General features: G+C 36.9%; 10 protein-coding genes and 1 long non-coding RNA gene across 13 annotated transcripts; 5 read left to right on the top strand and 6 right to left on the bottom strand.

Annotated features, from left to right (window-relative positions):
• Positions 1-10449: 10449 nt before the first annotated feature.
• LOC120429179 (putative fatty acyl-CoA reductase CG5065) lies at positions 10450-16413 on the top strand. Its single transcript, XM_039594392.2, has 4 exons — positions 10450-11113; positions 11173-11488; positions 15330-15462; positions 15523-16413. The coding sequence occupies exons 1-4, from the start codon at positions 10475-10477 to the stop codon at positions 16103-16105; spliced, it is 1671 nt and encodes a 556-aa protein (XP_039450326.1). The 5' UTR covers positions 10450-10474; the 3' UTR covers positions 16106-16413.
• Positions 16414-27423: 11010 nt separating this feature from the next.
• LOC120429174 (BLOC-1-related complex subunit 5) lies at positions 27424-67097 on the bottom strand. Its single transcript, XM_039594386.2, has 4 exons — positions 66684-67097; positions 66369-66613; positions 27949-28137; positions 27424-27889 (listed from the first exon to the last, which is right to left on the bottom strand). The coding sequence occupies exons 1-4, from the start codon at positions 67036-67038 to the stop codon at positions 27674-27676; spliced, it is 1005 nt and encodes a 334-aa protein (XP_039450320.1). The 5' UTR covers positions 67039-67097; the 3' UTR covers positions 27424-27673.
• Positions 28770-29731, top strand: LOC128092453 (uncharacterized). The gene is made up of 2 exons (XR_008211787.1): positions 28770-29152; positions 29313-29731. It is a non-coding gene; the product is annotated as an uncharacterized LOC128092453 (long non-coding RNA).
• Positions 55228-60811, top strand: LOC120429175 (uncharacterized). 2 transcript variants are annotated; one of them, XM_039594387.2, is made up of 2 exons: positions 55228-56588; positions 60224-60811. In XM_039594387.2, exon 1 carries the CDS (start codon positions 55656-55658, stop codon positions 56559-56561), a length of 906 nt encoding a protein of 301 aa, XP_039450321.1. In that variant the 5' UTR covers positions 55228-55655; the 3' UTR covers positions 56562-56588; positions 60224-60811. The 2 variants fall into 2 exon arrangements, with proteins under 2 accessions (XP_039450321.1, XP_039450322.1); XM_039594388.2 differs by having other exon boundaries at positions 55230-56564.
• Positions 67098-73018: 5921 nt separating the features above from the next.
• On the top strand, positions 73019-77178 carry LOC120429171 (uncharacterized). The gene is made up of 6 exons (XM_039594383.2): positions 73019-73349; positions 73647-74282; positions 74339-74602; positions 74665-74762; positions 74818-74940; positions 76785-77178. The coding sequence occupies exons 1-6, from the start codon at positions 73142-73144 to the stop codon at positions 77154-77156; spliced, it is 1701 nt and encodes a 566-aa protein (XP_039450317.1). The 5' UTR covers positions 73019-73141; the 3' UTR covers positions 77157-77178.
• LOC120429172 (glycosaminoglycan xylosylkinase homolog) lies at positions 77173-78811 on the bottom strand. The gene is made up of 4 exons (XM_039594384.2): positions 78331-78811; positions 77917-78274; positions 77451-77856; positions 77173-77391 (listed from the first exon to the last, which is right to left on the bottom strand). Exons 1-4 carry the CDS (start codon positions 78682-78684, stop codon positions 77190-77192), a joined length of 1320 nt encoding a protein of 439 aa, XP_039450318.1. The 5' UTR covers positions 78685-78811; the 3' UTR covers positions 77173-77189.
• Positions 78812-79430: 619 nt separating this feature from the next.
• On the bottom strand, positions 79431-82815 carry LOC120429170 (transmembrane channel-like protein 5). Its single transcript, XM_039594382.2, has 6 exons — positions 82257-82815; positions 82062-82164; positions 81432-82000; positions 80732-81285; positions 79689-80677; positions 79431-79628 (listed from the first exon to the last, which is right to left on the bottom strand). Exons 1-6 carry the CDS (start codon positions 82686-82688, stop codon positions 79582-79584), a joined length of 2694 nt encoding a protein of 897 aa, XP_039450316.1. The 5' UTR covers positions 82689-82815; the 3' UTR covers positions 79431-79581.
• Positions 82816-87561: 4746 nt separating this feature from the next.
• Positions 87562-92833, top strand: LOC120429176 (NPC intracellular cholesterol transporter 1 homolog 1b). Its single transcript, XM_039594389.2, has 7 exons — positions 87562-87767; positions 87921-88856; positions 88916-89133; positions 89187-90718; positions 90774-90886; positions 90942-91507; positions 92391-92833. Exons 1-7 carry the CDS (start codon positions 87737-87739, stop codon positions 92775-92777), a joined length of 3783 nt encoding a protein of 1260 aa, XP_039450323.1. The 5' UTR covers positions 87562-87736; the 3' UTR covers positions 92778-92833.
• Positions 92775-93880, bottom strand: LOC120429177 (uncharacterized). The gene is made up of 2 exons (XM_039594390.1): positions 93453-93880; positions 92775-93004 (listed from the first exon to the last, which is right to left on the bottom strand). Exons 1-2 carry the CDS (start codon positions 93752-93754, stop codon positions 92836-92838), a joined length of 471 nt encoding a protein of 156 aa, XP_039450324.1. The 5' UTR covers positions 93755-93880; the 3' UTR covers positions 92775-92835.
• A 9763-nt stretch (positions 93881-103643) lies between these two features.
• On the bottom strand, positions 103644-104742 carry LOC120429178 (trypsin-1-like). Its single transcript, XM_039594391.2, has 3 exons — positions 104596-104742; positions 104081-104538; positions 103644-104025 (listed from the first exon to the last, which is right to left on the bottom strand). Exons 1-3 carry the CDS (start codon positions 104660-104662, stop codon positions 103738-103740), a joined length of 813 nt encoding a protein of 270 aa, XP_039450325.1. The 5' UTR covers positions 104663-104742; the 3' UTR covers positions 103644-103737.
• A 32106-nt stretch (positions 104743-136848) lies between these two features.
• On the bottom strand, positions 136849-138167 carry LOC120429181 (uncharacterized). Of its 2 annotated transcripts, none has more exons than XM_039594393.2 (2): positions 137673-138167; positions 136849-137489 (listed from the first exon to the last, which is right to left on the bottom strand). In XM_039594393.2, the coding sequence occupies exon 2, from the start codon at positions 137454-137456 to the stop codon at positions 137004-137006; it is 453 nt and encodes a 150-aa protein (XP_039450327.1). In that variant the 5' UTR covers positions 137457-137489; positions 137673-138167; the 3' UTR covers positions 136849-137003. The 2 variants fall into 2 exon arrangements, with proteins under 2 accessions (XP_039450327.1, XP_039450328.1); XM_039594394.2 differs by having other exon boundaries at positions 136849-137483.
• Positions 138168-141791: the final 3624 nt, after the last annotated feature.

Genomic DNA, 141791 nt, shown 5'->3' with positions numbered 1-141791 from the left:
GGGCAAAGATTCCTAAAGGTGCTCTGCCTCTGGGTTCACCTGAGTGTGTTGGCGAAGGCGGAGGCCATCCAGGCGCAGGTTCATTCCTCAGCATGAACTGATCGCAATGTATCGAAATGATTGGCGGCCTAGGAGCAGCTCGTGTCTGAGATCTGTCCGAAGAGACCCGCATGCGGATTCCGTGCATAACCTACATTGACGAGGTGGACGCCACTTAACGCGCAACGCGACGGTGGATGTAGCTTCGGCGGATGTGTTATTCGAAGAAATAAATACCTTTGAAATGCAAGCGTATGTTTTTTCATTTGGTTATTTCCAAATTCAAGTTGTCCACCACCGATAGCGATCTTTTTGCAGCTGAGAAAACACGCATGCGCTGCGTCCTCGCCTTGTGCGATTTGCTCTTGATGAAAGCCATGATAAAACATTTTGGATCTGATTATAGCCGTTATGAAACTTTTATAAATCTCGTAAGTCTTGGCAAGTTTTGAGTCACTCTTGTTCAAGAAAGAATGGATTTGAAATAGATTTGAACAAGAACATTTATATTTCATGAACTTCGCCATGTTGCTGAAAGGTGCGAGCAGCCCAAAAGGAACAGCCATATTGAATTTGGGAGCAACAATATGCTAAATCATTGATTTTTTGAAAAAAATCTTAACTTTTTTTAGTGAATTGAAAGTGCGCATATTAGTTTTTCGAGCTATCTTTAAAAATTGGTCGATGAAATTATGTTGGCATAACTATCACGGTTCATTATATATTGAAACTCAACACATTTATATTAGTAACAATTATAATTTGACATCAAATAATTATTATCTGCCATCAGCTTTCTGTGTTTGCATGTAGGAATAATTGCTTTTAATCAAGAAAATTAGCAAACTATTTTGTCTGCCACGCAGGCTTTTCGGTTTCCTACAAATACAAAAATATAAATGCTTTATGTTCTGTTCTAGCATCCAAGAATGCGCACAGACTACGAGAAAACCTTTTTCCAAGCCAAGCAGTTTTATTCATGCTTTCAAGAGATCTATAGAGTTTTTATAAAACACACAATAAAACATTTATGTCTCACGATGCTCCTCAATAATACTCTGGACAACCTCCTAAAATGGTCCATTTTGGTTTTAATGTTGATTTAACTCGTTTTTAACTCAGCATGTAGGACTAAATGGCATTTCGTTGAAATTTACTTGAGAACTCTTCAGAATCTCTTTGAAACTATATCAAAACTAAAATTGTTACTTGGGTGTAGAAGAGCAAAAGTTTAAAAAAATCAATCTGGCAAAACTGTGTCGATTTTTTTGGTGTGCCTTTTAAAATTCCAGTTTAACGATGTTGTCCCGTCACGCTACATTTTCATTTCAGGAGAAGCACAGGTATAATATTGTTCATTATGCATGTCATTTCTATGTTGGAAAATCAATTATCTTTTCAAATATGTAATAACATTGGGGGGTTTCTTCTTTAATTGTGCCACCACGGCCAAAACGCTGAAAAAAACTTGGGATTTTTTTGAAAAGGAGCCGAAGAATCGGTCTGATAAATCTTTGACTAGACAACATCGAATGAAAGAAGGAAAGAGAAGAACGAAAAACGATTTTTTCGTGAACCGAAGTTTGGTAGCAGAATGAGGGGTAGGGAGAGGGGTTGGGGGCGAGAGCAGCCTCAGAAAGCTGTGCAATCCGTCACCCCCGAAGTCAATCGTGTCAATTCAATTAGAGGGAAGGAAGATATAAGCGTTTGACGGATGACGCAGTATTCCAGGGCCTTCGGCCCGAGTTTTTAGGAGTTGGGGGCGAGAGCAGCCTCAGAAAGCTGTGCAGACCGTCGCCCCCGAAAACCAAAATTTGTTCCTGAAATTTAAACTGTAATTCTCGATTAAATTTTCAAAAGGCCCTATCTGCATAGGAAACCCATGAGGGATAGGTTGTTTTGAAAATTTAATCTAGAATTATTCATTGCGCTGCCTCGCCCCGGGTGGGACGAGGGACGGGAAGTGAGGGAACTCCGAAGAGTTGGAAAGTTTAACAACTAGAATTTGGAAGTTTCACAACCATGGCTTGACCCACGAGAGGCAACTTTTCGGCGAGAAGGAGTAAGCGCGCGCCCCATCTTGTTGCTGCCTCGTCCCGGGTGGGACGATCCAAACGGTCCGGCCATCGAGAGGCAACTGGCTGACGGTGACGACGAGAAGGCGATGCGCACTTCTTTTCCAGTTCTGGTCCCTCTCTCCTGCTGCTGCTGCTGCCGGTCCGACGTCTGAGACGTGAATGATGGAATGGGCTCTGGCGCGCGTTCTTATAAATGATTTCGGCCCGCTACTTCTCCTCCTTTTTCGCGACCGACACTCGGTCGCGTTGCTCGGATGATTTTCCCCTCAAAATAGGTACTTGACATTCCCGTCCGTGAGTGGGAAGCGCTCATTTTGCTTGCAAAATCTCTGCATTTTGAAAACATTTTAAAACATTGAATTGTTGCAATAGTTAAACTATTTTGCCAACAATGAAAGTTTTATAGCAAATTGCTGAATAATTTTCGAATCGAATGGAACATAAATCGTGTCGATTCGATTAGAGGGAAGGAAGATATAAGCGTTTGACGGATGACGCAGTTAACCAGGGCCTTCGGCCCGGGTTTTTTGGAATGGCAACCCAGTACCTTCGACAAAGACGTAGTCTACGTCAATAGTCTACGTCAAAAGAGACGAAGGAATTTTAGCGAGCCGAATGGGGGGAGGGGTTGGGGGCGAGAGCAGCCTCAGAAAGCTGTGCATTCCGTCGCCCCCCCAGACCAAAATTTGTTCCTGAAATTTAAATTCAAATTAGCTCGCTGCCTCGTCCCGGGTGGAACGAGGGATGAGGGCAACTCTTTCAGCAGTTTGGAATTGGACACGACGCAATTCTTTCAGAAACGCTCGCCGCGAATGCGACGAGCTAGTTGTTGTTTCACAACCACGGCTTGACCCACGAGAGGCTCTTCAGCGGAAGGCAGCAGGCGCGCGCCTCATCTCGTTGATGCCTCGTCCCGGGTGGGACGAGGGACGGGGAGTGAGGCAACTCCGAACCACGGCAACCACGAAAGATCCAAACGGTCCGGCCATCGAGAGGCAACTGGCTGACGGTGACGTCGAGAAGGCGATGCGCGCTTCTTTTCCAGTTCTGGTCCCTCTCTCCTGCTGCGGCTGCTCTGGTCTCTCCTGCTGCCGCTGCTCTGGGCTGAGCTTTCCTGCTGCTGCTGCTGCCGGTCCGACGTCTGAGACGTGAATGATAGAATGGGCTGAGCGCGCGTTCTTATATATGATTTCGGTCTGCTACTTCCCCTCCTTTTTCGCGACCGACACTCGGTCGCGTTGCTCGGATGATTTTCCCCTCAAAATAGGTACTTGACATTCCCGTCCGTGAGTGGGAAGCGCTCATTTTGCTTGCAAAATCTGTGCATTTTGAAAACATTTTAAAACATTCAATTGTTTCAATAGTTAAACTATTTTGCCAACAATGAAAGTTTTATAGAAAATTGCTGAATAATTTTCGAATCGAATGGCACATAAATCGTGTCGATTCGATTAGAGGGAAGGAAGATATAAGGGTTTGACGGATGACGCAGTAATCCAGGGCCTTCGGCCCGGTTTTTTTGGAATGACACCCCAGTACCTTCGACAAAGACGTAAGTCTACGTCAAAACCAAAACCGCGGTGTGCGTTGTTGGGAACACAGAAAAAAAAAAATGATGGTAATATTCATCAGGAAATGGTGACAGATTTTGTGGCTAAAAAAATGATGAATTTTACCCCAGAAAATGATGAATTTTCATCAGTTTTTGATGAATATTCATCAGGTTCACATTTTTACAAATTTTTTATGTAATATTACTCAAAAAAAGAGGTAATATTCAACCTACCAAATTTTCAACATTCCAAAATTCAACTTTTTTTTTCTGTGAAGCTTGCTATGATCGCGTTTGTCATAAACGCTTGTTTGATTACAAACGTACAAACATATTGTACGATTAAAAATATTATTTTGGTGAAAATTGCGTTTTTTATTTCTTTTGGAAATCATATCATTCATAATACTCATAATATCATCATAATACTTTGCTTTCATCATAAGACTTTCTTTTGTGCTGACGTTATAAATAAACAAAGTCGATGTTATTAATTGAAAGAAGTTCTACCATTGTTATATTCTTTAGTAAGAAAGGCTCTTTCTCACCCCAGGTGGGATTAAATCGGGTTTCAAAAAAAATCTTAGTGGGTAAATAAAAAAAAATATGTAAATCAGCTTTAACATTTTTGGGTTTCCAGTGAATTAAAAATTAATTATCTCGTCAAAATTTATAAAAAAAATATTCCATAGTTTCAGAGGTATTTGATGAAAACTTTCAATACCAAAATAGGGGAAATATGCCCATTTTAATCACTCTAAGCCGTTCGACCAATTCTCATCACTTTTGCCGTTTTCTGCTGGTAAATCAACATTTTCAGATGTATCAACAACGGATAGTTGCTTGCTCACTTTTGTTTGAGCTACTTATTACTCTGGAACAGTCAAAAGCACTTTTAAAAAGCTGTAATTCATGAACAAAGTGCTGATAGGCCGATAATAGAAACAGGCTGAGAAAGGGTATAGTTCCCCTAATACCAAAATGTGGCATCCTGACATAGAAAATTTTCCACGATTTCAAGTCATTTCTTTAGGGGGTATGTCAAAAATTTTTGAAATCAAGTTTGAAATTTCCGGTTTTCAATGAAGGCATTTGCTTTGAGACATAACTTTAGCGCAAAATTAATTATTTTGTGAAAATTGGTCAAAATTTTCCCATAGTTTCAGAGGAATTTGATAAAATACTGTAATACCAAAAGAATACCAAAATGTGGTGTTCGACCATTGACAAATTCTGCAATTTTGCAATATCAAAACAATACCTTAAATTGGTATGATACCACATTTTGCTCTTGCATAATCCTTAAGACAAATTTTAAAGGGCCCAGGAATACCAAAATTTGGTATTGATACCAGAGAAAGGTATTATTACGCATTTCCCTTGTTATTTACCCATGCTCGGGTAATGCTTAAACAACGAAATAAATGAAATGAAAAATTAACCAAGTTGTAGTTGAAAATTTTCCCGAAGTTAGTAAAAGAAATGCAGATTTTCATCTAAGTATCTCTGCATTTTTCAAAATTTATCCTAAAACCCCGAGGTAATAGAAAAAACTTGAGTAAATAATCAAGGTGAGATTTAACAAATCGACTTTGCTTTGTATTTGATTTTCAAAAATGTGTCCACGTTGTTTATAAATGGTCCCGAGAACAATTCTCTACCAAAATCAGAAATGGATTTTATTTGTATTTTTTCATTTGGCTCCAACTTTGTGGGGGCCTTCCCTATGACCAAAGAAGCTATTTTGTGTCATTGGTTCACCCATATAAGTCTCCATACAATTTTGGTTGCTGTCCATACAAAAATGGTACTTAGATTTTCAAAAATCTGTAACTTTTGAGTGAATTTTCTGATCAATTTGGTGGTGTCTTCGGCAAAGTTGTAGGTATTGTTGAGGACTATTGAGAAATAAATAGGTACACGGAAAACAAATTGGCGTATTTTTTATTAACTTTTTTTTCCACAAAAACTCAGTTTCTGAATTTATGTATTTTTTTGAAAAAAAAACATTGTATGATTTCAATTTTTTCCAGAAATCACTACTTTTAAAAAAAATTATAACTCTACGGCAGATTTTTTAACCATACTTCTCTATGGCTCAAAAGTTTCGGGGTTTGGTCCCCTAAAACAAATAAATAAATCTCGAAAATCAAAAAATACGTATTTTGGGAAACTGAGTTTTCGTGGATAAAAAGTTATTTAGCCCTCTACAACCCAACCCCGCCTATAGAAGGGATGAAGGGTTGGAAGTTTAACTTGTTTTATGTAACTTTGTCAATGTTTTTTAAAAATGAAATTTGTTTAGGGGTCATCTTTGGCTGTGTTTTTTACTAACATTTCCTATATTTTAAGTAAAAAGAAGTATGCTGTAATTTTTGTAGTGTCCCAGACTATGCCTCTACGCATTATACGCAAAACAATAGATAGGCAAAATGTAATGATAGGAGGTGGTAGAATAAGCCAAATACTACAAAAAACAAACATGAACTAAACAAGATATAACGTCATGATTCGAAATCCGGACACTTAGTAGCACATCATTTTCGTTATAGCTGACAAAAAATCATGTAATAAGTTGGAAATGAAGAAATATCATCAGGATGTAGTATAAACAGTCAGTTTTAATAGAATGCATGCAAAATATGTCTTTTCTAACAATTTTCCATCAGAATTTGCAAATTAAAATGCCTTGTTGTGCTTCGAATCCCGATAAAAGCTGATTCGAAATCCGGACACTTTTGCTTCGAATTCCGGACACTCGTTTTTGCTAATGAATCGCACAAATTTGGACTGAAATATTAGTGAATGGCATTCTTTAGGTCTCAAATAAGCTGTTAACATCAAAACAATCGATATTTTCTATAAAAATTTGCTAGAATTTAAGGAAATCAAAACCATAAATTTCTGCTTTGCCTTCCCGGTGCTTCGGACTCCTATGAAATATTTCACGTGAAATGTTTCGAATTTTTGGTAATCTTATAATTTTATTTTATTTAATTGTTTTGACATTAACAACAGCGTTCAAACAAACTTTAAATGAGAGTTGATGTTAGAATTCATCAAATAACACAGTTTTGACATTCATAATGCGAATTTATATCCAAATAATTGATAAAACAAGATGAGGTGTCCGGGTTTCGAAGCGTCCGGGAATTCGAATCATGACGTTATGCAAACTAAAATACTAACAATGGAACAAGAAAAACATAAAACAAGAGAAGTAAAGTTTTTCGTAGAACAAAAGTTGCTCAAAATGACCTCCTAAACATGGGAAAAATAGAAATCTTCGAAAAAAAAAATTGGCCAGAAGAGGGTTCAAAAACCGGCATTTTTTTTCGTGTACCTATTTTTTCGCAATAGTCCTCAACAATACCTACAACTTTGTCGAATTGGTGTCTTTCTTGATCAGAAAATTCACTCAAAAGTTACAGATTTTTGAATATCTACTTACCATTTTTGTATGGACAGCTGCCAAAAATTGTATGGAGACTTATATGGGTGAACCAATGACACAAAATAGCTTCTTTGGTCATAGGGGAGGCCCCCACAAAGTTTGAGACAAATAAAAAGAATACAAAAAATAAAAATGGTCGAAATTGGCCGATTTGGTAAAGAATTGCTCCCAAACGGATTTGTGATCGATTTGATGCCTTCGGCAAAATAGCTTGTTATGATTAGGACTTTTTCGAAAAAAAATGATGCACGGAAAAAATACGATTTTTTATATAGCATTATCTTAAAAAGTTGAATTCCCAAAGTACATTTTTTTTAATTTTCGGTATTTTTTTTTGCTTTAGGGGACTTAAAAAAATATTTCGAAAATTTTAAAATTTTATCTGAACGTTTACATTGAGGAAAATTAAAAAAAGCTTGCTTTGATTGAAATTAGTTTTATTGGAAAGATCACAAAATTTCACAAAAGTATCATTTTTCAACATTGAAAATCGAACCGATAGCAGTACCTCAGAATCATGAGATTTTTTGATGTTTAGTTTAAAAGTTAAATTTTGAAGTGATGTCTCGATTTTTTTTCATTCAATTTTTTTGAGGAAATAGCCTAAGATGTAACAAAAAGACTCACGAAAAATGTAGGATGGTATGTCCTCGGGTATGTCTCTCCTAAAAAAATAGAAAAATCATTTACTAAAACTGTTTTTTTGAAAAGTGGTCTAAACGTCAAAATTTTCAATAACTGTACCGCTTGTGGGTTGTTGCCGAGGTACCGTGGCCGAGAGGTTACGGGTTTCGCCTTGTAAGCGGAAGGGAATGGGTAGGGCTAGTGATTTTTCACGGCTCGAAAATGAAATTTCGCGGCATGTCAATTGCAAAACATTGGAATTTCACGGCAATTTCACGGTACTCGCCAATCTGCTTGAAATAAATGCAAAAATTTGTTAAAAATTGTTAAAATTTGTTTAAAGAAAAGTTACTTTGAAAATAAACAATAGTTCAAAAAGCAAATTACAGCTCCTTGACAAAAAATATTCATTGAAAGTTTTGTATGAGTTCAATGTTGTCTAGTTTTCATCTGTAAGACTTTAAAATTTAAATATCAAAATAATTTGCTAAAATCTCTCCAAACAAAATCCATTCTTAATTCACCAAAAGAAGAATAAGAATATTTGATTATTTTGAATAAGTTTAGGCAGAGCTATAACAGTTTTTGCATCATTTGGTATGAATAATAATGAAATAAATTAAAACATTTATAACTACTTTAAAACTTGTTTATCATTATTTTACTAAATTCAACAGAGATTGATAAATAAAATAGCTAAACAAGTTTTGCATTTTCTTTTATTGAATTTCACATTGGTAAGTTACAATCAATGGTCACATCGCTGTAAATTTACATGTGAAAATCAGCATTTTGATAAAGATTTTGTATGATTACTATCTTCAAAAAATTAGATCAAAATTAACCATACAATATTTTTTAATTTATTTTATCAACTGCTTCCAAAATGCTCGTCTTGTGATTAGTTTCAATTTAAAAATCTAATTTTCAAACACTGGGGAGCAATTTTTAAGTGTTTTTTTCAAATTTTGTGGCATTTTTCGGTATTGACCAGATTTCACGGTCAAGGGCGAATTTCACGGATTACGCGGCTTCCGTGAAATCACGAAAAATCACTAGCCCTAGTGATGGGTTCGATTCCTGTCTGGCTCGACAAGTCAGATCCCTTCAAAGAGTAAATCTGCTCACTGGGAATACTGACTGTCTAAGTGATAACAGTTCAATTGTTAGAAAATTAACGTGCTGTTTCATGCATTGTTCTTCTTGTCCCAACGGGTTGTTTGCTTTGCCCCAATAGTTGAGTAGAACGTTAATTTAAAATCAATTTTTTATGGTGCAAAACAGGACTTGATTAAATTGACGGGGCAAAGGTACGCACTTCATTTTTTCAGAGTAATTTCCTGTTGCTCAAGATACAAGCGGATTTAGGTCAATTCTAGTAACACGTTTTGAAGCCAAATCTGAAATATTCAATGGTCACCGGTGACAGAATGACTGTCATTAGGTGCGTAGCTTACTCTAATAACTCCTGAAAATCCTTTAAGGGTGCACAGCAACCAAGGAAGTTGTTGTCTTCTTATTCCAAAATTGTCAAACTTACGGACCCAATCCTGCAAGAATCTGATTGAAAAAATGGTCAAACTATGTTGTAAATAACTACGAAGACAGTAATTTAGGGGATGAATAAAAAATTATATCGATAGTTCCCGTAGTAACGTCATGATTCGAAATCCGGACACTTAGTAGCACATCATTTTCGTTATAGCTGACAAAAAATCATGTAATAAGTTGGAAATGAAGAAATATCATCAGGATGTAGTATAAACAGTCAGTTTTAATAGAATGCATGCAAAATATGTCTTTTCTAACAATTTTCCATCAGAATTTGCAAATTAAAATGCCTTGTTGTGCTTCGAATCCCGGACACTGATAAAAGCTGATTCGAAATCCGGACACTTTTGCTTCGAATTCCGTACACTCGTTTTTGCTAATGAATCGCACAAATTTGGACTGAAATATTAGTGAATGGCATTCTTTAGGTCTCAAATAAGCTGTTAACATCAAAACAATCGATATTTTCTATAAAAATTTGCTAGAATTTAAGGAAATCAAAACCATAAATTTCTGCTTTGCCTTCCCGGTGCTTCGGACTCCTATGAAATATTTCACGTGAAATGTTTCGAATTTTTGGTAATCTTATAATTTTATTTTATTTAATTGTTTTGACATTAACTACAGCGTTCAAACAAACTTTAAATGAGAGTTGATGTTAGAATTCATCAAATAACACAGTTTTGACATTCATAATGCGAATTTATATCCAAATAATTGATAAAACAAGATGAGGTGTCCGGGTTTCGAAGCGTCCGGGAATTCGAATCATGACGTTATTGTAGATACTAAAATGTCTGTAGCAGAAATCTGGGTGCAAAAGCTTTGGTTGATGTGTACCGTTAAATTAGAATTTATATTGAAAACCCTGGACTAGTTGCTGATATACTGAAGTATTTAAAAACTAAAGCAATCATTATTCGACTTTTTGCAATTGATATTTAATGCTTTGTTGGTTACATTGGACTTAAAATTAAAAAAATAATTGAATTGTATCTCATCAACAGCATCACTTCCGCACCCAAATGCCAACCCATCAATTCTGATCTGGACCATCATCAACGTTTCCATCACGTTTCATCACGCACGCAGTCGAACAGAACCGCCGGCAAACTCACCTAGATCAAACCTAACGAACCGCTTCATAACGCTCCGCTTCATAACGCTCCGCTCGCGATGGATCTTCCGATAATGTCCCAGGTGGAGAGCATCGCCCAGCGCTTTGCGTCGTTGAAATCTTCCGTTGGTCCGGAAGGTGACGGCGTGGAAGCTGTGGCGCCGGTCAAGAAACTCAGCGGTTTGGAAGATCCCAACAACAACAGCAATTGTGAGGTTCGCGGGAAGACTGCTCTGGACGTCGAGGACGAGGGACAACCACCGTACGAGATCCGTCCGTTTTACGATGGGAAGAGCATTTTTGTGACCGGTGGAACGGGCTTTTTGGGCAAGGTTCTGATCGAGAAGCTGCTGAGGAGTTGCGATGGCGTCAGGAACATCTACGTGCTGCTCCGCCCGAAGCGGGGTTTGACCAGTGAGCAGCGCTATCGGGAGTTTGTGAAGCATCCGGTGTTTGATCGGCTGAGGGTGAAGATGCCCTTTGTGCTGGACAAGATGGTTTGCATTGGTGGTGACATTACGTTACCGCTATTGGGACTGTCCGAGAAGGATCGCCAGCTGCTGGTGGAGAACGTGAACATCGTGTTCCACGTGGCCGCAACGGTTCGGTTCAACGAGGGACTGAAGGAGGCTGCCGTGCTGAACGCCATCGGGACGCAGCAGATTCTGGAGTTGTGCGTCAAGATGTTCCACTTGCAGGTAAGCTACACCTTCTACCCGGTATGATCACCAACTCACCTCACCCCCTTATATTCCAGAGCGTAGTCCACGTCTCGACCGCCTACAGCAATCCGAACAGGAAGGTCGTCGACGAGGTGGTCTACCAGCCGACGATGAACGCCGAGTCGTTCATCCAGTGCGTCAACATCCTGCCGGGGGATGTGATCAACGCGCTGTCCGGCAAGCTGCAGGGAACGCACCCGAACACGTACACGTTGACCAAGTCCATCGCGGAGCAGCTGGTGTCGGAGTACAGCAACCAGCTGCCCATCTGCATCGTGCGGCCGTCCATCGTGACGGGGGCGCTGCGGGAGCCGTTCCCAGGGTGGATCGATAACGTGTACGGGATTACAGGTAGGGTGTGGTTTGAAAATGATCATGGTACTGGCGCAGAGTAACCCAGAGTGACCAGTCCGAAGAAAATTCATTTCATTTTTTGGCTCCATAAGGTTTGCTGGTAGCAGGCGTGCGATGTACCACAAAGTTGAACCAAAAATCAAGAGGCAGTGGTAATTACTCTGTGGTACTGGTACGGGTTGAATTTCATAAGAATAATCCTCCTCCTAATTTCCATGTTGACGAATTTGAAAACGTTTGTTGTTTTCGTAATCAATGATATTTTTTTAGAAATTGGATACAATGTTGTCAATTTTGTAAACATGTGCTTCGTATCGTGATTTTATTTTAACGAATTTCGATATCATAAGTTTTACGGATTCGCTTACATGATTTTTACATTAATGAACTAGCGAGACTGAGAATAGTCGATGGATCACTCCCTCAACCTTAAAATATCTTTGTTATGCCAAACTAATGGTTAAACGAGTTTTTATGAATTTACAAACGATCATTAGTGATGAAAATTGTTATGAATTTTTTTGGTGAAATTAGCTTTAGAATAACGATTTATTTTATTTTCAATCATGAAGAATGAAGAATATGTTTTGGCAAGTTTAGGATTTGCTTGAATTATATGTTCAAAATAGGGATTTCGGCTTTTAATAAGGGCTGACATTTTAACCTGCTTAAGAGCGAGTCCACGAGCAAAGCATACCCATCTCGCATCGACCTCACCAATCTGCCTGAAATTTTCAGGGGTTGTTTGTACATATAAAACTAGCATCTGGCCAAAATATGAGCACTCTAGGTCAACGGGAAGTGGGGCAAATCGGGACACAAAGTTTGAAGGTTCAAAAACGTCAAAAATCTTAAAAATGCTATAACTTTGGCAAAATTCAATATAATTTCAAAATTCAAAATGCATCTGAAAGGGCTTAAAAAATGCAACAAAATGCAGGGTAGAGCATCCCGATTGGTTAAATCTAAAGGGAGTTATTGGCATTTTAGTGAAAAAATAGCATAATTTTCAAACTCAAATAAAAAAGTGTTCCATCCAGATATCAACTCGGTTCGACCTGCAGCTTGTAGGGGACATCTGGGACTACCATCTGAGACTAAGAACGCTTTGGGTAAGGCAGTTTAACATATTAAATAGACACTTTTACTTTTTGTGAATTTTTTGGTTGTACATTTTTGCTCGGGGGACCCCTTAGATCCCATTTTCTGGTGATAATTTTATCATATTCGTGTTCCTGAGACAATTTCACAATAGAAACATGCATCAAAATGTTTATTTTCATCTATTTTAACCCTTTAAAAAATGAAAGTTAAAAAAATTAAGAAGCTGCTTTTTTTCTGGTGTCATCTAGTATCCTTGGAAACGAACTTGATTTTCAATAAATGTGAATCGAAGATTTTTATTAACTTTCATTTTTTAAAGGTTTAAAACAAACGAAAATAAACATTTTGATGCATGTTTCTATTGTGAAATTGTCTCAGGAACACGAATATGATAAAATTATCACCAGAAAATGGGATCTAAGGGGTCCCCCGAGCAAAAATGTACAACCAAAAAATTCACAAAAAGTAAAAGTGTCTATTTAATATGTTAAACTGCCTTACCCAAAGCGTTCTTAGTCTCAGATGGTAGTCCCAGATGTCCCCTACAAGCTGCAGGTCGAACCGAGTTGATATCTGGATGGAACACTTTTTTATTTGAGTTTGAAAATTATGCTATTTTTTCACTAAAATGCCAATAACTCCCTTTAGATTTAACCAATCGGGATGCTCTACCCTGCATTTTGTTGCATTTTTTAAGCCCTTTCAGATGCATTTTGAATTTTGAAATTATATTGAATTTTGCCAAAGTTATAGCATTTTTAAGATTTTTGACGTTTTTGAACCTTCAAACTTTGTGTCCCGATTTGCCCCACTTCCCGTTGACCTAGAGTGCTCATATTTTGGCCAGATGCTAGTTTTATATGTACAAACAACCCCTGAAAATTTCAGGCAGATTGGTGAGATCCAAACGACGTCCCATACAAAGGGGTATGCCCTGTTCGTGGACTCGCTCTTAAGATGTTAGGGTCTTTTTTAGACCCAGATGGCTTTGCTGTGACTTCAAAACTCATAGACTAGAAAAATAATGATGATTTTTCCAGACTTTTTAAAATAAACATTTTGCAACTGGAAGTAACCTTCAGCGCCCTCTTGGATGGGCGCTAAAATAATTACGTTTAAGGTGTTTTAACAAAAAATGGGTTCTATTTGACCCCAGAATTAAAAATGATGCATTTGAATTTTGCGTGTGGCACATTATAAGGTGTTACGTCGATTCCGTTTTGCCGCACGATTGTTTTATACCTAGATGACAATTTGATCTCTTCCTTGGTACCCGGAACCTGTTCCGGAGTGGTCAAATACGGCTTTCTACTGGTTCCAAAGCGCATGGATTTTATATCTTTCATTTGCGTCCAAAAAAAACAAAAATCGGTTGCAAAATGATTTTTTTATCTTTAATTCTGGGGTCAAAAAACACCTTAAAACTTTAAGTTTTTTTTTATATATTCCAGGAAGGTTAAATTTTCGCTTCTTTTACAATAAAATAGCCGTAATTTAAACATAATTTAGTTTTGCCCCTGATATTTCAAAAAATTCTGGCTGGCAAAAAATATAAAATAGGCTGATAATGACCTAAAGTTTGAAAATTCGGAATCGATGCCGTTCAAAAAAGCATACCTTACCCGCAGCTCTGGAAACAAAAACTTAGGAGAGGGTACACAGATAAATGGTAATAGTCATCAGAGAAGGGTAATAGATTTAGTTTAAAAAAGTGTAATATTACACCACGAACTGGTGATTTTTTATCAGTTTCTGATGATTTTTTTGCAGGTTCACATTTGTGCACATTTTTTTAGGTTTAATTTCAAAGTAACAAATAGCTCAAATAAACGTGAGCAAGCAACTTTCCATTATTGACGTTTCCAAAAATGTTGATTTAATAGCGGAAAACTGCAAAAGTGATGAGAATTGGTCGAACGGCTTAGTGTGATTAAAATGGGTATATTTCCCCTATGTGATTGATGCCTTCCTCACAATACCTTTACCAACCAAAAATGGGTAATACGAGTGGTTTGGACACAAATTGCCAGATTAGCCAGACAGGGTAGCCAGATCTTCAATGTTTGGTCTTTCAATTCCCTTTCCAACGTTGGGTTGAATGATGGATCCGGACATCATTTACATACATTTAAGTGAGATCCGGCTTCAAAAAAGTACATAAATATCCCTTAAGTGGTCATAACTCGAGACAGGGATGCCAGATCTTCAATTTTTTGGGCTCGTTGGAAAAAAATGATGTTGACATTATAGTTTTCGGCCACCATTGCTAGTACCAACCACTCGTGTCTTCCTTTTAACTTCAAGGAATTCGCCGTCCTGGGCACCTAAGTGTTTGAGTACGGCATTTTTTTTACCTTTCATTAGCATACACTATCGAAATAAGTACTTTTTAATATATTTTTTAATTTTTATTTAGTACCATGCGTCTTTATTAGTATTAAAAAAAAATATTTTTTCTGAAAAACGCGATTTTCACCGATAGAATATATTGAATCGAACATATTCTTCAACAGGAAGGTGAAACACAACTTTCTACGTATAAATCTCCCAAAATGGAATCTTTAAAAAATCTGTTACTTATTTATTGCTGGATTTGAAGGTTTCTAGTAATGCTGTTGGGATCATGTTAGACTGCATTGGTTAACTTACCTGCATCCCACATGGCCAAGAACCACTTTATCATGACCTCATAAATTGCATGTAGTTAGGATAACGATTTGTGTCCTACTTCCAGGTATCATGATGGAGATCGGACGCGGCACAATCAGCAGTATCATGTGCGACCAAAAGTGCGTCATGGACGTCATTCCGGTGGACATCGTGTGCAACACCCTGATCGCAGCCGCCTGGGAAAACGCCATGACCATGTGAGTTGAGGCTTCTTACGATCCTTCATCAAATTTTTGAGGACCTTTTCTCCCTTCCAGCTCCAACCCGATTCGCGTCTACAACTGCACCTCCGGCTCGGTCAACCCCATCAAGTGGTACAAGTACGGCGAAATCACACAAAAGTACGCCGTCAAGAACCCCACCAAGTACGTGATGCTCTACCCGGGCTTCCAGTACCGCACGAACCGCGTCGTCCACAAGATCGTCGAGCTGTTTCTGCACTTCCTGCCGGCGTACTTCTTCGATCTGATTCTGCGCGCCCAGGGCTCGAAGCCGATCATGGCGAAGATCGCCAAGCGCTTCCAGAAGGCGGCGGACACGGGTGAGTTCTTCGCGATGCACGAGTGGACCTTTGAGGTGCCGAACTTGAAGCGGCTGACGCGGAAGGTTCACGGCGCACGGGATGGGGCTGAGTTTGATATGGACATGGCCGGCATGAGCTGGGACGCGTACCTGGAGCAGTACATGCTCGGCATCCGGAAGTACGTGCTGAAGGACGACCTGGACAGCATGGAGCAGGCGCGGAGCAAGCTGCGGAAGCTGTACTGGATCAAGCGGCTGCTGCAGGTCGGGGTGCTGTTTCTGCTGTACCAGTTGTGCGTGAAGAGGTGGTTGTTTTGAGGGGGTTGGTCATCATCGTGTTGGGTAAGAGATGGATGTGTGTGTTTCTTATTGTGTTTGAAACATTTTTATTGTTTGCGATTATATAGCTAAGTGTTAGAGTTATGTACCTTACTTAAGGTTAGACTTATTTGCGTACACTATGGCTGTATTGTATGGCAGAATCGAATTTAATCATAAAATACACGTTTTCATATTATTAGTTTGAGACAATAAACTAACCAAGAATGTTAAACTTGTTTTATTTGATCTAGTGGTAACGAAGACCTAAGAAAAAAAAAATCAAAACTATTTTGAATAACTCATAACTTTTTATTTTTGGTTTTTTGAAGGAAATAGTGAATTAATTGTAAAATATTTCTTTTTGTTTAGACCACACTGATCAAACTTGTAAGTATGTCGCAGTACATATGATCGAAACTGCGACGAATATCTCTATAAAAAAACTCATTATCATTTCCCAATGTCTACAAAAGCTTACATCAGTAAACAGATTAATGGGATGTTAAAAGCTGTTAAAAGAATGCATTATTAAGGCTAGTTAAAGACCCTAAACTGCTCTGTATAACTTAGAAGCCGGATTGAAATGGAAATAATAAAAAATAAATTTGGATAATCGAATCACGATAAAAACATTTTTTTCGTTATCTTTTATTTTCTTATTTTTAACATCAAATTCGAACTCTGCGACCCCATTTTAGTCAAATTTTAATGGTGGTGGAATGCCTTAAAAATACCTAAATACATTTTTAAGAGTGAGTCCACGAGCAAAGCATACCCATCTCGCATTGACCTCAGCAATCTGCCTGAAATTTTCAGGGGTTGTTTGCACATATGAAACTAGCATCTGGCCAAAATATGAGCACTCTAGGTCAACGGGAAGGGAGGCAAATAGGGACACAAAGTTTGAAGGCTCAAAAACGTAACAAATCTAAAAAAGGCTGTAATTTAGGCAAAATTCAATTTAATTTCAAAATTCAAAATGCATCTGAAAGGGCTTGAAAAATGCCACAAAATGCAGGGAGAAGCATCCCAATTGATTAAATCTAAAGGGAGTTATTGGCTTTTTAGTGAAAAAATAGCACAATTTTCAAACTCAAATAAAAAAGTGTTCAATGCAGATATCAACTCAGTTCGACCTGCAGGCAATATTCGTCGATTTTCGCAAAAATCACTATTTAAAAAAAAATCATAACTTCGCGTCATTTCATTCGATTTTAGCTGTCTTGGACGCAAATGAAAGGGTATTAGATAGGCTTTCCAATAAAAATCGTATCTCAGAATATTGAAAACATAACTTCACCATTTTTGGATATGTTTTGTGAAATTTCCCGAGGAATCTGACAAAAATGTTTTCAGACATAGGCTCTTTAGTCCCGAGACCTTCAAAAGAGCATTTTATGTTTTCATTTGACCTTTTCAAATGTTAGGCTAGATATTTGAAACTTTTAACTATTTATCCTTAAAAGCCTATCTATTACCCTTTCGTTTGCGCTCAAGACAGCTAAAATCTGTTGAAATGATGCGGAGTTATGATTTTTTGAAAAATGTGTTTTTTGCAAAAATCGACGAAAATTGCCATTTTTTGAACCACCCTAACACGGCGTAGGGCACCCTAATGGCCAAACAAAAAAATATGGGTCTAAATATTTCGGCCAAGGGACCCCCAGAAAAATATTGAGCCCGATCGGACAACTTTTTTTTCGAATCATGCTGTTTTCGTGGGGAATTGCTGTACACTCAAACCCCGATGGTTTGACACCAGCGATGGAATAATCATCATCAAAAGAAAATCTTTGGATGCTCATCAAGAGAAAAAATCCGAAGGGAGCATGGCTGTCCTCTCTCGAGCACGAAAGATCGGTAAAAAGAATCTAAAAAAATCATCATCTTGATTATTCGGCGGAACATCTTTTTCACTACTACACTTGCAAGTGTAACGTCACACGTCGAAAAATGACCTGTCACATTTTGTAGATGGGCAATGTGTGTAAACAAAGTGAAATAAATATTTTTGAGTGGTGTTGACAAGGAAAGTCACAAAAAATCATCAGCAGATTGATTTTCCTGGAGAATTTCGGGAGTGATTTTCTTTTGCGTGATTTGCCTCCTCTCTCTTTCGCGGGTGAAAAAAGTTCGCAAGCGAAATTGATTTTTTCGCGATTTTTCCATCCCTGTTTGACACCAAATGTTTTCAAACGACCGGGGTCACTTTTTAGTTTGACACCCCTTTTACACGGAGTTCACACACACACTACCAAACGTTTGTTTTGATAGTGTTCGTGAGCGCTGTGTAAAAAGTGACAGTTCGTCACTTTTTGGTTTGACTTTGACCAACCAACGGGGTACAAACTAAAAAAGTGTCAAACGAAAAAGTGACCAATCACCAACCAGTGTATATAGTTCACTTCTGAAGTTTTGGTTAAACTTGTAAAGTTGTTGGTCAATGACGGACCAAATCTTAGAACTACAGTACATGTTCGGTAACTGGGCTGAGAACGTAGCCCAGTTACCGAATGCTGCTCGCTAACTGGGCTGAACGAAAAATTACGAGGGGACCACCGATGCATAATATTTTCCTGATGAAACAAAAAACAAAAGTTACTCAAATTAGTTTACCATGTTTACTTCTTATTTTTTTTAATTGTGACTTGAGATTTGTTAAATGCTAGAAAAAAGATTTTTTTTGTTATTGAACTTGATTTTTACATCTACCAACCCCTCGGTCATTTCGGTTTGTTTTGGTTTTTTGACGTTTGTCTGCTTTTTAACTGGGCTACGGCCCAGTTATCGAGCGCCCAGTTAAACAACGCCCAGTTACCGAACAACCACAGTACATAGAATTTGTGACGGAGTGGAGGAAACGTAGATTGTCTCGACAGAGTAGGCCTCATTCATTGTCCTTTTTGAACGTTCTCCCCACTGAAAATATTCCAGATAGAGTAAATTCTGTGGGAGATATAACCGCTTTATTCAGTGGTGAGAGTTTTGACACAACACTTACCGTGAGAGAGATCCTTGTTAGTCCCATAACTAATTCGTCGCTTGAAATTCAGGATAGTGAAGACGATCTTAATTTAGATAAATTTTTTGAAGAGTGGACGGAGAAGAAAAAAGGGACTATCGCAGAATTTAGACTTGTCAGCACGGCGCTAGAGGACTTATTGGAGATAATGGCTTTTTCATTTGACAATACAGTTCAGTGCATCCCAGATTTTGACGGTTCGCACGATCAGTTCTACAACATTTCATTAATGTAGTTGATATCTTTTAGCCTCCATTTCCGGCGAATGCGGCATTTGCGCCAAACACCCGGCAAATCTTTTACCGCTTACAAGGAAAGAGCAGACAGGATTAATGTTGATAGACAGTTGCGTATTTTCTTTTTCGCTGGGCTTTAAGACAAGAACTTAGCGGATGTTGCTAAATCACAAAAAGTTTCAAATTATTTAGAGTTGGCAGTCGGTCGTCTGCGCTGTTTACAGACATCCCAGAGCTTTATAAAAAGGTCTAGTGACAGAGTTAGATTAAGGAGTCTGGGCTGAGCAGGCCTCGAGGTTGTTCTAGGGTTCGTTGCCCAGAACGGGTCAGTCGTGGAGTCGCGGAGAGTCGTGAAGTCGCGTTGAGACGTGAAGTTCGTGAATTCGTGAAGTCGCGTTTAGTCTTGGAGTCGCGAGTATTATTAGGCCGAGCAAAAGTCCCTGGAACGAACCGGTATTCCCGGTGTTCCCAAGAAATTAGATTTGAATGGGAATAAACGCTATCGCATTGTTGTCGATTTTGGAGCTTTAAATACTATAACTAAAGGTGCAGTTTTTCCAACATCTTTAATAAACGAAATTCTGGATAATATTGGGAACAGTTCCTATTTTACTTCAATTGATCTCAAATCCGGGTTTTATCAAGTACCAATAAACGAAAAAGATGCAGAGAAAATTGCGTTTTTGACTCCAAAAGGGCATTATGAGTTCACAAGAATGCCTAAAAAAGACATATAGTCTCATCTCAAATCAGAGAAAGAAGTCAGATCTCTTGAAAAAGAGTTTTAGTTTTATATTAACAGAACATTGCGAAGAGGCTTTTAAGGAATTGAAAAAGTGCCTCATATCAGATCCTTTGCTGGTTCGGCCCAATTATAATGATGTGTTTGTAATAGCAACAGACGCTGGTGATGTTGCGATAGGAGCAGTTTTATCAAATGAAAGCACAATGGATGGACCAATCGCATTTGCTAGCAGAAATTTAAAAAGATTTATTAGCTATAGATTTGGCGGTATCGTAGTTCAAACATTACATATTTAATCAAAAATTTATTGTTTATACAGATCACAGGCCAATAATTGCCTAAGATCGATTAAAGTAGGCCAACCCTGTCAAAATTACGTTTGAAGTTAAATGGGTGCGACAGCGATGTTCGATGTAAACAGGGTAAAGAAAATCTGGTAGCAGACTTCCTTTCCATCTAATAACAAAAATGATGAAGAATGAAATGGAGATGACAAATAAAATAAACAATCATATTCAGACACTGATCCAGCATTTTTTAATTTTCATTACAAAAATGACGATTAAGGAAGCTAAATAAGACGAATCATTCAACGCGAGCTCAACCAATTTGAGAAGGAGGACAACCAATTTTTGGAACAACAATTAAGAAACCATATGGGGCATTAGGGTGTAATATCAAAATAGATTTTCCAGCACAGCAATTTTTCAGTTCCTTTTGGGGTCCTAAACAACTCCCCAAGGTTTGGGAACGATTGGTTTAGTCCTCACTTTGCGCAAAGCGATTCAATTTTCCATATAAATTTGTATGGGAAAACACATTTTTTTGAGTTTTGATATTTATAAAATCCACGTTTCACGCTGTACTAAAACCGGATTCATATTCGGATGCTCTGGAATGTGCTCTACAACTTTCCCGAAGAGAGTATGGTGCTAGCTTGTCCCTGAAAGAAGATACAGTGTCCTCAAAACTCGTCTAAAACGAGATTTTCGAGCAAAAAACACGTTTTAGACGAGTTTTGAACACGCTGTATCTTTTTATAGGAGCAAGTTAGCACCATACTCTCTTCGGGAAAGTTGTAGAGCACCTTCCAGAGCATCCGAATATGAATCCGGTTTTAGTACAGCGTGAAACGTGGATTTTATAAATATCAAAATCCAAAAAAAATGTTTTTCCCATACAAATTTATATGGAAAATTGAATCGCGTTGCGCAAAGTGAGGACTAAATCAATCGTTCCCAAACTTTGGGGAGTTGTTTAGGACCCCAAAAGGAACTGAAAAATGGTTGTGCTCGCTAAATTTGGACAACTTTATTTTTTTCCATACAACCATATTACACCCTAATGGGGCATAGACGACGTTCAAAGATCAGAACTTTATACGACAAATTACATGTCATGACACACGATGCTAAATGGGCATATCTTGCCAAAACAACATTCAGGAAATTTTATACCTTGAGAACGAGCTAAGTGACTTGAGTTTCTGGATACAATTGTTATAATCTGTGAAACTACGAAAGCACCAGTCAATTTTTACGAATTCTATGCTAGATCAGAACAAAAATGTGGATCTGTAGCGACCCTAAGTCGCTCACCATAAACACTAAACATAGACTACAGTTAATGTTTTGGTCACAAGCAAAGTCAAGTTCACGACAACGGTAAATCGGTAGCGGTAACGCTTGACACCTGATGTTTTGTATAACATTCTCTGACCGCGACTTGTGTTTTCAGGTAGTTTAATGATCTTAAGACATAATGGCCGGTTTTTAGAGCGGTGGCGGTCAGTTGTCAGTTGCCAGCTGTTAGTCAGTCGGTGTACTCAATTGCTGACAGTCCTAAGTTATGTCGTTTTATTAGTTGTTTTAAATAAATGTAGGAAAATTCATAGTGCAAGTGTTTCCAGTGACAGCGAAATGTAGCGACCCTAAGTCGCTTACTTACTACACATAGACTACAGTTATTGTTTGTCACGAACATTGTCAAGTTCACGACAACGGTAAATGGTCTAGCACAAGCGTTGTGTTATACAAAACATTCAGGTAGCGGTAACGCTTGACACCTGATGTTTTGTATAACATCTTTTCGACCGCGACCTAGAGCACAGTTCAGTAATCTTAGTATTTAACGGCCCGAGCTTGTTCAGTCACGTGCTTCTTGTGTTTGTGCGTGAGCAGTCAGTCAGTCAGAACTAAATAAAAAGTAGTTAAAACCAAAGTGAACGTGTTATCATAAACCAGTGCTTAATATCACAGGTATCCAGCTCGGACACTCGGTCCAACACATCTGGTGACAGCGGTGGCACGTCTTGAGACTGCTTGGTTATCTTTGTGTTCGACATGCTGTTTCAACGAAGAGTACAAGAATACTATGAGTAGATCAAATTTTGCGCAGGATTTTAAAGGGAAAAACAAAATGCAGATGAGGCACAAGTCTTTCTCAAACGCTTGCTGGGTTGCGCCATGAGGAAAAGAGAAAAACACTACCTGTCAACAAAACATGGTGAGCGTCCTTGCCTTGGTCATTGTTATGTTTAATTTTGGCTACATTAGAATCAACAATCAACAAGCCAGGTTGAGTAATCAACATTAAGTCATTCGAGAAAATGTTATGTAATTGATGGACGCATTAATTGGATGACATGTATAGGGCTTAGGAGTTAACCATAACAACTGACTCATTCTGTAATTTGCTTTTGTTTTCTTCTAATAATTACAGGATTGGGTCTTGTACCGGTCGAACAATCAATCCGACATTGGGGCTATGGATACGGATGACCTTGCGCGTATCGACGTCGATCTTGACAAACTCCGTGGAAATGAGGAGCAAGTCAAACACACAATTGAGAGACAAACTGAAGTGGTTAATACAATTTACAATTTTGTTAATGACTCAATGGTACAGATCGATTCAAAAATGAGATCATTGTATGAAAAATTACAGCTTTTATCGAGGGAGTCGAACTCAGGTGTCAATTTCCAAAACAATATTCGAGAAATATTATTTTTGGAGAATGAATTAAGCGATTTGGGTTTTTGGATCCAACTTTTGTCGGAGAATATGAAAAAACATCAATCCATATTTACTAATTTAGTTCTGGATCAGAACAAGAATGTAGATTTAATCATGGATATCATAGAACCCAGCCTTTTACTCCGCACACTAGAACAACATGATGTTTCACTCCCGAAAGATGTAACTTTTCCTCGACGACGAGATGGAAATATTTTTCCAGAGATAATAAACTCGATTGAACTTAGCCATCACTTTAACGATCGCTATACATTGGAAGTAACACTGCGGGTTCCGTTAGTCAATAGACAAATTTATTTAGCTTTTATAGTAGAAGCTACGCCAGGTTTGAAGGACGATATCGTAACCTTATTTTAGTGTAAGTCCATTAGTCAGCAAGAAATTGAAGTGGCAGTCAGCAAAAACATCATCAACAACTCCTGAAGTAACAGACAGCATGTTCAGTTGGTACGCCTACCTGAACAGCTTAAAGGACCAGCAAAATCGAAGTCTGCATCGACGGAATAACACCAACCAGCATGCGTGTCTATGTCGCTTCCAATGGCCTGACTCCTGACTCCTGAACATCTCCATGGAATACAACTCAACAATTGGAATTTAACCAAAGCAAACACTCGCCGACCTAGAAACCGCCAACAAACTGTACCAGCCGACTTCATCGTCGAACACTGACGCCTTCTAACACGGAAGAAGAAATGACACCTTCGCAAGGGGCAGTAAGTACCTAGTACAAATAATTTAAGTACGTCTCCAAAAATGTCTTCAATTAAACAAAAGAATGTTGGAACAAAGAATATTGATAACAATCAAAGTGAAGTTTTTTTCATATAAAAAGAACGGGTGTTCGTACAGAACTTCAAGTTGAACGCGGAGTCATAAAAGTTTCGTTAACAAGCTCATCAGAAACAAACCAAAAATATTCTGCGAAAACAGACAGGATGTTCTCAGAAGCATTCGAGCAGATCAAATTACAAAGAAGAAAAATCGTTTGATGATGCAAAGTACCTAATGGATCCAAAACAAGATCTTAGTGTTACATCTCCATCTTTGCCTTTTTCCGAGAAAATTTCCTTTTTTGGAATCAACCTAACCTGGTTAGGAACACCAGATTAGCCTAATATAAACATATTTGGAATTGCTATTTGCAAAAGGTTTTAAATAAAATTGATCAAAATTGAAATTTTCATTGAAAAATCTTGCAAAACCGGGTTTTTGATAAAATAGGAGTGCCAGCTCCTCATGAAGTAAAGCTTCTAGATCGACACATATTTATACGAAGACAGCAAAGTTGTAGATTTTTAGAAGGGGTTTTTGATAGAAGAAAACTTGTCAAAAAAATTCACAGAGTTAAGTTAGAGTTAGGTTATCGACTTAAATGTTTAATTATATAGATTTAACACAAATAAAAAAGAAGGTTCTTGTCTCTGAATCATGACAAAAAACTACTCTCAAATGTCAAAATTTCCAAAACAAGCATATAATTTTCGTATGGGCATAAGAACCATTTCCTCATTATCAACTTAAAAAAATATATTTTTTGAAAATTCATTCGTGAATGTTGCCTGAAATGGTTAAGAGCGAGTCCACGAGCAAAGCATACCCATCTCGCATCGACCTCAGCAATCTGCCTGAAATTTTCAGGGGTTGTTTGTACATATAAAACTAGCATCTGGCCAAAATATGAGCACTCTAGGTCAACGGGAAGTGGGGCAAATCGGGACACAAAGTTTGAAGGTTAAAAAACGTCAAAAATCTTAAAATGGCTGTAACTTAGGCAAAATTCAATTAATTTCTAAAATTCAAAATGCATCCGAAAGGGCTTAAAAAATGCAACAAAAAGCAGGGAGAAACATCCCAATTGGTTGAATCTGGAGGGAGTTATTGGCATTTTAGTGAAAAAATAGCATAATTTTCAAACTCAAATAAAAAAAAAAAAGTGTTCCATCCAGATATCAACTCGGTTCGACCTGCAGCTTGTAGGGGACATCTGGGACTACCATCCGAGACTGAGAACGCTTTGAGTAAGGCAGTTTAACGTATTAAATAGACACTTTTACTTTTAGTGAATTTTTTGGTTGTACATTTTTGCTCGGGGGACCCCTTAGATCAAATTTTCCGGTGATAATTTTATCATATTCGTGTTCCTGAGACAATTTCACAATAGAAACATGCATAAAAATGTTTATTTTCATCCATTTTAACCCTCTAAAAAATAAAAGTTTGAAAAAATTAAGAAGCTGCTTTTTTTCTGGTGTCATCTAGTATCCTTGAAAACGAACTTGATTTTCAATAACTGTGAATAAAAGTTTTTTTTGAACTTTTATTTTTTAGAGGGTTTAAATGGATGAAAATAAACATTTCTGTGCATGTTTCTATTGTGAAATTGTCTCAGGAACACGATTATCATAAAATTATCACCGGAAAATTTGATCTAAGGGGTCTCCAGAGCAAAAATGTACAACCAAAAAATTCACTAAAAGTTAAAGTGTCTATTTAATACGTTAAACTGCCTTACCCAAAGCGTTCTCAGTCTCGGATGGTAGTCCCAGATATCCCCTACAAGCTGCAGGTCGAACCGAGTTGATATCTGGGTGGAACACTTTTTTATTTGAGTTTGAAAATTATGCTATTTTTTCACTAAAATGCCAATAACTCCCTCCAGATTCAACCAATTGGGATGTTTCTCCCTGCGTTTTGTTGCATTTTTTAAGCCCTTTCAGATGCATTTTGAATTTTAGAAATTAATTGAATTTTGCCTAAGTTACAGCCATTTTATGATTTTTGACGTTTTTTAACCTTCAAACTTTGTGTCCCGATTTGCCCCACTTCCCGTTGACCTAGAGTGCTCATGTTTTGGCCAGATGCTAGTTTTATATGTACAAACAACCCCTGAAAATTTCAGGCAGATTGGTGAGGTCCAAACGACGTCCCATACAAAGGGGTATGCCCTGTTCGTGGACTCGCTCTTAAATCACCATAAAAACAAGGTTCAGGCCAGATTTGAGGACTGGAGCAAGATAGCACCACACTTTCTTCGGGAAAGTTTCTGAGAATTTTCTCATGTTTAACGCTATTGTGTTGCTTTGAACAAGCTTTAAACATTCAACTGAAATTAAAAATTACAAAAATTAAAATATTAAAAAATAGATTTTTTATATGAAATGAGGAGGCAACCAAACACTCTCAAATTTTAGGGGGATGTTTTGAGGCACAAAAGGCACCAAGAAAACTTTGTTCTGGTTGAATTTGATATTTTTCTTTAATTTTCCATGCAACGTCGAGCCAGTATAAAAATCATATTTAGCTTGTTTTGGGTACGCTTAAAAATATTTTGAATATTTGTGAAATTCAGATGTACAGTACCGTACTGAGGTTTTTTCGAGAAGAAAAATCTTCCATCCTTTTTATTTATCTTTTCATGCATAGATACATAACTTTGCTGGTGACATCAAATCGATCAAAAAAATCTTTCAAAATATACAATAGTTAAGATTGTATGGAAAATGATAAAGGAAAACTGATGATGCAAAACGGTGAACTTTTCAACACTCAAATGAGTGCCATATTGAATTTTTCACTTCTGCAGGATTCTGCAGCTAGCAACAGTTACTCACTCGTAGCACCTTCTCGTACTATTCTGCTACTCTCTTTCGGCAAAAGTTCTGCAAGAGAGCAAAGAGCAAAAAGTAGAGGGATATTTCTAGAGTTTTTTTTATTAGGTCCTATAAACATATAAAAGACATTAGTTTATTGGTCCTTTAAAAAAAAAAATCTCTGGATTTTCATAGGGGAACGCTGCCGATTTTGTGCAGCATTGCGGAATTCTGCAGTTACGGGAATAGACCTAATGTCTAAACGGAATTGCCTTAGGTATTTAATGTTAATTTTCAGTTTGGAACGTTAAGCGCCTCCCTTTCCTTTTCGACTTTGATTCAAACCGTGGGACACGAGCTTTTAATTAAATTTGATGTGGCCTAGCAAAATAATTTGTTATAACACAAAACACGAACAAATAAACATTCAACAAAATTGAACTTAAACATTTAGCATGCAAAATTTTCCCAACTTTTCTATTTTTTTTTTTCAACAAACAATCGAATAATTCCTGGAAAAAAACATTCTTTTTATTTCCAAAAAAAACTTTTTGTCGGATACATTTGACAAGACTAGTATTCTTCAAGCACATTTTGTTTAAGAACAGTTTTGATTTTTCCCAGGAATTGTAAGCAACACTAGCGATATTTGTATTATTTTTCAGAACTAGTTTTAGACGAAATTATGTTACCGAGTTTAATCATTCGTGTTTTCGTGAGAGAATGCATTGAGTTAAAGATTGCAAATGTTCAATTTAATACTGATTTATGCCAAGTTTTGCATATTTCTGCAAAAACAATCCAATCATAGTTTAACATTCTTGCTTAAGCTGAGATTTGTTCGTGCCCTAAATCGCATATTTTCCAACGTGTTAAATCTAACCCACAGCTGTAACTTTACACACTAAAAGCTAAAACCTGCCTGTTCGGAGCTCACTCCGTTTTCCACACGAACGGCTCCAACCGGTCCTCGAGCTCCAGCAGGTTGTTCAAGTACTCCATGCTCTCGATGTTCTGGTTCAGGATGTCGTTGCAGCGCGTCAGCTGCTGCGAAATGAGCCGCACCTTCGAGAAGGTCTCCGCGTACGACGTGTACAGCTTTTGCTTCTGCACCAGCTGTGCGAGGGCGCTGGAGATTTCCTGGTCGGTCTAAAACAGTCATTTTTTATTATGAAATCCAACTTAAAAAAATAAAATTTTACGCAAACCTCCTTGATTTTGTTGGTGATTTGCTGCTGCTCCTGGGCGACCTGGGTGGCGCACGTGTTAAAGTGGGACTGCAGCCGGCTGCACATGTTGACCATGTGGGCGGGCTGGAGACGCTCCAGCACCTCCGGATCGCGGTTCGCGGGCAGCGAGAGGGAGCCACGCATCACCGGCAGGAACATCGGGACGCTCTGGTGGAGAGTAGGGAGGGAGGAAGAATAGATTAGATTTTGTGACATTTAAATGGAAATTCGGAATTTTGCTACTTCAAGGCTACGACCTCGAGGCCACGATCTCTCAATTCCTCGGACAGCGAAACTTGCAGTTCCACGTGCCGATTTTTCAATTCCGTAGATCGGGTCTAAACTTTTATTATATACATAATCCATCGGACAAACTGTTGCAAATGATTCGCGCGTTTCAGAAGCATAGTAACTCGCCCTGCTGACGGTCTTTACCGAACTGTGCTTCTTGCAAAGTGTAAGAACCGCGCGAGGGCTCATTCTAAAGGAACACATTTTTGATGAGTTCAGCGAGAAAAGGTAGCCTTTGCATTGTTTTTGTTCGAAGCTGACCACGTAGAGAGTTTTTCTAGGATTTTGGACTCGAGTGAACTTTGGTTACCGTTAAGTTGGTTGGTTTTGAAATTTATACCAACTAAATCTGGAGCTCGGTACCGGCTTGTATTTTTTTTCTTCAAAAAATCGACCCTAGCAAATTCAAATGACCGGGGCGGGCGTTGCGAGGTTCATAGCCAATCTTTTTTTGCTTAGGCTGATTTTTATTTAAAAACGTTACTTAATCCACCTTTAGGTGGTTGGTGCCTTCCTCTCATTTATCGAGAAATTAAAAGTGCAACATGGAGTTAAACTTTTTGGCAAGATGCTGTGAAGTTTTCCATGACAGCTGCGAAAATTTCACTCCATGTTACCGGCTCACATCTCTCTTTTCAATTTCTCGATTGAATTACCCCCTGTTCAAGATATTTGCAAGAGAAATCCCAATTCGGCATCGTATCTAGCATCGTATTCATTCGAAAAATCCAGCAAATGCCACCTGTCATTTTTGACACTTCGCACAGAAACGAAACAAAAACACTGCGCTGTCGAATCTTCTGAAAAATTTTCACGATCCTTTGCCATTCGGATGTTCCGTGTGCTATAGATTAACTGCCTGTTTGTACGGATAAAATCGTCGGAGGTGCAGGTGAGGACCCGGCTGCAGTTCGGGCCGCGAGTGGCTTTTTACGGAAGAGGTCACTTAGCGCGCATTTCCGATTAGCTGCCGAAAATTTTCCGTCTAGTTTGCTCAAGTAATTGCCACTCATAACAAAGCGATTTTCTACTATTCTTGGTCCTCTTTCTAGCAATAACAATGTTCGGTGTGTTCCGAAATGGCGTCCACTTCCTGAACCGGACGACGCCCATGAAGCCGATCTTGAGTTGCGAGTGCTCAGTCTGCTGCCGATCAGTTCGTGCCACATTTCCGACGAAACGCTGCGCGGTTCGAAGCTGTGCAGTTTGGCATGGGTATTGCACCGGCTGTAATTTCCATTTAAATGTTTAAAGCACTAGTGTAAACTTGTGAACGCATTAACTTTGAATAAAATTGAAACTGGAAATGGGTATCACGACATTTAATTCCCATAAGAATCAAGAGGTCCCCATGTTCGGATTTGACTCGCTACAGCAGATTTTAGTGTATGTTCAAACATATGATTACTTACCAGACTACGAAACGTTAAATGAATACCTAATAAATGATGTTTAAGTGCTTATAACTTTTGATAGCATTATCAGATCTTCGATGTTTTAGGCTTATTTTAAAGGTCTTTCAATTATCTAACTAACGACGAGTTGCATTATGGACCCGAACATAATTTTCTCAGAAATATCTGAGATCCAGCCTCCCAAAAGTGTATAAATAACACATAAGTGCTAATAACTTTAGATGGGGTTGTCAGATCTTCGATGTTTTAGGCACATTTGAAAGATGTTTCACTTATCTAACTAACAACGGGTCGCATTATGGACCCGGATAATGCTTTTATTGGAATATCTGAGATCCGGCCTCCAAAAAGTGTGTAAATAACGATTAAGTGCTAATAACTTTGGATAGGGTTGTCAGATTTTCGATGTTTTAGGCTCATTTGAAAGATCTTTTGATTATCTAAGTAACAACGGGTCGCATCATAGATCCGGACAACGTTTTCATCAAAATATCTGAGATCCGGCCTCAAAAAAGTGGATAAATAACACTTAAGTGCTCATAACTTTTGATAGGGTTGTCAGATCTTCAATGTTTTGGGCTCGTTGGAAAGGTCTTTTGATTACCTATCCAACGATGGGTCGCATGATAGATCCGGACAACTTTTTCATCAAAATATTTGAGATCCGGCCTCTGAAATGTGTACAAATGACACTTAAGTGCTCATAACTTTTGATAGGGTTATCAGATCTTCAATGTTTTGGGCTCATTAGAAAGGTCTTTCAAATACCTTTCTAAAAATGTATGATCAGACGGATTTTCTTACAAAAACCACCCTTTTTACAATCTTTCAAACTTTAGCCAGAATCGTTTTTTTAGCATAACTTTTGAAATACTTAACAAAACTTCATAATAGTTAATATAGGTCTTGTGGGACCCTAAGACGGATCGAATGAGACCAGAACGGCCCAAATCGGTTCAGCCAGTCCGGAGATAATCGAGTGCATTTTTTTCGGTGCACGGACTTACAGACATACACACGCACAGACATTTGCTCAGAATTTGATTCTGAGTCGATAGGTATACGTGAAGGTAGGTCTACGAGGTCGAATTAAGAAGTTCATTTTTCGAGTGATTTTATAGCCCTTCCTCAGTAAGGTGAGGAAGGCAAAACAGGCATACTTTGAAAGCCTATACCAAGCTCCAGTGTTTTAAAAATTTCAATGTTTCATACATTATTAAAATTGAAAATTCAAAAAATCATTTTACGGGTTAAATGCCATTTAAAATTCACGTGCAAACTACCAGCTTCTGTTACGTCCAGTCAAGCTCATATTTGGGATTAGGGTTCAGTAGGCCCACAGGAACAAACCCTTGAATGCCCGATAAAAAGTCATTTTTGTTATAGGAATACAATGGCAATATCTCAAAACTTACTTAACGGGACTACAGTGGGTCAATTAATTATAACAAAATATCCTACCATGTTTGAGGTAATAATCTTCAAATGGTTAACAAGTGTCAAATTCGTTTTGCAGCAATTTTTTACACTTTTAAAAATCGACTTTTCATTTTATTATTTGATTTGGATAAAACTTTGTTCATCATTTGTATGTCAAAATAAGACAATTTGCATCATTGGTTTCTCCCTGGGTGCAGAATAGTGGTTCGCAAAGCGGCCTCAATTTAGAACTGTCAAAGCGGAACCAATTTACTGTTCGAAAAATGATACCTAGAAGTGGCAAGTATTGTAATCAATCTTTAAATTATTTTGTCAGGAATAAAAAAGTCGATGAAGCTTTTGAGGTATTCGAAGTCAACAAATCTTAAGAAGAAGGTTGAAATCTAGATTGGCATAATTTGTCGCTAAGATTTCAATAAGTGCTATTTCTCAAGCAATAACTATTTTTATGACGCTTTTTGAAATGTTAGCGACGAGTTATCAATAGCTATGAATGGCATCTGCCAAATAATATTGAATAATCTTACTCCGATATTATCACTGCGCTCTAAGATCTTATCTTGGAACTTCCATTCAATTGCTCTTCTGATTCACAAAATGCCACCCTTTTTTGACGCAATTTTTTGTCTAGAGGAAAACAAAAGAAAAGGCCTTTTATGGACGCCCATCGTTTAGTCAACGTACAAAAAAAAAGCGCGAAGCACTTAATTTTCAGGGAAAACATTAACATCAACTGATCCAAAATGTTTCAAAACAAGTCACTTCAACCGCAAAAAATATGTCACGCTTGAGCTTGAACATAGCCTTCCACTTTGTTTATGTTTACAGCTGTAGTGCAGTTGTAGTAGTGCGGAGCATTCGAAAATCACGTTATCCATTCTGTCTTTTCAGCTCCCAGGTTTCTCCATACAAATTTGGGATTTGGTAACTTCGGCAATACTGTAGGTAGGTTATTGCATGGTTGTTGTTATAACATTTAAGAAAAAAAAATACAGTCGACTTTTTGTCTGTCGATCTTCTCAATATCAGCAGCATGCTTTGATTTTTACGTTCTTCAAGTTGATATCTCCCGCTATCGACGGTCCCTTCAATATCGACACAGACAGAATCCACTGTAGTAAACGGAAAAAATATCTCGTTTTTTTTTTAAACATAACACAAAACTTGATTTTGACAAATCTCATTCCATTCGATTTTTTTTTTTTTTTCATATGCTGAAGTAGACTTAAGTAAGACAACATTAAAGTAGCGAATAAAAAACACTTGATTTTTTCCAAAAATTAGAGCCGGAACTTTGGATATCCAGAAAACTTGCAGCATTGATAATTCTATTAGAAAATGAACTAACTCATACATGCCAGCTTTGTCTCACGACTTTGGGGCGACATTTAGACAAAATAAAATAATTTTACAGGTATTCAAAAGACCTTTAATTTTGTATTACATGATTAATGGTCGAATACCATTTTCCGGAAAACTATCCGATCCGTTACATTTTTATTTTTAAATCAATTTTGGGTTCCTCAAATATTTTTATCCAAATAATTTTCAGTTCTGATACGATTTTCGTATATCTCTTTGGATTTGGTTTACTGGAAAATATGATATCTGATTTTATATAGAAAAAAATGTAAATTATCCGGATATCCGAAGTCCCAGCTCTACCAAAAATCATTTTGGAAGTAAAATTGAATTTGCAATCGATAAGTGCGATTGTAAAATTTTGATTTCTCTATTAAACAAAACTTTTTTTAAATTAAAAATTAGTGTTCATCGTCATCCTCAGGATTGCCAGGTTGCCAGATAAATCTGGGAATGTCCGATTTTGCCAAATTTTGACAGATTTCGACTGCCTTCTTATTCCAAAATTGCCAAACTTACGTATCCAATCCTATAACAACCTCATTGTAAAAATAGTCTTTGTTGTAAATTATGTATTTCATAGACCGTACTGTAGGGGATGAATCAAAAATAATATCGAAAGTTTCCATAGTTTTTACGAAAATAAAATGTATGTTACCAAAATCTTGGTGCAAAGGCTCTGGTTAATGTGCTCCGTTGAAGCTTATTATTTCACTTTTTTAAATTGTTTGTTATGATTTAGAAATTATTTTAAAAATATCTATAATATTCCACAATGGTTTAAATTTTTGCATGTTTTTCAATACTTTTCAAAAAAAGTATTTTTGTTTTCAAAATCATAGTTTGCCGCGTCGAGTTTGATCTTAAAAGGTCTTAGCCGTCAACTGACAGCGCAAAGAAAAAAAAGGATTTTCTCCGATCATTTATTCCAATTTTCAAAATATTTAAACATATTTAAAACTTTTGAATTAATGGACTTTATTTGATCAAGAATGCATAAACAAACCTTATACAATGTAAACATAATTCCGTCAGTTGGGACATATGGGACAAATCGGACGATGGGACTTGGGACTGCAGTTTTGGCCGTGTTTCAACACAAAAATGTGAATGTTTTAATCTGATTTATCTAGAACAGGCGATTTCCTTTAATTTGAAAGTCCCGATTCACCCCAGACGTCGATAATTACAATCAATTTTACAAATCAAAAAATTAATCTGGATTTTTTTTTAGATAGGTCCAATAAACCATTTTTTTTGCTTTCCAGAAAACCAAAATATAAAAAAATGTGTATTGGACCTTTTTTTCTTGAAAAAAAAAACTCCTGAAATGTTTTAGCAATGGCTTTGATAAAACAATAAAGCAAATGAAAATATATTAACTTACCAATCTTAGTAATGAACAAACGAAACAAACATTGTTTTAGTAAGACATGTTAACTTTCAGCAAAACACCCTAATTTTAGCACGGTCTTACACACAAGACAACACAATTCAATATTTTTCACTATTGGAGAAAAAAAATTCAAAATCAATCAACACTTTTTAACAAATTAGAAAAAAAAATTTACTTGTCGATCATAAATAAGTCTTTGACTTTTTGAATCTGAATTAAACTACATTTTCTCATGTCACACTTTTACAGCACTTTCAAACATTGAAGACATGTTCCTCAGCGTTGCAGCATGCCGTCGTGGTCACCACCAAACTGTACCTGGCAAAGTACAAGAAGCAACCTCGGCAGGGGCTCAACTTTGAGCTGCAGGAACAAATTTGATGAGTCCAGTGGTAAAATGTAAACCTTTTTGTTTTGTTGTTAAAGTTGGCCACGTTTGTGCTTAATAAACTTTGTGTACCGTGATGTGGATCGGAATTGAAATTACAGGTACTTTAGGTGGCAATCTGATTTACATTTGAAGGTTTTTATTGTTTATGATTTTAAGTGATAGTGGAAGGTTTGTTTTTTTTTTTTACTTTTTTGAGCCATAAATAATATAACAAATCTTTAACTGAAATTTGTGTGTAGCTGATTGATCGTTCGATTTTGATGAGTTAATCGTGATTCCCACGCCAGCCTTAGCACATTTAGAGCACTTAAACACCCACTGTAGAACGACTTTGAGTTTTGAAGCTTGATTGAAAGCAGGCTTAGTTTAGTTTCAACCGTGTGTGATTCAACGACTTACTCATTTGTTGATCATATTGTCGGTAAACTGCTTTATAATTTTGGTTTTAGTTTTTTTGAGTATCAATTTTAACCATTACTTTCTTTGATGTAACTTATCACTGAAATCGACAAGTTGTAGCATTTACTTTATAGCTTTTTACAAATTATTAATCGTTGCCCACCCCCACATATGGCAAGCTCAAACATATCACCCCAACCCCGCGCAATCGCAATTTCCATTCAATAAATCAGTATTACAAGTAACGACTTTTTTTCGGTTTAGTGCAACCAGTAAATCACACCCGATCTGTCGACCCCAAAACGGGCGCACGATGATGCCCACCACAAATCAAGATATTACCACGGGCAACTCCGTGTGTTCCATTGCGCAACTCCCGGCAACTGCAACTGGCAACGAACTTGCAACTGTAAAGCCGGGTGGTGGCGAATTTGCATCAAAGTTCGACACCTTCACGAAACTATGGAGCCCTTTATGGATTGTACAGTGAAAGTATGCTAGATTGACAAAAATGCAATTCTCTCAAGATTGTAATTTTTAATCATTTTTGTCAATTTTGTCATTTTTGTCATTTTTGTCATTTTTGTAATTTTTGTAATTTTTGTAATTTTTGTAATTTTTGTAATTTTTGTAATTTTTGTAATTTTAGTAATTTTTGTAATTTTAGTAATTTTTGTAATTTTTGTAATTTTTGTAATTTTTGTAATTTTTGTAATTTTTGTAATTTTTGTAATTTTTGTAATTTTTGTAATTTTTGTAATTTTTGTAATTTTTGTAATTTTTGTAATTTTTGTAATTTTTGTAATTTTTGTAATTTTTGTAATTTTTGTAATTTTTGTAATTTTTGTAATTTTTGTAATTTTTGTAATTTTTGTAATTTTTGTAATTTATGTAATTTTTGTAATTTTTGTAATTTTTGTAATTTTTGTAATTTTTGTAATTTTTGTAATTTTTGTAATTTTTGTAATTTTTGTAATTTTTGTAATTTTTGTAATTTTTGTAATTTTTGTAATTTTTGTAATTTTTGTAATTTTAGTAATTTTTGTAATTTTAGTAATTTTTGTAATTTTTGTAATTTTTGTAATTTTTGTAATTTTTGTAATTTTTGTAATTTTTGTAATTTTTGTAATTTTTGTAATTTTTTTTATTTTTTGTAATTTTTGTAATTTTTGTAATTTTTGTAATTTTTGTAATTTTTGTAATTTTTGTAATTTTTGTAATTTTTGTAATTTTTGTAATTTTTGTAATTTTTGTAATTTTTGTAATTTTTGTAATTTTTGTAATTTTTGTAATTTTTGTAATTTTTGTAATTTTTGTAATTTTTGTATTTTTTGTAATTTTTGTAATTTTTGTAATTTTTGTAATTTTTGTAATTTTTGTAATTTTTGTAATTTTTGTAATTTTTGTAATTTTTGTAATTTTTGTAATTTTTGTAATTTTTGTAATTTTTGTAATTTTTGTAATTTTTGTAATTTATGTAATTTTTGTAATTTTTGTAATTTTTGTAATTTATGTAATTTTTGTAATTTTTGTAATTTTTGTAATTTTTGTAATTTTTGTAATTTTTGTAATTTTTGTAATTTTTGTAATTTTTGTAATTTTTGTAATTTTTGTAATTTTTGTAATTTTTGTAATTTTTGTAATTTTTGTAATTTTTGTGATTTTTGTAATTTTAGTAATTTTTGTAATTTTAGTAATTTTTGTAATTTTTGTAATTTTTGTAATTTTTGTAATTTTTGTAATTTTTGTAATTTTTGTAATTTTTGTAATTTTTGTAATTTTTGTAATTTTTGTAATTTTTGTAATTTTTGTAATTTTTGTAATTTTTGTAATTTTTGTAATTTTTGTAATTTTTGTAATTTTTGTAATTTTTGTAATTTTTGTAATTTTTGTAATTTTTGTAATTTTTGTAATTTTTGTAATTTTTGTAATTTTTGTAATTTTTGTAATTTTTGTAATTTTAGTAATTTTTGTAATTTTTGTAATTTTTGTAATTTTAATAATTTTTGTAATTTTTGTAATTTTTGTAATTTTTGTAATTTTTGTAATTTTTGTAATTTTTGTAATTTTTGTAATTTTTGTAATTTTTGTAATTTTTGTAATTTATGTAATTTTTGTAATTTTTGTAATTTTTGTAATTTTTGTAATTTTTGTAATTTTTGTAATTTTTGTAATTATTGTAATTTTTGTAATTTTTGTAATTTTTGTAATTTTTGTAATTTTTGTAATTTTTGTAATTTTTGTAATTTTTGTAATTTTTGTAATTTTTGTAATTTTTGTAATTTTAGTAATTTTAGTAATTTTTGTAATTTTTGTAATTTTTGTAATTATTGTAATTTTTGTAATTTTTGTAATTTTTTTTATTTTTTGTATTTTTTGTAATTTTTGTAATTTTTGTAATTTTTGTAATTTTTGTAATTTTTGTAATTTTTGTAATTTTTGTAATTTTTGTAATTTTTGTAATTTTTGTAATTTTTGTAATTTTTGTAATTTTTGTAATTTTTGTAATTTTTGTAATTTTAGTAATTTTTGTAATTTTAGTAATTTTTGTAATTTTTGTAATTTTTGTAATTTTTGTAATTTTTGTAATTTTTGTAATTTTTGTAATTTTTGTAATTTTTGTAATTTTTGTAATTTTTGTAATTTTTGTAATTTTTGTAATTTTTGTAATTTTTGTAATTTTTGTAATTTTTGTAATTTTTGTAATTTATGTAATTTTTGTAATTTTTGTAATTTTTGTAATTTTTGTAATTTTTGTAATTTTTGTAATTTTTGTAATTTTTGTAATTTTTGTAATTTTTGTAATTTTTGTAATTTTTGTAATTTTTGTAATTTTTGTAATTTTAGTAATTTTTGTAATTTTAGTAATTTTTGTAATTTTTGTAATTTTTGTAATTTTTGTAATTTTTGTAATTATTGTAATTTTTGTAATTTTTGTAATTTTTTTTATTTTTTGTTTTTTTTGTAATTTTTGTAATTTTTGTAATTTTTGTAATTTTTGTAATTTTTGTAATTTTTGTAATTTTTGTAATTTTTGTAATTTTTGTAATTTTTGTAATTTTTGTAATTTTTGTAATTTTTGTAATTTTTGTAATTTTTGTAATTTTTGTAATTTTTGTAATTTTTGTAATTTTTGTAATTTTTGTAATTTTTGTAATTTTTGTATTTTTTGTAATTTTTGTAATTTTTGTAATTTTTGTAATTTTTGTAATTTTTGTAATTTTTGTAATTTTTGTAATTTTTGTAATTTTTGTAATTTTTGTAATTTTAGTAATTTTTGTAATTTTTGTAATTTTTGTAATTTTTGTAATTTTTGTAATTTTTGTAATTTTTGTAATTTTTGTAATTTTTGTAATTTTTGTAATTTTTGTAATTTTTGTAATTTTTGTAATTTTTGTAATTTTTGTAATTTTTGTAATTTTTGTAATTTTTGTAATTTTTGTAATTTTTGTAATTTTTGTAATTTTTGTAATTTTTGTAATTTTTGTAATTTTTGTAATTTTTGTAATTTTAGTAATTTTTGTAATTTTTGTAATTTTTGTAATTTTAGTAATTTTTGTAATTTTTGTAATTTTTGTAATTTTTGTAATTTTTGTAATTTTTGTAATTTTTGTAATTTTTGTAATTTTTGTAATTTTTGTAATTTTTGTAATTTTTGTAATTTATGTAATTTTTGTAATTTTTGTAATTTTTGTAATTTTTGTAATTTTTGTAATTTTTGTAATTTTTGTAATTATTGTAATTTTTGTAATTTTTGTAATTTTTGTAATTTTTGTAATTTTTGTAATTTTTGTAATTTTTGTAATTTTTGTAATTTTTGTAATTTTTGTAATTTTTGTAATTTTAGTAATTTTAGTAATTTTTGTAATTTTTGTAATTTTTGTAATTATTGTAATTTTTGTAATTTTTGTAATTTTTTTTATTTTTTGTATTTTTTGTAATTTTTGTAATTTTTGTAATTTTTGTAATTTTTGTAATTTTTGTAATTTTTGTAATTTTTGTAATTTTTGTAATTTTTGTAATTTTTGTAATTTTTGTAATTTTTGTAATTTTTGTAATTTTTGTAATTTTTGTAATTTTAGTAATTTTTGTAATTTTAGTAATTTTTGTAATTTTTGTAATTTTTGTAATTTTTGTAATTTTTGTAATTTTTGTAATTTTTGTAATTTTTGTAATTTTTGTAATTTTTGTAATTTTTGTAATTTTTGTAATTTTTGTAATTTTTGTAATTTTTGTAATTTTTGTAATTTTTGTAATTTTTGTAATTTTTGTAATTTTTGTAATTTTTGTAATTTTTGTAATTTTTGTAATTTTTGTAATTTTTGTAATTTTTGTAATTTTTGTAATTTATGTAATTTTTGTAATTTTTGTAATTTTTGTAATTTTTGTAATTTTTGTAATTTTTGTAATTTTTGTATTTTTTGTAATTTTTGTAATTTTTGTAATTTTTGTAATTTTTGTAATTTTTGTAATTTTTGTAATTTTTGTAATTTTTGTAATTTTTGTAATTTTTGTAATTTTTGTAATTTTTGTAATTTTTGTAATTTTTGTAATTTTTGTAATTTTTGTAATTTTTGTAATTTTTGTAATTTTTGTAATTTATGTAATTTTTGTAATTTTTGTAATTTTTGTAATTTTTGTAATTTTTGTAATTTTTGTAATTTTTGTAATTTTTGTAATTTTTGTAATTTTTGTAATTTTTGTAATTTTTGTAATTTTTGTAATTTTTGTAATTTTTGTAATTTTTGTAATTTTTGTAATTTTTGTAATTTTTGTAATTTTTGTAATTTTTGTAATTTTTGTAATTTTTGTAATTTTTGTAATTTTTGTAATTTTTGTAATTTTTGTAATTTTTGTAATTTTTGTAATTTTTGTAATTTTTGTAATTTATGTAATTTATGTAATTTTTGTAATTTTTGTAATTTTTGTAATTTTTGTAATTTTTGTAATTTTTGTAATTTTTGTAATTTTTGTAATTTTTGTAATTTTTGTAATTTATGTAATTTTTGTAATTTTTGTAATTTTTGTAATTTTTGTAATTTATGTAATTTTTGTAATTTTTGTAATTTTTGTAATTTTTGTAATTTTTGTAATTTTTGTAATTTTTGTAATTTTTGTAATTTTTGTAATTTTTGTAATTTTTGTAATTTTTGTAATTTTTGTAATTTTTGTAATTTTTGTAATTTTTGTAATTTTTGTAATTTTTGTAATTTTTGTAATTTTTGTAATTTTTGTAATTTTTGTAATTTATGTAATTTATGTAATTTTTGTAATTTTTGTAATTTTTGTAATTTTTGTAATTTTTGTAATTTTTGTAATTTTTGTAATTTTTGTAATTTTTGTAATTTTTTTAATTTTTGTAATTTTTGTAATTTTTGTAATTTTTGTAATTTTTGTAATTTTAGTAATTTTTGTAATTTTAGTAATTTTAGTAATTTTTGTAATTTTTGTAATTTTTGTAATTTTTGTAATTTATGTAATTTTTGTAATTTTTGTAATTTTTGTAATTTTTGTAATTTTTGTAATTTTTGTAATTTTTGTAATTTTTGTAATTTTTGTAATTTTTGTAATTTTTGTAATTTTTGTAATTTTTGTAATTTTTGTAATTTTTGTAATTTTTGTAATTTTTGTAATTTTTGTAATTTTTGTAATTTTTGTAATTTTTGTAATTTTTGTAATTTATGTAATTTTTGTAATTTTTGTAATTTTTGTAATTTTTGTAATTTTTGTAATTTTTGTAATTTTTGTAATTTTTGTAATTTTTGTAATTTTTGTAATTTTTGTAATTTTTGTAATTTTTGTAATTTTTGTAATTTTTGTAATTTTTGTAATTTTTGTAATTTTTGTAATTTTTGTAATTTTTGTAATTTTTGTAATTTTTGTAATTTTTGTAATTTTAGTAATTTTTGTAACTTTTGTAATTTTTGTAATTTTTGTAATTTTTGTAATTTTTGTAATTTTTGTAATTTTTGTAATTTTTGTAATTTTTGTAATTTTTGTAATTTTTGTAATTTTTGTAATTTTTGTAATTTTTGTAATTTTTGTAATTTTTGTAATTTTTGTAATTTTTGTAATTTTTGTAATTTTTGTAATTTTTTTAATTTTTGTAATTTTTGTAATTTTTGTAATTTTTGTAATTTTTGTAATTTTTTTAATTTTTGTAATTTATGTAATTTTTGTAATTTTTGTAATTTTTGTAATTTTTGTAATTTTTGTAATTTTTGTAATTTTTGTAATTTTTGTAATTTTTGTAATTTTTGTAATTTTTGTAATTTTTGTAATTTTTGTAATTTTTGTAATTTTTGTAATTTTTGTAATTTTTGTAATTTTTGTAATTTTTGTAATTTATGTAATTTTTGTAATTTTTGTAATTTTTGTAATTTTTGTAATTTTTGTAATTTTTGTAATTTTTGTAATTTTTGTAATTTTTTTAATTTTTGTAATTTTTGTAATTTTTGTAATTTTTGTAATTTTTGTAATTTTTGTAATTTTAGTAATTTTTGTAATTTTAGTAATTTTAGTAATTTTTGTAATTTTTGTAATTTTTGTAATTTTTGTAATTTATGTAATTTTTGTAATTTTTGTAATTTTTGTAATTTTTGTAATTTTTGTAATTTTTGTAATTTTTGTAATTTTTGTAATTTTTGTAATTTTTGTAATTTTTGTAATTTTTGTAATTTTTGTAATTTTTGTAATTTTTGTAATTTTTGTAATTTTTGTAATTTTTGTTATTTTTGTAATTTTTGTAATTTTTGTAATTTTTGTAATTTTTGTAATTTTTGTAATTTTTGTAATTTTTGTAATTTTTGTAATTTTTGTAATTTTTGTAATTTTTGTAATTTTTGTAATTTTTGTAATTTTTGTAATTTATGTAATTTTTGTAATTTTTGTAATTTTTGTAATTTTTGTAATTTTTGTAATTTTTGTAATTTTTGTAATTTTTGTAATTTTTGTAATTTTTGTAATTTATGTAATTTTTGTAATTTTTGTAATTTTTGTAATTTTTGTAATTTATGTAATTTTTGTAATTTTTGTAATTTTTGTAATTTTTGTAATTTTTGTAATTTTTGTAATTTTTGTAATTTTTGTAATTTTTGTAATTTTTGTAATTTTTGTAATTTTTGTAATTTTTGTAATTTTTGTAATTTTTGTAATTTTTGTAATTTTTGTAATTTTTGTAATTTTTGTAATTTTTGTAATTTTTGTAATTTTTGTAATTTTTGTAATTTTTGTAATTTTTGTAATTTTTGTAATTTTTGTAATTTTTGTAATTTTTGTAATTTTTGTAATTTTTGTAATTTTTGTAATTTTTGTAATTTTTGTAATTTTTGTAATTTTTTTAATTTTTGTAATTTTTGTAATTTTTGTAATTTTTGTAATTTTTGTAATTTTAGTAATTTTTGTAATTTTAGTAATTTTAGTAATTTTTGTAATTTTTGTAATTTTTGTAATTATTGTAATTTTTGTAATTTTTGTAATTTTTTTTATTTTTTGTATTTTTTGTAATTTTTGTAATTTTTGTAATTTTTGTAATTTTTGTAATTTTTGTAATTTTTGTAATTTTTGTAATTTTTGTAATTTTTGTAATTTTTGTAATTTTTGTAATTTTTGTAATTTTTGTAATTTTTGTAATTTTTGTAATTTTTGTAATTTTTGTAATTTTTGTAATTTTTGTAATTTTTGTAATTTTTGTAATTTTTGTAATTTTTGTATTTTTTGTAATTTTTGTTATTTTTGTAATTTTTGTAATTTTTGTAATTTTTGTCATTTTTGTCATTTTTGTCATTTTTGTCATTTTTGTAATTTTTGTAATTTTTGTCATTTTTTGCGATTTTTTTCACTGTCAAACCATCGAGATTAGACTGTCATTGCATCAAAGGGTGCCATGCCGTGGGAGAGTCGTTGTCTAACCCACTGTTGTTGTTGTTTTCATTGCAGTTGCAGTTTCAGCGTGACAAAGAAGATCATTTATCGGCCGCCTCCTGGAGGGTGCGCGCTCTAGCTGTCATTTACCAATCGACACAACAAGAATGAAGTACTTTGCATGACATTTACTCCCGCTAGCTTGCTGTGAGTAGAAGAAAACAACGCAAGAGAGAACGAAAAGATAGCGGCGCGGAGGCGGCTTTGATCAGGCTCAAGTGACACGGAAAGTCGCGAAAGCTGAACATTTGACGTTTCTCGCCATAATGGTGGATGCTATAAAATTTGGTCGTTTCGATCTAAGGGTCTCGTTTGATGATTTTCACCCCTAAAATTCAGTGTTTTCTTACTGATCGTTAAGTTTGCGATCGTTTGAAATGTGTCAATGCTGGAGCAACCGGCTGGCAACTCCGGACAAGGTCGTAAATCTGCCTACACAAACCGGCTGAGCATTTGCGGTCCAGATTGTAGGTGTAAGACTCTTGTGTGTGTCGTTAAACAGATCGCATTACACTCGGGAGAAACAGAACATAAATTTGTATTGAGTGCAACAAATGATTGCCATAAACGTTCACCAAATTCCAAACTGAATGGAAAATTCACATAAAATTAGTGCATTAATGATCAAGCAAACGAGCGCTTCGACGGCGGGTGTTCAACCGAACGCGCTGTATTACAACATGACTTTTGCTGGAAGGCATTAATTCACAGTAAGGTACACATACAACATCTCCCACCTCCGCCATGCAACATCAGGAATTTTGATCAGTCACGCGATCTGAGCGCCTCTAAGTTCAAAGGGATTGCGTGCTGGAAATTTTGACATTAGCGTCGAATCAGAAAGTAAAAGCTTGAATTTTAAATAGTTGCATAACGGGTTTTTAATTGTAAGTTAAAATCCCTAAATTCTTTAAAACCTATAAAACTTTTTATGAACTCGTCCCCAAACAATAATCCCCTGATCGTTAAATATTGATTGAGATATTTTCATAAAACAGAGCCTCACTCGAAGTGGTTGCGAGTTATGAGTTTACTCGCGGAAGTTAGCTTGTTAGTATTCAATTTTTGTTTAATCAAACGTGTTCCACTAATTGATGTCGGCTAACTGCTGAGCACATCAAAGGTTTACGAGGCAAAATAAGCTCGATTCTATCCAGGCTCGTAGCGAGGGTTACAGTGACTCGATGTTGAAATTTTAACAAATTTATAAGAAACAAAAAAGCAAAAAGCAAAAATTATATCTTTTTTGTAATTTTTGTAAAGCAAAAATTAAAAATAATAAAAAGATATCTTTTTTGTTATTTTTGTAACTTTTGTAATTTTTGTAATTTTTGTAGTTTTTGTAATTTTTGTAATTTTTGTAATTTTTGTAATTTTTGTAATTTTTGTAATTTTTGTAATTTTTGTAATTTTTGTTATTTTTGTAATTTTTGTAATTTTTGTAATTTTTGTAATTTTTGTAATTTTTGTAATTTTTGTAATTTTTGTAATTTTTGTAATTTTTGTAATTTTTGTAATTTTTGTAATTTTTGTAATTTTGTGTAATTTTTTGTAATTTTTGTAATTTTTGTAATTTTTGTAATTTTTGTAATTTTTGTGATTTTTGTGATTTTTGTAATTTTTGTAATTTTTGTAATTTTTGTAATTTTTGTAATTTTTGTAATTTTTGTAATTGAAATTTTTGTAATTTTTGTAATTTTTGTAATTTTTGTAATTTTTGTAATTTTTGTAATTTTTGTAATTTTTGTAATTTTTGTAATTTTTGTAATTTTTGTAATTTTTGTAATTTTTGTAATTTTTGTAATTTTTGTAATTTTTGTAATTTTTGTAATTTTTTGTAATTTTTGTAATTTTTGTAATTTTTGTAATTTTTTGTAATTTTTTGTAATTTTTTGTAATTTTTGTAATTTTTGTAATTTTTTGTAATTTTTGTAATTTTTGTAATTTTGGTAATTTTGGTAATTTTTGTAATTTTTGTAATTTTTGTAATTTTTGTAATTTTTGTAATTTTTGTAATTTTTGTAATTTTTGTAATTTTTGTAATTTTTGTAATTTTTGTAATTTTTGTAATTTTTGTAATTTTTGTAATTTTTGTAATTTTTGTAATTTTTGTAATTTTTGTAATTTTTGTAATTTTTGTAATTTTTGTAATTTTTGTAATTTTTGTAATTTTTGTAATTTTTGTAATTTTTGTAATTTTTGTAATTTTTGTAATTTTTGTAATTTTTGTAATTTTTGTAATTTTTGTAATTTTTGTAATTTTTGTAATTTTTGTAATTTTTGTAATTTTTGTAATTTTTGTAATTTTTGTAATTTTTGTAATTTTTGTAATTTTTGTAATTTTTGTAATTTTTGTAATTTTTGTAATTTTTGTAATTTTTGTAATTTTTGTAATTTTTGTAATTTTTGTAATTTTTGTAATTTTTGTAATTTTTGTAATTTTTGTAATTTTTGTAATTTTTGTAATTTTTGTAATTTTTGTAATTTTTGTAATTTTTGTAATTTTTGTAATTTTTGTAATTTTTGTAATTTTTGTAATTTTTGTAATTTTTGTAATTTTTGTAATTTTTGTAGTTTTTTTAATTTTTGTAATTTTTGTAATTTTTGTAATTTTTGTAATTTTTGTAATTTTTGTAATTTTTGTAATTTTTGTAATTTTTGTAATTTTTGTAATTTTTGTATTTTTTGTATTTTTTGTATTTTTTGTAATTTTTGTAATTTTTGTAATTTTTGTAATTTTTGTAATTTCTGTAATTTTTGTAATTTTTGTAATTTTTGTAATTTTTGTAATTTTTGTAATTTTTGTAATTTTTGTAATTTTTGTAATTTTTGTAATTTTTGTAATTTTTGTAATTTTTGTAATTTTTGTAATTTTTGTAATTTTTGTAATTTTTGTAATTTTTGTAATTTTTGTAATTTTTGTAATTTTTGTAATTTTTGTAATTTTTGTAATTTTTGTAATTTTTGTAATTTTTGTAATTTTTGTAATTTTTGTAATTTTTGTAATTTTTGTAATTTTTGTAATTTTTGTAATTTTTGTAATTTTTGTAATTTTTGTAATTTTTGTAATTTTTGTAATTTTTGTAATTTTTGTAATTTTTGTAATTTTTGTAGTTTTTGTAATTTTTGTAATTTTTGTAATTTTTGTAATTTTTGTAATTTTTGTAATTTTTGTAATTTTTGTAATTTTTGTAATTTTTGTAATTTTTGTATTTTTTGTATTTTTTGTATTTTTTGTAATTTTTGTAATTTTTGTAATTTTTGTAATTTTTGTAGTTTTTGTAATTTTTGTAATTTTTGTAATTTTTGTAATTTTTGTAATTTTTGTAATTTTTGTAATTTTTGTATTTTTTGTAATTTTTGTAATTTTTGTAATTTTTGTAATTTTTGTATTTTTTGTAATTTTTGTAATTTTTGTAATTTTTGTAATTTTTGTTATTTTTGTAATTTTTGTAATTTTTGTAATTTTTGTAATTTTTGTAATTTTTGTAATTTTTGTAATTTTTGTAATTTTTGTAATTTTTGTAATTTTTGTAATTTTTGTAATTTTTGTAATTTTTGTAATTTTTGTAATTTTTGTAATTTTTGTAATTTTTGTAATTTTTGTAATTTTTGTAATTTTTGTAATTTTTGTAATTTTTGTATTTTTTGTAATTTTTGTAATTTTTGTAATTTTTGTAATTTTTGTAGTTTTTGTAATTTTTGTAATTTTTGTATTTTTTGTATTTTTTGTATTTTTTGTAATTTTTGTAATTTTTGTAATTTTTGTAATTTCTGTAATTTTTGTAATTTTTGTAATTTTTGTAATTTTTGTAATTTTTGTAATTTTTGTAATTTTTGTAATTTTTGTAATTTTTGTAATTTTTGTAATTTTTGTAATTTTTGTAATTTTTGTAATTTTTGTAATTTTTGTAATTTTTGTAATTTTTGTAATTTTTGTAATTTTTGTAATTTTTGTAATTTTTGTAATTTTTGTAATTTTTGTAATTTTTGTAATTTTTGTAATTTTTGTAATTTTTGTAATTTTTGTAATTTTTGTAATTTTTGTAATTTTTGTAATTTTTGTAATTTTTGTAATTTTTGTAATTTTTGTAATTTTTTTAATTTTTGTAATTTTTGTAATTTTTGTAATTTTTGTAATTTTTGTAATTTTTGTAATTTTTGTAATTTTTGTAATTTTTGTAATTTTTGTAATTTTTGTAATTTTTGTATTTTTTGTATTTTTTGTATTTTTTGTAATTTTTGTAATTTTTGTAATTTTTGTAATTTTTGTAATTTTTGTAATTTTTGTAATTTTTGTAATTTTTGTAATTTTTGTAATTTTTGTAATTTTTGTAATTTTTGTAATTTTTGTATTTTTTGTAATTTTTGTAATTTTTGTAATTTTTGTAATTTTTGTATTTTTTGTAATTTTTGTAATTTTTGTAATTTTTGTAATTTTTGTAATTTTTGTTATTTTTGTAATTTTTGTAATTTTTGTAATTTTTGTAATTTTTGTAATTTTTGTAATTTTTGTAATTTTTGTAATTTTTGTAATTTTTGTAATTTTTGTAATTTTTGTAATTTTTGTAATTTTTGTAATTTTTGTAATTTTTGTAATTTTTGTAATTTTTGTAATTTTTGTAATTTTTGTAATTTTTGTAATTTTTGTAATTTTTGTAATTTTTGTAATTTTTGTAATTTTTGTTGAAAAACCTTGTCTAAAAGTCTAAAAGTCTAAAAGTCTAAAAGTCTAAAAGTCTAAAAGTCTAAAAGTCTAAGAGTCTAAAAGTCTAAAAGTCTAAAAGTCTAAAAGTCTAAAAGTCTAAAAGTCTAAAAGTCATCTTCTATATATATAAAAAAATTCAACAGTTTTGTTCGAACGCGAATCAATTCAACACGGAACGTCGGATCGAGGTGCTCTTTGTTGCGTTGGGTTCGTATAAGTCCAAGGAAGGTTCTTACGCCAAAAAGTTACAACTTTGGCCACTCTGGAACCGATTCCGGAGCATCGGCAAATTGTATTGGAAAAGTTACGTAAAATCAAATTTTGATCACAGGAGGCTGAATAAGCAAAAAAGCAAAAAACGTTAACAAACGAAAAAAGGCAGAACGAAGTTTGTCGGGTAAGGCTTGTAAAGTATAAATGTCTTAAACTTAAAAAGTCTAAAAGTCTTAAAGTCTAAATGTCTAAATGTCTAAAAGTCTAAAAGTTTCAAAGTATACAAAACTTAAAGTCTAAAAGTCATAGATTAATTTTCTCAATCTTGAGGGCTTTGATATATCTAAGACAAATAATTTCCTAAAAAATGATTCTCTTCATCACTGCCATCATTATCAAATTTTCTTTTATTCATGACGCAACGCGGTCGCGGCGTCTTCTTCTGGTTCTGCGCGCGCGATTCACAGTTGAATCACTCCTGTCCCATTGGCCACATTTCCAATGGTTATTTTATTAGATTTCTTTTATTGAGGCACCGCAAAACCGATTTTCTTCACCCAATCAGGCTAAGATTGGACGGAGAAAGGAAAATGGGAGAGAGAGAGGAAAAGTGCAATATTTGACGGCGAGCGACGCACCGTGATCGAAAGATGGCAGGGTTGTCAAAAGTTAAAAAAAATTTAAACAGTTTATTGTTTTACCATTTTGTTAAATATGTTTTCAAAATGTTAAATAATATAGTTACATAATATTTTTAAGGCAAGATTCAAAAAGTATCATCCTAGATTAAGTTTTACCACTCCTGTCAAGCACCAACACTAAAATTTAATTCAACGATGCGCTCGTTGATCGTCAGTTTGATTGAGCAGAGCGTGTGCAGTAGTGTCGAGAAGTAGGAACAAAAAAAGAAACGAAGTCAACCCAGCTGGACTGGGCTGCGGCAGAAGCACACAGACACAAAAACTCACAAGTCTCGCTCTGTTCGGTAGCTTCGGTAATAACATTTGCATGGTTAATACCTATATTTTCGATTTCGTTGATTCCTTTCATTCGCTGCCTGTTTCGAGCGATGTTGTTCTTTTCACTGCGAGGTAGGAAAGTGTGGAGATCAACCATTGGCAGTTGCTGGTGATGCCATCTGATAAGATTTGAGAAAAGTTTAATCATTGAAAATTGTACACGGATTTAGTACCTATGCTTTGAACAGTCAATAATCTATCATATTATCTAACACATTTATCACACAAAAAACTGTGGCAGAAAAATATCCACCTCGATCAATTTTTGACAGTTTGACTGCTTTATTTCTTACTACTAGTAAAATGGAAATTCATAGATGATAATAGATTACAGGTCAATGCGGATGGATCAAAAATTCGCCTCACAAGGACATAAAGAGAAATATGGTAAAAAGAGCTAAAGAAGAACACTGGAGTTTGTTTTGAAAAGGTTAAATAAATAAAATTTTAATTTTAGGGATTCAAAAAAAAAGTCAAACCCCAAAATACAAAGAAAAAAAAATATCAAAAAATCTCCAGAACAGAAATCAGGAATAAGAAAAAGTCAAAACAAATGGAGAGCAAATTGTGCTCAGTATCCCCTCAGACAGACTGATAGAAAAAGCACTGAATATCATAACTGCGAGAAAGTCAATGCGGATGAAGAGCAAATTGGACTCTCCCCTCACAAAGAAATCAATATAGAAAAATATTCAACTGATCTTGGAAATTATTGCAACTACCATCAAACCACCCACATTTTTATAAGTAATTATGGTGTTTGTCTACAAATCCTTTGTTTGGCATGTTCAGCATGATTCAAAACAATGTTGACTGACTGATTAAATTGTCCTTTTCGTCAAAATAAGTGTTTTGGCATTAGGATTTTCACAACAACACAGTTTTTCCATTTATACTATCCAATCATTTTTTACTGATTTCACTTCAGTGAGTCCAAATAACTTAATTTTAAGAAACTTTACTGAAATAACACCAGGAACTGCTTAATTTCGAGCAAAATTAAGGGGGTCCAATATAGGACACCGAAAATCCTAACTTTTCCAAAAGTTGACCCTTATAAATTTAACTTACAAAAATGAAGAAAATGTTGTGTTTGAGCAAAAGTTTTTCTTAACCGTACAATAAAAGCTTTTTTTGATCAATTTCATTGTATTTTTCAATCATGAGTATAAAAATAACTGTTTTTATTGTAAAAGTTGCCGTAAGTATCGAATCAAAACTATATTTTTTTTGTATTTAACTGAAACATGTTAGAAGTGATCATGTTTGAAGCGATATGTTAAGTCGATAAATATCCGATAAATCGTCCGAGAAAACAATGGCCTCGAGTCGAGAGAATAGTGGTACCATTCAAGGACACAGAGTACACAGCTCGAGATGGGAATTATTCTCTCGAGGTTCATTTGCAAAATAAGTTCAGCCGTCCAACAAAAAAACGAAAAGTGTCGACTAGGGGAATCGAACCAGAAAACTTTGGCAATCTAACCTAATGACTTAATGGTCTCGGCCACCACAGCTTGGTGACTAAGGAGTGATCAGATGTCAATGTATGGCACTTGTTGGCGATTCACTGTTTCAATTAACGAATGAACACATTTGATATGATAGTGTGAGTTGGTAGCTGTAGGGATTATGGGTTGCAGGATTGAATATGTAATAAATTATGAAATCTAGATTAAATTTTCAAAAGGTCCTATCTGCATAGGAAACCCATGAGGGATAGGTTGTTTTGAAAATTTAATCTAGAAATGAGTATTTATTATAAGATTGATATAATTCATAAATAAGAGTTAAGAGCGCAACAAAAAGTGCGCACCTTCATGAATATTGCCTTGTTAGCTGATTGTGGATTGAGTGCGAGAGCGCGCTAGCGAGCTGCGAGAGAGAACAACGAGCGAGAAAACAACGAGATGCGCGCGGCCAGCGAAAGAGAGAATGAAGATTGTCAAATCAGTTTTGTGGTTAATTTCTGTGGAATAAGACGTGTTGTTTGTTGATTGCAAAATATCTGTGTTTTTATTATAAAAGAAAGTCCCCGATCACGACAATGGCACAGTCCGGTAAGTCGAACCTTTTGATTCATGAAAGATCATTTGTTTTGCTTGAATTGTTGTGTTGTGAAATCCAACAGTTTTGTTTACCTGCCAGGATGCAGGTCCAAAGTTTCGCTTTGTTGTTTTGCCTGTGTGAAACAGGTAGATTTTTGCTTGAACTTGTTATTTGAAATTGATAAAAGGTGTAAGTGAATATTAATAGAAAGTTCAAAATTTTTAATATAAAAGTTGAAAAATGTTGATACTACCATGCATTTACAGAACAAAATCGTTAAATCGGTAATTTTTTTTAAAGAAAGCTTTTGTGGCAAAAATAAACAACATTTGATTTTATTTTTTTATAAAAAAAAATGTATTTTGTGCAGCAAAGCACATTTTGAGCATTAATTGAATTATTTATAATATTTTTGCAATTTGCTTCATTTATTGAGATTGCTTTTCAAGAAATCATCTTAAACTGAAATATGGACAATTTTTTATTTTATAAAAGTGTACCGGTACTGATGAAAACAAATTCTTCAAAAATATTACTGATTTTGCATTTTAGTAATTTTTGCCATGATTTATTAACAGTTTCAAAATTAGTTAAAATGCGGTAATTTTTGATACAATGTTAAGCGGTGTATGCACATCGGAAGGAACCGGTCAAGAAAAAATTCAAATGGGCAGCAGTAGAAGCGAAAGCAAGCCAGATAGGGTGAAGAAAAGCCCCAAGAAAACGCTCCCTCTCCTTTGTTCTGCTGTTCGTAAAGCTGTTTCTTGACCTCTTTTTTCCGATCTCCATACTAGCCTTTATTTAAAAAAATGTTGTTTGTTTTAGCTGTACAGCTTGGTTGGGAATAAATTACAGAAAAGTACAGATAAAAATATTTAAAATGAGGAAGGAATAAGCTTGTACTTGTAGATCCATTTTGGGTGTTTTTGGGTATTAATTACAAACATATACTTTTCGTCACGTCTGCATTTAATATTAAAATCAGTTTATGACGTGGCTCTGGGCTTGGGCTCATAATCCATAGATCGGTTTGAACTCCGTGGCGGGCGCACATAAATTCAAAGTGTAAATTTGAGTAAAAACAATATCTGTGCCTGTCATAGTTTTTGTTTCAGATTTTTTTTTAAAAATAAGTACATAAGTACATTATATATATTTTTAGAAATGTTTATTCTTTGTTTTTTTATGGTACACATAAATTTAAAACTTTAAAAACGCCAGAACTATGCTTCATTTGTTATTTAAGTCAGCAACATGTTAGATTTTTGAATTTAGAATACATTGTTTTATATTTCATATTCACATAATGATAATAAATAAAAATAATGTGATTCCATTTCATTCGAAATGTTTAAAAAAATAAAAAAATTGCTTTTGAATTTGAATTATTATTTTTTTAAATCGTGTTGTTTCAGCAATGTTTGTAAAATTTGCTTTTTAATTTTAAATTACATAAAATTTAAAGAAAATAAGGTAAACAATCACTAATCTCGTATTGTTTAAAAAATTGATAAACCTGCGTTTATTTGAGAAATATTTGTGGTTTTTGTTTTTCTCCTCGTTTTTTCTTTTTCTTATATTTTCAGGTGTTTTTAAATTTTCAACCTCATCAGCGCATTCCATTTTCTACAACTCCTGCGATCGGATGTCAGTCTCTTGGACAACATAGATGAAACATTTCGAAGACTGCGCTTTCGTATTTTGATCAGCATGAAAACAAAGTCGAGGAACCCGACGAAAATCTTTCAGGAAATTAAAAAAAAAATATTGTTTGATTTAGCATTCATGCAATTTTTCTGTTAGGAATTATGATTGATATTCGTCATCTTGAGAGTAGAAAAGAGGGAGAATGTAGGGATTATGGGTTGCAGGATTGAATATGTAATAAATTATTAAATGAGTATTTATTATAAGATTGATATAATTCATAAATAAGAGTTAAGAGCGCAACAAAAAGTGCGCACCTTCATGAATATTGCCTTGTCAGCTGATTGTGGATTGAGTGCGAGAGCGCGCTAGCGAGCTGCGAGAGAGAACAACGAGCGAGAAAACAACGAGATGCGCGCGGCCAGCGAAAGAGAGAATGAAGATTGTCAAATCAGTTTTGTGGTTAATTTCTGTGGAATAAGACGTGTTGTTTGTTGATTGCAAAATATCTGTGTTTTTATTATAAAAGAAAGTCCCCGATCACGACAGTAGCGAGCGAGATTTTTGCACTGAGCCTTCAATAAATTTTTAAGGAACAATTCTCTCGACTCTGAATTTTGGGTGTATCGTTTATTCATTTCTATTTTTCTTTGATTTTTTATGATCATTCTTGAAAAAAAAAAGAGTTTAAAAGTCGTTAACAAGTGGTTAACAAGGTGGAAAATGCACTTTAAAACATTTTTTTCATTCAAAAGTTAATACAATGGTTTGCAATTTCAACGTTTATATTTTTTGCAATTTAAACGTTAAACATAAAGAGTCCTGTGAGTCAAATATCAATCAAAGTGGAACGAAAACCGAGATATGACCGAAGTTGCTAGCAATTTAAATTGCAGCTAATACCCACAAATAACACTCCAAAAGGGTGTAGCTCCAAGTCATCACTGTTTACATGAATTTAGATGCAAGATTCGATTTCAGTGTCCAAAAATACTATAAGAAAGCATACCTTGACTTTTAAGACACATGCTTGCATCGTCGTGTAATAAGAAGGCCTTGTGCTTGTAATTTTGAGAAATTGTAAAAATTGGCACTTTTTCTCACTAGAACTCAAATATCTCGGATCAGGAGTGTCAAAATTGAATTTTCTAGGAAAGAAAAATGTTCGTGGTGAAATTTTCTATAAGCTGCATGTATTATTATTACTGGGAAAAACAGGCTACCCTTAAGGGTTTATTATTTGATTATTTTTTCTTGTCTAAGAAAACATTGTTCCTAACCAAGGGTCTTGATTTTCGGTTCAAAGATCAGAAATCACTCACTCATCAAGACATGAATGCCACAAAAGTGGTAAAATGTCTATAATAATAAAAAAAAACACTCACTCATCACCGAGCGATTCTTTGCCGACTGGAGCTCGCAACAATTCGCGAGCGAACACGACACTTGCTCAATCGCTTTTCCCAGCGACACAAATACTTCGTGAATTTCTTTGCCTACTCCGTCCGTCGACCCGACGAATACGTTCAGAGTGGAGAGAATCTAACAACATATCAGCTCGGCGCTCTTTTGGCCTGCACTACCACAGTTTGCCTAAATTTGTATTTGGCATGATGGAAATTGCTTTTAAATGTGTCTTTGATGTTGCGTTATCAAAAAAAAAAATCAAAACATTTTTTGATAATATAGATTTTAAGCAGTTTAATAACTGAGCAAAACAAAGCCAATCGCAAACTATTTCGACTCAGTGACTGAGCGACAAAACGCGATCGACTCTTTCTGAACCATTCGCTGTACTACCCGATTGGAGTGAGAGGGAGAGCGAAGAGAGTATTCTGTAGCGATGTGGAAGTGACAAATGGTAGGAAACGGTCAGAGCAGTTTTTCGTCGCTTCGATTTGTGGTCTCGAGTGAATGAGTCTTTTTGGAGTAATCAGGACCCTTGTTCCTAACATCATAATCTATCATTGCAGAAGTGAGCACCTATAGAATTCCTCGACATGACCACAAAATAGGACAGGCTGGTGGTCAATGCAGATGGATCCAAAATTCCCCTCACAAGGACATAAAAGAGACAAATTGTTGAAAGAGCAAAAGAAGAAAGCTGGAGTTTGTGCCGATATGGAGAATCGAACCCAAGACCGTTGACATATCGAACCGCACTTTTGCCGTATCGGCCGCCTTTGTTTAAAGAATAAGGGATAGTTATTTGCCGATATAAGCCACTCAACTGGTTTGTTCTTCCATTTGATTTTGGTAGAATAGCTCGGCTTTCTATTATGGGTGTAAGAAACTTTAATTCGACCTAATTCCTACTAGACATTTATGCAAGCATGGACAGAGTTCTGATTATTCAAAAACAACAAGTGTTCTAGACTCCAATAATAACTTTATCGATTCGCTCCTTATAAAAAACAATCAATAAGTGTTGTGAAAATGAGGTCATTTGTTAGTGCTTTGCGCGAGTTCCACTGAGGTCGCAGCAAGTGCCGCAAGGAGCGAAAAGTTCCAAGACATGCCCAAAGTGAGCAACCCAACGCGACCCAACAACACAAGTTAAATCGATATCATTTTCACAACAGTCAAATGTGGTGGTCCTGTTGTGATGGTTCAGTTCAGATGGTTGCAGTTGTGATATGATGTGTTTTGTGTAAAATTTAATTTTGCTACAAATTGAAAAGTACAATACCGTCATCTGGTGTGAATTGGAACACATGGGGCGAATTGGGACGGAGGTTTAAGCTTTGTTACATCACAATATTTGAATATTTTTGATTGATTTCCGAAAGAACAGACAGAACAACAAAATAGTGTATCCTTTTTCAAATTTCAAGCTTTCAAGTGATTTAAAAAAAAAACTGATGTCCCTGTTCAGACTGTAGTCCCGATTCCCCCTAAGTTGACGGTACGATTTATGTTAAAAAAAATCTCAAGATAGCTTAGATGACTCATAAATTTTCTTTATTTCATTGAAAGAGAATCTCCTGAAGGCAACAGATCCAAATCCCAACCATCCTTCAAGCTACATCCAAAAAACCAAACCATCTGGCCTCCCTGCCCACACGGCCATCTGCGCTCCACACACAAGATCGCTCAACCGTTCCACCAACCACAGGCCGATCGACCAACCATCCGAACAGGTTCTCCAAGCGCGAATTTCCACAACGCTTCATTCCGCGCCACAACGTCGAAAGGTTCAGATCGCGCAAAGCAGGTCGTCGCTGCAACAGGTCGTCGCGTTGCCCATTGAGTGCGGTGTGATTAATGTTCTTGGTTGACTGGGGACGGAACGGTGAGGGGGGTTGAGGTTCAGTGATCATTGTGTGGAAACTAGCGAAAAAAACGGTAAATCACAACTCGGCAAGTGGCGGATGATGAAAGTGTGATACAGTTTTCTGTTTTATTTTGTGCGGTGGTGAAAGTTTCTTCGGACATGGCTGGACAAAAGTTTTTCAGCGGGTTGACCGACGCCATGATCAACCGGGCGTCGGCGGAACGCCCGGATCGTCAAAAGTCCAACTTTTTCTGGCCGGACGAGTACCTGCAGGAACCGCAGGACGCGTTCCGGACTAGCAGTGGCAGCGGTGCCAGCAGTAGGAGACCGTCGACGACCTCCTCGTCCGCGACCGCTACGCCAAAGGAGTGCCCGAGTCCGCTCGGGGGCAGCACCGAAGTTCTGAAGCAACGACACCGCGGTAACGCCCGGTCAAACATCGAGTTCTACGACGACTGCGACTCGTCGTTTTCGGCGCTGGCACGGGAAAAACAGCGCACCAAGCTGGGCATCGAGAAGTTCCTCCGCGAGCAGGACGACGACGTCAGTGAAGTGGCCAAGGCCCGGCGCCAGAACACCCTAAAGTCAAACTTTCAGTTCTACGACGTCGAGGAAGCGCCGCGAACCCCAAGCCGACAGCAAAACACGAACGGACATCACCACCCGGTGGCGACCACCCCCGATTACCCGGAAGACCCCAGATTCAGTCCCGTAAACGGCGCCCCCCACCAATCGTTCCGCCGTCAGCAGTCCTCACCGGCAGCCTCCGAGTACCACTACTCGGCCCGCTACACCGGCAGTTACGACGACTACGAGGACTTTGATCGGTTCAGCTGCCGGTCCAACGACTACGGATTCAGTCCGCCCGGAACGCCGCACTCCGGTGGGGAGATTCCCGAGCACAAGCGCAACTCCCAGCGCCATCTGCGGTCGAGCTTTGCCTTTTCCAACGGGGCGACGATCGCCGAGGACGACTGCTCGAGCAACGGAAGCGGCCGGAAGCCGGTCAGCGTGCGGGAAGCGGCTGCGACGCAGCGCGTGGGCGTCGGACTGCCGGATTTCTAGAAGGTGGGGTGGAATTAGCTACTAGAAGTAAGCACGTTCTCTGTGAAATTATTAGTGGGAAAGATTTGAGTAGTTTTGAAAAATGAGATGCTCAAAATCTTCCAAATTAAATTTCAAGCAAATAGTCTATTCTGCTCACGTCAGTTGATGTTTACATTAGGAGCTGCTCGTTCCAACTGCTCGAATTGACTTTTTATTTATATTTCAATTACATTGTTTGGTAGATTCAAACTTTCTTGGAACCTAATTGAAACGGAACTGAGAGTAAAATGCTCTCAAATTTTACTTAAATGATAGAAATTTTGAGATTATCGAAATAGAGGAGAAAAGCAACTCTCGACAAAATTTCGAGGTTAGAAATTTTGACAGGTATGATTTTCATAAAGTATTATAGAGAAGTCCCGACAACGACACCTGTCAAAAAAGTTCATTTGGTTTATTTACCTTTGGGGTTAAGTTCCGAGCTTTTCTCCTTTATTGGCTTTTGCAAGCAGAACATAACCAATCTTTTTGGTACCCTCAGCAAACGTCAAATCAATGCAAACTGCTACCGGATCTCTCCCGGAAAAGATCAGGCAGCGATTTGTATTGATTTGACCTTTGCGGAAGGTATAAAAAAGTAGCTTAGTTTTGCTAGAATAAGACAATTTTTAGCTGAACCGTGAAATGTTGACAAATTCCATAAATAATCAAATGGTTTTTCTGCTGATTTGGGCAGACAATCCACTGGGCCAGCATTTGTTCGCTAGATCAGATTGTTTTTAAGCTGTAGTCTTTTGTTCCGCAGAACTTACTGGCGAAATTATCTTTTTTGTTGGCGATTTAAAAACATAAACAATTAAAATGAACAGTGCTGGAAGCTGTGGCAAGCAAAAACATGAAAAAAGTAGAATCGGATTTTCTCCACGTCTAAAAAATATTTCTCAAGCGGCAAAATCATTTCAAAACGTAATTCTGTATGATAGGAAAAGTTATTCTGCAAAGTTTTTTCCTAGATTTTGGATAATATGCACGGTGGAATTGTTGTTTTTTTTCTGATAACTTACAAGATTTATTTTTAACATAACTTTTAATGTTAGGAATTTAAAATTTAGAGATCTCCTTTTTGAATTTGTTTTTCTGTAAAAAACTTTTAAAAAATTGGATTTTATCTTCAAAATGCAACAGTATTCTGTTTTTTTTTTTAATATTTTAAATTCATTTGAATGCAGTGACAATAATGACAAAATTGATATTAGTTTTTCCAAGTAAGTTTGTAGCCAAAAATGTCTGATTTCGATAGATTTAAGGAGGTATTAGACTATGATAAACAAACTCAAACCTTTTGACAGTTTGTTAGCCTGCATACATTTCAAGTTGTTTGCGAGTTAAGCAAACTGTCAAACAAGAAAAGGTGAGATTTTTTTTAAATTATGTTTGTAATAGTCTAACCTTCTTTAATTGTCTATGCAACTCACAATTTTGTTCTTATATGTCATTTAAACTAAAACTGAAATTTGCAATAGAAGTTTCGCAGCAAAGTTAAAGACACATGTCGCCACCTATCAGCAAATAGCGTAAACCTATGATGTTTTGAAAAAATGTTTCCAACATTTTGGTATACAACTTTCCATTTTTTATTTAGTTTTTCTATGAGAAAACTGTACTATTTGGCAAAAAAGTCTGTCAAAAGTCAATAAAAATTGTTGAATATACGTAAACACAGCTGTTATCAACTATATAACTGTCTATTTCATTGATATACACGGGGAAACGATTTTTTTCGTGTTCCAAAGCATGTTCACCAATTTTAGAGAGCCCAAAATTTTATGTTCAATATTTCAAAGCAAATTTTTTTCTCGTCTTTTGCAACCAGTTTCATTAAGATTGATGCAGGAAATCATGAGAAATAATCGGAAAAATTGCTTGTTTGATTTATTTCTTGATAAATTTAATGTCTGGATATTTTTTTAAAAAAATATAGGAAATAATTTTTATCTTAGAAAATCATTGTTCAATGTCGAAATTTTGAAGCCTTATAAAATAAAAAATTAGATATGGTCACTATTTTCATAAATTACTATCATAAATATTCTTATTTTAACTAAAGCTAAAATTAGAAATAACTTTTATCTCAGTAAATTGCTGTCCGATTTTGAAAATCTACAGTTTAGAAATGTTAGAAAATCAGATTATTTCGGAAAAGGTTGTAAATGGCCACTGTTTTTTAAGATCATATGAAGTGAATTGATTTTTTCTTTTAAAATGATTTTTGAAATCAGTGATAGGTCGGAACTTTTGGTACGGTATGTCCACGCATCCTTCCTCTCCTGTAGATTCTGTGAAATGTGATCTGTTCGCAGAGTCCTCTCTGAGGTAAACACAACGCAGTAGGGCTGGCAATTATTAATATAGACAAGAATTGATTACCCTATTACTTTGGCATAGCACAATTTTCGCAAATATGTTTTTTTTTAATAAAAAGGTTTTAACCCCTTTACGTAATTTAAAAATTATTTGACTTTTTTACCTGAAGCAGTCAGATATTTTTGTAAGTTTTTTTTAATCGATTCAACTAATTCACAATAAAATGATCCAAATTCCATAAGACGGAAAAGGCGAAATTCAATTCGCGTTAAGAAAAATTGTAATTTAAGCGAACTTTAATATTTTGTACAATTCTCCATCAATTTTTGTGAAGGCTGTTCGAATTTCTGTCTGTGCCAAAGTTTTAGGTATTGTTGAGAACTGCCAAAAATATGATCCATTGAATAAAGATAACTGTTAATCACTATTTTCCGTCAGTTGATTTTAAATTAAATGAATTTCCATTTAACGAATTTTTAATTTTTTTTAATTCTCTAGTTTAAAAAATAACCCTTTACAGCCCAACGGTCAAAAAAATCGCCAAAAACCTTCTTTCAACCATTTTTTAGAAGAAATTTTAGAGTTGGAAGTTTGACTAGTTTTATGTGACTTGCCAACGTTTTTAAAAGTGTCATTTTATTAGAAGGCATCTTTGACTAGGTTTTCTACTATCATTTCCTTTATTTAAAAAAATAATGATCATGCAGTAATTTTTGTAGTGTCCCAGACTACGCCTCTACGATTTTTTTAAATTTAAGTGATAATAGTGCCATTCTATTATAATACAAGCAATCGAAAAAGTGTCTGTAAAAGCATGGAAAAATTAAAAAAGCAAAGTTTAATGAAGGAGGGTGTAGAATAGTCCAATTACTTCCAAAAACAAACATAAACTAAAAAAGATAAATGCAAATTGAAACACTAATAATAAAACAAGAAAAACATAAAACAAGAGAAGTAAAGTTTTTCGTAGCACAAAAGTTGCACAAAATAATTTCCTAAACACGGGAAAAATAAAAAAAAATCTAAAAAAATCTTGGCAGTAGATGGTTAAATCTTGACTTTTTTTTGATAAGGTCCTATAAACAAATGTAAACATTGAGTGTATCCCTTTCACACCTTATGTCAAAGTCCATCGGAGTAAGCGGGATACACTCAATGTTTACATTTGTTTATAGGACCTTATCAAAAAAAAAGTCAAGAAATCAAGTGTGCAGAAAATTTAAAAAATCTATGTTCATTTCTAAAACTATGTACTTTTACATTGTCAATTCCACAGAAAAATAAAACACCAACACATTTTTTATTTCTTTCCACAGAGATCCACTGAGATGTAAATTAACGAGAACGCGAGAACGAGGTACACACACAAAACAACACACGGAGGGAGACTAACATTCTTGGTGCGATGAGAGAGAGAGCGAGAGCTATTACAAAACCCCAGACTTGGAGCTTAGATCTGCATAAAAATACGTCGCCAACGTGGATTACTCACATGGGGGCGACCAGAAACAGTGGGTGGAGTTGTGAAGGCTGTATATTCAAACTCCAAACAACCACAACAGAACCCGGCAGCGCAGACGGAAATATCTTCAAAAGTGGACAATCTCAAGCGAGTTTGGCTAAATTTGGGAAATTTGATTGCTCGAGTTTGGCGCGGTTGTTTACGAGGAACAAACAGACGGATATTTTTGTTGTTGTTGAGATTTTGTGTTTATTTGGAGCGAAGACGATTTGCCTGGTGCGACCAAAATTGGTATTGACTTTAGTGCTTAAGAACTTGAGAAAGGTGACGAACAATATTAACCCTAGTCGCGAGAAGTCACCGAAGAAGAAAACTACTAAAAAAGGCATAGAAATACCTGTAAAACTTTGAAATAAAGCTACTTTTTTCTAGAAAAAAGAAACCTCACAGAGTGTCATTGAGTTAATTAATTCGAAATGCAAATAATGAACGTTCTTTCTCGAAATCACAGTGTTGTCGATCTGATGAAGGCATTTGTAAATGGAGCGTGAGCGTGAGTGAGATTGAAGTGTGATGGCGGAGGTTGATACTATCGACGGCCGCGCAACGCATTGAACTGAATTAGATTGAGATATGTGAGTTGTGGTTGGTGGCGAGGGGAGTTATGCAGCTTTGGGGCTGCAATCTATCATGAGATCAACAGGTCTGTGTTTTGAAGTCTGTGTTTTGAAGAATGTGTGTGTGTGTGTGTGTGTGTGTGTGTGTGTGTGTATGTGTGTGTATGTGTGTGTGTGTGAGATGTGGGCTAACAAGATGCGATTGTGATTGGCTTTGCTTGAACAATATTTCGTGAATTGTCTCAAATTTTATTTTTTTGGGGTCGCTGAACTCAGTACGAATAAGTACGAAAAAAAATGTATTCATTGACAATCCCAGTATCCTTAATTCAATAGATACCATCGGCTTGAAATAAAATTGATGTGAAAGAATTTGATATTTTTAACTTTGCGGTAAATCAAGCCTTCTCAAATTTATTTCAAGTTTTTATCTCCACTTTCTCGAAAAATCTGAGGACAAACAAATAAAAATTGCTAAAAATCTTAATGAATATTGATAAAACTTGTATACTGCCCATGTTCGCATAAATGTCCCATATGCAAAAACAGCAAGCTGAGAAAAACGCATTTGAAGTTTGTCCCACACATAAGGCTACGTATTAAGTTTTCGTGAAAAAACTGGATTTCCTCCTGATTTCTAGAACAAAGTACAGGATGTTATAGGCTTTTCTGAAAGAGCACACGATTTTGAACCAAACTGCATCAATAACTCAAAAACGATGAAAATGCATATGGGACATTTATGCGATCATGGGCAGTATAGTCGGTTATAAACGATCTAGAATAATACATTAAATATCGTTTATTGTTGAGGGGTCTTCATACAAAAAATATTTGTTTTGTATGGAAATTGTTCACGAGGGGGCTGAGATTCACGCGGTTCATGGATGGTCCCTTATGTTTAAATGGACAAAAAGACAGCCTTTACAATTTTTATTGCGGTGTTGCCGATTTTTGGAAATTTATGATTTCTGAAAAAAAATTGATTTGAACCGATTTTGTTTTTAGAGATAAATCCTCTTCAAGTTTGATTTTTGATTTTTTTTGTCTGGTTTTTCCTTAACAGTGTAAAAAAACAAAATTTTCCGCGCCCCATAACAACTTAGGGATCGGCTGTCGAAGCCGCTAACCACCTCGCCACGATGCCCTCCATCACTTGCGTGCCCAGCTCTTTGAGGAAGGTGGGGCAATAATATGGACGTTTTGAAAATTACGTCATATATGGACACCCCCTGACCAATTTTAGAACAAATTTCTTAGGGAGGGTGGGGCAGTTGCCCCATGTTGCCCCACCCTCCATTAACACATTAACATCACTAATTTTTCAGTTTTCCTACGGAAAATTTCGCATGAAAATTACAATCTTAAGTTTCTTTTGACTCGCAAATTAGGCCGATGCAAATATTTTTCAAAGTTTATCCCCCCCCTCCCCCCCCCCCCCTTTTTCTTTTAAGTTGGACTGAGAAATTATGGCAAAACCATATTATTAAAAACTTCAAAATTTTAATGGAAAAAGACGTGCAATTAGGGTTGCCAGATAAGTCTGTGAATGCGGATTTTATAAAGTGCTCAAAAAAAGAAAGATAAGTCATGCTCGATTCTACAATTTTGTCGGATTTTAAGTTTTGACAATCAAAATTTATGCTTTCCATCCCTATCCCATCCGGCACTGGTGCTAACTAGAATTATATTTTTTCGAAAACTTTTTGAAAAATTTACGATAGTCATGAAAAATTCAAGTAAACAACTAACTTTTTTGTATAAACACTTTTGTTTTATGTTATAGTTTTAATCTTAGTCGATGTACTCACTTTGTTTGAAATATTAAAATGGTTTTGTTAAAAATAAAGGTCAGATTTTCGCAATTCGCAATTTTCAGTGTAAGAACGGGCCTTGACCGATCTTATGCACCAGGTTCCCGACGAACACGCACTGCCCTTACACCTACATCTTACCCTTGCTCTGAGTCAGTACGAGCAACACGCTAGAACACGCTTTGAGTGTTCGTGCCAGGCATGCACACCTTCTTTACCGGTTACGCATTTTAACTCGGCCGGGGGTGGTACATTACGTAGGGTTTGATGTAAGTATAAGCGCCTAACCATTTATAGTGTGCCTATCAACTTTCATTAAAGCAAAAACTGTTATATTTTTAGTTTGAATTCAAAAACTAATTGTTATTTACTGTGTATTGTTTCTCCTGAAATCTTCCCTATTGTTGAGTCTTGTTTATCTATTGCGGGTAAAAGCAGTTTTTACTAGTCACCACTAGACTGCCCATGTTCGCATAAATGTCCCATTTGCATTTTTGTCTATTTTGACTTAGATATTGGAATGGCTTCGTTTTTTGTGTTCCTTTAAGCTAAACTAATAATATTTACCACTTTGTTCCAGAAATTCAGTAATCAACGACAAATTTGTTTGTCCCATCTGAAAAATTTTCAAATATGAGTCCCATCGTGATAATGTTCACAAACTAGTCCCTCTACAAAATATTATGTCCTGAACATACCTTTCGGATACTCCAATCTTTTAAATATAGTCAGCAATTATACAGACCGGCCATCTTGAAGGGTTTTCATCAATTTCACGGTCACACAAATCTCCCAAATGGCTGATTGAATCATTCTAAAAGAATGCAAATTTTCTCCATTTTCTGCTGAAAAATTTGTTTACTACTGGGGTTACCTAGGCAGCATGCTGCGATCGGGCTGGTTTGCGAACATATTGATGCACTATGTAGAAAATGTTCACATACCAGGTCCCATCCTGCGTACTTTTTTGAATTGAAAGAGAAAAATCAAGACTAATTTCAATACAAACTTATCAAAAGCATAAACAAGAGCATATATGAGAACAATTTTGAATGATTTTTGAGTATATTGGTTGTATATTTAAAATTAATGAGAAAACGTTTTTCAAACTTCCAACCTCGTTTTCTCAACTTGTTGAAAATGCATATGGGACATTTATGCGATCATGGGCAGTAGATGACACCGCTGTTTTTACAAAGGAGCTTCACAGCGGTGCATTTTGCCCCGACCACGCTTTTTGCAGAAAATTTAATTAAAAATGCATTTTTTGATGTTTTTGGACTCATCTATCTACAGAATAATGAAGATTATGGCCAAAACTATATACCTCAACACTTACAATATCAATAAATGCTTTTTGTACTGTCCAAAAATCATAATGAAGGTTCAATGAAAATTTGATGAAAACACAACATTTTAAAGTTTTGCAAATAACTTGAGCTGTTTCTATACTGCGATGCTCAGTTTTTTCCAGCAAGTTTTAGCAATGTTATGCTTCCAATTTCTATGATTTTTTCTCCGGAAAATTCTTCCAAATACCGAGAAAAGCAGGGGGTGCATTTTGCCCCGGGGGTGCATATTACCCCCTCTCCCCCTACTTCTTTTGTCGCGGTGTTTTGTTACAATATTTTGGTCCTAAGCATTTTAGAAAAGTTTTTCAAAAGTACAATAGTAATATTTGTGTCAATCCTTTAATCATTCCATAAATTGAGCAAGGGCTCGAACCTCACTTGCTTAAGAAAAAGGTGAAGTTTCAAAACAATGGACAGTGAAGGAAATATACTATGTAAAGAATCAATAGTAAAAGAAAGATAGTAGAAATTAGAAATTATTCAAATAGATAAATAAAGAAAAGGCACATGATAAACAAAATTGACATCGCTGCAAAATTAAGGGAAAGCAGACAGTTTGTTACAGCAGCATCAATTGGTAAAATAGAGTGGAAAAGCGTTGAGAAATAAGAGAATCAAATAAGTAAAATCGAAATCAAATGGAGGATAGTAAACAGAAACCGTTTTAGAAAATCAGTGAAACAAAATAAACAGAAGATAGCTGTTAGCTGAAATGGAAAGAAGAGAAACCCCGTTCTGCGATGCTCAGGTACATCCACAGCAGTTGACTCAACATACTGCGAATCAAAACAATACCGTCTACAATCACAAATTACTTCCCTTTCCCACATTGACGCGCCCCTTTCTTCTAGCCGTCTCTACTCTGACCCTCGCTGGTCAAAGGTTTACGAGTCGTTTCCACAGGCCACCAGCTAGGTTACACCTTGTCATCATGATGACTAAACCAAGCCAACGTGGAGGTAAGAAAAAAGGACACTTGCAAGGAACCAGAGCCATGCTGTTTTGTCCAAACAGCACTACGGATGTAGTTGGGCTCCTTCCGGGATGTTCCTCGCCTGGGTGTCAACCGACGAGTTTCATCAGTATCATGCACCCTTGGCCTGCATAAAGGTCAGATTTTCAAATAAATATTAATTGTTTTTATTAGATCAATCCGGTTAAATTCCAATTAAACCAACACAAAAATAAAAATCAAAAAGGAAAAAGAAGAAGAAACATCTGTCAAATCAATCAGTCCGACTTCGTTTCGTTTTCGTTTCAATTCCGAAAGCCGATTTGCGACAAATTTCTAACGGAATTGGTAGTTGCGGAATTCAAAATGGTCTTGGTGAGATTCCATAATTCAAATTGACCGTTAAATTGATGATTGATGTATTTGGAAAGTGGTTTGAGTCCCTTCGTCTGTGCTACAATAGTGATCAAGGACCATACTAGAACAAAGTTTTATGAAAATTTAAGAGGTAAAAAGACCAGATCAGTAGCGGCCTCCAAATAAACAAAAGTTGTTTATCAATTTGTTCAGATTTTCAAGTGCAATACAAGTTCTTACCTTAAAGCGCAAACTTTTGTCAAATTTTTGCACGTAATAGAAAACTTGCATTTTGATCAAAATTATTTTATTGTCTTCCAACATTCTGTTCACAGAGCTTTGTTATAGAAAAAAAGCTAAATAAAAGGAAATTAATCACAATCTAATTTGGCTCCATTACAATTGTAAACAACACTCGTTCAAATCTCCCCGTTTCACACCATTTAAGGAATCGTTCTATCGCCCCGTACCGGTTTCAAGTGCCTCAGTGTGCTCAGCTAATCTTCACCCATCTGTTTTGGAGACCTCCCCACCCAGCTCAGAAATCGAGACGCACCCATCTAATTTGCAGTTATTATTACACAATACCATACCCAGTCGGCCGGTCGTCCCAATACAAGTGCCCCTTTTCCCAATTTGGTGCGGTTGCTAATTCCAACTCTCAACAAAACAACCATCGTTCTTGCCCTGTTTCGATTCTTTGAGCCGCTTACTAATAACGCTTGTTTATAGCAAACGATTAATTAGCGCCGAAAGAAGAGAGTAACTCAAATTGAACGCATGAGGTAAGAACCCAATAAAGAGGTGATAAATTATTCATTGCTGTGTGAGGAGTTCCAGAACAACAACCAAACACAAGAACTCCACTTTCAAACCCCGTTAAGGTCTCTCTCCGAAATCCACCTACCTGCAGCCGGACGATATCGTCATCCTTCTCGATGCCGGTCTCTTTGACTGCGGCGGACTTTACCACCACGATGTTGTGGCCCGTCGACGATTGCGGTACGGTCGCGGAAGGTCGCGATCGGCCAATTCCGGAGACGCCTCCCCGGATGCCCGCTGACGACCCGTCGTGGCTGCGTCCCACGATGACACTGCTGGGGCGGATCTTGCCCCCTTTGGCTTGCTGCTTGTTACGTAATTTGGGCGAGTCTGGGGAACGGGAACGAGAGAGTGAGAAGGATGTGGGTGCTGTAGAATGATCTCGTTGAAAAGCACTCACCTCCGATCGGTTTGTCGGTGTACGATATGTACGGCAGGTCCGAGTCCGAGCAGACGCTCATCGGGGGCGAAACGGGCCGTGAATCACAGATGTACGCGGACGAGGGTGTCCCCGTGGAGAAGGACGGTCCCGCCGCCGTTCCCCCAGGGCCGTCGTCCAGACTGAGGGAGGATATTTCGGTGGCGGCGATCGTATTGCCGCGGTGCAGCTTTGCTCCGGCTGCCGACGAACGGGTTGGCGTCGGAGTGGCGTTCGTGGACTGGGTCCGCAAACTTCCCGAGCGAAGCGTTCCGGGGGCGCTACTGCCCCGGACGGCACCCTCGCCTTGCTGCAGCTGGGACTGCTCGGAACCCATGGTCGATTATGGGTTGGTTATTCTAGCAGATGTATTGTTGACCCGTTGTTAGAATTTGTCTGAAAAGCAAAATATTTTTTCACAAAAAATTAAGTAACCGCCTCATAAAGGGTTCAATAACTGAAAAATGAAACCATCTCAGTTAGTAATTATGATCAGCATACAAAGCGAATTTCGTTCCACCGTTTCATAAACCAGGTAGGTGATCAACATTGTTTGCATTTCACCGCGGTAGAAACAATCAAAATCGTGGCGATGGCTTTGAACTTCAAAACCCCCCTCTGCAATCAACATAGCTAAATACTGTGCCAAATTCCATCAAACCATCCTCCGTTTTGAAGAGCCTCAACGTGGAAAGCTAATTGAAACGTCTCGATTCCGTTTAAACTATCATTATTCAAATCACCCAAGTAGGCTTTGTGGAAATTTTAACCAAGCTAATCTCTTCCCACTTTTTTATGGAAGAAGCCACCCCACATTGAACATCGTCAGCTTAGCTGCAGTTGTGGTCGACGTGATGTCTTGCCACATTTGACAAATCAAATTTTTTATAAGCTCAAATTCAACGGTACAAATAGCTTACTTAAAAACATTAAGAATTCAGCCATTAATTTTGCAAATTGGCAATATAAGAACAATCTTCATCGAAACACTTTCATAAAGCCTTGAGGAAGCATTCAATAAAGCTGGAGTCTCTCGTCTTTCTTACGCGAGATATCGGTGATATGGAAGCTCAATGAAAGAATTTCAGAATTTTTGTCACGTAGTAAACGTTCGCAAAACAAAAATGAAAGCTCTCAAAATCAAACTCTAACCATCAAAAATCAATCATTCGTAAACATTTACCAACTTTAGAAAACCTTTGTAAAATTTTCTCGGGAACACGATGGTGTAGTTTGAGTTCAGTTCATCTTCAGTTAAAATCTGCCCTCAATCTGGAAATTAACTTGATTTTTTTAATTTAAATATTGGCTGAGTCAATAAATTTTACCTTAAATTTTCTTCAAAGTATAAAATGGATCAACCTTCTACGATTTGTGGATTCGTAGACACTGCAATGATTTCAAAATTTTCTAAGTGGGTATATTCAAAAAAAAAACAAAAAAAACCTTGTCAAAATCGGTCAAAAATTTTCCATAGTTTCAGAAAAAATGATAAAATACTGTGATACCCATTTGCTTTGAGACATCATTTTAGTGCAAAATTTATTACCTTGTAATAATTTTTCCAAAGTTTCACAGGAATTTGATAAAACACTGTAATACCAAAATAATACCAAAACGTGGTATCCTAACTTAGAAAATTTTCCACAATTTCAAGTCATTTCTTTAGGAGGCATTGACATTTTTTTTTTTTGAATCAAGTTTGAAATTTTCGGTTTTTAATGAAAGTATTCACTTTCAGACATCATTTTAGCGCAAAATTAATTGCCTTTGCAAAACTGGTCAAACATTTTCCCATAGTTTCAGAGGAATTTGATAAAATACTGTATTACCAAAAGAATACCAAAATGTGGTGTCCGATCATTGAAAAATTCTGCAACTTTGCATTAACAATACCTTAAATTGGTATGATACCAAATTTTCCTCTTGCATAATCCTTAAGCCAAAAATTAAAAAAATCAGGAATACCAAAATTTGGTATTGATACCAGAGAAAGGTATTATAACGCATTTCCCTTGTTATTTACCCATGCTCGGGGAATAGTTATAAAAACGTGATATTTTAAATAAACACAAAAGAAAAGGTTTTTTTTGTTGTTTTTTTGTCGCAATTGAAATTAAATGTAACTTTTACAATTTTTCATTTTTTTCAGCCGAGCAATCCTTTAGATCGTTTAGATTTAGATGTCAAGCTCGGATTAATAAAAAACATGATTTTTTTAATGTTTTCTAATAAAAAGCACACAAGTGCACCCAAACCAATGATTTCTTCAAAACGATGTAAGCAAAAACGGATAACATTGAGCGTCGTCTTCTTACACCCATTTGCAGAGCCTCTTTTTAGATTTTATTATTTCCTTTTTTTGTTTAAATATATAGAGAAGCTTAAATTTCAAATTAATTGACTGCTAAGTTAAATTTAATCAATTTTTAAATCTATAAAAAAAATGTCAAAATCGACGCCAGTTCCAGATTGCAAACAAATCCTTATTTTTTGCGGAAATAATGTATTGGCTACATTTCAGTCGTTTAAACAAAATAATCTGAAAGTTTCATAGTAGATTTGTTAGGATTATTTGACGTGGAAACCGTCTCTGGTAAATAACACACAAAGTATTTTCCGTGTAAATAAACACCTTTCGACAAAAAAGAAAATAATTTAATTTAAAAAATAATTTCGTGGACTACTGCTATGCTTCAATTATTTTCTCTCAATTTCTGAAGCAACATTCAAAAAGGGCGCATACGCAGTTTGACAAAAAGAAATATTTTGCAAATTCTAAGACAACAGGTACCTATTTCACTTAACTCGAAGTGTAAATCACCCAGTCACGACGTTCCAGCAGGATTCTAGCAGGGTTCTTACAGAGCTGGATATTCTTACAGCATTCTAGCAGGATTGTTCCACCGTTCTAGCAGGATTCTGACAGAACCAGCTCTGCTAGAATATTTCGTGACTGGGCAATAGCTGGCATCCCCAGCTACCTTACTGCACTGTTAGGGTTTTGGTTATCTGTTGTCTTAGAATTTGCCAAATAGTTCCGGCTGTAAAATGCTTATGCGCCCTTTTAAATTTTAACAAAATAGCCTAAGATTTTTAAAATAAGTGTCCACCTGGTTTGTAGATGGTCTCATAATCCTGGTTAAAAAATAAAACTTTACCAAAATTAGTATTTTTTACTGACTTTCAGTTGTTTGAATGGTTTACCAAAATTCGGTAGGAATTGACAGGAAATTTACCCAGCACGGTGGGTAAGAAGGGGATTATTATGCACCCGCATGCACCTCGAAAATTACTCCTGGAGGATGTTGGGGGGACTATTCTGAGTCAGAATAATCGATTCCAAAAATATTCTGTCGGTGAAAACTGATTTTATCTCGAGTTGAAGTTAATAAAACTACAGTCGACTCTCTGGTTGTCAATATCCAAGGGACCGTCGAGGAAGAGAATCATCAGTTTACAGAACGATGCAAAATGAAGACTCGATTGAACATATTTTTTTCCTGATTCTCAGCTATGGGTGAGAACGATGGCAACGTCACTAAACAAAAACAAACAAATGCCAAACACCCTTCAAAGCTTGGTTTCTCAAAGAAAAATGTGTATGCAAGCCATGAGAAAGTGAAATTATTGACAACCAGAAGAGATTTTTAGAGCAAAATGAATTCAAGGGACCGTCGAGGAAGAGATTCTTCAAGCAAGAGAAAATATCGAGGAATGAAGAGAATCATAGTATGCAGTTTGAAGGGACTGAAAATTTCATCGGTAGAAGGAGCAATATTGAAATCGGGAAGATCGACAGCCAGAGAGTCGACTGTAATATATCACCTAAAACCTCAAAAATACGTTGTGAATCTCGGTCCAACTCTGGACAAAGATGTAAATTTACATCAAGATATCAATTCTTAGTTTCCAAAATATATTCCTGACATAGTACACCTAAAATCGATCTATACTTGAGTCCCAGCGTCATCAGGAGGTGTAAAATAGTGTTTTTTTTTTTTTTCTAAAAAAATATTTTCAATTAGCTCTTGTAAATAAATTGTCATGTCTGAACATGTCTGAACATTTTCGGCGCTGCAACGTCACGAAATTATTCGAAATATGTCTCGTTGGATATCAAAACCTGTCCCAAACTTGAATATCTTTACAGATTCGGATTTGAAATTGAATTTTCTACAAGTAGTGACTTTGGAAAACTTTTTTTAAGTGGCACTAATTTGCCACATCGATCACTCCGTGACGTTGCAACGGAGTGAGAAAAAGCTAAATTTCGACGCTTTTTGGTTTCATACAGATGAATAATTCATGTTTTGATGATTATAAACATTTCAAATTGTTAATCCAGCTGCGATTGATGATTGGACCAATAAAACAACGATTAAATAATCAAAATGTTTGACCTATCAGCCAAAAAGTGTCGTTTCTGTCGCTGGAGAATGTGTCATATAGTACATATTCCAAAAGGCAAATTACATCTGATATTGCACAATTAGGGGAAATATACCCTTTCTAATCAAACACCTATCTTCGTCATATGGAGAGTTTGATGCTCGATTAAAGCTCCAAAAATACTATTTAGGCTGTAAACTTACCAGCAACAGCACCGCCTCGAGTAAGCACGCAAATGTATGCCACTTACTGGCCAAAAAGATCAAATTTAATGCACTTTTGATCATAATTTCTATTTTGCGAGACCATTTCTCATCATTTTGGTGGCACACACATCCACACGCAAGATCAGAGGTTAACTTATTAACGAAAGTCGCCATCAATATCTTTTCACTTGCGCTAACGATTTCAAAGCGCTTAAGGTATAAAATTGCTTCCAACTACCGGCAACATGTTCTTTTGACCGTTACTTAGTCACTCACTTGAAAAATAATCCTGAAACATGTAAATAATTAGCAAGCGCCATCAAAAAAACAAACGCGCTAAGTCTTTTGACGTTTCAATTTTGACCATCCATTCTAATCGAAGGCTGAAGAAAACCGAGCGAGAAGCGAAGGCAAATAAAGAACACCATCACCACCAGCAGCGCTTGTGGTGTTGCCAGGAAACTTTCTCTATAAATGCTACTTTTCGTGAGTGTTCGCTCAAAATTTCATCAATTTTGGCAGCACGAAGCAGACCCAAACGAACGTTGGAAGAAAAAAAGAACTAAGCTGAAAATAGAAAAATGGGCGTGGCCCAATGCACACGACTGATTAGAATGCGTTTTTGAAATATTTTTTTAAAATGCTTGTAAAAGGAATAGCATAACCTTTAATAAAAGTGAAAATAAACAGAAATGTTCGCAAAAAGTTGCTCTACTCGTTGGTGTACTTGGTTTTACTGAATTTCAACGAACACTCCAGATTATCCAGCACCATTCAAACAAGACCGCTTATTAGGCTTAAAATGGGTTTATTTCCCCTATGATGCCAATATTGGCACGCAGCCTAGGCGTACTACGCGTATGATATTTACGCTGATAGTTGGTACGATATTATGCGCGTATGATACGCCGTAAGCGATATACCTACTCGAAGTGATCAACCCCTAGCCATATTCGATTATGCAAAGTTTGATTATCCGAAGGTTTTAATGAGACTTCGGATTAATAAATCGTGTGCTTCGTTTTTTTTAATTTTCATACTTTTAATAGCTAACTTCAATTTCGCGACCAAATTTTCAAAAAAAAAAATTCTTCAAAAAATATCAAATTCATTTTCTCAGTATTTCATCACTGGAAAAAAAAAAATCGGATCAATAATTTCAAGAGCTTCAAGAGAAAATGTTCTTAAATCTCTTGAAATTATTGATCCGATTTTAAAATTTTTAAAGTGAAACTCGTGTGAAATTTTCTGAACCACTTTCAAAAACATATTTTAACATTTTTTATTTCACGTTATACATTTTAAAAAGGACCAAATAATTCAATTTAAGATGACCTAACATGTCATTTTTTACATTTTATTATAAGGTCCAATTAAAAATAGTCCAAAGATGTATATTTGTGATATCAAACAATTCCGTCAAGAGACTTCCATGGCCTCGATCTGAAGGTGAGAACTACTGCTGTTCCATCGCGATGCCAGCAGCCAAAGCTGATCTGCTCTGCTGAAACACCAGCCGTAAGTCACGGCCTGCTTCAGCTTGTAATTGGCCATCAGGGCTCCTCTTCTGGCTTCTCTTGGTGCGAACAGTATTATCCGGAACTTACTGCCTCGAGATACAGTTGAACCCTGATTGTTTGAGAAATTTGAACATAGATTTGATGTTTGGTCATGGTTAGGACTGCTAAATTTGACTGTCAACACACCACGGTTCCACTGTACCTCTCCCTGCCGAAACATTGCACCGGAACAGCTCATCTCTTTTTGATGACAGGAAAAAATGAGCGTTGAGGACAGGTGTCGCAATCAGTTTGGCGTCGGTTCGGAACGCGTCAAGGTGTGATGGGGAAGTGGCTTCCGTTGGTTGGGCTGGGCTTGGCCGTCCTGGCGGTGGGTTTGGCCAAAGATGGACGGTTCTTGCAGGAGAATGAAATCGGTGGAGCGGATCAGGAAGATGACGGCGAAGGTGATCGAGAGGAGTTGTTGGCGCGGGAGTTGATCGGCAATCAGGTGGAACTGTTGGTGAACCGTTCCGGGGTGGATGTGGCAGGTATTAAGGGAGGGTTGGGGAAGGGTTGTTGGCTTGTTGTTTTTGATTGAGAATTAGATGAAAAAATGTTGCGAAGCGTACTCACGTGTGAACAAGCGTGGTCAAGCCGCAGCGGTTGTTCAATGGTTATCAGAGTGGAGAAATTGTTGCAATGTTTAATGGGAGATCGAAAGTTATTGTGTGAGAGAGAAACACAATCGACCAAGAAGATCGGTGTGTGTTGAATAAACTGGTTTCTCATAAGATTGATTAGGTATTTAAAAAAAGTTTATTTGGGATCATTCCCATAAATTCCAGAACTAATCAGAACCAACAATGGCGGTCTCCAAAACATCCCGTCGGAACGTCTCCGCCTGCGAGACATCATCGGCCGCAGCCAACTGCAGTACATCGACTACAAGGTGGAGTACGGCTTGCGGTACGACCCAAAACTGGCCGCCAGACAGTCACAGCCACCGCGGTCACAACCTCCCGTTGCATCAGTAAGTTACGGCGCCAACAGCATCGACGAAAGCGACATCAAAGCGGATTCGTCCATTCCGTTGGTGGTCGTTTCTACCGGTGGCAACAGAACCTGGTTCGCCGTCAAAGACAACGTAACGACCTTCGCGAGTTCACCCGTCCAGAACGTGATGCGACCTCCGACGAGGGTCGAGCAGACGCTGGACTTGCTGGGTGATCGACTGAAGAAGCTGCTGTTGAACAGTTTTGTTCCGAACTCGACCGAGTCCAGGGTGATCGAGAAGCTCAAGTCTCCGCTGACACTGTTCAGCCTGTTCAACGTGGTCAACTTTGAGAATGCTCCGTGCGTAGCACGGCAGGGCAATTTGGGCAGTCCGTTGCAGGGGATCTGCTACCACGAGGTGCAGTGCAGCCAGCTGGGTGGAGTTCCGATGGATGTGTGTGCCGGGGGGTTCGGAGTTTGCTGTGTCTGTGAGTTGTGCTTGCTATTATTCGAACTAGTTTCCCTTGAAAACCTCTTTTTCAAGTCCAATTAGGATGCAACGACCAGACGGCCCAGAACATCAGCTACTTCCAGAGTCCGGGCTATCCGACGGCGGTCCGGACCAAACTGACGTGCAGCCTGACGGTGGCGCTGCGCTGGAACACGCGCCAGGTGCTGCTGGAGCTCATCTTCTTCGAGATGGGACCCCCGCGGGAGGGCAACTGTCTGGAGGATCAGCTGATCGTGACGGTGCAGAACACCCACCGAACGTATCCGATCCTGTGCGGGATCAACAGTGGGCAGCACTGTGAGTTGGTCACCGTTTTTGGGATGAAATCTACGTGAAATTAATGTTACGTTTTTGTTCAGTGTACCTTCAGGTGGATCGAGAGTATTCTCACTTTTTGTACTTGACAGCGGTGTCAAACTCGGATGAGCCGAAGGCGTTCAATATTAGAATTATTCAAGTGAGTTGGAATCGCAATTTTGCGATCTTTATAAATGAAAACATTTAAATTTAAGCTTTCAGAGCTTCAAGCACCCGAAGGGTGTTTACAGTACTTCACTGGGGTAAATGGTTACATCAAATCCTTCAACTACGATGACCACTCGGTTCTTGTTACGCGCAGGGAGCCAGGATACTTGGTAAGTTCTGAAAGATTGGTTTGACCTTTTGTCAATTTTGACCTGACGTCTGTTTTGATCTGACGTCAGTTTTGACCTGGTGTCAGTTTTGACTTGATGGCGGTTTTGACCAGATGTCAGTTTTGACCTTTTGACAATTTTGACCTGACGTCAGTTATGATCTGACGTCAGTTTTGATCTGACGTCAGTTTTGATCTGACGTCAGTTTTGATCTGACGACAGTTTTGATCTGACGTCAGTTTTGATCTGACGTCAGTTTTGACCTGTCGTCAGTTTTGACCTGATGTCAGTTTTGACCTGATGTCAGTTTTGACCTGATGCCAGTTTTGACCTGATGCCAGTTTTGACATGATGTCAGTTTTGACCTGATGCACACTTTGACCTGATGTCAGTTTTGACCTGATGCCAGCTTTGATCAGATGTCAGTTTCGACCTGATGCCAGCTTTGACCTGATGTCAGTTTTGACCTGATGAGAGTTTTGACCTGATGTCAATTTTGACCTGATGTCAGTTTTGGCCTGATGCCAGTTTTGACCTGATGTAAGTTTTGACTTGACGTCAGTTTTGACCTGATGTCAGTGTTGACCTGATGTCAGTATTGACCTGATGTCAGATTTGACTTGATGCCAGTTTTGATCTGTTGTACGTTTTGACTTGATGTCAGATTTGAGATGTTGTCAAAATAGATTTGATGGCAGTTTTGTTTTGATTTGAGTTTTGACCTGACGTCAGTTTTCACCTGATGCCAGATTTGAACTGATGTCCGATTTGACCCGATGCCAGTTTTGACTTGATGTCAGTTTTGGTTTGATTTGAGTTTTCACCTGACGTCAGTTTTTACCTGATGTCAGATTTGAACTGATGTCAGATTTGACCTGATGCCAGTTTTGACTTGATGTCAGTTTTGGTTTGATTTGAGTTTTGACTTGACGTCAATTTTGACCTGATGTCAGTATTGACCTGATGTCAGATTTGACTTGATGTCAGTTTTGACCTGACGTCAATTTTGACCTGATGTTAGATTTGACCTGATGTCAGTATTGACCTGATGCCAGTTTTGACTTGATGTCAGTTTTGGTTTGATTTGAGTTTTGACTTGACGTCAATTTTGACCTGATGTCAGTATTGACCTGATGCCAGTTTTGACTTGATGTAAGTTTTGGTTTGATTTGAGTTTTGACCTGACGTCAGTTTTCACCTGATGTCGATTCTGTACTGATGTCAGTTTTGACCTGATCCCAATAAGACCTGATGGAACCTGATTAGAGCTAATTTTTTATTACATTTTTACTTAAAGGCTACTGTCAATAGCAATTGTTTTCGTTAAAAAACAAATATAAATAAAAAGGTAATCCAAGAAAAATCAAAAGAAACGTAATGAATTTGTAAACAAAGAGTATATTCTGCTGACGTCAGTTACTGTTTACCAGTTTTTAAGTAAAATATATTTATAGAACTTTGTTAACAATTAATCAATAATTAAACATAAATTAATGATACAACTGTATCAAGTAATTGCTCCTTCCTACCTTGACAGCTCCTTTCAGTCAAACTATCAGCAAACACTAAATTTTATTGCACCACAAAACATCTCAATAAATCTTCATTTTAATCAAAATTTTACGAAAAACTATTTTTTCATTCCCAACACTGATAACACGGTGATAAACACTTTGCAGTCGTCTGAAGGCTGCAATACGTAAACAAAACAAAACAAAAAACAGCAACCTGTCAAAATTCAGCCCTGCGATGTTTTTCCGCACTGTGTTTGACACTTTGGCTGCGTGCTTTCACCATTCGTCAAGTGTTGCCAATCGGATTGCAATTTCGATTTTTATTTTCAGAACAACCTCAACTACGCCATCTGCATCCGACGAACGCCCAACTTTTGCTCGACGACCTTCTCGAACGTGAACGAGTACGGCGAGGAGAACGCGTTTCAGTTGGTCAACTATGACGAAGATGGCGCCAGCTTGACGCGCCCGGGCACGGCTGGCGTTGAGATCTACAACTGTCCGGACGACTTTGTGGCGCTCAACTATCTGCGGCTGTGCGGCGAACGGCTCAACGACGGTGCCACCAGCGAGGACTACGGCCAGAACGCGCCGGTCGTGGACGACAGCGGCGGGCCGATCGTGGTGCCGTTCCGGTCCAACGAGGAGCTCGTGGGGAGGGGGTTTAAGCTGATGTACAAGCAGGAGATTTGTCAGAGTTAATAAAGATGGGGTTTTGGTTGGTTTTAAAATGTTTTATTTTAAAATTTTGCTGCCATACTTTTCGCGGCACAGCTCTACCGTGGCGTAGATCAACAGAAGTCGGCGTTCCAGGCCGATGTAGTGCTCTTTGGTTAACAGGGGGTTCAACAGATCTATTTGATTCAACTCGCGCAGCGTTTCGGTTAGAGCACCGCCGGAGAACATCAGAAGGCGCTCCCACGTGGTCCGGCGGATCCTGAAATGGTTTGATAGCTGTCAGAATTGAGATTTTTGACGTTTGGTGGTTGGACTCACATGCAACACTGGTAAAGTGGGGCTAGGATGTCAAAGTGATCTTTGAACGCGTTCCCGAAGCCCTTTCCGTTGTCCATTAGCAAGACCCGATCCTCCCTGGTCTCGTAGTGATGCCGGTCGCCATTTTGGATCAGGAAATCGAACACCGCTGCGTCGATCAGGTCCAGCAATCGCTCCAGCGGAAGTTGTTCCTTGACCTTCGCGCAGTACCCGTCGTTCCGCTCCCATTCGGCACTTACCCCGTTTTGGTAGGTTCGCTGCCAGGGTGATCGATACTTGGCGAACTTTCCCGGAATGATCAGCAGCAAAGCCCCCTCCAAGGTTCCCCCTTCCGAGTCGTCACAAACGGTTTCGCTCTGCCGGCAGTAATGACACTTTCCGTAGACACATTGTCGCGTATCGTTTTCTAAAAATAAGGTTTGATCGTAAAAAGGTAATAAAACGTAGAATTTCAGCGTGATCTTACTGATCATCGTCGCTCGCAGCTCGTCGTCAGCTATTGCGTAGATCTCCGTGAGAGAGACTTTCCTACCCACGACAATCGGAGTCCACCGCAGGTTCAGAATCGCTCCCAGATGAAACGCCACGACCTCGGAGTTGTGTCGATCCTTGCCGGAGTAGACCGGGCCCTCAAGCCTAGCATCTCTACCGTACCAGCTCGGCTTGAACAGAACGGACTGCTTGCCGGCCAAATCAAAGACTAGTTTCAGCTGCGTTCCCCGAGGAGTATTCCTGGCCCGCAGAATCTGGGCCTCCTGGAGAGCCCGTATCACCTTCCCAATCTTCTCATCCTTCTGAGGGAAGATCTCATTCCCACTGGGCCACTAAAACGAAACCGTCGATCATTCTTGAACCCCAAACCGAACCTCAACCAACTCACCCCGCTGGCAATCTTCCACACCGTCGATATGTTGTACCCTTTGGCTCCAAACGACCGCACCAACCCGCGCTTCACCGGATCGTACCTTGGATTCCGGTTCTTGAACACCGTCTTCAACTTAACAACCCGCGTTTCGACCAGCTGCTGAATCGACGCGGTCCGTCCCACCACCTTCATCAATGCATCACTCTCATTCACCGCTGGAACCAAACTTCTCGAGTGAACCTGCGCCGGAACGGGATGTTCCTGGTCCACGGCGAGCCACCGGATGAAGTAAAAGTTGGTGCTGAATATCAGCAGGACTAGCAGGGCAACGAGGGTCAACAGCAGGTACAGGCGGTGGCGTTTTGTCATCGTTGGGGCCGGTCGGGGCCTCCGGAACGAATCCGCCGCGGGGGGTTCATGCGATGAGGTTGGTCGGGTGTTTTTGTTGTGGTGTGGCAGGCAGCGCGAACGAGACTGAATGTTTTGATGGTGTGCTGAGAAGAGCGTTTGGCGTGTTTTTTTGTTTTGACAGATAGGTAAACAAAAAGGGGGTTGAAGAGGAACAGTGGTAGAAATAAATATTGTCTGAGGTCAAAAAAATTAATGGCTCTAACAAAAATAATGACAATCTGGCAGCACTGCCAAAAAATCTTGATATTGATTTTCGAATAAACAACACAAATAAAGAAGACAACATCCACCTGAGGTTAGATTAGGTAAAGTTTTAGTGTCTTGGTTACTTCTAATGCGGACTTCATAAAGAAGGACAGAAGGCATTTGTAGGACAAATCATGATCAAGTCTTTCTAAATATTTCGCCAACAAATTTAAGAAGATGTTCAAGATGCACTTTGCAACATTCTTCTTCTAAATAAAATCAGTTACGATTATGATAATTTCCGTTGATTTGGGAAGATCACCAAAAAGGAATGAAGTATTCAAACAAACGCGGTTTTGGGTGAACACATCCACTGGTTCGAGTTTGACGCAAATTCGTATAGCTCAGACTTCAACAGCGTCCTAGCTTCGGCAAGACATATACTGTGCACTTTGAATGATTCAGTTTATATGTCATTATGAATAAGGGAATTTCTCTATTCTCAACACAAACGTCTCTTTTAAGTGCGAAACACTTTCAAATGTATTGGATAACGTGTAAAATAAATATAAATATCGCATAATACTGAGTTGCCTCAGAACTCTATCGTGTCTTAATTTCATTAAGGAGATACATAACTTTAGGAAGCAAACATTCCGCGATCGCTGCTTAAAACCGCCTCATCCGCACTCGTTCCTCGGTGAACTCGTCGATGCCTGAAGAAAAAATCAGAACTTCAAATCCTCAATCCGCAGAAAACGACCCCCTCGACTTACGCTGATAGCCGGAACTGGTCGGACCCTCCTCATCACCCGCGTGCAGCACCGAGTTCCCGCTAATCTTACGCGGACTGTCCGCGTACCGCCAGGTGGCACTCGGATCGCTGTAGTACTTGTCGGCACTGTTCTTCCTCCCGTTCAGCAAATCCTTGTCAAAGTTCCACTCCTTTCCACGCGTTATCTTGCTAATGTTTGCCAACAGGAACTCTTTATCTTTTGCTTCCATGCACAGGAGTTCTTTAAGAAGCTTGACTTTGGCGATTTGAGCTTTAGACTTGGCGCGCAGGTAGTACGTGATGACGCCCATGGTCAGCAGGACGCCGCCGATGATGGCCGGTTTGGTGACGTAGACGAAGATCTTCCAGAAGATGTGCTCTTGCCTTAGCTTGAGGATGCCCTCCATGAAGAGCTTGTACATGTACTGGTTGCCTCGGAACGGTCCGCAAACGTCACTGACGGGAACCTTGGTCATGATGTACGCGTGGGTTATGATGACGCCGAAGATCGAGACGAACACCAGAACCAAGAAGAGGGTTTGAGTCTGGCTGGAGCGCCACAGCTTGCTCGGCGGTTTGCAGAAGTATATCAGGCTGAGCTTCTTGACGTAGAACATGAGGAACAGCTTGACGGCCACGATCACGCACAGCATCGGCGAGAAGAGCAGCCCGAACCAGAGCAGCGTCTGGTTGTAGACCAGTCCGAGACTGTTGCTGGTGAGGCAGAACTCGGGCAGCGAGATCGAGCGGCTGTAGAAGCGGTTGGCGGCGTAGCGCGTGCCCTGTAGGAAGGTCAGGAACAGAACGGAGACGACAAAGTCAATCACGATGAGGCGGTAGATTTCCTGCCCGATGGCGGTCTCCCAGCAGCCCTCGTAGGGTCGGGTGAGCCAGTAGAACATGAGGACGCCGACGATGCACAGCTGCAGCAGGAAGTTGCGCAGGAGGTTGATGTTGAGCGCCGTTGAGGAGCGGTGGTAGTCTTCGATTCTGGAAGGGGGGATGTTTGGACTAGGGGAAGCGGATTAAGATTCTTGTACTCACTTGGAAATAAACTGGAAGATGTAGTGAAACACCAGCATGGTTACATTAGTCGCGATCGACACGTACAGCGCCGACCAGGTGTCAAAGTGCTTCGTTCCGCCAAACTGCTTCAGCAGCATCCAAAGCCCAAAGCTGACGCCAGCGATCAAGGTCAGCACGATCAGGTGCGCCGTCGCGTGAAGTGCCGTACTCCGCAGCTTCTGCCACCTGCCGGAAGCGCGTTCAGCTCGGTTCATCGCCGCCAGGTACTCGCGCAGTTCCTGGTAAATGTTGGCATGCTTCAGCTGGGCCGCCTTCTCGTTCGCCACGCCAAAGTCCCACGAGCAGAAGATCTTGTGCGTCAGCACGTTGTGGACCGCTCCGCTCGCCTCGATGAAGCTGATCTTGTACGAGCGAGCCATGCTGAGCGATACGACGACGAAGATGGCCACATACATGACGATCGTGGTGAGGAAGTACGCGTGTGGCAGGCTGTACTCGGCGGTTCCCGGCAGCAGGGTGAACGATTCATTGCTGTAGAAGCCGTAGAACAGGATCGAGTTGTTGAGGTAGCCCTGTGAAAGGTTGGTTATGCTGATTAGGATGCTACGAGTAGAGATTAGCCAACAAACCCTGGTCCTATGTGCCGTGAAGCTTGTAAATCGATTAGAAGGTTAAATTTATAGTCAGAGAATCTCTAGACCAAAACAAAACAACTTACCGTTCCCGTAAACACATTCGTATAGTGGAAGTCTGTCAGTACGTCTCTCGACAGCCCGTCAACGTCACTCACGGTGACGTTCGACAGCGCCTCCCGTTCCATCCCCGAGTACAGTATCTGGGGAAAGGTGACGAACCAAAACATGAAGATCACCAGCACCAGATTCAGCACCAACAACCAGCGAAGAAACTTAAAATACGCGCTGATTCGGCTCCCAAAATGTCCCTCGATCTGCTTCATGCTTCCGTAGAACAGCTCAAAGCTGCTGAACGCATTCTTGGCGAACTTGGCGAACCGGCTGGCGTACATCTTGCCCCGGTAGCGACACTTGCGCAGGAAGCTGACCGACCGGGACCGGCTGACGGACCGCCGATTCACCGTACGGGTCAGGTTCGCCCGGATTTGGCGCTTGATCGACAGCGTCTGTGCCATCGACTTGATCGCTTCGATGCGCAGCTGTTCCGACAGCGGGTTGTCCTCCATGAGCTGCTCGCGTTGCTCAAGTTCCAGCGTTATCTGCTCAACGTCGGAAGCCGTTGTCGTGAACAGGTCGCCATCAATCGAGAGAGCTGCAATAGACGTTTGAAGTTTCTTTGTGTTCTTGTTCGGTCGGAATCTACGGCAACTCACTCTTCTGCAGTCGCGACGGCATGAACCGGATCGTCTTGTTGTACATGTTCCGCTTATTGTTCTTGATGCTCTTGCCAAAGTTGGCCGACCATCGTCGGAAGCTCTGCGGGGGAAAGAACGAAATCTCACTCTCACAAACCCACCTAATTTTCCTCCCTTCTCTATATAAGGAAGTAAACAAACAAAACCACTCACGTCGACTGCCACTCGACTCGCCTTGCTACAATCTGTGCCACCACTGGTTTCAAACTGGCTGCTGCCGCCGTCACCTTCCTTGTCGTTCTCGTCGCCACCACCGCCACCACCCTCGTCAAACTCGTCACCGTCCTCCTCCAACGCGTGCACCCCGTCCAGATCCCCGTCTTCACCATCCTCCAACCCTGCCGCAGCCATCATCATCCTATTCGGACCGTGATACTGGCGCCGGTAGGCCGAATCCGTGCGCAGCAGAAAGTTGCTGTCGCTCGTGTTTTGGAAGTCGCTGGACGACGACGACGGTGAACACTTGTTGGAAGTGCCCCCAAAGTTGACGACCTGATGAGCCGTCGTAGGTGATGACGCGTAGTCGTCCTCCTGGACCTCGATGTTGAACACGTCACTCACGGTGCGGCGGTGGTGCCGTGTCATCGTGTTCTGGAAGCAACCCGGATTACGAACTCATTTTTGCACAATTTTGGAGAAATTAGAGGGTTTTTTCTGCACTAATTAGCTGGAGGCTGCTGCGTATGAGAAAAGTGATTGTTTTGACAGGTTCCAGTTTGGCTGGAGAAAAAGTGTTGCCGAATGGTGTGGAAATCCATGAAAGAAATTTAAAAGACTAAACATTGAAACTGGAGGAAACCTGGTAGCACTTCCAATGTAAAACGACCAAAACAAACAGTTGCGATGTATCGTAGTGTTGGTGAGATCGATTTGTTCGAGCGACGAGGGGCGTTTGTTTGTTAAACAAAAGTTTGGAGTTCGTTGAGTTCAGAAATGACTTTTGGCGCCTAAATGCTGGTGAAAATATTCAGGTAATTTTGTTTATTTAACAAAAATTTATTTGAAAAAGGGAGAAATGAGATTAAAGCAATCTTTCTGATGATTCATTTAGTCGGATTTTCTTCAGATTTTGAACAATATCAAGAAATTTAATAAGTGACATGCAAATCATTCTGGTTCTAGCCCTTAGAAACAGGGCTTTTGATTTGAAGCAGAAATCGACACCTTTTTAAGTCTCGAAGCTTGAATCGACGTCGACAAATTCTGAGGAGTTGAAGATGTACAGGACTTGAAGTTATTAATTCTTACTAAAATTCATCGCATAACATTTAAATTTTAATTGAAAAAGCTTGTATAACCGACTGCAAACTAAAATTTCTACTTTTATTCGAAGAGATCTCTGAAGGCTATTTGAAAGTCAAAGTTTTGGAAACTCACATCAAAAATGGAAGCAGCACTTTATGAAAAACAATACATTCATAAATGCAAATACTTTACCAAAAATGGACTTGAACTGTAACAATGTATTTAGCATTTTGTGACACATTTTGTTCAAGAACACAATAGAATTTGAAAATAGTAGTTTATGCAACAAGTTGCAAAAAGAGAAATTTTTCAGCACGAGTCGTACATTTATCCAACGAGGTTCACCGAGTTGGATAAATACGAAGAGTGCTGAAAAAATCAAGTTTTGCAACGAGTTCCATACAACATTTTTTGCAATTTCGAAAAACACTCATTGAGTGAAATTTCAAGTCTAATTTTATATATTTTGTCACTAAATCGTTTAAATCAAAAAAATGTTGAAAAGTGTTACTTTTCGAAACAAGTGCTGCAAAGTTCAACTTTTCAGCACCCATTTCAGTGCTGAAAAGTAGAACTTTTCAGCATTTATTTTGAAAAGTGTAGCTATTCGATTTTGCTATTTTTGGTACAGAAAAGTAGGCTATTTCGTCGTTCAAGAATGACAGGAAAAGTAAGTAGTTTCACGACGGAATTGCAAAAAACAACATTTTCAAATTACTTAAATTTCTATAATTTTCTTTAATTTTTGAAAATTTCCTCAGCATTTAAAAAAAAAAAAATTTCAGAATTTCAAGAATTTCTTGAAATTCTTTAATTTTTTGAATTTCTAAAATTTCTAAAATTACTTAAATTTCTTTAATAACTTTAATTTTTTTTCATTTTCTTAAATTTCTTGATTTTTTAATTTCTTGAATTTTATTAAATTTCTTGATTTTTTGTAAATTTCTGGATATTTTTTAGTTTCTTGATTTGTTTTAATTTCTTGATTTTTTGAAATTGTTGAATATCTTAAATTTCTCTAATTTCTTGAATTTCTTGATGTTTTTGAATTTCTTGAATTTCTTGATTTTTTTAAATTTCTTGTATTTCTTGAATTTCTTGAATTTCGTAAATTTCTTGATTTTCTTGAATTTTTTGAATTTTCTGAATTTCATGAATTTCTTGAATTTCGTAAATTTCTTGATTTTCTTGAATTTGTTGAATTTTCTGAATTTCTGGAATTTCTTGAATTTCCTGAATTTCTTGAATTTCTTGAATTTCTTTAATTTCTTTAATTTCTTGAATTTCTTGAACATCTTGAATTTCTTGAATTTCTTGAATTTCTTGAATTTCTTGAATTTCTTGTATTTTTTGAATTTCTTGAATTTCTTGAATTTCTTGAATTTCTTGAATTTCTTGAATATCTTGAATTTCTTGAATTTCTTGAATTTCTTGAATTTCTTAAATGTTTTGTTTTTTTTTTTGAATTTTTGAATTTCTTGAATTTCTTGAATTTCTTGAATTCCTTGAATTTCTTGAATTTCTTGAATGTTCTGAATTTCTTGAATTTCTTCAATTTCTTAAATTTGTTGAATTTCTTAAATTTCTTGAATTCTTGAATTTCTTGAATTTCTTGAATTTCTTGATTTCTTGAATTTCTTGAATTTTTAAATTTCTTGAATTCTTGGAATTTCTTGAATTTCTTAAATTTCTTAAATTTTTTGAAATTCTAGAATTTCTTGAATTTCTTCAATTTCTTAAATTTCTTGAATTTCTTAAATTTCTTAAATTTCTTAAATTTCTTGAATTTCTTGAATTTCTTGAATTTCTTGAATTTCTTGAATTTCTTGAATTTCTTGAATTTCTTGAATTTCTTGAAATTCTTGAATTTCATGAATTTCTTGAATTTCTTGAATTTCTTGAATTTCTTGAATTTCTTGATTTTCTTGAATTTCTTGAATTTCTTGAATTTCTTGAATTTCTTGAATTTCTTAAATTTCTTGAATTTCTTGAATTTCTTGAATTTCTTGAATTTCTTGAATTTCTTGAATTTCTATAATTTCTTGAATTTTTTGAATTTCTTGATTTTCTTGAATTTCTTGAATTTCTTGAATTTCTTGAATTTCTTGAATTTCTTGAATTTCTTGAATTTCTTGAATTTCTTGAATTTCTTGAATTTTTTTAATCTTTTTAATCTTTTGAACTCGTTGCAAATGTCTTTTGATCACCTATCCAACGACAGGTCGCATGATAATCCGGATAACGTTTTGATCAAATTATCTGGGATACGGCCTCTAAAAAGTTAATAAATAACACTTAAGTGCTTATAACTTTTGATAAGGTTGTTAGATCTGCAATGTATTAAACTCATTGGAAAGGTCTTTTCAATACCTTTCAAAAAAATGTATATTTTTACAAAAAACCAACCTTTTTACAATTTTCCGGACTTTTGATAAAGTTGTTTTGTTAGCATAACTTTTAAAATAATAATAATAATAATAATAATTTTCAATAGCGACTTATGGGACCCCAAGACGGATCGAATTTTTTTTATCAACATCCCACCACACACACAGACATTTGCTCAGAATTTGATTCTGAGTCGATATGTATGCAATATTGTTCAAACGTCAACATCAGTTTGACTTGTTTTGACGGTTGAGTGCTTTTCAATTTGAATTCGTTCGAATTAGCGACCATTCGAATTAGCGGACATTCGCTTGGGAGTTTCAGTGTTAAATTCTAAGAGTTTGGTTTTACTGGAGACAGGGTTTATAAATCTTCAGTAATATGAGGTGGATTCACGTGACAAATTAGAGTCGGCGCAAGAAGGCGTCATCCATAAAGTATGTCACGCTCTAGGGGGGGAGGGGGGGGGGGAAGGTCTGAGAAAGTGTGACATTGCGTGTTATAAGTATAGGGAAAACGTGACAAAGGGGGGGGGGGGTAAATTTTAGCTGATTTTAGCGTGACGTACTTTATGGATGAAGCCGAATTTAACACTGGAAGGCCCAACGCATGTCCAACTTACACGGACGCCCAAGCCTCCCAAAAAAGTTGGAACGGTAACTTCAACTCGCTGGTTCTCGGGCATTAATCAACCAATCGGGACGATTCTTGTTTCCAGTGATTTGTAAGAATGTTTAGATAATTCTAGAACTTTGCAGAACTTAATTTGATCAAATCTGTAATTTCTGCGACCGAAAACATCGTTCCACCTTTTTTAAAACGACAGCCTCCGCGGAATTTTCGGCGATTTTTTTTTACACGTGAAAAAAAAAGTTGGAACGATGTTTTTGATCGCAAAAATTACAGATTTGATCAAATTAAGTTCTGCATAGTTCTAGAATCATCTAGACATCCTAACAAATCACTGGAAAGAAGAATCATCTTGATTGGTTGAGTTATGCCCGAGAACCAGCGAGTTGAAGTTACCGTTCCAACTTTTTTAAAGCCTTGGGCGTTGGAATGTTAAAAAAAAGTGTTTATGTCAAAGACATGACCAATATGACAAAGATCTTTGCAAGAGGATCTTCGAATGGTAGAATCAAAACAAACGTTCTTTGTCAAAAATTTCAATTTCAATGCAATTAGGTTTTACGCCGACTCGGTTTTTAGGTTAGAAATTTGACAGCTTGCCTGCATTGTTTACGTTTTTAGCACGTGTGTCTCAGTAAAAATGTGTGTGCGTGTGCGCTCATGACGTCGCTCTATAAAACCTAATTGTAGTTCCACCAGACACCTAATGATGGCATGTCAGCAATTTGACGATCAACACAGCTTTTAAAAAGGGTTTTAAACTGAGATTCAGTTGAAATAGCACAATAGGAAGTTCACGAGCAGGTATCTCTCGAAAGTTTTATAAAATTAGTTATTCAAAAAGTAAAAATCAGCTACAATCCGGACATAATCCTACAGCTTTTTTATGATATCCTATCACCGATTTCTTCACATTCGCCAATTTCCTTAATCCATATCACCGCCAATCAACCGATAGCCTAAAATACCAACAACACCAATCATTTCGCTCAGCTGCGAGCCACTTTGCTTCGCAAGATAAGCCCGCTCAGCGAATCATTCGCCAGGTGATTGTTGTCTGATGCATCGTCATCCGCTGGCCAGCTAGAGCAATGCCAGGTGTTCAAACAGCGTCTTGAGTTAACCCACTCATCGCTTTAGTTCTTCCGAGTCGATGGAAACTACTCCAAGTGATCCTACTCCTACAAGAAAGTTGCAAATAAAGTCCAAACGCGTGAGATAACCGGCGCGTCTTATCTTATCACGCGTTGATTGGGCAGTTCGAGGGTTCTACGCAGGTTTACGACCCGCTGGCTACCTGGCCGGTGGTCAGTTTGCTGCCGGCAGCTTAACCGTCTGGACGCAGAAGTGCTCGAACAAGTGATGCAGCAATGAGTGGTGCGAACTGGAAACTTTCGAGTGGTAGGTGGAATTCGGCTTGCGATAATCCATCAAGTGATAAACGTAGTCGAGTCGCGATAAGCTCGAAGTCATTGATGAAATTTGAAACGAAAGACTCCGTTACGCTTGATGGATTGTTGAGATAATACGGGGACTCTCTTTGGTATCTTGCAGCGGTACTGGTTTTGGTGGTGCTACAAGCAGCATGGGGTCAGGACGGCGAACATCACTGCGTGATGTATGGAGTGTGTAACCAAATTGGGATTCATCATCAGAACTGCCCGTCTAATGAAACGGCGAAACCTTTGGATCCGCAGCACAGCCTGTATGAGGAAGCCGTTGCGATCATGAAGAGACGGTGCGGGTTCATGTTTGAAGACGAATCTACGCCACTGTGTTGTGATCCGTTCCAGTTACATCAGCTGGACAGCAACTTCAAGAATGGTGAAGGTCTGTTTGGACGGTGTGAAACCTGCCTGAAGAACATGCTGTTCAGTATCTGCAACTTTGCGTGTAATCCGGAGCAGAGTCGATTTTTGACGGCGCACACCCACGAAAGCGGATACTACGTGGACAAGGTCGACTACCGGATAGATCGGGATCACGTCCACGGGGTGTACGATTCGTGCAAGGGGATAATTCTTCCCTCGAGCGGAAAGTACGCCATGGACATCGCTTGCGGTGGCTGGGAATCGACCCGCTGTACGGCGGAACGCTGGTTCGAGTACCTGGGCGATGCGGCCAACAACGACTACGTTCCGTTCACGATCGAGTACCACTTTGAGGAGGATCCGGACGCGCGGTACAACCAGGACGTGCTGCACTGCGACCGGGCGTACAACGATTCGAACAGCTGTTCGTGCGTAGACTGTGCCGAGAGCTGTCCGGTGTCGGATCCACCGGAAGCGGCGAAGCCAGGCTTCCTGGTTGGTGATCTGAACGGAGTGACGTTCGTGGTGGCGGTCGTTGTTGGCGGGTTCGGACTGGCAGTGATCCTGGTTTCGTTGTTTGTCAAATCTTCCAAGCGGTTGCCGGAGTTCCCAAAGTTCTGCGGCGGCTTCCCGTCGGTCAATGCCGGACTGACCACGTTCTTCACACGCTGGGGAACCTGTAGGTATCCGAATACCTTAAGTCGAGATTCTCTACTAATCAAATCCCCTCTCCAACAGATTGCGCCGGCCACCCGGTACTGATCCTAGCCATCAGCTCCTGGGCGATCGCTGGGCTCTGCTACGGGATCATCTTCCTGGAGATCACGACCGACCCGGTCGAGCTGTGGGCTGCCCCGGAAAGCCGGTCCCGCATCGAGAAGGACTACTTTGACACGCGGTTTGCGCCCTTCTTCCGCACGACGCAGATGTTCATCAAGCCGACCAAGCAGGACTACGTGAGTAAAGGTATGGATTCCGGTAGGAGATTGCTAATTTTCAAACTCCACAGTTCGTGCACGAAACCCCCACCGGCAACGTCACTTTCGGTCCTGCTTTCGACAAAGACTTCCTGCTGGAGGTGTTTGCCCTGCAGGAACACATCGAGCAGATCGGCCAGGCGGAGGGAGCGGGTCTGGAGAAGATTTGCTATGCACCGATGACGGCCGCCGGGAAGGAGACGGAACTGAGCGAGTGCACGGTTCAGTCGGTGTTTGGTTACTTCCAGAACGATTACGACAAGTTCAACGCCAGCTATGAGAATTGGGACGGGTTTGAGATCAACTACCTGAACACGATCAACGACTGCACGAGGAATGCCTACCTGCCGGCTTGTTTTGGTCCGTATGGAGGGCCGGTAGAGCCGGGGATCGCGGTTGGAGGCTTCCCGAAGCCGGCCATGGGTGAGAGTCCGGATTACCGGTTGGCAACGGGGGTGATCGTGACGATCTTGATTAACAACAAGGCGGACAAGGAGCGGTTGGGACCGGCAATGGAGTGGGAGAAGAAGTACATTGAGTTTATCGAGCAGTACCGGAATCCGGCGATGGACATTGCGTACTCGGCGGAACGGTCGATCGAGGACGGAATCGACGCGATGTCGGAGGCGGAGCTGTACACGGTGATAATTAGCTACGTGGTGATGTTTGTTTACATTACGATTTCGCTGGGGAAGATCAGCGGGCTGCGGACGTTCTTCAAGGAGTCGAAGATCATATTGGCGGTGGGAGGGATCGTGATCGTGCTGGTGTCTGTGGCTTGCAGTTTGGGATTCTTCGGGTATTTGAGGCTGGCGACAACCATGCTGACGATCGAGGTGATTCCGTTCCTGGTGCTGGCGGTAGGAGTGGATAATATTTTCATGCTGGTGCATGCCTTCCAGCGGGTTGATCGTGTCGAGACTCCGAATACAGCGGAAGCAATCGGATTGGCGTTGGGACAGATCGGACCGTCGATCCTGCTGACTTCCGCCAGTGAGTGTTGCTGCTTCGCCATCGGAGGATTGTCCCCGATGCCGGCTGTGAACACGTTCGCTTGGTACGCTACCGTAGCACTGTTTGTGGACTTTGTCCTGCAGATCACGGCGTTCGTCGCGCTGATGGCGATCGACGAGCGGAGAACGGCAAGCGGCAGGTTGGATCTGTTCTGCTGCATCAAAGCCGACAAGGAGTCGTTCAAAGAGGAGCGAACCGGGATTCTGGAGAAGCTCTTTGGCAGATATTACGCGCCGTTCTTGATGAAGAAGTGCGTTCGCTTGTCGGTGCTGGCGATCTTCATCGTGGTGTCTTCCCTGTCGTTGATGGTGGTTCCCAGCGTCGAGCCGGGCCTGGATCAGGAGCTGTCGATGCCGAAGGAGTCCCACCTGGTGAAGTACTTCCAGTTCATGGCGGACCTCCTCTGGATGGGACCTCCGGTGTACTTTGTGCTGAAACCTGGACTGAACTACACTCACGTCGACGATCAGAACATGGTCTGCGGTGGAGTGCTGTGCAACACGGACTCGGTGCAGACCCAGCTGTACCTGGCGTCGCTGTATCCGGAGATGTGAGTGATCATTCCGTACCTTCTCCGATCTACTAAAATTAAGACTCAATTCTAGAACCCGAATCGCTCGCCCCTCCTCATCCTGGCTGGACGACTACATCGACTGGCTGAGCATTGACGGATGCTGCCGATACAACGCCACTGACGGATCGTTCTGCATGAGTACCAGTAAGTCCGTTTAACCAGAACAAAACGCCCCAACCTCAAACCCCACTTCTTCCAGACACTGCCTGCCCACCATGTCCGAAGGAATTCGACGATACCGGAGTTCGCCCAACCGTGGCACAGTTCGAGCGCTACCTGGAGTTCTTCCTGTCGGACCTGCCGGACGATCGGTGCGCCAAAGCGGGACGAGCAGCCTACCTGACAGCTATGAACTACGTTGCGGACTCGCAGGGTCACGTCAACGTGCACGATTCGTACTTTATGAGCTACCATACGACGGTGGTCAAGTCGCGGGACTTTTACGAAGCGCTCGAGTGGGCGCGGAAGATCACCGACGACATTCAGGCGATGCTGGACGAACAGGTACCGGGCGTGGAGATCTTCCCGTACAGTGTGTTCTACGTGTACTACGAGCAGTATCTGACGATTTGGGGCGATACGCTGCTTTCGTTGGGACTTTCGCTGGCGGCTGTGTTTGTGGTGACGTTCCTGGTTACGGGGCTGGACATTGTCTTTTCGGCGATCGTACTGTTGATGGTGTTCTTGATCGTGCTGAACATGGGAGGGTTCATGTGGCTGTGGAACATCACGCTGAATGCGGTTTCATTGGTGAATTTGGTTATGGTAAGTGCTTTATAATCCTAATTTTTAATCCTAATTCCTAATCCTAATTCCTAATCCTAATTCCTAATCCTAATTCCTAATCCTAATTCCTAATTGAATTCCTAATCGTAATGCCTAATCGTAATTCCTAATCCTAATTCCTAATCCTAATTCCTAATCCTAATTCTCAATCCTAATTCCTAATCGTAATTCCTAATCGTAATTCCTAATCGTAATTCCTAATCCTAATTCCTAATCCTAATGCCTAATCCTAATTCCTAATCCTAATGCCTAATCCTAATTCCTTATCCCTAATTCCTAATCCTAATTCCTAATCCTAATTCCTAATCCTAATTCCTAATCGCAATTCCTAATACTAATCCTAATCCTAATTCCTAATCCTAATTCCTAATCCTAATTCCTAATCCTAATTCCTAATCCTAATTCCTAATCCTAATTCCTAATCCTAATTCCTAATCCTAATTCCTAATCCTAATTCCTAATCCTAATTCCTAATCCTAATTCCTAATCCTAATTCCTAATCCTAATTCCTAATCCTAATTCCTAATCCTAATCCTAATTCCTAATCCTAATTCCTAATCCTAATTCCTAATCCTAATTCCTAACCTATTTCCTAATCCTAATTCCTAATCCTATTTCCTAATCAAAATTTCTAATTCTATTTCCTAATCCTAGTTTCTAATCCTAATTCCCAACCTTAATTCCTAATCCTTATAATTCCTAATCCTAATTTCTAATCCTAATTCCTAATCCTAATTCCTAATCCTAATTCCTAATTCTAATTCCTAATCCTAATTTCTAATCCTAATTCCTAATTTTGATCTTAATTTCTAATCTTGAATCAAGCTTTCCATCTAAATTTCACAAATTGACCTTCTTTCAGTGCGTCGGCATCGGCGTCGAGTTCATCTCGCACATCGTGCGCTCCTTCAAGAACGAGTCCGGCACGAACGTGCAACGATCGGCGCTGGCCCTCACCAAAACCGGCAGCAGCGTCTTCTCCGGCATCACGCTGACCAAGTTTGCCGGCATCATAGTACTAGCGTTCGCCAACTCGCAGATCTTCCAGATCTTCTACTTCCGCATGTACCTCGGCATCGTGCTGATTGGGGCCGCCCACGGGTTGATCCTGCTGCCGGTGTTCCTGAGCTATGTCGGGCCGAGGTCGGTCAAGAGGGTGGCGGCGGAGGTGAAGACTTCTAATGGTACAGAATTTGTTCAACAGGAAGTTTCGGCACCAAATGAAGACACTCTGCTAAGCAGTTCGTAACATGTTTCAACAGTTAATTTATTGTGCTAAAAATAAAACAAAAATACTCAAAACGATTTCAACTGGGTAGTTTGAACGGGATTCCGGTGAACCGAGGTCGCTGGGTGATCTTGTCCGCGTTGATCTTCTCGCCGATCAGGGTGATTTCTTGGCGCTTCTTAGGGTGGTACAACAGGTGGGCGTCCTCCGTTACCAGTGGGTCTACCGCGCCGGAGTGCCATCCGTAACTGGCGGGGTGGAAACATTTTAATTTATAAGGCGTTTGACTAAAGCTATTAACTTTTCTTGGCCTAGTGGGAAAAATATAATTTAATTCAAAAATGACGAACTCGATGTCACAGTGTCTTTATTAGAGATCCTAAATAGGGAGACTGGTCGAAGTGAATTTGACGTACCCAAACAGACACGAGTTTGACGTATCCAAACGAGCATTTGCCTTTACGCCCAGCAAAACTTATCAGTGTTGCCAAGCTCAAAACATACGTTGCCAGATCGATTTAGCCAGCTTAGACCAGTCTCCCTATTTAGGGTCTCTAGTCTTTATGCAAACAATGATCGAGCTCGAGCTGTCAGAATCCCTGCGAAATATGTCGGCTGAAATATCGAGCGGTCAAGAGATAGCAAATCTGCTGCAAACAAACTCGCAACTCTCCATTGTTGTCTCAAGAAACTCACCACTGATTCTCCGTCCGCGGTTCCTGGTACTTTTCCCGCGGTCCCTCCGTGATGTTCTTCTCCAGCAGCTCCACGTACTTGTGCACGTTGGCCAGCTTGCGCTGGGCCTCCTCCGAGGTCGAGTCGTACTTGGACCAGAACTTGATCGCTATCGGCACCCGACGCACATCCGGCATAAAGCTGTCCGTCACGCGGATGTGCGCATTCGCCCGGTTGATGATCTCCTTCTCGAACGCGTACGATACGATGGCCGGCGGTTTGGGCACTTCCTCTTCAGGGGCGGACGAGGCAATCTCCTTCATTGTCACCAAGGTCGCTGGTTCCGAACAGTTTTGGAAAATGAAAAGGGTTGCTTCGATAATCACGAGGATGGATATTTTTGTTTTCTTTTCTTTTTTAGGAAAGAGAGCACCTTATCGAAGCAAGCCGAACGAAGCGACTGAAAAACGTGATTGGCTTGGAATTGCCTAACTCGATGGCGCGCACCCGGTTTCAATCCGAACCTCTGCCTCCACCGGCCCACCACCCAACATCATCATCATCATTATTGCCCTGGGCCCGGAACGAGGCACGGTATAATAGGATAGGCGTTGACAGAGACAACTAGAGTTAAAATATGTGAATTTTACATGCTTTACAAAAATGACAAAAATGACAAAAATGACAAAAATGACAAAAATGACAAAAATGACAAAAACGACAAAAATGACAAAAATGACAAAAATGACAAAAATGACAAAAATGACAAAAATGACAAAAATGACAAAAATGACAAAAATGACAAAAATGACAAAAATGACAAAAATGACAAAAATGACAAAAATGACAAAAATGACAAAAATGACAAAAATGACAAAAATGACAAAAATGACAAAAATGACAAAAATGACAAAAATGACAAAAATGACAAAAATGACAAAAATGACAAAAATGACAAAAATGACAAAAATGACAAAAATGACAAAAATGACAAAAAAGACAAAAATGACAAAAATGACAAAAATGACAAAAATGACAAAAATGACAAAAATTACACAAATTACACAAATTACATATTTTACAAATTTTACAAATTTTACAAATTTTACAAATTTTACAAATTTTACAAATTTTACAAATTTTACAAATTTTACAAATTTTACAAATTTTACAAATTTTACAAATTTTACAAATTTTACAAATTTTACAAATTTTACAAATTTTACAAATTTTACAAATTTTACAAATTTTACAAATTTTACAAATTTTGCAAATTTTACAAATTTTGCAAATTTTACAAATTTTGCAAATTTTACAAATTTTGCAAATTTTACAAATTTTGCAAATTTTACAAATTTTGCAAATTTTACAAATTTTGCAAATTTTACAAATTTTGCAAATTTTACAAATTTTGCAAATTTTACAAATTTTGCAAATTTTACAAATTTTACAAATTTTACAAATTTTACAAATTTTACAAATTTTACAAATTTTACAAATTTTACAAATTTTACAAATTTTACAAATTTTACAAATTTTACAAATTTTACAAATTTTACAAATTTTACAAATTTTACAAATTTTACAAATTTTACAAATTTTACAAATTTTAAAAATTTTACAAATTTTACAAATTTTACAAATTTTACAAATTTTACAAATTTTACAAATTTTACAAATTTTACAAATTTTACAAATTTTACAAATTTTACAAATTTTACAAATTTTACAAATTTTACAAATTTTACAAATTTTGCAAATTTTACAAATTTTACAAATTTTACAAATTTTACAAATTTTACAAATTTTACAAATTTTACAAATTTTACAAATTTTACAAATTTTACAAATTTTACAAATTTTACAAATTTTACAAATTTTACAAATTTTACAAATTTTACAAATTTTACAAATTTTACAAATTTTACAAATTTTACAAATTTTACAAATTTTACAAATTTTACAAATTTTACAAATTTTACAAATTTTACAAATTTTACAAATTTTACAAATTTTACAAATTTTACAAATTTTACAAATTTTACAAATTTTACAAATTTTACAAATTTTACAAATTTTACAAATTTTACAAATTTTACAAATTTTACAAATTTTACAAATTTTACAAATTTTACAAATTTTACAAATTTTACAAATTTTACAAATTTTACAAATTTTACAAATTTTACAAATTTTACAAATTTTACAAATTTTACAAATTTTACAAATTTTACAAATTTTACAAATTTTACAAATTTTACAAATTTTACAAATTTTACAAATTTTACAAATTTTACAAATTTTACAAATTTTACAAATTTTACAAATTTTACAAATTTTACAAATTTTACAAATTTTACAAATTTTACAAATTTAACAAATTTAACAAATTTTACAAATTTTACAAATTTTACAAATTTTACAAATTTTACAAATTTTACAAATTTTACAAATTTTACAAATTTTACAAATTTTACAAATTTTACAAATTTTACAAATTTTACAAATTTTACAAATTTTACAAATTTTACAAATTTTACAAATTTTACAAATTTTACAAATTTTACAAATTTTACAAATTTTACAAATTTTACAAATTTTACAAATTTTACAAATTTTACAAATTTTACAAATTTTACAAATTTTACAAATTTTACAAATTTTACAAATTTTACAAATTTTACAAATTTTACAAATTTTACAAATTTTACAAATTTTACAAATTTTACAAATTTTACAAATTTTACAAATTTTACAAATTTTACAAATTTTACAAATTTTACAAATTTTACAAATTTTACAAATTTTACAAATTTTACAAATTTTACAAATTTTACAAATTTTACAAATTTTACAAATTTTACAAATTTTACAAATTTTACAAATTTTACAAATTTTACAAATTTTACAAATTTTACAAATTTTACAAATTTTACAAATTTTACAAATTTTACAAATTTTACAAATTTTACAAATTTTACAAATTTTACAAATTTTACAAATTTTACAAATTTTACAAATTTTACAAATTTTACAAATTTTACAAATTTTACAAATTTTACAAATTTTACAAATTTTACAAATTTTACAAATTTTACAAATTTTACAAATTTTACAAATTTTACAAATTTTACAAATTTTACAAATTTTACAAATTTTACAAATTTTACAAATTTTACAAATTTTACAAATTTTACAAATTTTACAAATTTTACAAATTTTACAAATTTTACAAATTTTACAAATTTTACAAATTTTACAAATTTTACAAATTTTACAAATTTTACAAATTTTACAAATTTTACAAATTTTACAAATTTTACAAATTTTACAAATTTTACAAATTTTAGCAAATTTCAGCAAATTTTAGCAAATTTTAGCAAATTTTAGCAAATTTTAGCAAATTTTAGCAAATTTTAGCAAATTTTAACAAATTTTAACAAATTTTAGCAAATTTTAGTAAATTTTAGCAAATTTTAGCAAATTTTAGCAAATTTTAGCAAATTTTAGCAAATTTTAGCAAATTTTAGCAAATTTTAGCAAATTTTAGCAAATTTTAGCAAATTTTAGCAAATTTTAGCAAATTTTAGCAAATTTTAGCAAATTTTAGCAAATTTTAGCAAATTTTAGCAAATTTTACAAATTTTTTACAAATTTTACGTTTAGGGATAGCACAAATTTTACAAATTTTAGCAACTTTAACATATTTTAGCAAATTTAAAGAAAATTATCTTATTTAACAAATTTTAGCTAATTTAGAAAAATTGACAAATTTTAGTTAATTTAACAAATTCTAGTAAATTTTACAAATTTTATCAAATTTAACAAATTTTAGCAAATTTAACAAATTTTAGCAAATTTAACAAATTTTAGCAAATTTAGCAAATTTTAGCAACTTTAACAAATTCTTAGAAAATTTAAAAGAGTTAAGCAAATTTAATAAATTTAAGGAAATTTTATAAATTTTAGCTTATTTAACAAATTTCAGCTAACTAACAAATATCGGCAAATTTAACAAACTTCAGCAAATTTAACAAATTTTAGCAAATTAACAAATTTTTAGCAAATTTAACACAGTTAAGCAAATTCAACAAATTTTAGGAAATTTAATAAATTTTAGTAAATTTAACAAATTTTAGCTTATTGAACAAATTTTAGCAAATTTAACAAATTTAAGCAAATTTAACAAATTTCTGCAAATTTAACAAACTTCAGCAAATTTAACAAATTTTAGCAAGTTTAACAGAGTTTAGCAAATTAAAGGAGTTTTGGATAAATTAACAAATTTCAGTAAATTTACCAAATTTTAGCTAGTTAAACAAGTTTAAGCAAAAGGAACAAATTTTAACAAATTTAACAAATTTTAGCAAATTTTAAGCAAATTTAACAAAGTTTAGCAAATTTAAATTTTTTTAGCAAATTTAACAAATTTTAGGTAATTTTACAAATTTTAGCTAATTTTAGCTAATTTAACAAATTTTAGCAAATTAAAACACATTTTAGCGAATTTAAAGAAATTTTAGCAAATTTAACTAATTTTATCAAATGTAACAAATTTAGGAAAATTGAAATTATTTGCAAATTCAACAAATTTTAGCAAATTTAGGAAAATTGACAAAATTTTCAATTGTTGTGCTTTCTGCCCCTGTTTTATATCTCTTACTTATTACAACAATAGTTTATTTTTCGGGAATTCAAAAAGCAGGAACATTTTTTTTTGTATTAATATTTGTCGAATCCAGTGCCAACTGCATTTTCCACCAATCTGTGCTTTCCATTCCGCGGAAAACTATCCGAATGACTCCTAAAAACGCGCGCAAACTGCTGCAGCAAGAATAATCCAAATCAGGCCAATAAATTGCGAAATAATTTATATAGGTGGGAAGGGGAGGGACTCACCCCAGAAGGGAAAGAGCGTTTCGGTGTCCTTCGCCGGGCCAAGCAAAACTAGGTGAAAGTGAAGCGCGCGTTCTACAGGTCAGAAAACTGCAAAAGCTCACGATGACAATGACTGGGGGGAAGGGTGGCGTGTTTTCCCTTTTTTTTAATTTTCATAACTTCCAACAAAACGATAAAACTGCGCGGAATGCTTCGTTCAAAGTTTTTGTGCTCGCGCCCTGAACACTGTGCCAAGAAAAGCACGGAGGAAGCTCAAGGTTGAGAATTGGCTTTGTCATTTGAGATCGGTATCCAACTTTTTACGAGTTGAGTTTTTTTGGGAAACTCATAATTTAGAATTCAAGGAAAATCTGTATATTTCCCTTTAAATTGATCGTTCAAAAATGACGTAATGTTCTTCTTCAATTTTTGAAATTCTACAACCATAAGAAATAAATACCTTTTTTTATGGACGGCCCCCTTTTCCTATTTGGCGCTCGGGGAAAAATTGGCCAGGCCATAGCCCTTCGGGCCAAAGTTCGTTTATTTTTCGGCTTTCGGGTGAGGAATTATGCCACGCTTATCAAATTTTCGGGGCCTAGCGTGACTTGCCCAATAAACGGAACCTCTTTGATTGGCAACGCAACAGACAACGGGATGTAGAATGCGCCGCGATTCGGAAAATGTTTGCTCGGGGGTGTTATTTGCGATTTGTTAGCGTTCGGGGTTGAAAGGTTTTGCAACATTATGCTTTCATTCAAAGCATAACAATGTTCTAAGCGATTTTTTTTGAACTTGTGAAGAATTCTAAAATCGAACTAAACATTATTTTGATAAAGTTTTTATTTAAGTACAATGTAAACGTCTATAATAATTGTTTTGAATTATTCTATTGAAAAAAAAAAAATAAATAAATCAAAAAAACTGTTCCACGCTGTTGTGCTACTTTGTCATACGTCGCTTTTTGACGTTCCGAGAAAAACGCGTTTTAATGTTTGACCTTTAATAAACAATAAATAGAGCACGCAATGTAAACAATAACAAAAATGTTTTGTTTGGTTGACCAGTCTGTGCATTGTCCCGAAGTTTGGTTGAATTTGGTTGCCGGAGTCGCGAGTTATAATCAAAAATGTTTATGGTAGTGGGGCATGTACGTGTTGTGGAGATGTCGGTGAGCATCTCTAAGACTTCTTGATATTTGGATTACCCTATCTGAGAATTATCATGTAACACCGATCCGTGTTACCTGGGATTGAACGATCTGGAGGAAGAGTGACAGATTAGGACAAGTGAGCAGAGAGTGTACACGTTTACGGAACGAGCGGAGCGGATCTCTACAGGTCCGAACGGGACATCAGGAACCGGACCGTGGTCAGAGGGCGGTCGGGAGGTAGGCTACTGCAGCCATCGTGCTGCGTCCGGAACCTGCGTCCCTACATCTGGCGACGAGGAGTAAGTGGTAAGAAAAGTGAAAGTGTGTAAGTTTTTTTTTTTTGCTGTGCGGGGCGTAGCGCTGAGCCGCACTGAGCTTTGGCGGATGATTGAAATTTGGCAGGTTGGAGGGATTTTCCTTTCAGTAGTTTCAGGCCTACTCAGTTTGTTTTGTTTTGGTTTCGTGGAGGCATAATAAACTCATTCGGAAGGAGTGGCCGAACGTTTTAAGGTTCTATAGAGTGTTGCCGGACATTTGTCTGTATTGGATTGTTACAGATTTCTGTCAAAACTACTCAATTTTGGGTAAAGATATTTTAGCGTTGTTTGAGATGTGTTCGTGAACTCATGAATCACAATAATTTCATAAATGGGAAATTCTCCTATTTTGATAGTTAAGGAAGCGGTCCAAATTCAATTCAATTCACCTAATACGACTATTTAAACAACTTATTTTGCAACATTTGAGGTAAATTTGTTTGCTCATTATATAATTTCAGATTTACAGCAGCAGTAATTTTATGTTAAATTTCTAATATGCCAACATTAGGTGCCCGGTGGAATCACATGCTGTTTCTTCTAGTGGACAATTTACAACTTCGAGGAGTTGAGGAAAATGTCTGAGGAATTTGGCAAGTTCAAGACTCTGAGGAGTAGATGAGTATTCTAAGTATTTTTCCATATTCAAAACTCTGAGGAGTTGATGCATTTTCTGAGGAATTTGGCAAGTTCAAGACTCTGAGGAGTTGATGCATTTTCTGAGGAATTTGGCAAGTTCAATACTCTGAGGAGTTGATGTGTATTCTAAATAGTTTCCCAAGTTCTAGTCTCTGAGGAGATGATACATTTTCTGAGGAAGTATAAGACTCTGAGGAGTTGATGAGTATTCTAAGAAAATTTCGAGTTCTTAACTCTGAGGAGTTGATGCATTTTCTGAGGATTTTGGCAAGTTCAATACTCTGAGGAGTTGATGTGTATTCTAAAAAGTTTCCCAAGTTCTAGTCTCTGAGGAGATGATACATTTTCTGAAGAAGTATAAGACTCTGAGGACTTGATGAGTATTCTAAGAAAATTTCGAGTTCAAAACTCTGAGGAGTTGATGAATATTCTAAGTAATTTTCCAAGTTCAAGACTCTGAGGAGTTGATGCATTTTCTAAATAAATTTTCCAAGTTCAAGTCTCTGAGGAGTTGATGAATTTTCTGATGATTTTTGCAAGCACAAGACTCTGAGGAGTTGATGATTTTTTGAGTAATTCTCCAAGTTCAAGACAGGTAGGAGTTGGTGAATATTGTAAGCAGTTTTCCAAGTTCTAGTCTCTGATGAGATGATACATTTTTTGAATAAATATTTCAAGTTCAAGACTTTGAGGAGTAATGCATTTTCTAAGTAATTTTACAAGTTCAAGACTCTGAGTCAAGCTCTGAGTAGTTGTACTGATGAACTCTGAGGAGTTGTATTGGAGATTTCTGAGGAGTTGTCGGAGAAGTTCTGAGGAGTTGTACTAAGAATATAAGTTTTGCGGAAGAACTCTGTTAAAAAAAAAAATAATTAAATTTTATTATATCATAGAATAACCTTTCTGATTAAATCTGAAACTAATGTTATAAATTATAGTTCTGAGGAGTTTACTAAGTATTGATTTTTAAAGTCTTTAGGAGTGGGTGTTCTTTTGATGAAATAGAATTTGATTTGGTAGAAGATCTCTGAGGAGTTAATTGATCAAACTTTCTAAGAAATGGACTTTGGTGCTGCTCTGAGGAGTTAATGACAATAACAGTACAAGCTCTGAGGAGTGAATCATGATTAGAATAGATAGAGCTGAATTGCCAATGTATTTAGCTAACAAGAGGTGTGTTGAGCATGAATTCTGAGGAACCGATCACTGTAGAATTACCCAAAGCTTACGGGATATCAATTACGTGTATGTTCGCTTTTTCGTTTTAAAAAAGTTGATTGAATGTTATGAAAAAAAAAAACAGTTGAAGCATAGTACGGTTAATTCGAAGTAGTTAAATACATAATTTTCAGTTGTGCTAGAGCGGTATACGCACTTGGTAAGCAACCAGTCAAGGAAAATTTCAAATGGACAGCAGCGAAAACAAGCCAGAGAGGGCGAAGAAAATCCCAAAAAAAAAAAAAATCGTTCCTTTTCCTTTTTTTCTACTGTTTGTAAAGCCATTTCTTGGCCCTAAGCTGTGAGTTATACAAAAAAAAAGAAGGGGTGAGATTCGAGATTACCTACAGTTACTATAAATTATCATTACAAATGAAACTACATTGACATGAATTATAATCAAAAGTAGGCATATTACAACCTGGGTGCAGAATAGTTGTCCGCAAAGCGGCCTCAATTTAGAACTGTCAAAGCGGAACCAATTTACTGTTCGCATAATTATACCAAGAAGTGGCAAGTATTGTGATCGATCTAAAATTTATTTAGTCAGGAATAAAAAAAAATCGATGGCTATTGAGGTATTCGAAGTCAAAACATCTTAATAAGAGGGTTGAAATCGAGATTGGCATAATTCGTCGCTAAAATTTTATAATCGCTATGTCTCACGCAAAACCTATGTTTATGACGCTTTTTTTAATGTTAGCGACGAATTATCAATAACTATGAATAGTACTTTCCACATAATATTGGATAATCTTACTCCGATATTATCACTACACATCAAAGATACATAATCTCGGAACTTCCATTCGGTAGCTCTTCTGATTCACGAAATTCCACCCACTTTTGACACAATTTTTCATCTCGTGGAAAACAAAAAAGGCCTCTTTTGGCCGCCCATCGTTTAGTCTTCAAAGAAAAAAGTGCGAAGCACCTTATTTTTCATCGAAAACATCAACATCAACAGATCCAAAATGTTTCATAATAATTCACTTCAGCAGCAAAAAAATATGTCACGCTTGAGCTTGAACATAGCCTTCTACTTTGTTTATGTTTATAGCTGTAGTGCAGTTGTATTAGTGGGGAGCAGTGGGGAGCTTTCGAAAATCACGTTACGCATTCTGTCTTTTCAGCACCCAGATTACAACTATGTACAATGTACATTTCTGTACATAAAAAAAACGTTATTTACAATTCTGGTCTGTGAAACTTTAGGGGGGATGTGGAGATGTCGGTGAGCATCTCTAAGACTTCTTGATATTTGGATTACCCTATCTGAGAATTATCATGTAACACCGATCCGTGTTACCTGGGATTGAACGATCTGGAGGAAGAGTGACAGATTAGGACAAGTGAGCAGAGAGTGTACACGTTTACGGAACGAGCGGAGCGGATCTCTACAGGTCCGAACGGGACATCAGGAACCGGACCGTGGTCAGAGGGCGGTCGGGAGGTAGGCTACTGCAGCCATCGTGCTGCGTCCGGAACCTGCGTCCCTACACGCGTTCTGAACTGACCCCTTTTGTCGGTTGTCGCACTTACTTAAATTTCCAACGTGTGTCAAGATAACACAATAAGACTGAAACTTCTTTCATATGAAGAGTAACAACAATGCACGGAGATTTTTTGGTTTTTTTGAATACCTCAGGATTGAAAATGAATTTAGGGGATCTGAGGCAATATGAGCAACTCGATTTGGCTCAAATTGCACGTTTTTGATTCTTGCACTAGCATGAGCATGAGCATGAGAGACCACCCATGGTTGTCCTTCTCCGTTGCTGAACAGGACCGTAATATCCTATCAATACAACCGACCATACGCTCAAACGATCAAATGATGTTTCCCTTATCAACAGCATGCATGAATGCGCTGAAAAGATAAAACAAAGACGGAAACGGCAACGAAAATCCTGCGTGATGACCGCGACGCGCACCGTTCAAATTCTCCAACGCAACTCTTGCACGTTTTAGATTCTTGCACGAAGAGAATAACAAAATTATAAATTTAGCTCATTGCTGCAGCGCAGACTGTAAAATTTTCTTTTATTTCGTTGTAAAAACCCGTATTTTCCTTAAAAAGAAGCCATTCCTTTTCCACATCTCACGCATCCTGGCGCAGCTGCTCCTCGATCCAGTCGACAAAGTACGCCACTCCGGTGAACACCGTCGGCCTGTTGGGCTGCCCACACGGGAGCGAACCCCAGGACACGACTCCGACCTGGACGGCGGCATCGTCCAGCTGCTTGACCAGCGGACCACCGGAATCTCCGGAGCAAGCCGACCGGGATCCGTCCGTGGGACCGGCACAGACGTTGCTCTCCTCCAGCGCGGTCGTAAAGTCCCACAGCTGGTGGCAGGTGTTGAAGTCTACCAACGGGAGGACCACTTTCTGAAAAGATAATCAAAATTGATATTTGTTGGAATGTCAACGAACGACCACCCACCCTCAGCTTGTCGGGATATTCCGGGTACAAGGAGGTCGACATGGATCCCCACCCGGTCAGCGTAACGTCTCCCTGGAACTGCACCAGCTGCTTCGGCAGCTGAACCGGCTGCACCACCTCGTTCAGCTCAAACGGCCGCTCCACGCGGATCACGCCGATATCGTTCGGACCGACCCCACCCCCGTACCCGGGATGAACCACGAACGCGGCCACCCGGCGTCTCTGCTCCGGACCTTCCTGGGCTTCCACGTTGTGTTCGGCGGCAACCAGTTCGGGGAATCCTTCTACCGAGTACTCCACATCACAGTGGCCAGCAGTCAGCGCGTAGTCCGCCGTCAGCAGGGAAGCGCCACAAAAGTGCACGCAAACTGTGTCCGGGTGGTCAAAGTTCCACTGGAGGGACAGCTGGTACGGGAACTCGTGCGGGGCGGCCTCGTCTCCTCCGATGATTCGCGGAGCTGTGGGACGACGGGTTGAGGTTAGGTCCGGCACGTGGTGCGCTTACACGTACTTACCGGATCGGGAAGAAGCGAGTGCCAGGAATGCCACTACGAGGAACGCTACCGCTAGTTTCGATGCCATGTTGCTCTATTGATCGATGTGGGTTTGAAGAGGAGGGGTAATGCTTTTATAGTAGAGTTCGACACTCATTGTTATCTTTCCGTAAGACAACTCACGCGTCAAGCATTTGAAGATTTAGAGAAACACTTTTAGTTTCTAAAGTTGGGAAGACCACTTAAAATCTGATACTTCAACTAAGTAATAGCCATTGAGATGGGTGAGATCACAGAATAGATCCATTATCTGGCTGGCAAAAAAGCCGATAGTAAAATCGCATGCACATCACGTTTGTGAGAAAAGTTACTTAAAATTACAAACTGCATGTCCAGTTTTTCTAAACCAAAATAAAAAAGAAGTTGCAACCGATAGGATTCAAACCCAGCTTTTACAGAGAGGAGTGACGCCTTAGCCCGCTCGGCTATCGGATTGATGTGGAACGGTAAGGATAAAAATCTGTATCAGTTTGAGATTTCGACCCCATACTACCTTTTTTCATAAATTCGTTCCACTCAGTTCCAAAATGTCGAATGGACGAATGGTAGAATGGAAAAAAGGACGAAAGTGGACAAAAGGTCGAATGGACAGAAGGTCGAATTAAAAGTAAAAAAATAAAAAAAAAACAAAACTTGATGTGATCCTAAACACACAAATATTGAAAAGCAGCTATGGAAAGGTGATTTGAACGTTTTACTTTCATTTCACTTCTATATTCTTAAAAGTTTAGAGGTCTAAATAAAAACTTTCCCGCGGATTTTTGGAGACTTTTTGAAAGGGAGAGGGGAGGGAATTAGAGGGGGCATATCTTTAAAAATATAAATAAATACGGTCGAATGCAGCTATATTTTTGAAGTCAGATTTTTCATAGGATCTATTGTGACGATAAAGTTAGATTGAAAAAGGAAAGAACACTTGCAACAATAATTAAGCAGCAGGAATTTTTCATTTTTCGAAACTATATGAATTTGAAAGAATGTAAAAGTCTCTGAAATATTCCAAAGATTTTTTTAAAATAAAATAAAAACTTTTAAATATTTTAGAAGTAGTATTTTTTAAAAGAGCCGCTAATATTTGAAAGAATTGAAAAATTCACAAAATCATTAGGACAATTAAGAATAGGTTTTTAAAAATAAAATAAAAACGTAAAAATTATTTAAGAAGTCGATAACTCAAAAACATCGCAAGTAGTTAAAAAATCATTTTTATCATAAGCTTAACCCTCTACTGCTCATTTTTTTCCCGTTTTCAAGAAGTCATTTTGAGCATTTTTGGCTGTATGAAAAACTTAATTTCTCTTGTTTCATGTTTTCTTGTTTCATTTTAAGTATTTTAATTTGCATTTATCTTGTTTAGCATATGTTTGTTTTTGGTAGTATTTGGCATACTCTACCATCATTACATTTTGCCTATCTATTTTTTCATGTTTCTATGGTAACTTTTTCAAATGTGTGCTTGTTTTTCACATTTTCTGCTTTAAAACGGGACCATTATCATTAAAGTTAAAAAAAAAATGCATAAAGGCATAGTCTGGGACACTAAAAAAAATTACTAAATACTTCTTTTTACTTATATAGGAAATGTTAGTAAAATACATAGACAAAATTGACCCCTAAAAATGACATACTTTAAATTACTTTAAATTTTGAAATAATCTCGAAGAACTGTTATAGGAGCAATTCTCTACCAAAACCGGAAATGGATTTTATTTGTATTTTTTGATTTGGCTCAAACTTTGTGGATGCCTTCCCTATGACCAAATATGCTATTTTGTGTCATTGGTTCACCCAAACAAGTCTCCATACAATTTTGGCAGCTGTCCATACAAAAATGGTATGTAAATATTCAAACAGCTGTAACTTTTGAGTGAATTTTCGGATCAATTTGGTGTCTTCGGCAAAGTTGTAGGTATTGTTGAGGACTTTTGAGAAAAAAATAGGTACACGGAAAAAAAATTTGGAGATTTTTTATCAACTTTTTTTTCACTAAAACTCAATTTCCCAAAATACGTATTTTTTGATTTTCGAGATTTTTTGATATGTTTTTGGAGACAAAAATCCGCAACTTTTGAGCCATAGAGAAACATGGTCAAAAAATCTGCCGCCGAGTTATGAATCATTGAAAAAATAGTGATTTTTGGAAGAAATCGAAGTTTTATGCAAAAACATGTTTGACATTACTTTTTAATGCAAAATACAGCGGCTTAAAGAAAAAGAAACACGAAAATTGAAGTTTTCTATGTCTCACCCAATCAACCCACCATTTTCTAATGACGTTATCTCAGCAATTAATGGTCCGATTTCCAAAAGTTGGGTTGTTTTGGTGAGATTTAGAAAACTTCAATTTTCGTGTTTCTTTTTCTTAAAGCGGCTCTATCTCAGCAACCCGAGGTCCAATCTTCAATGTCTCTTAGACAATTTTATAGCAAATTTTCTGAACTTTTCAAAAAAAAATATTTTTAGAAATGGTCACTCATGGTCACTATTTTTAAAAATTGAAAAACTGCAAATATTTCGCTAAATTCAAACTTTCGGTGGCTATATCTTGAAAACGGAGCCCTTTATCAAAAAATCTGTAAAGTACTTTTCGATTGCAAATTCAATTTTGCATTAAAAAGTAATGTCAAACTTGTTTTTGCATAAAACTTCGATTTTTTCCAAAAATCACTATTTTTTCAAAAATTCATAACTCGGCGGCAGATTTTTTGACCATGTTTCTCTATGGCTCAAAAGTTGCGGATTTTTGTCCCCTAAAACATATCAAAAAATCTCGAAAATCAAAAAATACGTATTTTGGGAAATTGAGTTTTAGTGAAAAAAAAGTTGATAAAAAAATCTCCAAATTTTTTTTCCGTGTACCTATTTTTTTTCTCAAAAGTCCTCAACAATACCTACAACTTTGCCGAAGACACCAAATTGATCAGAAAATTCACTCAAAAGTTACAGCTGTTTGAATATTTACATACCATTTTTGTATGGACAGCTGCCAAAATTGTATGAAGACTTGTATGGGTGAACCAATGACGCAAAATAGCTTATTTGGTCATAGGGAAGGCCCCCACAAAGTTTGAGTCAAATAAAAAAATACAAAAAATAAAAATGGTCGAAATCGGCCGATTTCGTAGAGAGTTGCTCATAGGGGAAATAAACCTTTTCTAATCAAATCTTCGCCATATGGTGTGTTTGATGCTCGATTAAAGCTCCAAAAATACTATTTAGGCCATAAACTTACCAGAAACAGCACCGCCTCGAAGCATACAAATTCATGCCATTTACTGGCATTCAAATTTATGCAACTTACTGGATCTTTATATCAAATTCAACGCACTTTTGATCATAATTTCTATTTTGCGAGACCATTTCTCATCATTTTGTTTGCACACACATTCACACGCAAGATGAGAGCTTAACTGCTTTACGAATATCACCATCAATATCTTTTCACTTGCGCCAACGTTTTCAAAGCGCTTAAGATATGAAATTACTTCCAACTACCGGCAAGATGTTCTTTTGAACATTCGTTAGTTACTCACTTGAAAAATAATCGTCAAACATGTAACTAATTTGCAAGCGCTGTATAAAAAAACAAACGCGCCACTTGACGTTTATACCTATTCAAATCGAAGGCTGAAGAAAACCGAGCGAGAGGCGAAGGCAAATAAAGAACAAAGGGTGGTCACCACCACCACCAGCAGCGCAGCCAGTGAAGCCAAGAAACTTTCTCTATAAATGCTACGTCTTGTGAGTGTTCGCTTAACATTTCGGCACAAATGGCCGCACTGGGCAGATACAAAAGACCTATGTCGACACAGAAATACACATTAAAATTCAATAACCAAATTATTTTTCCTAATTTCCCTAAAAACACAACCAAGCTTTCGTTGTCAACTGCTATCCCCGGAAAGTTCATGGAAAGCAACCTCTCATACCAAAATACACCGTCAGCAAGCGGAAAAATAATGCCTCACCAGATATAAATAAAAATGAAAACAATAATAAACAAGCCAATTTCGTCACCGTGGTTTGGGCTAAGCTGAAGGTTAGACGATTTCACCGTGCTCCGCACCACCAAAAAAGCCGGCTTTCCGTCAAAGCTTCAAAGAAGCTTAGGGTGAATGATTAGAGCTTTTTTTCGAGTCCTTGCGTCGTTCCGAAATCAACAAATCGTAAAACAAAGAATTATGCTAGGTTAGGTTTCGCGTTAGGGGTTAGGCACAATCCTAGGGGTTTTGGGCAGAAATGCGTGAAATGACAAGTTTAATCACGATAGAGGAAAGTTGTAGCGAAGGGAAATGGATGATGACAAAGTTAAGTTTTGTTAGACTGGTTCAAATTTGATCAGGCTTTGTTTTTCTGATTCAGAATTGTTTTGAAACTGGACTTGTCTATCAAATATGATGTAGGGAAATTTAGCAGTTTGTTCGCATGTTTATGTCATTCCAATGAGGTCATACCGAAGTGACATCTGGATTAGTTGGTATGGATGTTCAGATGGTTCGTTAGTCAAACTTCATGTTAATTGGTAAGTTACATGCCAATTTCATCGATTGACGATTCGTTCTTGTTATTCTTTTTAATTGCAGATAAATTTAGTTATTATGATTGTTTAGCTTGCCCTTGACTTGCTCCAAATTTTGCTTCACTAAATTGTAGGAAAATTATTTAATTTATTTTTCAAATAATTAGCAAAATACAAATTTCCAAAATGTTATTTTTTACTATCATTCAGATGATGTTGTTTCGCAGAACGCAGCAGGTCCAGATCAAGCCCGGTCAGCCAGTCAGCTCCCCGGACCCAACCCACGGGACGGAGAAAAAACCAAATCAATAATGCCGTCTGGTCGTTGTCCTTTTGGGGCGTTTCGTCTGACGTGTCCATTTGTTGTCTTCGGTGGCAAACTTTGTTTGGGTGGATTATTTTTTGGAGAATTTGTTGGAATTATAAAATGCATGTCATATTTTTGTTTTAAAAACCGAGATTCAAAACAAACAAATTTATCAATTTAAAATAATGTATAAAAAATTAAACATCAGAGAAGTATTAAGTAAGTATTAATGTAATAAATTTATTTAAAATTTTCGAAAAAATATAATCAGAGTAGGGAAACAGTATCTAATTCCAGCAGGGCTGCGGAGTCGGGTCATATTTCAAGCGACTCCGACTCCGACCCCGACTCCGGCTTTCTGAGATTAGCCGACTCCGACTCCGACTCCGGCTCCGTATTTCAGCTCCAACCGACTCCACCTACCAACTCTAGCCGACTCCGACTCCGAATCCGACTCTAGCTTTCAAAAAAATTGTTGGCTCTGACTCCGACTCCGACTCCAACTCCACATATTCTTTTATGTTTCAAAAGTAAGTAAATTAGGGGAATACCCATTTTTATCACACTAAGCCGTTCGACAAATTTTCATCACTTTTGCCGTTTTCCGCTATTAAATTAACATTTTCAAATGTATCAACAATGATGAGTTGCTCACTGTTATTTGAACTATTTATTACTTTGGAACTGTTAAAAACATTTTATTTAAGCAGTTTATTAAAAGTTCTGATATTAAATTGTTATTTTTTGAATGATCATTAAAAGGAAGCTGGCCTTTATGATCGATTTATCATATAAATTTGATTTGCTCACTTTTAGGCTGACATTTATAAGAAGCACAGTGACTATCAAAGTCACCTTATTTTGATTTTATAAATAACAATTTTAAACGAAACTATTTTGCAAATTTCCATTGATTTTGTTTAACAAAAATGGGCGCCCCCATCAAAATATATTAAAAACCAATTAAAAACTTTAAATTGGATAAAAAACAAAAATCTACACAGAAAAAAATCAATTCGTAATCGTGAATTAAGTTCACGAATGTGAGAATGTGAGATCCACGAAGGAATTTATTCATGAGTATGATGCATTTAATAATAATAATAATAACGTTTATTTCATCAATTATTTCGTACCGCAATTACTTCGCTAATGAAAAGAGTTGTTCCTTTAAAGGGTTGTAATCTTAGTTACTGGTAACACATTACTGGTAAATCAATGCAAAAGATAATTATTAACATTACTTCTAATGTAAGCAGTAAGCTAACTTTTGACTTCACTTAGAGATCGTGCTTGTTTGATTTCATGTGGGAGGGAATTGTAAACGGTTGGACCTGCTACTACAAAGCGTCTTCTTCCTGTTTCCGTTCTAAACTCCGATCTTCTGAGGTGGTGTGCTTGTCGTGTGTAGTGCTGATGCATTTGCACCATAAACGTGAATATATTCCTTCGTGGTTCTCATAACCGTGAACTGACTTCACGGTTTCGAGAATTGATTTTTTTTCTGTGTACAGGTAAAATATTTTCAAGGTCACGGATATTCCAAGAAGAAATTTATTATTAGGTACATTAAGTTGCAATGATAATCACCTTCCGCCATATTAGCGTGGGACAAACAGTATGAGAAAATTCTTAGCGGTTGAATAATTTTTAGAATTTGATTATTTTGAATAATATTTAAATAATATTTCAAAATCTTATCATTTTTCTATACATTTTTGCCTTCCTCATCTCAATGAGGAAAGGCTATAAAATCACTCGAAAAATGAACTTCTTTATTTGACCTCGTAGACCCACCTTCACGTATACCTATCGATTCAGAATCAAATTCTGAACAAATGTCTGTGCGTGTGTATGTCTGTAAGTCCGTGCACCGAAAAATATGCACACGATTATCTCCGGACTGGCTGAATCGATTTGGACCGTTTTGATCTTATTCGACTTGGCTAGAGTTTGAAATATTGTAAAAAAGGGAGGTTTTTGTAAGAAAACCCGATATGCTATATATTGTTAGAAAGGTATTTGAAAGACCTTTACAACGCGTTCAAAAGATTGAAGATCTGATCACCCCATCAAATGTTATGAGCACTTAAGTGTTATTTATTCACTTTTTTGAGGAAACGAAAAACGAAACTATTGGCACTACGCCCCCCGGGGCATGGCCTTCCTCTAACGTGGGATTTCTGCTCCAGCGCCTCTGACGAGACAGGAGAAACCGGGACCGACGTTTTACTTCACCATCCGATAGAAGCTCAGTGGATAAGGCGGGAATCGAACCCGCGTCTCATAGCATCATCGGGATCGGCAGCCGAAGCCGCTACCCCTGCGCCACGAGACCCACAAATTTTGAGTATTTTCAAAAAATATTTTTATTACATTCGAAATGTAGGGAAAAATTCCGATCGTTTGATACCAACATTGTAAAAACGGAAATGTTGAGTATTTTTTTCGAAAATACGTAGTTTTGTTAAAAAAATTTGAGTATTTTCAAAAACTATTGTTTTTACATTTGAAATGTATGAAAAAATCCCGATCGTTTGATACCCACATTGAAAAAACGGAAATTTTGATTTTTTTTTCGAACATACGTAGTTTTGTAAAAATTAAAAGTATTTTCAAAAAATGTTGTTATTTCATTCGAAATGTATGAAAAATCCCGATTATTTGATACCCATATTGTAAAAACTGAAATTTTGAAAAGTTTTATAAAAATACGTAGTTTTGTGAAAATTTTGAGTATTTTCTAAAAATGTTGTTATTTTAATCAAAATGTATGAAAAACTCCCGATCGTTTGATACCCATATTGTAAAGTTTTTTTTGAAAATTTGGAGTTTTTTTTTCTAAAAATGTTGTTATTACATCAAAAATGTATAAAAAAAAAATCGTTGATTATTTGTTGGAAGAGTTATACTGTCAGTGATTTTTTTTTCGATTTCCATAAATAGTGTTTATTGTTTCTTTTTTTATCTTTTTATGTACGTTGCAACTTTTTTCCTGGAAATTAATTTACTTAAAACCACCAAGACATTCGCTATCGGGGTATAAGAAGATTGTGTGTATTTTTTTCAGAAAGAGCTGGTTTAAATTGGGTCTAATTTGCATTGAAAGGGTACATCAATAAAGGAAATAAGAAGCAGTCAAGAATTAATTAATTCTGACTACAAAACCAATATTGTTTTTAATTTTTGAAACTACATACTTGAGTGAAATAACAGGTTATCATTTATGGACATACACCCAAAGTTAAAGAACGAGGGGATAGTCCTCACGAAAAGAAACGTGAGGAAAGTGCTATATTGCGAGAGTATAGTCCTCTCGCGTGTTCATTCGTTCATTGGAACAGTTCATCCTATGAGTGGCTTATATAGACAAACAACCGCCACTTAGTCACCGATCCATGGTGGCCCATACGGCAAAGGCACGGTTCAATATGCCGAAGGTCTTGGGTTTGAGTCTCGGTACCGGTTTTTTTTTTATAGATGAACTTTTTTGGAAAATGAACCATGAGTAAAGTACTCTCGGTAATTTCGGGATTTATCCTCTCCGTCCGCACACAGTACCATTTTACTACCGAATCGTGCTCTTTATCCTCTCGTATGCCGATGCCCAGTTCTGGGTGTAGATCTCTTAAAAATTAAAAGTGGCAACGCAGCGCATGCGACTTGAAAAACAATTAAAAAATTAAAAAGTTTTGTAAATTAGGCTGTTTTATATCAAATACTGAATAAAAATAAAAACATATTTTTTGTTGAATTTAAGATAACTCCGACTCCGACTCCAACTCCGGGTTATCAGAAATTTACGACTCCGGCTCCGACTCCGACTCCAGCTCATACAATATAGCCGACTCCGACTCCAGCTATTCGAGTTTAGACGACTCCGACTCCAACTCCGACTCCGACTCCAACTCCGACTCCGACTCCAGGTCCCCAAAAAGACTCGACTCCACCGACTCCGACTCCACAGCCCTGAATTCCAGCGTGCCTCTAATGTTGGCAGGTCAGAACTTTGACATTCAATTAAAGTTAATTAAAAGCGTTTTCAACTGAAATCGAGTGATAAATAGCTCAATAAGAAGCGAGCAAGCAAGTTGTTTAAATAGTGAAAATCAGCCAATTGGATAGAGTTAGGAGCGAGAGCTTAACCTGCCAAACATACGAGAATTGCCCCTATTTTCTGGATCACTTTCCCTAAAGTTAACTGGCAAAAGGACCACCAACCCCGTTCAATAAGTAATTCAACGCGCTCCCAAAATGATACTCAATTTACACACGAAAGCGAGCCATTTAGCAGTAAAACTTGCGCACGAATTGGCAGTACAAAACGAGTCGCAATACAAAACTGACAAGCGGGGAAAATTTCTTTGGAAAAAGAAACCTTCCCCTCGTTCTCCTGCCGCCGTCGTCGTCGACGTGCTGCGCGCCGATCGTAAAAGTTTGCCGCTGGTCAGTGCAAAGAATGCAATTAATTAATTAGTGGAATGCACTTTTCGCAACTTTTATTGCACTGCCACAGCTTTCGTCGGAACTTGCCCCCCTCTCCCTTCACAAAGCTCAACCAGTAGGTGGTTAACAAATTGCATGCGTTTCACTTTGCCCATTCCGGGCAAGAATTTGTAAGGAAAAAAAGGTACAGTGAGGAATAAAGCCAAGAAACAGATCGTTCCTGTGATTAGCAGCTTCTTTTCGGTTAATTATGGCGAAATTAAGCAGCAGCAGCAGCAGCAGCAGCTCTGTGCTGTGGATTTAACGATCGTGCGAGACTTGCCTCTGGGAACCACCCACTTACACACGTGTACAAACTTACAGATTCATCATCAGTAAATGCAGCAAATTAGTAGAACTAATTGGATTTTCACGAAAACTTTTTGTATCTGGCTTTGCCAATGTTTTGAGAAGATTTAATTTTATAGCACTAAAAGAGAAAAACCTAAAAAGTGACTGGAACAACATGAAAATTGCGAAATAAACAATAAATTGGATATCTATAGAAATCTGCTAAATTCTAAAAAAATCAGATAACAAAATCTGAGAAGATTCATTTAAAAAAAAAAAATAGAAAGTCATTAAAAATAGGTCAGGATTTTTTTTCAATTTTATAAGATAATTAGTTTTTTGAGTTACCAATAAAATTCGACATTAAGTGACAAGTGACTTTGACAAGTTTTTTTTTTCTGCAACAGCCCACGCATCTTGAATGCCACCACCGGTGTGAATCGTTAAAGGTGTATCACTTGGGCTGAGTGATTTATTGCGAGTTAATTTTCCAATGAGTGTTTCATTTTAATTAAGTTATCATTAAGAACTTAAACCATCCACTTGCAAGAGCGCGCGAGCAAAAAGTGCCCCAATAATGCGGTGTCACGCAATTTTACGAGCCTTTCCCTTCGGGGCTTGATAGCTGCAAAGTGCATCAGACTTCTGGTTCATAATTAAGGGCAAGAATTCTTGGAAGAGCAGCCGCAGCAAACTATCAGTTTCGATTTAATGTGCGTGCATCTCCCATAACGACCGGCCCACTCTCGCTCCTCTCCCAATCTTCCGATGAGTAATTAAAGCTCACTAAAAATTAATTACAATCAAGGCAGGGGCTCCTTGCTGCATGTGGTGCTCGCCGGGAGGAAAGTGCAGTGTGTTTACTCACAAAACGAGCCGAGCTCGGCAGTTCTAGTTAGGCCACAGACTTTGATGGATTTTCTGCGAGGAAAGGTGGAATATCGTTTTACGTAGCAGAGCAGGGATGAACTCTTTACTCTTTACTCTTTACTCTTTACTCTTTACTCTTTACTCTTTACTCTTTACTCTTTACTCTTTACTCTTTACTCTTTACTCTTTACTCTTTACTATTTACTCTTTACTCTTTACTCTTTACTCTTTACTCTTTACTCTTTACTCTTTACTCTTTACTCTTTACTCTTTACTCTTTACTCTTTACTCTTTACTCTTTACTCTTTACTCTTTACTCTTTACTCTTTACTCTTTACTCTTTACTCTTTACTCTTTACTCTTTACTCTTTACTCTTTACTCTTTACTCTTTACTCTTTACTCTTTACTCTTTACTCTTTACTCTTTACTCTTTACTCTTTACTGACTCTGACTCTGACTCTGACTCTGACTCTGACTCTGAATCTGACTCTGACTCTGACTCTGACTCTGGCTCTGACTCTGACTCTGACTCTGACTCTGACTCTGACTCTGACTCTGACTCTGACTCTGACTCTGACTCTGATTCTGACTCTGACTCTGATTCTGACTCTGACTCTGATTCTGACTCTGACTCTGACTCTGACTCTGACTCTGACTCTGACTCTGACTCTGACTCTGACTCTGACTCTGACTCTGACTCTGACTCTGACTCTGACTCTGACTCTGACTCTGACTCTGACTCTGACTCTGACTCTGACTCTGACTCTGACTCTGACTCTGACTCTGACTCTGACTCTGACTCTGACTCTGACTCTGACTCTGACTCTGACTCTGACTCTGACTCTGACTCTGACTCTGACTCTGACTCTGACTCTGACTCTGACTCTGACTATAACTTTGACTCTGACACTAACTCTGGCTCTGACTCTGACTCTGACTCTGACTCTGACTCTGACTCTGACTCTGACTCTGACTCTGACTCTGACTCTGACTCTGACTCTGACTCTGACTCTGACTCTGACTCTGACTCTGACTCTGACTCTGACTCTGACTCTGACTCTGACTCTGACTCTGACTCTGACTCTGACTCTGACTCTGACTCTGACTCTGACTCTGACTCTGACTCTGACTCTGACTCTGACTCTGACTCTGACTCTGACTCTGACTCTGACTCTGACTATAACTTTGACTCTGACACTAACTCTAACTCTGGCTCTGACTCTGAATCTGACTCTGACTCTGACTCTGACTCTGACTCTGACTCTGACTCTGACTCTGACTCTGACTCTGACTCTGACTCTGACTCTGACTCTGACTCTGACTCTGACTCTGACTCTGACTCTGACTCTGACTCTGACTCTGACTCTGACTCTGACTCTGACTCTGACTCTGACTCTGACTATAACTTTGACTCTGACACTAACTCTAACTCTGGCTCTGACTCTGAATCTGACTCTGACTCTGACTCTGACTCTGACTCTGACTCTGACTCTGACTCTGACTCTGACTCTGACTCTGACTCTGACTCTGACTCTGACTCTGACTCTGACTCTGACTCTGACTCTGACTCTGACTCTGACTCTGACTCTGACTCTGACTCTGACTCTGACTCTGACTCTGACTCTGACTCTGACTCTGACTCTGACTCTGACTCTGACTCTGACTCTGACTCTGACTCTGACTCTGACTCTGACTCTGACTCTGACTCTGACTCTGACTCTGACTCTGACTCTGACTCTGACTCTGACTCTGACTCTGACTCTGACTCTGACTCTGACTCTGACTCTGACTCTGACTCTGACTATGACTTTGACTTCGACTCTGACACTAACTCTGGCTCTGACTCTGGCTCTGGCTCTGACTCTGACTCTGACTCTGACTCTGACTCTGACTCTGACTCTGACTCTGACTCTGACTCTGACTCTGACTCTGACTCTGACTCTGACTCTGACTCTGACTCTGACTCTGACTCTGACTCTGACTCTGACTCTGACTCTGACTCTGACTCTGACTCTGACTCTGACTCTGACTCTGACTCTGACTCTGACTCTGACTATGACTTTGACTTCGACTCTGACACTAACTCTGGCTCTGACTCTGGCTCTGGCTCTGACTCTGACTCTGACTCTGACTCTGACTCTGACTCTGACTCTGACTCTGACTCTGACTCTGACTCTGACCCTGACTCTGACTCTGACTCTGACTCTGACTCTGACTCTGACTCTGACTCTGACTCTGACTCTGACTCTGACTCTGACTCTGACTCTGACTCTGACTCTGACTCTGACTCTGACTCTGACTCTGACTCTGACTCTGACTCTGACTCTGACTCTGACTCTGACTTCGACTCTGACTCTGACTTCCTTTTAACTTCATCATCCCGGTACGAGAATCGAACTCACGACCGCTAGTCGAAACCCATTCCCTACCGGTCAGTATTCCCAGTGAGCACATTTACTCTTTTAAGGAATCTGACTTTGCCGAGCCAGACAGGAATCGAACCCATCACCTTCCGCTTACAAGGCCCGTAACCACACGGCCACGGAATCTCGACGACTCTCTCAATAATGAATGTGGCTCTGACTTGTTTTTCAAGATTTTGACTCCAATAAACCGGACACTATCTCCAAAAATGATTCTGACTCTGACCCTGACTTCAAAAACGAGTCTGGATCTGATCCTGACTCTAACTCTGACTCTGATTTTTATTTCAAGAATTTGACTCCAACAAAGAACATGACTCTGACGCCAAAATTGACTCTAACTCTGACTTTGACTCTGACTTTGACTCTGACTCTGACTCTGACTCCAAAAATGAATGTGGCTCTGACTTTTTTTTCAAGATTTTGATTCCAATAAAGAACCGGACTCTGACTCCAAAAATGACTCTGACTTTGATCCTGACTTCAAAAACGAGTCTGGCTCTAATTCTGACTCTAACTCTGACTTTTATTTCAAGAATTTGACTCCAACAAAGAACATGACTCTGACTCCAAAAATGACTCTGACTCTGACTTTGACTCTGACTCTGACTCTGACTCCAAAAATGAATGTGGCTCTGACTTTTTTTTTCAAGATTTTGATTCCAATAAAGCACCGGACTATGACTCCAAAAATGACTCTTACTCTGACTCTAACTCTGACTCTGAATTTTATTTCAAGACTTTGACTTCAACTAAACCTGACCCTCCAAAAATGAATGTGGTGTAGTGAATGAGTGTGGCAGAGAAGAGAGAGCGTTCATGTAGCGAAATGAGAGAGCAGGTCAGCCGAGAGAGAAGTTGAGAATGTGTGCGTGAGAAAAAGAGAAATAAATCAGTCGTGTGTTTTGCTTGGGCATGAAATGACGTGTGTTGTTATTTGTGTCCGAAATTATTGAAATTCGAGGGAAATCGGGCGAAAGTCACGACAATGGCGCAGCAATTGCTCCCATCGCGAGTGTGTATCATAATTTTGTGAAAACAACGAAAGAAAAAAGTGAATTTCAGCGTTTTGCTAGGCGAAATGTGTTTGCAGTGTAGCAGCAGCAGCAGCAGCCATGATGGCGTCGGTTTTGTTTGACCTTGGTGGTAGCAGAAGATTTGCAGCCAAGCTTTGTTGTGTGGAATTACGGAGTGGCAATTTTTCACTTCCTTCAGCTGTGTTTGGGTTTGGTTTGGGTGGTTTTTGAAGAAATTTGTTTGCCGTACGACATTATGGCGACGGTGTTATCTTGGCAACAGTGTTGAAAATATGACGCTTGTGACCATGGTGGCAGAGAGGTTGCAACCGAACTGTGTTGTGGGAAATGACAGAGTGGCGATTTTTGTTTTTTCTTGAGCTGTGTTTTGGTGGTTCTGTTTGCTGAAAATTTACAGTAGCCCCCGAAAGAAAAGAGTGAAAAGGAGGAAAAAAAAACGTCATCTGTGTGGAAGCGTTTCCCCGCTAAGGTAAGACGAACAAATTACAGATAAATGTGGGCCAGTTTTTCACGAAGTTTTTATATAGAAATCACTTTACTGTCGGATCGATGTCGGGCTGGTGTTGGACGGAATTTTCGATTTTTGTAGTACCGGTGCTGGAATTGAAGAGTTAAGTACGAATAATACTTTTATTGAATGTTGCTGTTTCACAACAAGATTAACGTAGTTAATATTTGATCTTGGTAATTTAAAGTGCTTTATGTGGTGTTTTTGCATAATGTTTAGACTGCTTTGAGGGTAGAGCGTGATTTTTGGAGTTTCGAGCTTGAGTCCCCTGAGAGGGTAGAGCATAATTGTAGGAGTTTTTGGGTGTTTTTGAGCTTGAGTCCCCTGTGAGGGTAGAGCGTGACTTTTGGAGTTTCGAGCTTGAGTCCCCTGAGAGGGTAGAGCGTGATTTATTAAGTTTCGAGCTTGAGTCCCCTGAGAGGGTAGAGCGTATTTGTTGGAGTTTTGAGCTTGAGTCCCCTTAGAGGGTAGAGCGTGATTTATTATGTTTCGAGCTTGAGTCCCCTGAGAGGGTAGAGCGTGATTTTTGGAGTTTTGAGCTTGAGTCCCCTGAGAGGGTAGAGCATAATTGTTGAAGTTTTTGGGAGTTTTTGAGCTTGAGTCCCCTGTGAGGGTAGAGCGTGACTTTTGGAGTTTTGAGCTTGAGTCCCCTGAGAGGGTAGAGCATAATTGTTGGAGTTTTTGTGTGTTTTTGAGCTTGAGTCCCCTGTGAGGGTAGAGCGTGACTTTTGGAGTTTCGAGCTTGAGTCCCCTGAGAGGGTAAAGCGTGATTTATTAAGTTTCGAGCTTGAGTCCCCTGAGAGGGTAGAGCATGATTTTTGGAGATTTGAGCTTGAGTCCCCTGTGAGGGTAGAGCGTGATTGTTGGAGTTGTGAGCTTGAGTCCCCTGAGAGGGTAGAGCGTGATTTATTATGTTTCGAGCTTGAGTCCCCTGAGAGGGTAGAGCGTGATTTTTGGAGTTTTGAGCTTGAGTCCCCTGAGAGGGTAGAGCAAAATTGTTGGAGTTTTTGGGAGTTTTTTGAGCTTGAGTCCCCTGTGAGGGTAGAGCATGATTTTGGAGGTTTTTGAGCTTGAGTTCCCTGAGAGGGTAGAGCGTGGATGGTTGGACATTTAGCTTGAGTCCACTGAGAGGGTAGATCGTGATTGTTGGAGTTTTGAGCTTGAGTCCTCTGTGAGGGTAGAGAGTGACTTTTGGAGTTTTGAGCTTGAGTCCTATGTGAGGTTGCGGTTAAAATAGTTTGATAATTGAGAGCCTGTATAAACATTTTCAACTGTTGTGAATGTGAGTTCAAGGTTTTCTTTTTTTTCATTGTTCAGTAGAAATTTGTGAACGATCTGTTTGCAGATCTTTGGGCCGACAGACTCGTGTTGAACTTGTCTGAACATAAAACGTGGATGATTTTTGGAGTTTTTGGGCTTTAGTCCCCTGAGAGGGTAGAGCGTAGTTGGTTGGACATTTAGCTTGAGTCCACTGAGATGGTAGATCGTGATTATTGGAGTTTTGAGCTTGAGTCCCCTGAGAGGGTAGAGCATAATTGTTGGAGTTTTTGAGCTTGAGTCCCCTGTGAGGGTAGAGCATGAACTTGGATGTTTTTGAGTTTGAGTCCCCTGAGAGGGTAGAGCGTGGTTGATTGGACATTTAGCATGAGTCCACTGAGAGGGTAGATCGTGATTATTAGAGTTTTGAGCTTGAGTCCCCTGAGAGGGTAGAGCATAATTGTTGGAGTTTTTGGGAGTTTTTGAGCTTGAGTCCCCTGTGAGGGTAGAGCATGATTTTGGAGGTTTTTGAGCTTGAGTCCCCTGAGAGGGTAGAGCATGAACTTGGATGTTTTTGAGTTTGAGTCCCCTGAGAGGGTAGAGCGTGGTTGGTTGGACATTTAGCTTGAGTCCACTGAGAGGGTAGATCGTGATTATTGGAGTTTTGAGCTTGAGTCTCCTGAGAGGGTAGAACGTGTTTTTTTGAGTTTTTGAACTTGAGTCCTCTGAGAGGGTAGCTTGAGTCCCCTGAGAGGGTAGAGCGTGATTTATTAAGTTTCGAGCTTGAGTCCCCCGTGAGGGTAGAGCGTGATTTTTGGAGTTTCGTGCTTGAGTCCCCTGTGAGGGTAGAGCGTGACTTTTGGAGTTTTTGAGCTTAAGTACATTGAGAGGGTAGAGCGTGATTGTTGGAGTTTCAAGCTTGAGTCCCCTGTAAGAGTAGAGCGTGATTTTTAGAGTTTATGAGCTTGAGTCCCCTATGAGGGAAAAGCATGATTTTAGAGGTTTTTGAGCTTGAGTCCCCTGAGAGGGTAGAGCGTGGTTGGTTGGACATTTAGCTTGAGTCCCCCGTGAGGGTAGAGCGTGATTTTTGGAGTTCCGAGCTTGAGTCCCCTGTGAGGGTAGAGAGTAACTTTTGGAGTTTTTGAGCTTGAGTCCCCTGTGAGGGTAGAGCATGACTGTTGGAGTTTTTTTTAAGCTTGAGTCTCCTGAGGGGGTAGAGTGTGATTTTTAAAGTTTTGAGCTTGAGTTCCCTGAGAGGGTAGAGCATAATTGTTGGAGTTTTTGGGAGTTTTTGAGCTTGAGTACCCTGTGAGGGTAGAGCATGATTTTGGAGGGTTTTGAGCTTGAGTCTCCGAGAGGGTAGAGCGTGATTTTTGGAGTTTTTGAGCTTGAGTCCACTGTGAGGTTGCGGTTAAAATAGTTTGATAATTGAGAGCCTGTATAAACATTTTCAACGGTTGAGAATGTGAGTTTAAGGTTTTCTTGTTTTATTGTTCAGTAGAAAATTGTGAACGATCTGTTGCAGATCTTTGGGCCGACAGACTCGTGTAGAACTTGTCTGAACATAAAACGTGGATGATTTTTGGAGTTTTTGGGCTTTAGTCCCCTGAGAGAATAGAGCTTGATTTTTGAAGCTTTTGAGCTTAAGTCCCCTGAGAGGTTAGAGCATGGATGGTTGGACATTTATCTTGATTCCACTGATAGGGTGGAGCGTGATTTTTGGATTTTTTGAGCTTAAGTTCCCTGTGAGGGTTAAGCGTGATTTTTGGGGGTTTTGAGCTCGAGTTTCCTGTGAGGGTAGAGCATGAATTTGGAGGTTTTGAGCTTGAATCCCTTCAGAAGGCAGAATTTAAGGAACGGTAGGCTCATAACCTACACGACTTGAATTCGAGCTCATGATTAAAAAAGGAGAAGTTAATAAATTTAGATGTTATCGAATCTGGAAAATTTGGTTAAAATTATTTCAGAATTGGGTCCTAAAATGAAGCTTAGATTGCTGATATTATTGTTTACAGCGATAAAGCTTATTTTTCTGAGTACAATGACACTTTGTACGACCACAAAGAGTTTAAAATGATTTTTTAAATCAATTTTGAAAAATTAACCTCGCGGTCCTTCTTGACAGAAAAGCTCCTACTTGACAGCTCGTTCCAAGGGGACCATAGTTGATCCATCGAAAAAATGTTGTCTTGTCAATATTTTTTTTTGCATTAAAATGAAAAAAAAAAAGTGATCAGAAATGGTTTTTAATCGTGTTTTTTACCGTTGTACATAAAAATTGACAAAGGGTTTTAGTACCCAATTCCAATCTTTTTGAACTGGTTGTTTAAGAAATGATATGCTCATAACCTACCCAAGTTAAATTTGTGCTCATGATTGGATTTCAGAGAAAAACTTGTAAAAGATAAATATTATCAATTGTTGTGGAAGTTCGTGATAGAGTTTTTAAATTTTCGATCTTTTTGTAGTTATGATTTAAGAATCGATAGACTCATAATCTACACGACTTAAATTTGAGCTCATGATTGGATTTTGGGAAAGTTTTAATAAAGGATAAATGTTATCGATTGTTGAAGTTGGTTGGAAGTTGGTGAAAGAGTTTTTAGATTTTCAATCTTTTTTGTTGTAATGATTTAAGAATCGATGGGCTCATAACCTACACGACTAAAATTTGAGTTCATGATTAGATTAAGGAAAGATTTAGTAAAAGATAATGTTATCAATTGTTGAACAAGTTGGTAATAGAGTATTCAGATTTTCAATCTTTTTGTAGTAATGATACAGAATCGATAACCTACATGACTTAAATTTGAGCTCGTGATTGGATTTCAGGAAATATATATTAAAAAATTGACATTATCGATTGTTGTGTAAGTTGGCGAAAGATTTATCTGATTTTCAATCTTTCAAGTGATGATTCAGGAATCGATAGGCTCATAACCTACACGAATTAAATTTGAGCTCATTATAAGAAAATGTTATCAATTTTTGACCAAGTTGGTAGAAGAGTTTTCAAATTTTCAATCTTTACGTAGTAATGATTTAAGAATCGATAGGCTCGTAACCTACACGACTTAAATTTGAGCTCATGATTGGGTATCAGGGAAGTTTTTTTTTTAATATAAAAATTATCGATTGTTAGACAAGCTGCAAGTTGTCATGGTTATTTTTTCAGAGTTTCTTCTTGGAGTGATGGTTTAAGAAATGATAGACGCGGAGCCAACATGATCTAATTTTTTTATTCAAAATTCTTAGAAAAATCTGGCGAAAGTCACGAAAATGGTTGGAATTCATAATTTAGTATATTATCGATTGTTGAATAAGCTGGTAAAGGAATTGTTTGGATTATCAATGATTAAATGATTTAAGAAACGATAGGTTTGTAACTTTCACGACTTAAATTTGAGCTAATTCGATTCAGGTAAGATATATTTATATATATAAATATTATCGATTGTTGGAAAAGTTTGTGAAAGATTTTTTTTTCCTGTTATTTGAAGTGATGATTTATGGATCGACAGGCTCATAACCTTTACGACTTAAAATTGAGGTCATGATTAGTTCCAGGGAAGATTTGATAAAAGGTCAATTTTATCAATTTTTTAGAAGGGAAAAGAGTTCTCAGGTTTTTAAAATTGTTCAAGTGATGATTAAAAGATCGATAGGCGCACAACCTGCAAGACTTAAATTTGAGCTTATTATTAGATTCAGGGAAGATGTAGAAAAAGATGGATATAAATGATTGAACAAGCTGGTAAAGGAATTGTTTAAATTTTAGATTTTTTATGTGATGTATAAAAGAAACAATAGGCTTGTAACCTACAGTTCTTGGATTTAAGCACCAAATTGAATTTTTGGGAAGATTGTAGGTTACAATTCTTGAATTCTTGTTACAATCAATTAATTTCACGATAACATTCGAAGTTGTCGTTTCTTTTTATTTCTTTAGTTTCAGGTAACCATGTTGACGTAGGAGTTTTGGCTGATATGGATACCGGAGAAGCATTTGCCGAAGCCGAACTCGGAGATGGGCAGAGTTTCCTGACAACCAAGGATCACCAAGCTGATGTTAATCTGTAGATGAATTTGTGATTGAATTTTTAGAGTAGGAGAGAACGAGGATGTAGTGAATGAGTGTGGCAGAGAAGAGAGAGCGTTCATGTAGCGAAATGAGAGAGCAGGTCAGCCGAGAGAGAAGTTGAGAATGTGTGCGTGAGAAAAAGAGAAATAAATCAGTCGTGTGTTTTGTTTGGGCATGAAAAGACGTGTGTTATTATTTGTGTCCGAAATTAAAGAAATTCGAAGGAAATCGGGCGAAAGTCACGACATGTGGGTCTGACTTTTTTTCAAGACTTTGACTCCAATAAAGAACCGGACTCAGACTCTAAAAAAGACTCTGACTCTGATCCTGACTTCAAAACCGAGTCTGGATCTGATCTTGACTCTAACTCTGACTTTTATTTTAAGAATTTGACTTCAACAAAGAACATGAATCTGGCTTTGACCCTGACTTTTATTTTATGACTTTGACTCCAAAAATGACACTGACTCTGATCCTGACTTAAAAACCGAGTCTGGATGTAATCCTGACTCAAACACTGATTCCCACTTTTATTTCAAGAATTTGACTTCAACAAAGAACATGACTCTGACTCCAAAAATGATTCTGACTTTGACTCTGACTTTTAATTTATGACTTTGACTCCAAAAATTACTCTGACTCTGATCCTGACTTCAAAACCCAGTCTGGCTCTGATCCTGACTCTGACTTTTATTTCAAGAATTTGACTCCAACAAAGAACATGACTCTGACTCCAAAAATGGCTCTGACTTTGAATCTGACTCTGGCTCTGGGTCTGGATCTGGGTCTGACTCTGACTTTTATGTTATGACTTTGACCTGACTCTAAAAATGACTCTGACTCTGATCCTGACTCCGACTTTGGCTCTTGCTTTTATTTCATGACTTTGACTCCAACAAAGAATCTGACTATAATTCAAAAAATGACTCTGACTTTGGCTTTGGCTCTGGCTCTGACTCTAACTCCAAAAATGACTCTGAATCTGATCCTGACTCTGACTCTAACTCTGACTTTTATTTCAAGACTTTGACACCAACAAAGAACATGACTCTGACTCTGGCTCTGGCTCTGGTTCTGACTTCTGACTTCTGACGCTATCTCTGACTTTATTTTATGACTTTTACTCTAACAAAGAACCTGACTCTGACTCAAAAAATGACTCTGAATCTGACTTTATGGCAGTTGTTGTTGGAGTTGCAGATAGTGGATATGGATCTTTGTGGAGAGCTGGAGTCGTAGTCACCAAATCTTTACAGGCCAGCTTCATCTAAGCTGCAACCCTGTCGCTCACCCGAACCCGTATCAAAACAACTTCCGCTCTCTCCGCTGTTCCTCTCCAGCTTTACACCTGAGCTGAGCGCGAGCCCATATCAATCATCTTCAATTTACATTTTTACGAATTGAATCGGTAATTAAAACCTACACACCGGATCGCACCTTTTGCCTGAATGTGGAAGCTCTTGTTGGCAGGCCAAACGGCTTGCGTTGTGCAAGTGCCTCGGATGGTTGATGAAGAGCTCAACCGCTCCCGCTCCCGCTCCTCGCGCTCCCTTGCTCATGCTCACGCGCGCCGCCAAGAACGTAAGTAGAGTTGAGTTTTATGATGCGTTTTGTTGTTTGCCGGTTATCGTCTGTAATTTTTGTTTTATTTGCCTTGTTTGCCAATTTACGTCCGAGACTTAATTGAAAATTATGGGCCACTTTGGAACCGGTTTCCCGAGACGTGCCGCGCCGCACCGCCGGGAGGTTCCACGTGAGAAGAAATAACGCGCGAATGACCAAACCGGGTGAGACTAATTGATAAGCTTGATGGGCGACTAATGTGTCCAAATCGGCACCGCCGAAGTACTACGCGGCGCATGATGTAACGTTACAAAACTAGGTCAGGTCCTTTGTGCGCTGCCCCAAATCGATCCGGCTGCTCTCGTGTTTTTGGGGTCGCGTCCTTTTTCTGGCTTGCCCAGCCACAACCAACCAACAACGTTTCGAGTGGGCGTTTTTATTTTTATGATTCACTCGACCTCCCTTCCTCCTCAAATGCCATCAAGGGGGTGGAAATAAGGATGCTCAACGAAACAACATTTGGGGTAGGTCGTGTAATCGGAATTCTTTTTCTTTTTACTTCTTGTTGGCGCAAGCACCCTCGTGCTGTGTATGGAAACTTCCATTTGGGGATTCTCAGTCGCTGGCAATGGGTTTTGGGGAAGGACCACGTCGCAAGATTATGTCTCGACCATTCTTGTTATCTTGTAACGGTTTATGAGATTTACAATCTATGTTAGGAGTATGACCGCGATTTTTATAGCGTAAGCTGCTGGAATGAAAACAAATTGAAACTGTTTAGTAATGGCATTTACTTAATTTTGCTTACGTTTAGCAGTTAATTTTATTTCTAGAAAAATCACGACCTTATATTTCTTGTTAAGGTGAAGCCGTTGATCATTCCCGAAGAAACTTGATCATCACTCATAAAATTATCTGTATTGAATTCAATTTAACGAATTTTTGCACAAAAATGAATCATCATGTGCCGGTTGTTGCCTTCTTGAAGCCACTGAAAGAATTTTCGGTCTAAATCAAATGTGTTTCAAAATTTATATAATTTTGCAGAATTTATACATTTTGTAGAAGGAATTTTGTCAAAATATTGATAGCGACGCAACGCAAAGTCACACATACATATACATACCTCATTAATTTGCGCAGAGCTCGTTCGTTTCAATTTTACCGACATTGTATCACCTTCCCCTTGACTGCATTCAAATGATTGCTGTCACCACACTTACCCACACAAGCAAAAAAGAGAGAAAAAATGAAGAAAGAGAAAGAGCATATCTCTTCGTAATGACTAGGGTTAGTGAAATTTCACGATTTCGCGGACAGCGTGAAATCTGTGAAATTTTGCTTTTTCCGCGAAATCCCGTGAAATTGTATGTTTGTGTGAAAGTGTAACGATATTTCTCAAAATTAGGGCGTCCAACTTTTCCGGGTTTTGAATTTCCCGGGAAACTGGAAAAATATTTTTGGAACCCCGGGAATTCCCGGGATCCCGGGAAATTTTTTAAACTGCTGTAAAATCTATGTTTTCATTATAAATGTTATGTTTTTCAAGCTTTTAATCATATAATTAGCTCAATGATGTTAAATGTGTAATCAAGATCGACAGTTTTTAAATTGATTAAAAGAAATTAAAATAGTTTTTTTTTTGTTCTTAACTGTGCTTTGGATTTTGAATGAGTTCGATTTGCGATGCCTTTTCGTTGGGTCGCAAAATTTTTCGCGTCCGTCGCAGTGTGTTTTTCGTTTTTTTTCGCGTGCGTGTGTGCGTGTGAAGGTGCGGCTGGCTTTGACTGTCCCGATGACAGTTAGCCAGTTCGATTTGCGATGCCTTTTCGTCGGGTCGCAAAATTTTTCGCGTCCGTCGCAGTGTTTTTCGTTTTTTCTTTCGCGTGCGTGTGTGTGTGTGAAGGTGCGGCTGGCTTTGGCTGTCCCGATGACAGTTAGCCAGTTCGATTTGCGATGCCTTTTCGTTGGGTCGCAAAATTTTTCGCGTCCGTCGCAGTGTGTTTTTCGTTTTTTTTTTCGCGTGCGTGTGTGCGTGTGAAGGACTGTCCCGATGACAGTTAGCCAGTTCGATTTGCGATGCCTTTTCGTTGGGTCGCAAATTTTTCGCGTCCGTCGCAGTGTGTTTTTCGTTTTTTTTCGCGTGCGTGTGTGCGTGTGAAGGTGCGGCTGGCTTTGACTGTCCCGATGACAGTTAGCCAGTTCGATTTGCGATGCCTTTTCGTTGGGTCGCAAAATTTTTCGCGTCCGTCGCAGTGTGTTTTTCGTTTTTTTTTTTCGCGTGCGTGTGTGCGTGTGAAGGTGCGGCTGGCTTTGACTGTCCCGATGACAGTTAGCCAGTTCGATTTGCGATGCCTTTTCGTTGGGTCGCAAAATTTTTCGCGTCCGTCGCAGTGTGTTTTTCGTTTTTTTTCGCGTGCGTGTGTGCGTGTGAAGGTGCGGCTGGCTTTGACTGTCCCGATGACAGTTAGCCAGTTCGATTTGCGATGCCTTTTCGTTGGGTCGCAAAATTTTTCGCGTCCGTCGCAGTGTGTTTTTCGTTTTTTTTTTCGCGTGCGTGTGTGCGTGTGAAGGACTGTCCCGATGACAGTTAGCCAGTTCGATTTGCGATGCCTTTTCGTTGGGTCGCAAATTTTTCGCGTCCGTCGCAGTGTGTTTTTCGTTTTTTTTTCGCGTGCGTGTGTGCGTGTGAAGGTGCGGCTGGCTTTGACTGTCCCGATGACAGTTAGCCAGTTCGATTTGCGATGCCTTTTCGTTGGGTCGCAAAATTTTTCGCGTCCGTCGCAGTGTGTTTTTCGTTTTTTTTTTCGCGTGCGTGTGTGCGTGTGAAGGACTGTCCCGATGACAGTTAGCCAGTTCGATTTGCGATGCCTTTTCGTTGGGTCGCAAATTTTTCGCGTCCGTCGCAGTGTGTTTTTCGTTTTTTTTTCGCGTGCGTGTGTGCGTGTGAAGGTGCGGCTGGCTTTGACTGTCCCGATGACAGTTAGCCAGTTCGATTTGCGATGCCTTTTCGTTGGGTCGCAAAATTTTTCGCGTCCGTCGCAGTGTGTTTTTCGTTTTTTTTTTCGCGTGCGTGTGTGCGTGTGAAGGACTGTCCCGATGACAGTTAGCCAGTTCGATTTGCGATGCCTTTTCGTTGGGTCGCAAATTTTTCGCGTCCGTCGCAGTGTGTTTTTCGTTTTTTTTCGCGTGCGTGTGTGCGTGTGAAGGTGCGGCTGGCTTTGACTGTCCCGATGACAGTTAGCCAGTTCGATTTGCGATGCCTTTTCGTTGGGTCGCAAAATTTTTCGCGTCCGTCGCAGTGTGTTTTTCGTTTTTTTTTTCGCGTGCGTGTGTGCGTGTGAAGGACTGTCCCGATGACAGTTAGCCAGTTCGATTTGCGATGCCTTTTCGTTGGGTCGCAAATTTTTCGCGTCCGTCGCAGTGTGTTTTTCGTTTTTTTTCGCGTGCGTGTGTGCGTGTGAAGGTGCGGCTGGCTTTGACTGTCCCGATGACAGTTAGCCAGTTCGATTTGCGATGCCTTTTCGTTGGGTCGCAAAATTTTTCGCGTCCGTCGCAGTGTGTTTTTCGTTTTTTTTCGCGTGCGTGTGTGCGTGTGAAGGACTGTCCCGATGACAGTTAGCCAGTTCGATTTGCGATGCCTTTTCGTTGGGTCGCAAATTTTTCGCGTCCGTCGCAGTGTGTTTTTCGTTTTTTTTTCGCGTGCGTGTGTGCGTGTGAAGGTGCGGCTGGCTTTGACTGTCCCGATGACAGTTAGCCAGTTCGATTTGCGATGCCTTTTCGTTGGGTCGCAAAATTTTTCGCGTCCGTCGCAGTGTGTTTTTCGTTTTTTTTTCGCGTGCGTGTGTGCGTGTGAAGGTGCGGCTGGCTTTGACTGTCCCGATGACAGTTAGCCAGTTCGATTTGCGATGCCTTTTCGTTGGGTCGCAAAATTTTTCGCGTCCGTCGCAGTGTGTTTTTCGTTTTTTTTTTCGCGTGCGTGTGTGCGTGTGAAGGACTGTCCCGATGACAGTTAGCCAGTTCGATTTGCGATGCCTTTTCGTTGGGTCGCAAAATTTTTCGCGTCCGTCGCAGTGTGTTTTTCGTTTTTTTTTTTCGCGTGCGTGTGTGCGTGTGAAGGACTGTCCCGATGACAGTTAGCCAGTTCGATTTGCGATGCCTTTTCGTTGGGTCGCAAATTTTTCGCGTCCGTCGCAGTGTGTTTTTCGTTTTTTTTCGCGTGCGTGTGTGCGTGTGAAGGTGCGGCTGGCTTTGACTGTCCCGATGACAGTTAGCCAGTTCGATTTGCGATGCCTTTTCGTTGGGTCGCAAAATTTTTCGCGTCCGTCGCAGTGTGTTTTTCGTTTTTTTTTCGCGTGCGTGTGTGCGTGTGAAGGTGCGGCTGGCTTTGACTGTCCCGATGACAGTTAGCCAGTTCGATTTGCGATGCCTTTTCGTTGGGTCGCAAAATTTTTCGCGTCCGTCGCAGTGTGTTTTTCGTTTTTTTTTTCGCGTGCGTGTGTGCGTGTGAAGGACTGTCCCGATGACAGTTAGCCAGTTCGATTTGCGATGCCTTTTCGTTGGGTCGCAAAATTTTTCGCGTCCGTCGCAGTGTGTTTTTCGTTTTTTTTTTCGCGTGCGTGTGTGCGTGTGAAGGACTGTCCCGATGACAGTTAGCCAGTTCGATTTGCGATGCCTTTTCGTTGGGTCGCAAATTTTTCGCGTCCGTCGCAGTGTGTTTTTCGTTTTTTTTCGCGTGCGTGTGTGCGTGTGAAGGTGCGGCTGGCTTTGACTGTCCCGATGACAGTTAGCCAGTTCGATTTGCGATGCCTTTTCGTTGGGTCGCAAAATTTTTCGCGTCCGTCGCAGTGTGTTTTTCGTTTTTTTTCGCGTGCGTGTGTGCGTGTGAAGGTGCGGCTGGCTTTGACTGTCCCGATGACAGTTAGCCAGTTCGATTTGCGATGCCTTTTCGTTGGGTCGCAAAATTTTTCGCGTCCGTCGCAGTGTGTTTTTCGTTTTTTTTTTCGCGTGCGTGTGTGCGTGTGAAGGACTGTCCCGATGACAGTTAGCCAGTTCGATTTGCGATGCCTTTTCGTTGGGTCGCAAATTTTTCGCGTCCGTCGCAGTGTGTTTTTCGTTTTTTTTTCGCGTGCGTGTGTGCGTGTGAAGGTGCGGCTGGCTTTGACTGTCCCGATGACAGTTAGCCAGTTCGATTTGCGATGCCTTTTCGTTGGGTCGCAAAATTTTTCGCGTCCGTCGCAGTGTGTTTTTCGTTTTTTTTTCGCGTGCGTGTGTGCGTGTGAAGGACTGTCCCGATGACAGTTAGCCAGTTCGATTTGCGATGCCTTTTCGTTGGGTCGCAAATTTTTCGCGTCCGTCGCAGTGTGTTTTTCGTTTTTTTTCGCGTGCGTGTGTGCGTGTGAAGGTGCGGCTGGCTTTGACTGTCCCGATGACAGTTAGCCAGTTCGATTTGCGATGCCTTTTCGTTGGGTCGCAAAATTTTTCGCGTCCGTCGCAGTGTGTTTTTCGTTTTTTTTTTCGCGTGCGTGTGTGCGTGTGAAGGACTGTCCCGATGACAGTTAGCCAGTTCGATTTGCGATGCCTTTTCGTTGGGTCGCAAATTTTTCGCGTCCGTCGCAGTGTGTTTTTCGTTTTTTTTCGCGTGCGTGTGTGCGTGTGAAGGTGCGGCTGGCTTTGACTGTCCCGATGACAGTTAGCCAGTTCGATTTGCGATGCCTTTTCGTTGGGTCGCAAAATTTTTCGCGTCCGTCGCAGTGTGTTTTTCGTTTTTTTTTTCGCGTGCGTGTGTGCGTGTGAAGGACTGTCCCGATGACAGTTAGCCAGTTCGATTTGCGATGCCTTTTCGTTGGGTCGCAAATTTTTCGCGTCCGTCGCAGTGTGTTTTTCGTTTTTTTTCGCGTGCGTGTGTGCGTGTGAAGGTGCGGCTGGCTTTGACTGTCCCGATGACAGTTAGCCAGTTCGATTTGCGATGCCTTTTCGTTGGGTCGCAAAATTTTTCGCGTCCGTCGCAGTGTGTTTTTCGTTTTTTTTTTCGCGTGCGTGTGTGCGTGTGAAGGACTGTCCCGATGACAGTTAGCCAGTTCGATTTGCGATGCCTTTTCGTTGGGTCGCAAATTTTTCGCGTCCGTCGCAGTGTGTTTTTCGTTTTTTTTTCGCGTGCGTGTGTGCGTGTGAAGGTGCGGCTGGCTTTGACTGTCCCGATGACAGTTAGCCAGTTCGATTTGCGATGCCTTTTCGTTGGGTCGCAAAATTTTTCGCGTCCGTCGCAGTGTGTTTTTCGTTTTTTTTTCGCGTGCGTGTGTGCGTGTGAAGGTGCGGCTGGCTTTGACTGTCCCGATGACAGTTAGCCAGTTCGATTTGCGATGCCTTTTCGTTGGGTCGCAAAATTTTTCGCGTCCGTCGCAGTGTGTTTTTCGTTTTTTTTTTCGCGTGCGTGTGTGCGTGTGAAGGACTGTCCCGATGACAGTTAGCCAGTTCGATTTGCGATGCCTTTTCGTTGGGTCGCAAATTTTTCGCGTCCGTCGCAGTGTGTTTTTCGTTTTTTTTCGCGTGCGTGTGTGCGTGTGAAGGTGCGGCTGGCTTTGACTGTCCCGATGACAGTTAGCCAGTTCGATTTGCGATGCCTTTTCGTTGGGTCGCAAAATTTTTCGCGTCCGTCGCAGTGTGTTTTTCGTTTTTTTTTCGCGTGCGTGTGTGCGTGTGAAGGACTGTCCCGATGACAGTTAGCCAGTTCGATTTGCGATGCCTTTTCGTTGGGTCGCAAAATTTTTCGCGTCCGTCGCAGTGTGTTTTTCGTTTTTTTTTTCGCGTGCGTGTGTGCGTGTGAAGGACTGTCCCGATGACAGTTAGCCAGTTCGATTTGCGATGCCTTTTCGTTGGGTCGCAAATTTTTCGCGTCCGTCGCAGTGTGTTTTTCGTTTTTTTTCGCGTGCGTGTGTGCGTGTGAAGGTGCGGCTGGCTTTGACTGTCCCGATGACAGTTAGCCAGTTCGATTTGCGATGCCTTTTCGTTGGGTCGCAAAATTTTTCGCGTCCGTCGCAGTGTGTTTTTCGTTTTTTTTCGCGTGCGTGTGTGCGTGTGAAGGACTGTCCCGATGACAGTTAGCCAGTTCGATTTGCGATGCCTTTTCGTTGGGTCGCAAATTTTTCGCGTCCGTCGCAGTGTGTTTTTCGTTTTTTTTTCGCGTGCGTGTGTGCGTGTGAAGGTGCGGCTGGCTTTGACTGTCCCGATGACAGTTAGCCAGTTCGATTTGCGATGCCTTTTCGTTGGGTCGCAAAATTTTTCGCGTCCGTCGCAGTGTGTTTTTCGTTTTTTTTCGCGTGCGTGTGTGCGTGTGAAGGTGCGGCTGGCTTTGACTGTCCCGATGACAGTTAGCCAGTTCGATTTGCGATGCCTTTTCGTTGGGTCGCAAAATTTTTCGCGTCCGTCGCAGTGTGTTTTTCGTTTTTTTTTTCGCGTGCGTGTGTGCGTGTGAAGGACTGTCCCGATGACAGTTAGCCAGTTCGATTTGCGATGCCTTTTCGTTGGGTCGCAAAATTTTTCGCGTCCGTCGCAGTGTGTTTTTCGTTTTTTTTTCGCGTGCGTGTGTGCGTGTGAAGGTGCGGCTGGCTTTGACTGTCCCGATGACAGTTAGCCAGTTCGATTTGCGATGCCTTTTCGTTGGGTCGCAAAATTTTTCGCGTCCGTCGCAGTGTGTTTTTCGTTTTTTTTTTTCGCGTGCGTGTGTGCGTGTGAAGGACTGTCCCGATGACAGTTAGCCAGTTCGATTTGCGATGCCTTTTCGTTGGGTCGCAAATTTTTCGCGTCCGTCGCAGTGTGTTTTTCGTTTTTTTTCGCGTGCGTGTGTGCGTGTGAAGGTGCGGCTGGCTTTGACTGTCCCGATGACAGTTAGCCAGTTCGATTTGCGATGCCTTTTCGTTGGGTCGCAAAATTTTTCGCGTCCGTCGCAGTGTGTTTTTCGTTTTTTTTTTCGCGTGCGTGTGTGCGTGTGAAGGTGCGGCTGGCTTTGACTGTCCCGATGACAGTTAGCCAGTTCGATTTGCGATGCCTTTTCGTTGGGTCGCAAAATTTTTCGCGTCCGTCGCAGTGTGTTTTTCGTTTTTTTTCGCGTGCGTGTGTGCGTGTGAAGGTGCGGCTGGCTTTGACTGTCCCGATGACAGTAAGCCAGTTCGATTTGCGATGCCTTTTCGTTGGGTCGCAAAATTTTTCGCGTCCGTCGCAGTGTGTTTTTCGTTTTTTTTTTTTCGCGTGCGTGTGTGCGTGTGAAGGTGCGGCTGGCTTTGACTGTCCCGATGACAGTTAGCCAGTTCGATTTGCGATGCCTTTTCGTTGGGTCGCAAAATTTTTCGCGTCCGTCGCAGTGTGTTTTTCGTTTTTTTTTCGCGTGCGTGTTTCCAACAGGTAATGTTTTTCTCAAGATTATTATTTTTAAAACATGTACTGGGGTAGGCCACACAAAGTCCATGCACTATTTTGGAAAAAAGTTTTTTTAATAGTGTTTAGAAAAATAGTTACGTTTAAAATTCGTAGTTTTAATCCCGGGGTGACTTTGATAGACTTAGTTTTTCTTGTTAAAATCACATTTAAGATGTTCAAACTTTATTTGTACGTTAAATGTACCATCACTAAAGTAGCTGATATAGTTTGTAAGAAAAAAAATCAATGTATATGTTAAGTTAACTAAGTTTATAAGCTTTTTAGCAAAATACATATAAATTTTAGGTAAAATTGCTAAAAAGTCGGAATTTTGCCTAAAATTTGTTAAAACCAAGGTTAAAACTAGTTTTGTTTATAAAATTATCGATTTATATTGCATTTTATACTGAATTCGAAGCACGAATCACAAGTTTTCAAATTTTACATGAAATTTGTTCAACTGAAATTGCCTAGAAATTTGAAGATTTTTTTAAATTGCGTTTCAAAAACACATATTATTTATTATTTACAAACTTTTTTAACCTTCTCCTAGTGGAAAATTGTCCAAAGAATCCGAAAATGCATTCCGTTTTCAGATTAAAAATCATGTTCATTGAGAAAATCATGACACTTTGAGAAGTTAAAAATAATGACTTCCATCAACATTTTCTTAACTATAGTTAACTAACTTTATAAACTTTTCAAAAATTTATGAAAAGTTCTTCTTGAGGTACTTTGAACACTTCTCTACCACGGTCAGTATGTTTCTGAACCATTCCTACGTATTTTGATTGTACTCTTCATTTTGCGGAAAAACCTATCAAACCTATCAAAGTCACCCCGGCTATCAAAGTCACCCCGTTTTACGGTATAATTGAACCTGACTGCAATAAGGTATTTTATTACTAATCGGCTATTAGTAATAAAAATACTAATAGCGTTTTAGTAAGAGAATTCCTATATTTTAGGTATAATTGTAGAACCTAAATACCTTATTTCACCAGTTGTGTTGGTCCGAGCCGGGATTCGAACCCCGATCTACCGCTTACGAGGCGGAAGCGTTACCACTGGGCTACGTGGCTCGGTCAATATATATTTGATTATGCGGGAAGGAATATCCCAAGATCGATAACCTTGCCTGGAACTTTGATTAAACCATTTTCCATTTTCTCTAAATCTGTTAAGCGTGCATCGCCTGCTAGCTGTCACTCTCAATCAACAAAATCAAAACAAAAGCACTTTTTTCCGGCCAGGTGCTGCGAGAGTTTTTCGCAATTTTTATTGATTTGTGCGTTTCTTCCGGTGCCGTGACCACCCGCTGGACCTGAACCGTGTTGGGCTGCTGCTGGTGCAGCCGGAGAACACCCGGAACGGGCGAAAGGAGCGGATTTTTGCGGAACGTCAAAGGCGGAGTCGTGTCGCAGGAGGACGATTCCGGAACCGCGTAGGACCAACATCGGCAGAAGCTCGAGGACACGTCGACCACGTACATCCTGCACGCCGTGCATCCGGGGACAAACACGGCGGCCACTACGTGGTGTACATCAACCCGAAGAACGACGGCAAGTGTTGCAAGTTTGACGACGACGTGGTGTCGCGGTGCACTCGCAACGAGGCGATCGAGCAGAATTACGGCGGCCACGACAACGGCCTGAACATCCGGCACAGCAGCAACGCGTGTTGTTGGTGTACGTGCGAGAGTCCACGATTCACGAGGTGTTGGAAGATGTCAAGAGTACCGACATTTCGGACGAGCGGCTGGACGAGCAGAGCCGGATTCAACAGTGCCGTCGTACTGAGTGCACCGAGGCGACCAAATGTATGAACATCAACGTGCTACTGGAGGACTACATGGAGATCTTTCAGAAGTCGGATCTGTTCGATCCGGCCACGGCCACGTACCGGACGTTGAAGGTGCGCAAGAGCATCACCATTTCGAAGCTGGCCGGGATGTTCTCGAAGGCGTTGAGTATACACAAGTTCTAGCTGATCGATGCGAAAACGAACGAAACATGCAGCAAGTACAGCTACCAAGATCCGAAGAACTCGTGGACGATCTTTCTGGAGATGGCCTCGCCGGAGACGAACCAGCTGAAGCTTATCGGGAGGGACAGCGTCGAGTCAATCACGAAGAACTCCTGCATCTTACCGCCTTGTTGATATCCGTCACCTCGTACAGCCGGATCTTCGTGTCCGGCTCGTAGTGGGTTTGCTTGCGACACTCCTCCCGAAAAAAAACGGCCTGGCGCGGTCCCTTGTGGATCTATCGCGGGAAGATTTTTTTCCGCGCCGATGATAGTGACCTCGAGTTTGGTCAGCAAAGAATCGAACATTTGTAACCAGGTTGAGTAATGAGTAACAAAAATACGAAATATTGTAACGGAAAGAAATTTAAAACAAAAAGATTAAGGAGGCAACACATATACACAATAATGAAATGTTAACTCGGGTGTCTGAATAAAACAGGATGGGGTTATTGGGGATTCTTTTATTGCAATTTACTGGGCTATTACGTTGACGGGTTGGGCCGCGCTAGTTGATGTGGCTGACGGAGCCGGTGACGCCTTCCTGGACTTCATCGCGTCATACCTTGCCAGCTTGACCTGTTTCTCCTACTCCGACAGCTTCGGATCGTTCCGTATCCCGTCCCGGATCTTCTTCTCCTGCAAGTAAGCCATCCTCTCTTCGTGCTCTCTCTTCTCCTGCTTAGTCATCAACCGTTCCGGTTCCTTCTTCTTTTTCTCCAACGAACCCAGTGGCGTCTTAAGCTTGACCGGTTCCAACTGTTCGGCCAGCATTAACAGCGCGGCGAAATCCGGCGGAGGAGGTCCCTGCGGTCGTTTGGCCTTCTTCTTCGCAGCTTCCTTCTTTCGCCTTTGCCTCCAATTCCTTCCTTCGTTCCTCCTCCGGATCGTACCGATCCGGACCAACCTCCTTCCGGCCGTTTCCTCCCTCGTACTCTCTTCCCCCCAGTCCCGTCCTTCCTCATCCTCGTCCTCGGAGCATTCTTTTCTTCCTGAACCCGGTTCAACGCGCTTTCGCCTTTGCATTTCCTCCTTTGACATGGTCCGCTTCTCACCATCTTTGAACTTCTTCTCCTCCGCAAAATAGAATAAAAATAAAACGGGTAGAGGTTATTAGGTTTTACGCCGTGACGTCATTTGACAGCTCGTGTGCACTGTTTACATGGTCTTCGTCGATTGTCGACGAATTTCCCCGAACAAAATCGACGACCGCATCGAACTGTGCTAAGTCCATGTAAACAGTGCACTCTTTCTAACCTCCAAATCGAGTCGGCGTAAAACCTAATTGGGTAATGTTTTTGATGATGCGTTACTATCGCTAACAGGATTTTTTACGAGTAACAATGTTCGTTCGGACAGTTAATATTATGTGCGCACAATCAAACCGAAGTGCACATCTGTTCTGATGAGCAAGGGAATGATTGTACGAGAAAAATCACAAATCCGTATAAATAATTTCAAGATTGTTCAGGTGTAAACCGAAAACGCGGTCAAAAATTAAAGTGGACAAATAAGGCTCTTAACTGCTTATTTAATTGTCGGTGTACAGGACGCCGCACTTTTTAATAATTTTCTGGCGTACATTTAATTTTGCAGCCCAAATCCCGATATTGAACTGAAAAAATAAAATTCTTTTTCAAATTTTCTTTTTTGATTTGTGTGCACCTTTGTCAAAGACCAAGATTGTTTACTATTTGGTCTGACAGATTTGGACTGACAGCTTTATCACGGATTTTGGTCTGATCTAGGCGAGGGATACTGGACACAGACCCCTCCTGCTGATGAGCCGTACAAAAATGGAGTGGTTTGTCGTAAACGTGTAACCGTGGCGCAACAGGCTTTGACAGGTTGCGCTCGTATTTTGATTTTTGTCTGTCTTCACAATATTTTCTGCCAAACGACATATTCCGCCATATGATTTTCTGCCGTTTGGCATTCGGCCAAACGTCATTCTGCCGAATAATTTTCTGCCAATCGACCACATTTTCTGCCAACCGTTTTTCTGCCATTTAACATTCTGCCAAATGACACTGTCTGCCACTTGACCTTTTCTGCCGAAAATTTTTCTGCCGTTTGTACTTTTCTGCCAGATATTTTTCTGCCAAAAAAAATTCTGCCGTTTAACCTTTTCTGCCGTTTAGCGTTCTGCCAAACGTCATTCTGCCGAACGATTTTCTGCCAATCGGCCCAGTCCCGGATTAAGTAACGTTTTTATTAAAAATCAAAATATTTTTAATCCAGCCCAAATATTATAAGTATGATTATCAATGCAGAAATATGCGTTTTAGATTGTTTTTAGTTGATTTAACTTCTATTTTCATAAAAATTTTGAACTGTAATGTGATTCAAATAAAATAAGTATTTTAAAAATATATGTTTCTTTAAATAATTTTGTTTAAAAAACATAACTAAAAAAGCTTCGAACATTTCTTCGAAAATGTTTAAAAAACAAGAAGCGATAACAAATAAAATGATACCTGAAAAACTAACTTAATCCACCTATGTGGTTGTTGCCTTCCTCACTTTTTACCAACATTTGGTGATATCAAAGAGTGATATGATGGGTTTGGATACAAATTCTATCTATCTTCTATCTATCTTCTATATATATTATATATACAAAATTTCGACGGTTTTGTTCGAACGCGAATCAATTCAACACGGAACGTCCGATCGAGTTGATCTTTGTTGCGTTGGGTTCGTATGGTAAGTTCGTGAGTCCAAGGAAGGTTCTTACGCCAAAAAGTTACAAATTTGGCCACTCTGGAACCGATTCCGGAAAATTTGCAGATTGTATGGGAGAGGTTAAAATCAAGTTTTGATCACGGGAGGCTGAATAAGCAAAAAAGTCAAAAACGTCAACAAACGAAAAAAGGCAGAACGAAGTTTGTCAGGTAAGGCTTGTATCTCAATAAAGAAATACACAAATGTCACTTATGCGGTCATAACTTGAGACTGAGCGTTGTCAGATCTTCAATGTTTTGGACTCATTGGAAAGGTCTTTTGATGACCTATCCAACGATGGGTTGGATAATGGATCCGGACATAGTTTACATACAATTAAGTGAGATCCGGCATCAAAAAAGTACATAAATATCACTTAAGTGGTCATAACTTGAGACAGGGTTGCCAGATCTTCAATGTATTAGACTCATTAGAAAGGTCTTTTCATGACCTATCCAACGAAGGGTTGAGTAATGGATCCGGACATAGTTTACATACATTTAAGTGAGATCCGGCATCAAAAAAGTACATAAATATCACTTAAGTGGTCATAACTTGAGACAGGGTTGCCAGATCTTCAATGTATTAGACTCATTAGAAAGGTCTTTTGATGACCTATCCAACGAAGGGTTGAATAATGGATCCGGACATAGTTTACATACATTTAAGTGAGATCCGGCATCAAAAAAGTACATGAATATCACTTAAGTGGCCATAACTTGAGACAGGGTTGCCAGATCTTCAATGTTTTGGACTCATTGGAAAGATCTTTTGATTACCTATCTAACAATGGGTTGAATGATGGATCCGGACATAGTTTACATACATTTAAGTGAGATCCGGCATCAAAAAAGTACATAAATATCACTTAAGTGGTCATAACCTGAGACAGGGTTGCCAGATCTTCAATGTTTTGGACTCATTGGAAAGGTCTTTTGATAACCTATCCAACGATGGGTCGGGTGATGGGTCTGGACATAGTTTACATGCATTTATGTGAGATCCGATTCGCAACTCTGTCACTTTTTTATACGTAACTTTTGATCTACTTATCAGATCTTCAAACAATTCAATAGTGCAGTATGGGGCACCAAACCGGATCGAATGCAACTTATTTGACTCAAATCGGATCAGCCAGTGCCGAGAAAACTTGGCAAGAATTTTGAGCACCAAGGGGAATACGCACACACATACACACACACACAGAGACATTTGTCCAGTTTTCGATTCTGAGTCGATAGGTATACATGAATATAGGTCTACGAGCTGTTTTTCAAAAGTTAATTTTTCGAGCAGGATTATAGCCTTACCTCAGAGAGGAAGGCAAAACTTTAGATACGTTTTTAATTTCATGTTTAATGTAATACAAATTTATATAAATATGACTACGAGGTGCATCAAAATTTGTTGCAATCCCATAAAACGTATTTTTAATGGAACTAAAAAAAACTAAGATAAAAAAATATTGATAAAAAATACCCATTTCAGTGCTGAAAATAGGACTTTGCTGCCCTGGTTCCATTTCCGAATTTTCCATCCTTTTGTTTTGAGGATAAATTTCATATTCAATTTACCGAGACAATTGGAAAAATCGGGACTACAGTCTGAATAGATACAGGAAATTTTAGAGCATTAAATAGGGAAATCACAAATAAGTACACCAATTGTTTTGTTCTGTTCTTGTTTGCTCTGAAGTCATGCAAATCAATATTTAAAAAAATGTCTTAAATTGCGGTCTTAGTTCGATTCATTTGTCCTAATTTGCCCCAGATGCCGGTATTTTATGAAAAATAATTTAATCATTGAATTCACGTATATTGAATTTAATACCCACTATTTAAAAAAATATAACATCAAATAGAAAATATATTAAACGTTAGGCATTTTGCAGATCTGTAATCTAAAATTTTATCAATTTTCCATAATATGCCAAATTAAAGCTGATATATGCCGAATACAAATTTTATTGCTTTAAAATTCTTATCGATTTCTAAGTTTACAACTGTTCATCTATTTTTACAACCAAACCTGAATTTCCGGACCAAAATTTGTTTTTTTTTTCTGTTTAGGGAATTCACGGGACAAAATATAAAAATTTCCAGTTTTTGAAACAAATCCCGGAAATTTTGTCCCAGGAATTCCCGGGATGGATGTACTACTCAAAATAATTCATCAAACTCAAATAGGAATGAAAATAATTTTAATAATTACTGCAAAGTTAAGCGGTTTAATTACTTATATAGGGTTAGTGATTTTTGACTTCGTAAAATTTATAAATTTTCGAAAATATTTTTTTTTTAAATAACAAAATAATGAATATTTGATCCATAAAGACTATTTAAGTAAATTTTATTATTTATCAATTGAAAAGCTTTATATGAACCATTTAAAGAATTGTTCAGTTTTTTAGAAACGAACTAAATTGAGTAATATTTGCATTCGTTGCAATACACAATTTGCTGCTATTTTATTTGAAAGGTATTGTTTCAATAGAAATTCAAATAATCCAGCTTTGTTTTATTCAAAATAAAATGAAGATTTTTTTTTATTTTTCAAATTACCTTTAAAAACATTTCAGATTTTTTTCTGAGCCCTGTTTAATTTTAACAATATTTTATTACTTGTGTGAATGGTTCCCATGAAAAATAAAAA

Source organism: Culex pipiens, chromosome 1 (assembly GCF_016801865.2).
Source record: "Culex pipiens pallens isolate TS chromosome 1, TS_CPP_V2, whole genome shotgun sequence".
Classification (NCBI taxonomy): domain Eukaryota; kingdom Metazoa; phylum Arthropoda; class Insecta; order Diptera; family Culicidae; genus Culex; species Culex pipiens.
Note: the sequence above shows the minus strand (reverse complement) of the source record. Positions and strands in the feature narration are given on the sequence as shown.

Bases quoted from the DNA above. Each gene is read 5' to 3' on its own strand.
- LOC120429179 (XM_039594392.2), top strand. From the start codon at position 10,475: ATGGATCTTCCGATAATGTCCCAGGTGGAGAGCATCGCCCAGCGCTTT. The intron at 11,489-15,329 runs GTAGGGTGTGGT...TCCTACTTCCAG, and splicing joins TAACGTGTACGGGATTACAG to GTATCATGATGGAGATCGGA. The intron at 15,463-15,522 runs GTGAGTTGAGGC...TCTCCCTTCCAG, and splicing joins TGGGAAAACGCCATGACCAT to CTCCAACCCGATTCGCGTCT.
- LOC120429175 (XM_039594387.2), top strand. From the start codon at position 55,656: ATGGCTGGACAAAAGTTTTTCAGCGGGTTGACCGACGCCATGATCAAC.
- LOC120429174 (XM_039594386.2), bottom strand. From the start codon at position 67,038: ATGGGTTCCGAGCAGTCCCAGCTGCAGCAAGGCGAGGGTGCCGTCCGG. The intron at 66,614-66,683 runs GTGAGTGCTTTT...CCCGTTCCCCAG, and splicing joins CACCGACAAACCGATCGGAG to ACTCGCCCAAATTACGTAAC. The intron at 28,138-66,368 runs GTAGGTGGATTT...ACTCTCCACCAG, and splicing joins ACGATATCGTCCGGCTGCAG to AGCGTCCCGATGTTCCTGCC.
- LOC120429171 (XM_039594383.2), top strand. From the start codon at position 73,142: ATGGGGAAGTGGCTTCCGTTGGTTGGGCTGGGCTTGGCCGTCCTGGCG. The intron at 73,350-73,646 runs GTATTAAGGGAG...CATAAATTCCAG, and splicing joins TTCCGGGGTGGATGTGGCAG to AACTAATCAGAACCAACAAT. The intron at 74,283-74,338 runs GTGAGTTGTGCT...CTCTTTTTCAAG, and splicing joins GTTCGGAGTTTGCTGTGTCT to TCCAATTAGGATGCAACGAC.
- LOC120429172 (XM_039594384.2), bottom strand. From the start codon at position 78,684: ATGACAAAACGCCACCGCCTGTACCTGCTGTTGACCCTCGTTGCCCTG. The intron at 78,275-78,330 runs GTGAGTTGGTTG...GTTTCGTTTTAG, and splicing joins TGTGGAAGATTGCCAGCGGG to TGGCCCAGTGGGAATGAGAT. The intron at 77,857-77,916 runs GTAAGATCACGC...CCTTATTTTTAG, and splicing joins GCTGCGAGCGACGATGATCA to AAAACGATACGCGACAATGT.
- LOC120429170 (XM_039594382.2), bottom strand. From the start codon at position 82,688: ATGACACGGCACCACCGCCGCACCGTGAGTGACGTGTTCAACATCGAG. The intron at 82,165-82,256 runs GTGAGTGGTTTT...TTTCCCCCGCAG, and splicing joins CGAGTCGAGTGGCAGTCGAC to AGCTTCCGACGATGGTCGGC. The intron at 80,678-80,731 runs GTGAGTACAAGA...CCCCCCTTCCAG, and splicing joins ATCTTCCAGTTTATTTCCAA to AATCGAAGACTACCACCGCT.
- LOC120429176 (XM_039594389.2), top strand. From the start codon at position 87,737: ATGAGTGGTGCGAACTGGAAACTTTCGAGTG. The intron at 89,134-89,186 runs GTGAGTAAAGGT...CAAACTCCACAG, and splicing joins AGCCGACCAAGCAGGACTAC to TTCGTGCACGAAACCCCCAC. The intron at 91,508-92,390 runs GTAAGTGCTTTA...ACCTTCTTTCAG, and splicing joins CATTGGTGAATTTGGTTATG to TGCGTCGGCATCGGCGTCGA.
- LOC120429177 (XM_039594390.1), bottom strand. From the start codon at position 93,754: ATGAAGGAGATTGCCTCGTCCGCCCCTGAAGAGGAAGTGCCCAAACCG. The intron at 93,005-93,452 runs GTGAGTTTCTTG...CCACCCCGCCAG, and splicing joins CCGCGGACGGAGAATCAGTG to TTACGGATGGCACTCCGGCG.
- LOC120429178 (XM_039594391.2), bottom strand. From the start codon at position 104,662: ATGGCATCGAAACTAGCGGTAGCGTTCCTCGTAGTGGCATTCCTGGCA. The intron at 104,539-104,595 runs GTAAGTACGTGT...GTCGTCCCACAG, and splicing joins ACTCGCTTCTTCCCGATCCG to CTCCGCGAATCATCGGAGGA. The intron at 104,026-104,080 runs GTGGGTGGTCGT...TTATCTTTTCAG, and splicing joins AATATCCCGACAAGCTGAGG to AAAGTGGTCCTCCCGTTGGT.
- LOC120429181 (XM_039594393.2), bottom strand. From the start codon at position 137,456: ATGTCAAAGGAGGAAATGCAAAGGCGAAAGCGCGTTGAACCGGGTTCA.